Source organism: Sciurus vulgaris (assembly GCF_902686455.1).
Source record: "Sciurus vulgaris genome assembly, chromosome: 17".
In the NCBI taxonomy this organism is placed as follows: Eukaryota; Metazoa; Chordata; class Mammalia; order Rodentia; family Sciuridae; genus Sciurus; species Sciurus vulgaris.
The window spans coordinates 52,850,951-52,987,231 of record NC_136478.1 but is presented as its reverse complement, the minus strand read 5'-3'; the positions used below and the strand labels follow the sequence as shown (position 1 = coordinate 52,987,231).

At 54.3% G+C, this 136,281-nt stretch overlaps 9 protein-coding genes and 1 long non-coding RNA gene across 27 annotated transcripts in view; 5 read left to right on the top strand and 5 right to left on the bottom strand.

Annotated features, from left to right (window-relative positions):
* The window catches only part of LOC306648501 (cell adhesion molecule CEACAM21-like), a gene marked incomplete at its 5' end in the record, with an annotated part of 16,492 nt that extends 2,187 nt beyond the window's left edge, over nt 1–14,305 (top strand). The window contains 4 exons of the mRNA XM_079118696.1: nt 1,552–1,794; nt 13,322–13,374; nt 13,420–13,609; nt 14,109–14,305. Coding sequence (XP_078974822.1) covers nt 1,552–1,794; nt 13,322–13,374; nt 13,420–13,609; nt 14,109–14,269 — 647 coding nt within the window. The 3' untranslated portion in view covers nt 14,270–14,305. The remainder of the gene's footprint in view (nt 1–1,551; nt 1,795–13,321; nt 13,375–13,419; nt 13,610–14,108) is intronic.
* On the bottom strand, nt 3,899–5,066 carry LOC306647583. The gene is made up of 3 exons (XR_013760128.1): nt 4,832–5,066; nt 4,522–4,678; nt 3,899–4,040 (listed from the first exon to the last, which is right to left on the bottom strand). It is a non-coding gene; the product is annotated as an uncharacterized lncRNA (long non-coding RNA).
* A 2,252-nt stretch (nt 14,306–16,557) lies between the features above and the next one.
* On the bottom strand, nt 16,558–34,048 carry LYPD4 (LY6/PLAUR domain containing 4; the record flags this gene model as incomplete). Of its 9 annotated transcripts, XM_079118452.1 has the most annotated exons (7): nt 16,561–16,911; nt 17,170–17,496; nt 17,959–18,102; nt 18,276–18,462; nt 28,445–28,486; nt 30,174–32,285; nt 33,577–34,028. In XM_079118452.1, 4 exons carry the CDS (start codon nt 18,340–18,342, stop codon nt 16,709–16,711), a joined length of 741 nt encoding a protein of 246 aa, XP_078974578.1. In that variant the 3' UTR covers nt 16,561–16,708. The 9 variants fall into 9 exon arrangements, with proteins under 9 accessions (XP_078974576.1, XP_078974582.1, XP_078974581.1 ...); XM_079118450.1 differs by lacking the exons at nt 18,276–18,462; nt 28,445–28,486 and having other exon boundaries at nt 16,558–16,911; nt 32,208–32,285; nt 34,012–34,048; XM_079118456.1 differs by lacking the exons at nt 18,276–18,462; nt 28,445–28,486 and having other exon boundaries at nt 16,560–16,911; nt 32,208–32,285; nt 33,842–34,030.
* DMRTC2 (DMRT like family C2) lies at nt 20,285–28,445 on the top strand. Its single transcript, XM_079118460.1, has 8 exons — nt 20,285–23,451; nt 23,542–23,699; nt 23,974–24,050; nt 24,298–24,481; nt 24,594–24,720; nt 25,387–25,447; nt 25,603–25,777; nt 26,678–28,445. Exons 1-8 carry the CDS (start codon nt 23,228–23,230, stop codon nt 26,788–26,790), a joined length of 1,119 nt encoding a protein of 372 aa, XP_078974586.1. The 5' UTR covers nt 20,285–23,227; the 3' UTR covers nt 26,791–28,445.
* Nucleotides 34,049–34,137: 89 nt separating the features above from the next.
* Nucleotides 34,138–41,725, top strand: RPS19 (ribosomal protein S19). The gene is made up of 6 exons (XM_079118459.1): nt 34,138–34,190; nt 34,670–34,740; nt 35,023–35,123; nt 40,098–40,281; nt 40,755–40,809; nt 41,659–41,725. Exons 2-6 carry the CDS (start codon nt 34,670–34,672, stop codon nt 41,683–41,685), a joined length of 438 nt encoding a protein of 145 aa, XP_078974585.1. The 5' UTR covers nt 34,138–34,190; the 3' UTR covers nt 41,686–41,725.
* Nucleotides 41,726–44,751: 3,026 nt separating this feature from the next.
* CD79A (CD79a molecule) lies at nt 44,752–48,356 on the top strand. Its single transcript, XM_079117688.1, has 5 exons — nt 44,752–45,005; nt 46,551–46,844; nt 47,078–47,196; nt 47,703–47,771; nt 47,898–48,356. Exons 1-5 carry the CDS (start codon nt 44,927–44,929, stop codon nt 48,009–48,011), a joined length of 675 nt encoding a protein of 224 aa, XP_078973814.1. The 5' UTR covers nt 44,752–44,926; the 3' UTR covers nt 48,012–48,356.
* A 1,058-nt stretch (nt 48,357–49,414) lies between these two features.
* Nucleotides 49,415–68,502, top strand: ARHGEF1 (Rho guanine nucleotide exchange factor 1). 8 transcript variants are annotated; one of them, XM_079117682.1, is made up of 32 exons: nt 49,425–49,565; nt 49,973–50,204; nt 53,677–53,718; nt 53,816–53,899; nt 54,298–54,411; nt 56,704–56,802; nt 57,037–57,079; nt 57,299–57,545; nt 57,914–57,943; nt 58,158–58,257; nt 58,394–58,490; nt 58,569–58,604; nt 58,823–58,960; nt 59,689–59,794; nt 60,335–60,346; nt 61,078–61,245; nt 61,513–61,658; nt 63,335–63,481; nt 63,843–63,925; nt 64,067–64,192; nt 64,295–64,409; nt 64,532–64,632; nt 64,865–64,942; nt 65,169–65,244; nt 65,328–65,495; nt 66,649–66,736; nt 66,829–66,915; nt 67,185–67,252; nt 67,351–67,437; nt 67,811–67,974; nt 68,047–68,147; nt 68,392–68,502. In XM_079117682.1, exons 3-31 carry the CDS (start codon nt 53,695–53,697, stop codon nt 68,128–68,130), a joined length of 2,916 nt encoding a protein of 971 aa, XP_078973808.1. In that variant the 5' UTR covers nt 49,425–49,565; nt 49,973–50,204; nt 53,677–53,694; the 3' UTR covers nt 68,131–68,147; nt 68,392–68,502. The 8 variants fall into 8 exon arrangements, 7 of the variants coding, with proteins under 7 accessions (XP_078973805.1, XP_078973806.1, XP_078973809.1 ...); XM_079117679.1 differs by lacking the exon at nt 49,973–50,204 and having other exon boundaries at nt 49,416–49,565; XM_079117680.1 differs by lacking the exon at nt 49,973–50,204 and having other exon boundaries at nt 49,416–49,565; nt 68,303–68,429.
* A 65-nt stretch (nt 68,503–68,567) lies between these two features.
* On the bottom strand, nt 68,568–87,040 carry ERFL (ETS repressor factor like). 2 transcript variants are annotated; one of them, XM_079117686.1, is made up of 7 exons: nt 86,925–87,040; nt 85,761–85,840; nt 73,700–73,788; nt 70,930–71,164; nt 70,469–70,664; nt 70,242–70,359; nt 68,568–69,918 (listed from the first exon to the last, which is right to left on the bottom strand). In XM_079117686.1, the coding sequence occupies exons 1-7, from the start codon at nt 86,949–86,951 to the stop codon at nt 69,470–69,472; spliced, it is 1,194 nt and encodes a 397-aa protein (XP_078973812.1). In that variant the 5' UTR covers nt 86,952–87,040; the 3' UTR covers nt 68,568–69,469. The 2 variants fall into 2 exon arrangements, with proteins under 2 accessions (XP_078973812.1, XP_078973813.1); XM_079117687.1 differs by lacking the exons at nt 85,761–85,840; nt 86,925–87,040 and adding an exon at nt 74,003–74,059.
* A 21,567-nt stretch (nt 87,041–108,607) lies between these two features.
* Nucleotides 108,608–111,059, bottom strand: RABAC1 (Rab acceptor 1). The gene is made up of 5 exons (XM_079118876.1): nt 110,885–111,059; nt 110,385–110,597; nt 110,037–110,134; nt 108,940–109,041; nt 108,608–108,857 (listed from the first exon to the last, which is right to left on the bottom strand). Exons 1-5 carry the CDS (start codon nt 110,938–110,940, stop codon nt 108,769–108,771), a joined length of 558 nt encoding a protein of 185 aa, XP_078975002.1. The 5' UTR covers nt 110,941–111,059; the 3' UTR covers nt 108,608–108,768.
* Nucleotides 111,060–114,854: 3,795 nt separating this feature from the next.
* On the bottom strand, nt 114,855–135,535 carry ATP1A3 (ATPase Na+/K+ transporting subunit alpha 3). 2 transcript variants are annotated; one of them, XM_079118046.1, is made up of 23 exons: nt 135,373–135,535; nt 130,882–131,007; nt 130,742–130,801; nt 130,399–130,602; nt 129,338–129,451; nt 129,088–129,222; nt 128,535–128,652; nt 128,146–128,414; nt 126,233–126,431; nt 126,046–126,155; nt 125,826–125,960; nt 123,912–124,104; nt 123,501–123,676; nt 123,282–123,418; nt 122,241–122,391; nt 121,600–121,768; nt 117,807–117,961; nt 117,608–117,731; nt 116,934–117,079; nt 116,328–116,458; nt 115,771–115,872; nt 115,388–115,479; nt 114,855–115,206 (listed from the first exon to the last, which is right to left on the bottom strand). In XM_079118046.1, the coding sequence occupies exons 1-23, from the start codon at nt 135,376–135,378 to the stop codon at nt 115,178–115,180; spliced, it is 3,081 nt and encodes a 1,026-aa protein (XP_078974172.1). In that variant the 5' UTR covers nt 135,379–135,535; the 3' UTR covers nt 114,855–115,177. The 2 variants fall into 2 exon arrangements, with proteins under 2 accessions (XP_078974172.1, XP_078974173.1); XM_079118047.1 differs by having other exon boundaries at nt 130,882–130,968.
* Between the last annotated feature and the right edge of the window lie 746 nt (nt 135,536–136,281).

The following is a 136,281-nucleotide window of genomic DNA, read 5'->3' as shown; positions in this document are numbered from 1 at the left end:
GAACAGAGAACATGGTTCTGCTCCAAAGCCAGCCAGTGCTGCCAGTGCTGCCTGCTCACCCCCCTCTCTTTCTAGAACATTCCTGGGACTCTGCTCTACTTTGCATGGGTCACCCACTATTCGAGACCTGGGTAACTGCCCCTGCTCAAGATCCTGTGGTCGTGGTACTCACCAGAGCTCCAGACCTGTTCTTGGTGTCCTGTGTGCTATTTCTGCTTTAACTCCTGGTCTGCATAATGACCCACCTCTAGGACAGCTTTGAAAAGGCTGAGCAGGGACGTCTGTGCAGTTGGAAGGACTCAGCACCCACATGTCTCAAGGCCAGTTAGGCAGCCAGTCAGTGAGGACCAGGAGAGGTGTGGGGGGCTCTGACTTCCTGTCCCAGGTCTGTTGATGACCAAACACTGCAACTAAATTCACATGTTAGAAAGTTTGTGCTTCTCTCGGACCCAGCCCAGGCAGCCCCATATTCTCTGAGCTCTCAGATCCTGCATCTGCCCAGGATACCCACTCCTGCCTGGTTCTTTAGGACTCAGGTTAGTGCGAGGTGAGAGAAGCCAGCTCAGGTGGAAAGATGTCTTTGCAGGGATCAAAGGCACCACAGGGCAATCTTCTGACTGTTGTCTGCAGAGCAGTTACCTAAACCCTACATCATGTTATCTGTGTACAGAGATTTTCTTCTTCCTGGTCTCTTAAAATGGCTTTCTTTTCTTTTCTTTGTCTAATTGTTCCAGTGTTACGTTGACTAGAAGTGATGAAAGACAATGAACAGCTTTGTCTGGTTCCTGGCCTTAGCGCCAAAGCTTTCAGTGTTTCCCCACGGAGTATTATGTTACCTGAGATTTTCACATGTGGCCTTTATTGCATGGAAGTGATTTCCTCTCTTCCTAAGAGTGCCAGTCTTTTGTTCAAACTGCCACTATTTCCCACTAAAGAGTTCCTTCATTGTGACATTCAATCCACAGGCCGGGAAGTCAATGTCCTCTTAGGTGGAGAAATTCTTAGGTTGGAGCTTCTCCAACTCTTCAGTCATGAGACCTTTCTGGGCCATCTTTGTTCTCTAACAAATGATTTTATAAAAAGTAAATGCCATCATATTTTCTGTAAAACTTTCCTGGCCCCAGAGATGGATAGGACTGCCAAACCGGATCTCCTCAAAATACACCCAAGTACAAATAAAGAACAGGCCCCAATATTTTATAAAGTCCAAAAAGAGTCACACAGGAGTTTATAGGAGAAAAATTCTACCTGATGATGAGGTTCTGGGCACAGGGGGCTGAGAAGAGGTTCCTAGTGCAGATCCTACAGAGATGTTCAGGGGTCCAGACAGGGGTCTCCCTGTTGATCTGGGAGCAGAAGGAGGGGCTGCCCTCTCCTCACAGATAATCACCTGAACAAAGATGCTCAACCTCCTAAGAGGGTCAGAGCCATCATCTTGCCGGCCTTACCCTGCTCACTGTGGGCACCAAGAGCTGACTGAGATCTCCGAGCAAAGAGCCTGGTCCAGGCCCCAGTCCCACTCTCAGGGGGTCCTCTGCTGTTTATCCACAGATCCAGTGGCACAGCCTTCCATCCTGGCCAGCAAAGTGTGCATCACGGAAGAGGACCCTGAGGTCCTGACCTGCCTCACAGATGACATTGGAATCTCCATCATGAGGACCTTCAATGACCACAGCCTGCAGCTCATACAGAGGATGCAGCTGTCGCAGGACCACAGCACCCTCAGCATAGACCCCGTCAGACACGAGGATGCCAGGGAGTATCAGTGTGAGGTTCCCAACTCCATCAGTTCCAGCAAGTGACCCCCTTAGACTATGGTATGACTCCTTTAGACTCAGATATGAGTGACCTTTATCTCCTCCTATGGGCTAAATCAGAAATAAAAATTTTCTCCTTACTTAAATAATAGTTATAATTCTCTTACTTTATAAAGTTGTTGTGAATAGTTAGTAAAATTAAATGGAAAATCCTATCAAGCCCTGCACTGAGTCAGGCATGGTGGCTCACGTCTGTAATCCCAGCAGCTCAGGAGGCTGAGGCAGGAGAACTTTGAGTTCAAAGCAAGCCTCAGCAATTTAGTGAGGTCCCAAGCAACTCGGCAAGACCCTGTCTCTAAATAAAATACATAAAAAAGGGCTTGGGATGTGGCTCAGTGGTTGAGTGCCCCTGAGTTCAACCCCGGCACCAAAAAAAAAAGCAGGGTTGGGGAGTGCTCTTCACTCACTAAGATAGAGAAAGGGACCACAGGTAATCCACAGAGGGTCTGGCCTCCATCCTCCCCCGGACCCGGGTCTCTCCCTCTGGGATCTCTCTCCCCACAGGGTTCTAGGAACTGTATACCCCTAACCCCCAGTTGACATGAAGCTGCCTCTGTGTTCCCCTGCCCTGGATGGTAGGTTGACACTCTCTTTACTCCCCAGGCCTCAGACCCCCAATCACATGGCCAGGGTGGTGACCTCATGCCCTCCCTCCACACCTGTTCCCAGGGAGTACATGGCCACCTCAGCATCTCTGTCCTGAGCATAGGAATAGGTCCGACCCCACAGAGCTAGCTAAAGGAACTCAAGAGAAGGGAGAGGATGCAGAACCCCCAGGAGATGAACACCCCAGCATCCTCACCCAGGCGGGAGACTGATAAGTGAGCAGGCAGGCCCCTTGGACTGAGTTCTCACTGTGTCTGTCCCACAGGCCCCCAGAGCACCCAGGACTCTGACCACATGCAAGGGGCGCTCTGGGGAGGCTGTGTGTGGTCACCTGATTGTGGTGCTGGGAGGGGACCATGGAATGTGCTTGGTGGGAGGGGGAGGCTGGGAGAGAGAGTTCTGGTGATGGGGCAGGCCCTGGGCCTGAGGAAGGCACAGAAGCCAGAATGGCAAGTCAGGGAAGCCGCCCTCTCCCCAGAGAGGACCATGGGACAGTGGACTCTGAGAAAAGTGGGGCTCCAGGGCCATCCCAGGGCATGTCCCAGAGTTGTTGACCAAGAGGAACAATCTGTTCAGTTGGGCTTGTGAGCCCCTCTCTTCCTGCCCTGCCCAGCCCACTTCCTGGGTCCTTCTCCAAGTGCCCCTGGACAGCCCTGGCATGGCTGCATCCTCTGAGGTGTGACTGGAGAAGCTGAGCCTCTGAGGACTGCATGCCTCCTGGCTGCCCATCAATCAACCACTCCCACCTCCATCTCCTAACTCACGAGTCTGAGAGATTGAGAGATGCATCGGGAATATTCCTGACCCCCAGGACTGGAGATAGGGGACGAGGTCCTGCTCTTCCATGTATGACAGGAGGTGCTTACCTTGTGTCCCATGATGACTGCCAAAGTCACCCCTCTGCAGAAGACCCAGACTAGTCAGCCTGGAGCAAGACCTGGGGCCCAGGCCCTGCAGCGTCAGCACATCCTCAAGTCTACCTTGGGGAGGCTGCTGCTCTTTCCCGGGAGACCAGGACAGGGTGGGAGCAGCTCCTGCCTGTTCTTCAGGATGCAGGTCCCTGAGGTCTGGTCTTTCTGTTCAGAGATGAAATGAGTCTTTGCCCTTCTCTGATCTGCCAGACTCATGGGGCACTAGGAAGACACAGGTGCATGATCATCTCTTCCTGTAGCCCATCGGCCTAAGCAAGTCTCATGGCCAAGCCCAGGATAAACAGGAGGAAGGGGAACACACTCCCCTTCTAATAGATGGAGTAGTAAGCTCAGTGGCAAAAGCTAGGGATGTGTCATCTAACACAGGGAGGGAATGGGCAATGAAGAGCACGAGTCTACCTACAGCATGAACCATTGTTACAATAACGAGTCCTGCCCCTTGAATCCTTGCATGTAAATAAATATTTGTTGAATGGCTTTCAAATTCCCACACTCCGATAGCACACTCCTGTGTAGGTGCCAGTCCCACACACATGCTCTCCTCAGGGTACCTGCAGGATCTTGGACAGCACCAGGCAGACATCAGGAGCACACAGAGCCAATGACAAGCACGATGCCCCTTGGGCAGTCAGCTCAGCTCAGCTCAGGACCTCTGTGAGGGCTGACATGGGGGTGATTGCTGGGTCTGCCAGGAGGGTGGGGCATCAGGGAGCTGGGATCAGGAGGCCCAGGGAGGAAGGAGCCCTCTTCCCAACAGAGAGCACATCTGTCTGCAGCAGCTGCACAAGCAGAGGGTCCCCTGGGCCAGGCAGATGGTGCTCCCAATACCACCCTGCACCAGAGTGAGGAATCTGAAGCCTGTGCCATACATGCACAGCATTGAGGCTGACAGTGACATTCCAGGGGAACCTGCAGTTCCAAACTCTAAAGCCTGAACAGTAAGAAAACACCTCACATTCCCCATTAAATTTAAGGTTCCCAGGGCACAAGCCACCTGCCAACAAGTTCAGTCATTCCTGAGTCCTGCCCACCCCAGTTCCTGGCTCCCTGGCTTTGTTCAGCAGCCGCCACCTCCTGGGGATTCACTGATAAGCAGGACTCACGGGCCAAGTGCTGGTCCTACAGCCCAACAGGAAGGAGGACTCTGCCTTCAGCCGGCCACTTACCCTCGTGGGGACAGGGGTGTAACGACAGCCACTCTGAAGACCTTGGGTAGGAAGAGGTGGGCACTCACAGAGCTCACAGTGAGATGGGACAAAGTGCTGGTGCAGGACCCAGGGCCTCAGAGGTGAGGGTGGCTGTGGCTAGGAGCTCAGGAACGGACTGAGGAGCACAGAGGTGGGACGGTCTTGAACCTTTGCAGGGACAGGGCCGGTTCCCAGAGGAGCTCTGACCACGGTCAGCCGCAGCACTCAGAGGCTGGCGCCTCCTGGTCGCCCATCAACCCACCTCTCCCACCTCCATCTCCTAACTCACCTGTCTTCCTCCACTGATGACTTCAGGGAAGGTTCCAGATCCTCCTCTGCCCTGCGAGGGGGTGTGGGAACTGACAACCAGTAACGGATCCTGCTGAGGTGGGGCGGGCAGGACCACACACACCAACTTCCTGGTCCTGACTCAGGGGCGACAGAGAAGCCCACAGACCTCCTGCTCCCTCAGGCCCTGATGGGCATCTGTGCCTGGTGGCGGTCACGTCCCTCCTGATTTTTCCAAGTGAAGATACCTGGGAGGACCCGTCTCCCATTGTAGAAGGTCCTTGTCAGCGGTCCGCTGACAAGCATGTACACAAATCCTAAGTGACACAGCCTTTAGGGACACAGGCTCACAGTCATTTCCCCTAGTGGTCACTCGGGCAGGGGTTTCAGGACCCTGAGTGTCCAGCCACTAAGTCTGGGACCTTCCCCCTGCCCACTGACCTGGGTCCTGGCATTGGTTTCAGGTCACGGGTCAGAGACCCCACCCTCCTACGTAAGGTTCTTCCCTGGGGTCCCTCGTGCCTGTCCCAGGGGCTTCCTCCAGGGCAAATCTGCAGCCCCACCCAGCACTGGAATTGAGGCAGGAAAAGCAGCTGCACTGGTCTGAGGCCAGCGAGGCTCCCCGGAGCTCAGGGAAGAGTGCGCGCGCCCTCTAGTGGACGCTTCCTGCCAGTCGCGCAGAGGGGCCCAGAGAGGGCAGGTGAGGGCTGCCTTTGGCAAAGGGCACCTGCAGAGGATGGAACTGAAGATGCGAGCAGAGGGGGGTAATGGGGGGAGTGGTGGTGAGGGGTGGGAGGAGCAGGGTGAGGGCGGCTCTGGGGAGGTCGGGAAGGGCACAGGGCAGGCTCCCCTCTGCTCTCCACTGTCATCCTTGGGGACTGTGCTGTGGGGTGTTTAGCACCATCTGGGATTCTACCTACTAAGTCCAGTAGGACTCCTTCCCCCAGCTGTGACAATTGAAAGTGTCTCCAGACGCTGCCAGATGTCCCCTTGGTGGCAAAATGGCCCCTGGCTGAGACTCACTGGACTACACAGACTTCCGAAACAACTTGACAGATGAAACCCTCCCCCTCTTGTTGGAAGAACTGAGTGTAAGAGGGACAGACACTGACTGGTGCTGGTCACCATCAATCACTTGATGTCCCTGGAGAAGATGCTTCCAGGTGGCTGTCCAAACCTCCACAGCACTGTGGGCTTCCAAGGGTCTGTAGCCACACATCAGTGACACCTGCTGGGTTCCATGACATCAAGGATGCAGGGAGCTCTGTGGACTCCGGGAAGAGGAAGCCAGTGACCTGCGCCCTCACCCAGCACCCTGGACAGTCCCTGGGCCCTCTCACCACCTCAGGAGGCCTCTGAGCAAAGAAGGCCAAGTCCGGTTCTACGCCAGGAAGAAATGTCTTAGGAAGAGGAAAGGACAGCACATGGATTCCTCTTCATGTCAGAACTGCAGCCTGTGGGTCATTCATTGAGTAGACTCGACCCCAAAACAGACCAGGTGACTGGACAGAGCTGGGGTTTCACACCAGCCCCGTGGGCCTGCAGCCCTCTGCTGCCCCAACCCTGGGCCTGCTCGGAGCCACAGGAGGCTGGCTGCTCTTTCCTCAGGGGACAGAGGGGAGGGGAGCTTGTAGGGTCCTCACATTCACCCATCTCCTCTCAGGCTCTGAATGAGTCTGCTGCCCACTCTTGGACTTGATGTCCTTATTCCTGACCTCCATTGCTGTCCCTCACCCATCCCAATATGGTCTTAGACCCAAGAGGCACCTTCTGCAGGTGATCTGGAGGGACGCATTTCTCAAGGACAGCTTCCTTCACACTACCTTGAACAGACCTCCACCTGGGGTCCCAACATTGTAACCAGCAACATTTGGATACTTTTTACAGAGACCAAAGGGGAGTTCTCAAGACCTTTCCATTCTTTGGGGAAAATATGACTCTCACACTGCATACAGGGATGACCAGTAGAAATGGACAAGGGGAATTTGCATTGCTGTGCATAGAGAAGGTGTTCCACGTGAATGTATAAAAGCTTAAATGCACATGAGAGTTCACTCAAATCCACATTGTGTGGTCAGCTCTTCCCATTTCCTTAAGCTACAGATTTCAAAACATGGCATTAACAATGAGTCTAGAAGAGTAAGACATGCGTCACACTTACTGATACTCTTCCCTTGAAGGGGCATTCTAGTGCATTCTTGATTTTAATTATTTATTTATTTTGGTACTGAAGATTGAACCCAGGGCACTCAACCACCTGGCCACATCCCCAGTTCTTTTTTAAAATATTTTATTTAGAGACAGACTCTTATTGACTTGCTTAGGGCCTCACTAAGTTGCTGAGGCTGACTTTGAACTCATAATCCTTCTGCCTCAGCCTCCTGAGCTGCTGGGATTACAGGCATGTGCCATCACACCTGGCTCCAGGGCATTCTGTTCACTTTTAAGCAAAGGGCCCTTCCTTCCGCATTATCCAGAGCATCATGGCCTGGTGCAAATTACTATCCACGTCCGCTTTCAATCTGTTACATGATTATAGGTATTCCTGACCCCCAATGCCACCTGCTGCAGCTGTGACAGAAGCTGAGGAGTATGTCTCTCTGGTCCCCTGAAGAGTGAGGGTTGCTCCCCAGGGCTCTCCCTAGCTCGAGATGTCCCAGTTCACAGGGTTCCAGATTCACAGATGATAAACTAAGGCTAGTGGAAATGTAGCTACATTAAAAATTACAAGGGGCAGGGAAGCAAACAACTCCAACAGCAAAATTATGTTCCAAAACCTCAGAGTGCCCATCAGCATGGAACGCCACTGCTCCTGATTGTATGTGCCAGTGATTCACGATTCTCAGCTCCTTCATGAGAGACAACGCTTTCATATAGCTCCTCAGGAAACAAAGTGAAGATATTGTATGTACTTCATTTTTAAAAAAAAAATCCTACATACTGTCAAATTTCCTGGGAATGGAAAGTCCATAATTAGGACTGTTAAAGCCAGGACTGGTGGTGGGCTGGTATTCCCAGCTACTCAGGAGGCTGAGTCGGAAGGATCACGTGAGCCCAGGATTTGAGACCAGTCTGGGAAACATAGCAAGACCTTATATGTGGTGCTGAGAGTTGAACCCAGTGCCTCACACATGCCAGGCAAACGCTCTACCACTGAGCCACAAACCCAGCCCCAATTTTCTAAAGTCTTTAGGGAAGAAGTTTATCACCCTCGCCAGATAATCTTCAAATCCCTTATGACCCCTAGCAGGAAGATCTAAGGATATATGGACTGATCAATCAAGTACAGACGCAGTTCCTGGATGGTGACCTCTCCCTTAAGTCTCAGATGACATGTCCCCAGACCGCCCTTTGAAACCTCAGAGACAGGTGAGTTCTCCTGAGGCAGCTCATGCCCTGAGCACACAGTTCTTTCAATGCTGGACCAGGAGTTCCCAAAACAACTGTCATTCTCTGCATATACCCACCCTCCGTGGATGGAGTAGGATGGCCTGGGGACTTGCAGTAAACTGGATGTGGGACATCCACCCTGCGACCTGGAGGTCAGATCATTTGGATCCTGGTCAGGATCCTTGCAGCAGCAATGGACACTGGCCGCAGGTCTCCTTATGACCTCTAGGGGGCGACATATGAAAACACAGTTAAGACTCAGGAAATTGATCCCCAGACATGAAGTTGGTTTTGGTTCAGGGGTAGAGATGGAGCCTGATTTCCAATCTGCCCCCACAGATCCTGCTGAGACCTCCCATATGCCCGCTCTGCCACGAGACTCCCTCCTGGACCTCTGAGGACCCTGTTCTGATAGGAGTTCCTGTCCATTTGCCAGGAGTCTTCCTCCTGAATCACCCATGGGAAAAGGCACAGTGATCACAAAAAAGTCAGCCAGACAGAGGAAAGAGGCCACCCAGGGAGGACATGGGAAACAGAGCCACAGCACAGCTAAAACACAGAGAGGGAGGGGCTCCCTGAAACCTTCTCACAAGGACAACAGGGCCCATGGCTACTAAACACCCACCTCCTTTCCTTCTCAGGACATGCAAGTCACCTTCCCCACCTGCACACCCAAGACCTGCAACTCCTTCTGAGCAACCATTCCTGTCCTCAGATCAGAGACCAGGCTGGTGATGCCAGAGACAGAGAACACCTCTCACCATCCATTACTCAGCAGCCCCCTTTCCAGTTCCACCGCCATCTCCACCTCCGTCACCTTCCTGCAGGGAGTAGTTACTCCTACCTTCACAGAGCATTTGAGAATATGGGGAAGACTGAGTGTGAGGCAGTTTTCTACATCACAAAGGGAATACACCCCTGGTTTGGGGACCTCAAGAGCTCCTTGCATGGTGCTGGCAGCCCCAAAGCCAGGACACAGCCGAGGTCAGTGCTGTTTCTCAGGAGAAAGGATCTCAATCACCCTTGCTTCTCAAAGTGTGTTGTAGAGGACTGAAATGTAACACAGGAAAAGGGGAAGAAGGGACAGAAGGCAGGACTGAGAGGGGACAGAGAGGCTTCCTAGTCAGAGTCCCCACCTCCAGTCCATGTGACCCTGGAATGTGACCCCTGAAGGAGGCTTGGCACTGAGGAAGGAAGGACAGCAGAGCTGATCAGGTCTCTTCTCCACACAGGGAGGACAGAGCAGGCAACAAAGACCAGGGAGCCCCCATCAGCTTCTCCCCACAGAGGACACAACCTCTGGGAGGGACTCATGCTCGCAGGGGAGGGGATCATTCTCTGGGAGTGGACAGGAAAATGGGAGCATAGAGTCTGGTTGAGTCTCCTGGGAAGAATAAGACCTTCCCAAGGGACAGAGGGCTTCTGCTTTAGCCTGAGGGAGAGGAGACAAAAGCAGGGCAGAAGTCTCAGCAATTGGAAATTCTCAGTGACCCGGAACAGATAAAGGGGGAAGAGAAGTTCTATTCTCTTTTCCAGCATAATCATCACTGGTCATTACATTTCGAAAATTCATGTTAAAAACTGTGTTAGGGTAGATCTCCAAATACAAACACAATTGGGGCAGGAAATAATTTCTGTAGCCACCAACCTCAGAAATTGGCAAATAAACACCTGGTTGCGCAGGGCGGGGACGCTGCTTCCTTCATCCACAGGTGTCTGAGCCTTTTACAGGCCCTGGGCTACAGCAAGGACCAGACTAGGCCCTGTCCTCACAGAGCTCTCCTTCTACTAGGCAGGATGACAGGCCAACAAGGACATCAAGGAGGTGAAGTCAGGTGCTGACAAGAGGCACACAGGGCAGAGAGCAGGAAAATGTCAGAAGGGAAGACCGGGGTCTGTACGGAGGTAGTCAGGGGAGGAGCGTGCCCAAGGATCTGAGGGCACTGAGGAGTGAGGTTATGGGTACCAGGGAAATGTGTTCTTAACAGATTAACACATGAGTTCATCAGTGTGAAAGAATGGACATGATGCTGCCGACCTTGATCCACAGACACACACACACCCCAAGGCTGAGGTGAAGACATCTGCTGAGGACGTAGGCCCCCATCTCCCACCCAATTCAGAGGTCCCAGCATTGATGGATTGCTCTCTCCTCCCTCCTAGTCTCACTTTTCTGGAACCGGCCCACCAATGCCCAACTCTTTTGAACCAGGCCCTTTAATGCTGTGGAGGCAAAAATGTTCTACTTGCCCACAATGGGTCAGAGAATCTCCTAAGCTATCACTGGTACAAAGGGGAAGAAGCAGACCAGAGCCGCCAAATTGCATCATACTTAGTAGTCATTCAAATAATTAACCCAGAGCTATTACATACAGTGGTCAAGAGACAATGTACCCCTGTGCACCCTTGAGATTCCTGAATGTGACCCAGGAGGACACAGGATTCTATACTCTCCAGACATAAAGGGCAATTTTGAGAATGAAGAAGCAACTGGGCTGTTCCACATATACTGTGAGTGATCCTGCAGGTCCTCTGGGTGCGAGAGGGGTTAATTCCCCTGCACCACAGGACCCTGAGAATGGGCTCTGCCTTCCTCCCCCTCTGCATTACATCCCCACAGTGGGTTTTGAGCATTTAGTGCAGGACACACGCAGTGCAGACAGAATTCAATCCATGAGGATCCTTCACCTGAATCCACCAGCAGAGAGAAGGAGCATCTGATGGACGATTCAGCCCAGGCAGAGTCCTCCTGAATCTGGCCTGAGAAAGACCATGTAAGACAGGTTAGGACCTGGCCTGAGGGGCCCTGGGAAACTCACAGATTGCTCAGCTCAGGGAAATCTCTGCCCCACGTCCCTGTCCAAGGCTCCTGACTCAGGTCACCCTAGGGAGATGTGGCCAGGGATGGCTTTGGACTTGTGCTCAAGGCTCACAAAGAAGAGTGATTTTCAGACTTTCCAGACCTCAGAACGCCTGGAACTGGTCAGCAGCAGGGCTCAGCCCCAAGAATCACACTGGGATCAGGGCAAGGACTAGTCTCTCACCTGAGACAGCATGAAAAGCACAGATACACAGGTTCTCAAGGTCATTAGCCAACTGCTTTGGGGACTTAGGAGAGTGCACAGGACAGTCAGTGTGTCCAGCAGGAGGAATAAAAGAGAACATACTCCTGACAGTGCCCAGCCAGCAGGGATTGAGCCCGGGGAGTCCTCTCTTAGGGGCCACCTACAATGAATGTTCTTCATCTGGGCAGCTCCTCTAGACCAAGCTTTAGGTCAGGCAATTGTGATTAGTTTAAATTAATTCACCAAGAACACCAAGAGTAAATTAATTCATGCAAGCTGAGTTGCTTAGTGCCTTGCTAAATTGCTGAGGCTGGCTTTGACCTCACAATCCTCTGCCTCAGCCTCCCGAGCCACTGGGATTATAGGACTGTGCCACCACACCGGGCCTCTTTCTGTCTCTTCTTTGTTTCCTTTTACCTCCTCTGTTAGCTACAAGAACACATAAGCCTTTGACAAACACATTATTTTTATCCTAAAAAGATGAGGAAATTTCCTTCAGATAGCACATGGGAACCTCAGAGCTCTGCTTTGGGCTCTTCTCCCAGCTCACTCAAAGACAGGCTTTTCTCTAACTCTATCTGGGGTGGAACAAGTCAGTGTGAGATGCTACCTAGGAGGGTGGTCCTGAATTCAGCTGTCATGTCGCCCATGAAAGCTGAGCCTCTCCAGAGTCAGGGGTACAGAAATGGGAAAAGTCAACCTTGTAGCAGACACCTCTGAGTCAGCTGCATGAGGCTGTGGAGGCCTGGACATGTGGCCCACCGTGGAGAGCAGTGAGTGACTTACACCTGGAGAGACAAGGGCTTCACTCATGGAGTACCGGTGGGGGAAGGAAGGACAGTGGCAAAAGTGGATATTTGCAAGAAGGTAGGAGGTCAGGGCTTCTGTCAGTGCTGTGATCACCTCTAGAGATTTCATTCACTGAGGTGGTTCCTTCATGGACCAGCATGTCCATTCCATCTTTCATTGAGAAATTATTTACGTTTGAACCAAAACAGATCTTAAGCCATGAGGGTTAGGGTTAGGCTGGGCCGTCCTCAGTTCCTAGTGAACAAGAAGTCCATACCTGCCCCACTCCATGCAAGTCCTCCCTGGAGCCAGAGGTGGACAGGCCTGATACTCCCTCCTTCCCCAACGTACATGGCAGCACGTTCCAGAAATGGCCAACACACTTTTATAGAATCACTGCTGTGCTGTGAATGTGCCCCCAAAAGAGCACGTGCTGGGACGTGAACTCCCAGTGCAACAGGGATCTGAGGTGTGGCCTCAAGGAAGGAGACAGGTCCCTGTGAAAGGAGCAATGCTGCTGCTCCAGAAGCAGCAATGCTGCTGACCAAGTGCTGCTGACCTGGTTTCCTGATAAAGGGTGAGTGTGGCCGCCTCCCCACCTCCCTCTCTGGTGTGCTCTCTCACTATGGGTTTTCTTTCCCCTGTTACGATGAAGCAAGGAGCCCTCATCACATGTTGCTCCTTGATCTTGCACTTCTCAGGCTCCAGAACTGTGAGCAAGAGACCTCTCTTCTTTATAAGCCACCCAGGCTCAGGTACTCTGTTAGCGCAGCAGAAGATGGGCGAAGACCAGCACAGAAGTTCTGGAGGAAAAGACACAAGAGCCCATGGGGAAACCCAGCTGATAATGAGGTTGCTGGACCTGGGGACTGAGAGGAGGTGTCCCATCTGGATCCCAGAGAGAGATCAAGGGAGGTGTCTTGGAGTCAGAGAGAGGTTCAGCAATTTCCTTGTTAAGATGAGGAACCTGAGGTCAGGAGGTCGGCTGTGTAGTCCAAGGTCCACATATTGTGGTACATTTTGTAGTTTCCCCCAGAATAGACTTGAGCCATACCAGAACCAAGATCATGACAAGGTCATCTTATTTCTGAGTCCTCAACCATTGTCCATGGCCTCAACCATCTAGCTCATCCTCTGGGCAGCTTACACATCATGTTGGCCCTGAGACCTGGCAGACACCTCTGAGGAAAGAGCAGGGCCCAGGCCTCAGGCCTGATCTCAGTCAGTTCCTTGCTGTTTTTCCACAGAGCTTGTGAACCAGCCCACCATCCAGGCCACCAACACAACCCCAGGCTCTGTGGTCATGACCTGCCTCTCAGATGACTCTGGAATCTCCATCATGTAGATCTTCAATAGCCGGACTCTGCAGTTCACAGAGAGGATGCAGCTGTCCCAGGACCACAGCACCCTCAGCATAGACCCCGTCAGACAGGAGGATGCCGGGGAGTATCAGTGTGAGGTCTCCAAGGCCGCCAGTTCCAGCAGGAGTCACCCCTTCAGACTGGCTGTCATCTGTGAGTCGCCCCCTGTGATCTGTGAGAGGCCCCCGGTCCCTCCCACCCATTTCCTCATGTATTTCACTGTCAAGGGCCACAATGGATTCAAGCCATGAGGAAGGGGTAGATGCTAGAGCTGATAGAGAATGTGGCTACCCACCCAGAAACTAGGTGCCTTGGATGTTCCCTTGGTTCTGATCTGTACCAGAGGCTGGGCCTTGGGCTAGACAGTCTGCGAGGGTCTGCCCTCTAACACTGTCCTGTGATAGAAGGAAGAAAAGAGGAAGAGGCTTAGGAGGAACATGAGCAGGATGTGGCCCAGCTGCTGTGAATGTCAAGCTTAGAGCACATCCAGGGTTTCAAACCCAAACATGAAGAAATCACCAGAAGCAGAGTCAGGAGGACCTGGTGATGGCAACATGACAAACTGCACTCGGACCTCAGGGCCATTTGGTTCCACCATATGTGGGCCCCCTGTAGGGCCTGGCGTGGTTCCCCTGAGACCTGGACCTCCATCCCCTTTCTCTTCTCCTCTCAGCACAAGAGAAGACCCTACGCATTCCTGTGGGGACATTCGCCAGCATTGGGACTGGGGTCCTGGTTGGGGTAGCTCTGGTGGCTGCTCTGGGGTGTTTCCTGCTCCACACAAGAACTGGAAGATACCAAGGCTTCTCCCCACCTGATCCCACCCCAGGCTGACCCCAGGCCTGAAGGAAGGAGACCCGTCCTCAGATTCTGGGCCTGACTCAGACTTCCCATTGACCCTCACCTCTCATTCCTCTGGCTCCTCCCTCAGCAGCTGCTGGCCCTGGGCTGCTGCCTCAAGGGCTCCCTCCTCTGTACCCAGGTACTAGGGACCTGTCCCCACAGCACTGTCCTTTCCTCACACAGCAAACCTGGAGCACTTCCTGTGACAGCTAGTGCTCAAAAATAGCACCTCCTGCAGTTTATTTCACCCATCCTAAGTGAGGGGTGACACTCTGTATCTGAGGGGTGGTCCTGTCTCAGGTCACTCAGGAGGGACCTGGAGAAGCTGGTGGAGTCAGTTTCCCACAGCTGCTGGGTTACCCACAGCCCCTGAAATATGAGGTGAAAGTCCTGAAACCCAGCCCGTATAGTATGTCCTGGAAAGTCCTTTGCCTCCTGGCCAGGTGGCTGGAGAGAGGACAAGGCCACTGTCACGTTCCAGCACCTCCTGCCTGAGAAGAGGCTTTGGCCACAGCAGGGACACTGAGGTCAGGGAGAGTCAAGATGCATGTGGCTCCCTCGTGTGGTGACACTGCTTTTCACTGAAAACTACACGTGAGTACCTTGACTATGGTGTCACTTGCTGCAGTAATGTCCACATCACCTCTAGCTCCTGACAGGGAGGTGGGGGATACACCACACCCAACCCCTTCCCCCACTTCTCCCTGCTGATGATGCTTAGCTCTTAGGAATAAAAGAATTGTGAGATTCCCAACTCACCAGCCTTCAGTAGTTCATGGTTGTCAGCACCACGGACAGAGTCTCAGGCTGCTGGTTCCCAGGCGCTGCAGCAGGTAGAACAAAGAGAAGGGTCTGCTGAGAAAGCCTCCCATTTCCATTCTACACAAGAGAGTTATTCCAGGCGTGATCCAAGTAGCTTCTACTTTACATACTGTGAGGCCTGTGCACATGTCGGGCTTTAGGGTTGTTGGCACATCCACCACAACTCTCTGGATGGCAGATGACTGACTGCACCAGAGTACGGCCTCAGAGAAGATGAGAGCCTGCTGCAGCCTCACGGTGTCTCTGCCCCTGACACTTGGAGGCTTGGGGCATAGTTCAACATTATAGTCCTTGCCTGGTGTGGGTGAGGCCTGTGTTTCATACTCAGCTCCTTGGGGCGAGCAGGAAATGCCCCAAGACTCAGCCACTGTTTCTACCCACAACACGATGGGAACTTTTCGTGATTATCTTCTGACCCCTGGTGCTTGACCATGGAACCACATACACCAACCCATCCTCGAACACACCCTGAATATAGCAATCTGCTTCCTGAGCCACAGCCCCTAGGAAGCTGAGCCAAGGTGATGATCAGATAAATAAAATATGGTATATCAATACAATGGATCATATTCAGCATTAAAATGAAGTATTGATACATGTTACAACATGGATTAATTTTGAAAACATGATGAGAGAAACCAGTCACAAAAGACCACTTATTGTATGATTCAATTATATATTATTAATACCTTCAGAATAGGCAAATATATACAGACAGAAAACACACAAGTGGTTTTCTAGGGCTGTGGGATTTGGGGGGAAATGGAGTGTGATTGTTAATGAATATAGAGTTTCTTGTGGAGTTGATAAAAAAGTTTTAAAAGGATTTTTAATGATGGTGTACAATTCTATGGATACCTAAAAACCAGACACTTAAAAATCGGACCCTTAAAAATAGGTGGATTTTATGGCATGTATGTTATATCTCAATAAAGCTATCATAAATTAATGAGAAAATGTTCAACAATATAATTCTTAAAATTTTTCCTCTGCATGTATTCAGCACTATATTAGGTATTACTATGATTTTGCATCAATAGTACAATATGATTAAAGAAACTCATGGATAAAGGACAGTATATTGTTTACTTCTATTTTTACCCATTCTCTTGTTCTTTTTCCTTCTGAAGTTTTCAGCCTTCTATTTTTTTTTTTTTTTTTTTTTTTTTTTTTACCAGGAATTGAACCTGGTAGGGGCTCTCTACACTGAGCTACATCCTCAATCCTTTTTATTTTTATTTTGAGACAGAGTCTCACTAAGTCACCCGGGCTGGCCTCAAAGATCCTCCTACCTCGGCCTCCTGAGTCACTGGAATTACACGCATAAACCACTGCACCTAGACTTTTAGCTATTCTTTAAATACAGCAAAAATCTTCTTCATCAAAAAAAGTCCTTATTTTCCCTTCATTCCAGAAAACTGTTCTCCCTGACTGGGCAAGACACTGCCATTTTATCAGGCCAACCTCTCCATTCCCTGGACATGGCTGGCCCTCCTCACACCTTCCACACACCCTTACTCTCACAGACCACAGGACAAAGCACAAGGGTAACTCCACAACTTTATTCGGTTAATCAAAGGGGTCTGGGTGTTTCATCCAGCTGAATGGTCAGTACCTGAAGACAAGCAGGAGGCCTAAGAGAATGCCCCAAGAAGGATCTTGACTAGAGGGCCCTGCACCAACAATCTGGGACTTCTCAATGATGTTGAGGACCTCAGTCACTTTGATACTTCCAATATGATGAAAATTTGACAAAAGACTCTGATATTTACGAGTACAGCCCAAGACGAGGAAGGTTGTATTGAGAAGCCCTATAAGGAAGAAAGGAAAGACTCAGGGACATTTTCAAGAGAGTCATTTCCCAGAAGCCCCTCACCAACCAGGACACTTACTTCCACCAGAGATTTACACATCAGGCACCTTACCCCTTCCTCCTTGGAATTCTTGTGACTGGTCCCTGATACCCATAATCCCATCTCCAGATCCCACCAGCCTCTTTGAGGTTTGAAGTCCTAAACAGACCCTGGCATACAGCAAGTATTTGATAAACAAAGTTCCTCTCCTCTCACCTGCCTGAAATTTGAAGGTGGAACTGAAACAGCTAGGGGCAACAGAGGGACAAGCCTCAGTGGAGACAAAATTTGGAAGACATTCCTTATCATGCTCGCCCACACATGTTGGGCAAGTATGTGAAGAAGTTGAGGTAGACTTATGATATTTGGCCTTGAGTTCCACAAAAGGCTGCAAGTTGGTGAGGTTATTGCAGAGAAAGGTTCGGCAAACTCGACTATAGGACGCAATGGACACTCCGGGAGGTGCAACAAGGTAGGAGACTTGCTGATGGTAAGATAAGCTTGAACTGCAGCCTTTAAACCCCAGAAGTCCCCTTTTGGTCCCTGGAAAGCAGAGGATTAGAGAGTTCTGATCAGTGTCATTGGACTTGACTGAAGTCAACCCTTCTCCCTCAGCCCTGTGCTTCCTGTGCCCTCTCTGTCCACTGCCACCTTTGCCTCTTCCACATGTTCACTCACTACAGCTACATGAGGCTCATGTGCTAAGGTCTCCATCTATCCCTCCAACCTTCTCCCTACAGGAGTCCCTCTCCTCCCCCTCCCTGTATCCCATCCTTTCCTCTCCCCCATATTTTCCCCTCCTCCAAGATCTGCCCACCTCCGTTTTGCCCTCTTAATCAGCCCACTCTACAAATAGCTGGGACCATCCCTGTATTTGCCAATGTCCTGACATATTCCCAAATATACAAGGATGTGAATATCTGGAACTCTAGTCCTAAGTGCCAGGAGTGCAGCTAGGGGTAGAAGAATGAGCAAAAGATTATTATTAAACCCACCCCACTTCACCTGACTCAATGAGCACTAGAGTCTCCTCACAGCCTTCTCTCAGCTTACACACCATGCTCTTCATCAGACGCCACCTCCAGTTATGGAAGGTAACAGCTCTGAAGATTGAGGCTCTTGATTGGTAGCACAAAAGAGTACCAGCCCCTAAAAAGAGAATGAACTTTCAGTCATCTGCCCAGCATCACCTTCTCAGGTCCTGAATTGCCAACCAAGAATTCAGCCTTGGACCGAGATACCCAGCCCTCCTTCCCCAAGTGACATGAATCCAGCCTCCCACCTTTTGAGCTCTTAATAGCATGCAGCCCCCCAAGACATACGAGGTAGAGAAGAGATGGCCCCTAGGAGGCAGAGCAGTTGCACAGGTCTCAAATGCTGGGGTCCCATGGTCCTGGGTCTGGGTCCCGTATGCTAAAAGTCAGTCTGGAACCAATTTCAGCGTGGGTTCCAAATTCAGTTCTTGGCAGTCCCTAAATTCTCTGTTCACCCACCTCTGGGTCACTGTTTCTGGAGTAGAAAGTTGACTGCATCAGTTACTCGAGGGCTTCAGGGACACAGGCTCCCCATCTCCATGGTCTCCCTCCAACCTAACCCATGCCCACCACGTCAGCTTCTCAAAGCACAGCTCTCACTCTCCCACCTAGGTCCTCCCACTAGCCTTGGTCTGATCTGAAGGACCACTATTGCACAGGCTTTTATCCAGTCATACACAATGAGATCAGAACAGCAAAGGGATGCTTAAAATTCCTGAGTGGAAGTCAATCTACAAGACTACTAAACACCCCTTGGTTCAATAAAGAAACTAGAAAGTATTTATGACTGAATCATAATAAATGTACACCACACTCACGAGTGTATGCCAAATCCACTGAAAACTCAATAACATCTGTGGACTAGTTAAGAGTATTGTACGAATATCAATTTCCTAATCATATACTATAGTTATACATGATGCTCCCATGGGGACACTACAGGAAGGGTTCAAGGGACTTCATGTATTATTTTTGCAACTTTCTGTGAGCCAATAATCATTTCACAATCAAGAGATTTTGCTTTTTTTTTTAAACAACACACCAAATCTTGGGATACAACTAAAGCAGTATTTATAAGTAAACCTATATTTTTAAATACATTTGTCAGGAAACCAAGAAATACTGAAAAATATGTTCATGAATTAACTCAAGAAGTTGTATAAGGAAAAATGAAGCACATGCTCCCAAAATAAGAATGGAAATACAAAGGATGGCAGAAATCAATGAAACAGTAAACAACAACAACACACATTATTACCAAAAAAACTAATGTTCATTCTTTGCAAAGATTAATAATATAATTATCTGGCAAATGTGCTCAAGAGAAAAGATGCAAATAAAATAAGAATGAAAAATGGGAAGTGACAGCAGATGTTTTATAAATAATAAAAGTATCATTAACAACTCTACATTGATAAATTTGAAAACCTAGATGCAGTGAATAAACTTTTAAAATAATAGAAAATGCCAAAATTAGCATAAGGATATGCATAATGCAGGGCTGGGGATGTAGCTCAGTGATACAGAACTTGCCTAGCATACTCTGGGTTCAATCCCCAGTAAGGGGGGCTGGAGGATGAATATATGTAGTGCCTGAAACCAACAGGAATAGCCAAGGACCTCCTGAAAAGCAACCAGAAAAAGAGAGCAACCCTGTAGGAAAATGAACCAAGTACATGAAGAGGCAATCCTCAGATGAGCAAACTATAAAGGCTAAGAAACACACCCAGCAATAATCAGGGAAATGCAACCTCCTAAAACTGTACATCTCTTAGACTGACAATAATCAGGAAGCTGGAAACAGACAAGTTTGGGCAGGAATGTGGGTATAAAGAGGTCCTTGTGCACTGCTGGTCATGGAATGGTTGCGGGGACGGTGGATAGGGACCTTTTCTGAATTCTGAGGAACAGAGGAGTTGAGAGTTCTGATCAGTGTCTCAGGTCCAACACAGCACTGCAGAAGGAAGTCCAACAATATTTAGTCAGATTAGATATATGAATACCCACTTCTGGTATATCCTTGATACATATAACAAAAATTTCCACCCTTGGGTTTATGAGGATGCAAGCATTGTGATGGGTAAGCAGACAATTGGCACATCCCTCCCTGGGACTAACTGTATGCACAATATGCAAGGAATACACCCCACAGAATATCACAGCAGTTAGAAGCAAGTGATTAGATGTACACTTGTGTATGTGCACGGATCATTTTAAGTAGTAAATAACAATATCATGTGTATAAACTTGAAAGTGCAATAAAATAATCTTGGGACACAAAAGCCAAAAGATATACGTTAAGAACCTTAAAGAATGCCTGCATATAGGAACATTAGGGAATAGAAGATTAGGGGAATAGGGATTTGTGGAAATAACTAAAATAATGTAGGACAGGGTACAAAGTTCATAGGCTTTGCACTCAAAGAGAGACCCAAATTGGAATCTTTATCCTGCCGCTTACCAGCTATGATCTTGAACTTCTTGTTGAACTCTTGAGTCTGCTTTCTCATTAATATAGTGTATTAATAATATATCTCATAGGGTCATTGTTAAGAGTACTAAGACTATTAATATAAAGTACCAGCAAATGCTGAACTCTATAAATGTTGGTTTCTCTCTCCCTCTTCCTTCCCCATTTAGAGCATCGAGTTTAACCTGTGTAGCTGGCATTGAGCATTCCCCCACCTCACCACCACCCCCAAGATGACCCCAAACAACCTTTTCAATTTTATCTAGTATGGTTCCCCTGCACAGCAGTCCAGCTGGAAGTCACTTCTGTCACCCTTTTCAAGCCTGGAATGCCACTGACACACAGAGCCTGTGACTCGGAAATCTGTGGCAAAGAGGCTAAGGCCCACAGAAAAGATGGGACATGGGAAGGGGAAACGAAGACTAACAAAGGATTACACAGAGGTGTTGTTCCAATCAGAGAAAATGGCACACACCAGCCCTGGAGGCAAAACGACAGAACAATCCAAACACAAGTGGGGACACAACCAGAACAGACCTGAAGTGAAATTCTGAAAAAACAAAGGATGGAGTGGTCAGAGGGGATGCTACCCCCACGAAAAAACAAGCCTACAGAGAAAGGAAAGCACCTTGGCGGACTGGAACCTTGCAGGGAGACAAGAGGACCAGCAGGGACAGCACAGCAAAAACGCAGGAAAATGAGGCGTGGGGCACTCAAAACCGTGAAAGAGAAGGATTGGGTGGGATGAACAGAGAAAAGGGGATGACACAGAGAGGATGAGGAGGGAATGCGTGAGATGGGTCTTACAGGGAAACGCAGAGAAGGCCACCACTAAAGAGGAGTCCTGCGAAGGGCTGAAATCCTTAAGAGGCACACAGGGCAGAGGGCTTCATAGAAAATGTACAGACGAGTCTCTGGAAGCAAACGGGGCCAGACTATCAGGGAATAAATAACCAGGAAAAGATGGGTCCAAAAAGCGGCACGAGGAACAAGCAGAGGGTCGGACAGAGAGACAACAAAAGGGGCTCAACCTAAGGTGAAACCCTGGCAGGAAACAGGGAAATCACAGGGTAGGGGAATGCATAAGAGGCAAAGCGTAGATTCAGTCAGAAACTGGGAGAAGTGGAAAAGAACAAGGGAGTTCACGCAGAGAGGATCAGGAGCAAAGGCAAAGCCCGCAGCTCAGGCCAGAAGGATGAGGTTGCGCATGCGCCCACAGTCTGGTCAACGCCTAGGGGCGGGGCCGGGCCTACCGTTCCTGGAGGGGGGCAGGGCCAACCTCGACCCAGAGGCAGTATTCGACGCCCCATTGGTCACCTTCTCCAAAAGAGGAAGAACAATCTGAGAAGGCAAGCCACAGGGGGGAAGGGCAAGGGGCACGAGACTCAACTCGACGCGCTATTGGCTAGCCTGATGGTCTGGCGCGAGGAAAAGCGGGCAGGAGGGAAGGGGCGGGCCCTCAGTGCAAGGATCTCGAAGCACATTGGCCACTGGTCTGAGCAGCAGGAGGCGGTGCTTGAAGCTCATTGGCCCTTGTGAGAAGGGGCGGGAAAACCAGTGGGAGCGCAGCCGTTCCTCTAGCCACTTTCTCGTCCTTTCCCTTGGCTTCCTCCTGTCTGAGTCTGACTCTGCTCTCGAGGCTGTGGTAACCACGGACCGGGGCGCGAACACTACCCCCGCTTCCTGTTCCTTCTGCTCCCTCTCACTTGGCACTGGATCTCCCCACGGGCACCCTCTCGCCCTTCCCCTCGTGCTCCTCGTGCCTCTCTTCTCCCTTCCCCCACCCCGCGGGCCCCTGGGCGCGTTCTGGTGCCCAGCCCCCTCCCAGGGACTCTGGAGCGGGGCGGAGCCACAAGCCCAGTGTTTGGGGGGATGGCTGCTGGAAGGGGTGCACGAGAGAAATGGTTGCATAAGGAGTGGGGAATGCATGAGACTGTTAGAAGTGGGTACGGGGCATAAGCACTGTGTGCAGCCATGACCACAGGTTTGCGTGAAGTCCTGGACGCCTTCTAGATGCAGTGGAGAAATTGATGCAGTCCTTTGAAGAATTTTGGCTTTGATCAGGGACTCACGCATGGCTGGAACTCAGTGAACTGCCCAGGGAAGGAAGACGTGAATTAAAATAACTAAAGTAGGGAAAGGGGCAGGGAATGTGGCTTAACAGGAGAGGGCTTGCCTGGCATTTATGAGGCCAAGAGTTCAATTCCCCAGCACTGCCCTAAAAGAAAAGGAATGAAAGAAAGGCAAGGAACCCATTAGAATAATGTAGAACAGAATCAGTCTGGAGGAGTGTGATGGGCAGACTGACTTCTGAATCGCGAGCATGGTGGGACTATGATTTGAGGGGGGCATAATATTTCTAGGGATTAGACAGATGCAAGCCATAGTCTGACAATTGTTGAAAACGATGCCAGGAAAAACTGTTGGATGGAATGGGATGTTTGTGGAAAAGGGGGTGCAGGTATCATTGAGGGGGACCTGGGAAGGCATATGTATGCCCCAAACTGAAATCTGTCATGGAAGAGTGTGCAGGTGAGCAAGAGAATGATGTTTGCATTGAATGCATACCTAAGAAAGGGACCCAGGGGATGGGGCTTAGAAAGGAAGATCCATCAGAAAAGTCATGAGGTGAAGTCAGGGTGAAACCTGGGTCCAGAGTGGTCAGGCTAGAGAATCGTGATGTGTCCTCTTCAAGGCAGGAGGGTTGTTAGGGTTGCTTAGTAGAGGACCCACATGTCCATGCTTACCTGCCTCTCCTGCCCCTAGATCCATGGAACCCAATGAAACAACTGCTGCCCACCACTGCCCTGATGACTCTGCCCTGGGAGGTGAGACCAGAGCTCCCCAGAGCACAGAGCTTATCCCCAGAAGAGCTGTCAGTCGCTCTCCAACCTGTGCCCGTTGCCGCAACCATGGTGTCACTGCCCACCTTAAGGGCCACAAGCGCCTCTGCCTCTTCCAGGCTTGCGAGTGTCACAAGTGCGTCCTTATCCTGTGAGTATAAGGTCCAGTGAGGGGAAGAGGATGGGCTTCCTCTAAAGACTGACTGACTTTTAACTTGCACCCTCCCCCCCCCAATTTTAGGGAGCGCCGGAGGGTCATGGCTGCCCAGGTTGCCTTGCGCAGGCAGCAAGAGGCACAGCTAAAGAGGCATCTGGCTCAGGGACTGATGAGGAGAGGAGCAGCCCCTCTCAAAGCTCCCAGCCGTATCAAGAAGGGAGCCACTCGACCAGGGATCCCCTGTGAGTGTCTCTGGCTGGGAATGGAACAGGGATCTTGGGTGTGAAAAGCACAAAAGGAGGGAAAAGGAGTCCTGCCACTGAATTGGTATTTGACCTTGGGCAAAGTCACCCCAACTATAAAATGTGATCAAATGTTGTGAGGGTACAGTGAGATCTGTAGGTAGAACATAGAGGGATGCAGAACATGGTCAGAGGGACATATGAAATCAGATGGGGCTGGGATAAGACAGAGGTCAAGATAAAAGACTCACTCGTGCTCTCTGGTCCCTCACAGCTGGAAAGGAGAACATAGCACCCCAGCCTCAGAGTCCGCATGGGGCAGTCCCACTGGCACTGACACCCCCTGGGAAGGTAAGGAAAGCCTGTGCCCTGAGAGAGTGGCTCCCACCCTAACTCCTACAGAGACCCCTTCCTCTGTGTCCTCAACACTTGATTCTAGCCCCAATCTGACTGTGTAATCATGGGCAAGTCACTTCTGTGCACAAAATGAGAGGGTGGAACTTTTAAGTCCCTCCATAGTCCTACAACCATCCCAGAATACAACCATTCCTTCTACAACCTTGTACCTAACTCTAACCTGTGCTCTCTGCCTGTGCAGGAGAACTCCTGTGGGCCTCTGCTGCTCAGCCGTCCCCCAGAAGCCTTACCTTTGCCCTGGACTCCAGTGCCTCCTGGCCCTTGGGGTCCAGGGCACTGGCTGCCTCCAGGCCTCTCCATGCCACCTCCAGTGGTGTGCCGCTTGCTGTGCCAAGAACCTGCTGTCCCTCTACATCCCTTCCCTGGTAAGAAGATAGTTCAACATTCATTCAACAGATACTTGTGTGCCAATTTGCCACTATCAGAAAGGGAAGAGGTCTGACCCCTATACACTCTGCATCTTCTTACCCTCCTTAGGCTTTGACCCCGGCACCTCCCTCCGGCTGCCCACTCATGGGTCCCTCCCAACCTTCCCAGGATCTCGCTCAGTACTGACGGCTCCTCTTTCTGCAGAGCCCCAAGGGCCCCCTAGCCTGCCCCACACGTGAGTAGGGACTGAAGAATGTGTATTTATTCTGAGCCTGACTCTGTGATAGACACCATAGGGGATGATAAAAAAAGGTCTCAGACTGGTGAGGCAGAGCTCTCCTAGTTCTACTGTTTCTTAGCTGTGAACCTTTGAATAAGTATCTGTACCTCTCTGAGTCTGTTTTTCTATCGTCAAATAAGAGATGCTATTACTTTCCAGCTGTCATAATAATTAACAATAATATATGTAATACACCTAGCCCAGGCTATTAAATCCTCTTAAACAGATAAGATGAATTAGGATTGCCTGCTGAAATGGAGGGCCACAATGACAAGAGCCTCAGAGGCCATTAGAGAAAGCTTCTTGAAGGTGGGATAGAGGAACTGGGGGAGAGAAACCAGACTCTGGTAGGACAGGGACATAATCTCAGTCCTTCTATGTATTTTGTCCATTTTTAAAAAACTGACACCAATGATTTCCTGTAATCCTCACAGTAGCCTGGGTAGGAAAAGCTGGCAGGGATTTTCATTTTATGGAAAACAAAGGAGGCCCAGACAGTGAACAGAATTTACCCAAGCCCACAAAGTCCAGTGGCCCAGCAGGTTCTCAGATTCCCAGATCAGAATGTGTACATGTCTGTTTGTGTGTTTAATATGCCCTGGCATCTCTCCTTATTTCTAGATGCTCGACTCTGATACTCCAGTCCTGTGGCACCCCAGACTCTCTTCTGCTACAGCCACAGGTCCTGGGAAAGAAGGGGCATCCAAGACCCAGGGAGGAGGTTGAGTCTGGGGAAGGGAAAAGCAAAGAACTGTGAAGGAACCAGGGACAAAGGAACACCTGCAGGGTGGGCAGAAATGGGGGTTCCCAGTCTGCTTCTTTCCCTTTCCTTTGCAGGCCCCCGGAGCCTCTCGCCTGGCCTGGACATCTGCCCCCTCAGAGCGGCAGCTGCAGCGGGAAGCAGCTGAAGCCCTTGTGGGTCTGAAAGATTCATCCCAGGCTCCCCGCCTGACCCCTTCTGTCCCTCCCAACCCTGCCTGGATCTCCCTGCTCCACCCCTGTGGCCCACCAGGTAACCTGCTTCCTAAAAGGAGAGGATGCGTTAAGGATGGTAGTAAATGGAGGTCACTAGAGCAAGCAGGGATCAATCACAGAGATGAGGGAAGGAGTTAACAAGTTGAATGTCCTCAGATATAGTCTCCCAAGTTCTTCAGCCTGGTCTCTGGGATTTTAGTTGAGGCTTGTTCCATGAATCACATTTACCAGTTTTGTGCTCAACAGCAAATATCCAGTGTCCTGAGTCAAGGAAAATTAGAGGTGGGGACTTTTCCAAGGGCATATAGCCAGATAGTGTGGAAGACTGTCTCCTGACTCCAGCCCAAGGCTCTCTCAAGACTCTAGCAGCTTGCTGAAGTCTGAAGAGGAAATGAAGACGTAACCAGGGTCTGACCTGGGTGGAGGTGATAATTGCCTTCCAGGAGTTTCCATCGTGGTTGGGGAATCTGGATGCTTTCACAAGGCTCAGTGGTGAGACCATAGGAACTCAGGAACTCTTGAGACATGAGAAACACTCAGGGGACAGAGAGGGAAGGCTGAGAATCCCTCTGTCCAATAGTGGATTGGCTTAGAAGAATTGCTATAACAGGTAGAAATGCAGCTAGATAGGCTTCTGATTGTGGAGATCTGGCATGCTGGACTTAGGAGTTTACACCAGCAACTGTGCACAAAGTGGGGCCAAGGAATGTTTCTAAACTAAGCAAGAAATATTCAGAGAGCCTGAGCTTGAGAAAGAAAACTATGGTGGCTTTAGCGGAGGGGCCAGAGAAAGCAAGATTGGAGATGAGGAAATCAGCATGAGGAAGTCTGTGCAGTAAGCAGGTAAACAGGGTGAGGTGGATCAGATGGGGTAAACAGAGGGAGTCGCTGGGAAAGGGAAGGGATATGACCTGGTCCGGCCTTTTCCTGCCTGCAGCTCCTGCTGGAGGAAGAGGATTCCAACCTGTCGGCCCCTCTCTCCGACCCAGCCCAGCTCCCTCAGTCTCTCTGCATATTGGGCGTCTGGGGTCCATCTCTCTTCTGAGTTAGAAGCCCAGAGGTGGAGGCTGCTTCACTGGGGCAAGGAATCAATAGCCCACAGGCACTGCGTATTTGGTATTTTACTTACAGATTTTTGCATGGAATTTAATGTAGTACAAGCTTCAGGCTCTTTTTTAAGCTTTCAGGTGCTTTGTTAGCTTTCAGTTCCTTTTATAGTGTGGGCATTTCCTTGTCCAAAGATGGATATTTTCATACCCGTCCTTGGATCTTTTCAGATATCCAAGAAAGAGTTGTACGGTTTAAGCTGACCAGTATCGAAATACGTTTCTGCGTGAGTTCATGTTCTGTATATACCTATGCACTCATGTCTGTCTCCATGCATATGAAAACAGGAGAGTACTTTCATTACATGTCTAGGTTTGTGTGAGTAAGCAAAAAATAAACCTTTGTTGTTTTAAGTACTGAGATTTGGGGATTATTTGTTACTATAGCCCAACCTCATCTGTCCTGACTGACAGAAAGGACTTATTCAGTTCACCTTTCAGTTATTTAAGACCCACGGCAAGGACTGGGCCTTGCATGCCCGAGGCTCTGGATCTATCCCCAGTACCACTAAAAACTACCACAAATAAAGCACAAACTTGGACTTCTTATTATGACCATACAACAGTTTTCTGCTATCCAGAGGGCCACAAAATGAAATACCTAAGGGCCAAGCAGATCATATAAATGAGTTAAAAGGGGAAGGTGATGGCTGGAAAACTGAGACTGCCCCTTACCTAAAGGGGCAGACTTTTTTGGCCCTAGTGGATTGCTGCCAGGCAGAAACATGGGCTCAAGGTTGCCACATCTTCTGATTTTTTCAAATGAAATTGAGAAACTGGGAAACAGGTTTTTTATGTTCAACATGTTAATTTTTTAATGTTGGCACCTTTTTCTTCTTCATATCTTATGTGGGCCCAATGAAACATATCTAAAGGCCAGCTTTGGTCAGTGGAATGTCAGTTTGATGCTAAACTAACATGACATTTTCCAAATGGAGAAACTGAGGCCAATCAAAACAGGAAGCACCAAGTTAGTCTTTATCAGGAGTTTTTCCTAAGTTTGGAAGAAACCATAAAAGGTTAGAGACAATCATTACCATTTATTAAGTATCCACTACATTTGATACACATATCCTCACAGTAACTATAAGCTGTGGATAATTTCCATTTTATTAAAAAAAGGAAGGGCTGGGGAGATAGCTCAGTTGGTAGAGTGCTTGCCTCGCAAGCACAAGGCCCTGGGTTCAATCCCCAGCACCACAAAAAAAACAAAAACAAAAAAGGAAGAGGCTTAAAGAAGTAAAGTGACCATGCCTGAAATTTTAAGGAAAATCTCTAAGCAACACTCAAGGCACTCCTTCTCCTTGCCAGGCCTCAAATCAATTAATAATTTTAAAACATTTTTAATCCATACATATTTTTAGTTGTAGATGGACAGAATGCCCTTATTTTATTTATTTATTTTCACATGGTGCTGAGAATGGAACCCAGTACCTCACATGTGCTAGGCAAGTGTTCTACCACTGAGCTACAACACCAGCCCCAATAGATAATTTTTATAAAGCAGAGTCTTATTTCCAGGAGACAGACGTGAATCAAGGTTTTTCAAAAATGTCTTGGTTTTCTACTCAAGATATCATTAAGTAATAAGAGCTTACCTATATTTGTTTCTTAGTCCTCTGCTGTCAAGTCTCCTTGAGCTGTTCCAAACATGAAGACCTATGAGCTATTCTAAAGATATGCAATCCTGGAGACCCAATCCATTCCACCCTTAGAAGGGGCACACAGAGGCTTCAAGGGACATGCCTGATCACTGACTGTTTTTCCTGATGTTACCCATACCCCTCTTTTTATTTATCAGTGGTAATGACATCCAATTATAGTATGTTCTTTTTTATTTGGGACCTTAAGAAGGTGGGCTGCTTCTGCTCCCTAACAAATGACAGAGTAAGAAAACTGCAACACTTCTCAGGAGAACTTGTAAGATATCAAAAGAACTGAAGTCCACTTGACATCTTCCTTTACTCCCTAGTTATAACTTAGATATATGATTGCCCTTTAATAGACCTGCCTAAGCCTTGCTGTGCCATGCTTTCTCAGTGACAGATGACCAAGCACATATCATCACATAGCAGGAAATCACTGAAACATGTAACTCCAACTATACTAAACTAAGACTGCTACTCAGGGCAGACCAAGGGTCTCCAGTGTGCCAAGGTCACACAGTTGGAAAGGAAATGAATGTATAATTTGAGGATAAAGGATGGCATGAGAAAGGGGACCTCTTATTTCCCTGAAGTCCACCTCCCCTTCAGCGCTAATGTTTTTCCCAATCATTAGTACCTCTCAGTGGTGCCTGGAGGAGTGGGGCAGATCTCCTGCAGAGGTCGACCTTGAGAATCAGGCAGATTTAAGAATTGTTCATGCTTCCACATTGTTACCTCTCTGAGTACAGCACTCTTTACCCACAATGGAGGAAATCAGCCCTCTGAGATTTCAGCCAGTGAACTGTGAGCACTGCTTCCTATACAACCCCCTTTCCCACTTGCCACTGCAGAGTAGGGAAAGTTGTTACTATGGCCCAGTGGAATACTAAGTCTTTTCCCTTACATACTCTCTCAACACTCTATAGATAAATAACCAGTAGTTTCAAATATGAAGCACCATCCCTGCTCCTTTCTCTCCTCACAAGACTCTTTCCTAGAGCCATACACATTTTTTTTTTCATTTTGCAGTATTAGAACTGAATCCAACGGTGAGCTATCACTTAGCTATGTCCCCAGCTCGTTTAAGATTTTTTTTTTTTTTTTTTTGAGACAGGTCTTGCCAAGTTGCAGGCATGAACCACTGCACTTGGTACATCTCCAGCCCTTTTCATCTTTTACTTTGAGAGAGAGTCTTGATAAATTACAGAGGCTGGCCTGGAACTTGCAGTCCTCCAGCTTCTGCCTCCCCAGGTGCTGGAGTTACAGGCATTCACATGCCAAGCTATTTTTGTTTTGCCGTACTTGGCAATGAACCCAGGGCATCAGGCATACTAGGCAAACACTACTTGTGACCCTTCCACCTCAGCCTCCCAGGTAACTGGGATTATGTGTATGGGCCACCATGCCAGGCTCCAACCAGGTTTTATTTCAGGAGCACAGTTCAATTCTGCCCTTTGAGAATTCATGTTCCCTTCGCTTCAGACCTACTTGAACTTGGTCCATTCCTGACCACACTTCTAGTCCAAGGTAGACATGATATCATGCCACCTATCCTATCCAGGCTACCCTCAGACCCTCATTCCTGGTTCATGTAGTGTTTTAGTCAGCTTTTTTGCTACTGTAACTGAAGGACCTGACCAGAACAACTATAAAAGGAGGAAAGGTTTATTTAGGGGCTCACAGTTTCAGAGGTCTTAGTCCATAGAAGGCCAGCTCCATTCCTCAAGGCTTGAGATGAGGCAGAACATCATGACAGAAGAATGTAGAGGAAGGAAGCCACTCACATGGTGATCAAGAAGAGAGAGACTACATTTTCCAGATACAAAATATATATTCCATAGCCATGCCCCAAATGAACTGCTTCCTCCAACCACACCAGTTAATCCCATTAGGGATTAATTCACTGATTAAGGCTATAACCAAACATCTCTCCTCCAAATCTTGCACTGGCTTACACGTGAGCTTTTGGGGGACACCACATCTAAACCATAACATGTAGGTTCATTCTGTACCCATGACCCCTTGTGTAGTTGGCTTTGCAACTCATAACAAATGTTCAAATATATCCAGCCCTATAACTCATGCCCCGCATAGACTCTCATGAAAATCTTGAGCTCTTCCCCAAAGCAAGATTACCCTTTTCATCTCTGTTGAACCCAATAGTTAGTCCTTGTGTTCCTTAGGGGCCCTTGGCCCCTATTTCACAGACCTGATCCATCTTAAAATATGCCTACGTCCATCTGTGTCTCCTCCATGCCCAGAATAAGTATTCAGAGGACAGCACCTAAGGTTGGGGTGTAATCCGACGCTAGAGTGCTCCCCTAGTACAAACGGGTCCTAGGTTCCATCTCCAACACTACAAATGAAAAACAAAAAATCCAGAGGACAGGGCCTGTATTCAGTACCTCTTTGAGATTTCAGAATATATAGGTTAACAGGGTGTTTCCAATATCTTAGGAATTGTTTTTCCTACTAAATTAATGTGTTCCAGTGCTACTCCTTGCCCCATGATAATATAAACAACTTCCTGCCCTCAAGTCATTCTTCTAATGTAGTTCATTTTTTACAGCAGTTTTGGGTTCACAGCAAAATGGAACAAAGTGGTGTTTACATACACCACTCTTTCTACACACACACACACACACACACACAGTCTCCACCTCTATCAGCACCCTACACCAAAGTGGTACATTTATTACAACTGATGAATCTACATTAACATAACATTCACAAAATGCCCTTACATTAGGGTTCACATTTGGTAGTATGAATTCTTTGGGTTCTAACATACAACATATATTTATTATTATAATATCAAAGAGAATAATTTCACTACCCTAAAACTCCTCTGAGAAACATCTAGTCATTCCCTGCAAACCTTGGCAACCACTGATCTTATTACCATCCCTGAAGTTTTGCCTTTTTCCAGGATGCTATATAGGTGAAATCATATAGCATGTGCTATTTTCAGATTGGCTAAATCATACATAGTCAAAGTTTGTCTTTTTTTTTTTTTTTTTTTTCCTGGGGGCGGGTGTGCACTGGTTATTGAACCCAGGGGCACTTAACCATTGAGCCACATTCTCAGCTCTTCTTATTTTTTATTTCAAAACAGGGTCTCACTTAGTTGCTGAAGCTGGCTTGCTAAATAGCTTCTTGCCTCAGCCTCCCGAGTTGCTGGGATTACAGGCATGTGCCACCACCCCTGGCTTTCTGTATCTTTTCATGGTTTGATAGCTGATTTATTTTTATTAGTAATAATATTCCATTGTCTAGATGTACCATAGCCTCAAATTTATTTTTTTTTAAGGGCTATGGATCAAACTAAGGGCCTAATACATGCTAAGCAAATACTGTACCACTGAACCAAATCCCCAGCCCTTTTTATTTTTTAATTTTGAGGCAGGGTCTAAAGTGCTAAGCCTCACTAAACTGCTGAGGCTGGCCTCGAACTTGGGATTCTCCTAACAGCCTCCTGATTCCTGGGATGGGATTAGAGGCCTATTCACCATGCCTGGCTGTGTAAGTGACTCAACTAAGTCTCACTGCCTACTTTATAACCACCAAGCAATTATGTATCTGTAAAAATGAACAGGTATAAAAATTAACACCAAGGACACAGTGCTGAGAAGCCATGTTCTCTAAAATCACAGACCATAAGAAAGTCTGCTCTTGAAAAGCACAGCAATAAGAAGAATGGGAAGCCCATCCTTACCTGGAGGGTCTAAATCACTCTGATACATAAAAGCAGTCATGGTTTCCAACTCAGATGAGAACTTCAGAGAAAGGATTCCTAGAGACAACAACGCACATTTATCCTAACCCTTTATTTCCGGGGAATCAGCACTATAGGTCTGCTTCTCCACCAGACAAGATGCTAACAAACAGAGCCCACTTTATCTAAATCCATCAAAACTCTGCTTAGCATAAATTTTACCTAAATTTCACACTTCCCAAATTCCTGCATTAACTCCATCTCTTCCTTTGTTTTGCATGGTACTCTGCAGTAACTTTGGAGATCTTTCTTTTAAAAAGAGCCATAAAAATGATTCCGTGAATTGGCCTCAATGAATTAGGCTTAGAAGACTTAGAACTGGTATTTGAAATGTACAAAAAGTGAACAAATTATCCAAGTAAATGGAGGTTTCCAGTTAAGCATACATACAAATACATAATTAAGTATATATGTTTTTTTCTGGGAGGAAAAAAGCCAAGATACTAAAAATATTCTCATGTTTTAACAACTGTGAGAAATGGGTTTCAACTGCATTCTACCTGAATGTAAAACTCAGATTTAAATGCATGATTTTATCATGCAAGAAGTATAGTTGATTTTAACTTTTTTTTGCAAGGCTGGGTGTCAAACCCACAAAGAGCCTCCTCCAGGCTAGGTACGCACTCTACCACCAAGGTACTCTCCCAGGCCCAAGATTTGTTTTTTAATAGATACTAGTATAAGATATTGCTTTATAAATAATTGACTTTTTTGCATATGGTACCTCAATGTTGGAAACTTTTATATTTCTAAGTTGATGTTTTAAATTGTCTTTTGAATATAAGAAAATGGCTACATACATGTGTTTCTTTTTTGCAGCAAGCTAACATAATTTAATTGAACCACAAGGGTTATCCTTTATGTTCTTTGGTGATTGGGCCTCATGAAAATTACGTGAGATCAAGCATGTAATACTATAGGACGAGTCACAAGAAAAACGTCCAAATGTTTACCTGTACCTGGCATAGAGTAGGCACTCAAAATATTTGTTGCTAGAATTAACGTGACGCACCACGTGCCAGAGCAGTCACTTAAAGTAGGCAAATGATGGGGATCTCAGTGGTGGTGGTTGGGGGTATTAAAGTGCTGAGACCGAATCCCGAGGGCGGGGCGGGTAGCGTTGGGAGGCAAGCTCTCTGCCTAAAGTTACACAAGTCAGCAGGCACGAACGAAAAAGGGGCAAAGTGAGCCTAAGGGTTGAGCAATGATTGCAGCACTAAGAGGCTGACCTAACTTCTCCGAAGGTCCCGCCTCTGCCTCTTTGTCCCTGCCCTTATCTCCCCGCCGCCTCCAGTCCCACTCTGGTCACCTCGGATGAGCTGAAGCAATTTCCGCCCTAAGAAGGGTGACGCTTCCAGCTCTTGCCCTCGCGAGTACTGATAGTGGAAGGAGGGAAGGCAGTGGCCTCTTCTTTTCTTGCCCTTCCCCTAGGTTTCTCGTTGAAGTTCCGCCCTTACTACTCTCACTTCCGGCCATGGAAAAGTCACTTCCACCCGGAAAAAGGGTCGTCCATTGTGGCCAGGTCTTCCTTCCTGCCCAACTTCCCCCATGCTTCCGCCCTCAGTGTCTCCTACCACAACTCCTGCCAGTCACTTACGACGCGAACAAAGACAGCTTCCCCCAGCTCCAGACCAGAACTCCCTCTTCTATAACGCCCCGCCCCGAGAAAAAGGAAGGGCTGGGAGTAAGCACTGGCCCCCGCGCCCGTCACGCTAGCTATTGTAGTTGCCGCTCTATGCCTCACCATATACCCTCCTATCTGGGCGAAGACGAAGCCACATTCGCCCTAAGAAAGGCGGAGCCGCCTGCTCTAGCCCCGCTATCGCGAGATCTCCGAAGTATCGCGAGACTTGACGCCCGACTTGTGCGCCCGGGAAACCCCGTCGCTCCCTTTCCCCTGGCTGGCAGCGCGGAGGCCGCACGGTAAGCTGGCGCTCCGGTACGGGCTGGGCATGGAACATCAAGGCCGAATTTCCCGGCCCCAGAGTGCGTGCCTCAGGGCCCCCGGGCGCCCGGCGCGGAGCCGCCCCGCCCCCTGAAGCCGCGACCACGTGCGAGCGGCAGGCCCGGACATGCTTGCTCGGCGCGGTCCGGAACCCAGAGGGCCTGGCGGGCAACGGAGGGGTGCGTAAGGCATCCAAAATCCGGGGGCCTGAGGGGTGGCGTTGTGCAGGGACCTCCTAAACTGGGCTAGGCCGAGTTGCTGGGACCCACCGAGACAGGCACCCGTGAGTTCTGTGGGATCCACAGGAGCCAGGGCCCTAATTGAAATGGGCCTTGCGAGTTCATGCGGGTGCTGCGGTTTTTAGATCGCGGAGGGACGGAGGTTGGCTTCCAGGGCCCGGGCCTTGTTAGTCTTCTCCACCAGACCTTGTGTTCATGTGCCCGACTTTCTCTCACAGATGCCTGGAGTTACTGTAAAAGACGTAAACCAGCAAGAGTTCGTCAGAGCTCTGGCAGCCTTCCTTAAAAAGTAAGCGTGGGGACTGAGGCTCAGAGTGGATGAAGTCTGTCGCCTTTGGCACGTCAGGGCGCCAGTCTCCCTGTTCTGGCAGGGTAGATTTGTGTGGGGCCTCCTTGTGAAGACTGCCCTTTCTGTATGAGGCCTGGGTTGGTGGGTTTTGAGTTTCAGCCTGTTCGTGCCTTTCGACCTGTCAGGTTCTCGTTAAACTAAAGTTAGCTTCAGGTGAAGGGGTTATATGGATGAAATTGTGGAGATTTCTCAATTGTGCTTTCTTTTCTGTTTTGGCCCTAGGTCCGGCAAGCTGAAAGTCCCCGAATGGGTGGACACAGTCAAGCTAGCCAAGCATAAAGAGCTTGCACCCTATGATGAGAACTGGTTCTACACACGAGCTGGTGAGGAATGTGGGTGGGCCTTTGGCTGGGGGTGGGAAGCTGGATGACCCCATGCACAAACCCACCCCTTCTTGTTCCCTCCCAAGGTTGCAGTAGGAAAGACTTTTGTGTTGCCACGTGTTATGTGACTTGAGACTTTAATAACTGTGTTTTTGACTGAGCTTCAAGGAAAGTTTGATGGGTATTCATTTTTAATTACAAGTTCATTTTAGAGAAGCAATATCTCTTCTACATTCAGGGAGTCAGATTCATCTCTACCACTTAACCATAACCTTGGGCAAGTTGCTTAAGTTCCCTGTGTTTTCAGTTTCTCATCTTTATGTTGGAGCTAATGATTGTACTGATGCAGGATTACCGTGAGGATTAGATGAATTTAATGCAGTGAAAATTTTAGAAGCATTCCCATTGCACAGTAATTAAAGTCTGCTGTCTTGTTTCTGTTCAGATCCATCATGTTAGCCTGCTGTCTATAGCAAGTCGTTTCTAACTAAGAAGTTGGGGATGTGGGCAACTTCTTGCTCTAAATCTTGACATGACTTCTAAGTGCCTAAAAGAAAATGTCCTGGCCTTCTGGTCACCATCTGCCCTCATGGCAGCCCTCATTTTTCTTTTCTTTATTATTATTATTATTTTTTTTTTTTCCTTTTAGGTCTTTTAAGTCATAATGTAAATACATTTTGCTAACTTCACAGTGCTTGCTCTTGCTGTCTTGACATTTCTAGATTGTGTATACATCACCACTCTTCTATAAACTTTCTGTAAACCCCGGGGTAGGGTCAGTGCTGGGTTGTACCAAGGTGGCAGCTTCTGCACAGGCCTTCTACTGTACCTTGAGCTCTCTGATCTCCCTTTGTGAAGTGTAGGCTCCAACCTAGCCAAAGGTCATCATCAAATAGGAAACAGTTTGGATATTGTCAGATTTTAAGAATGACCCTAAGATCAGTTGGCTTCAGCCTTGGTACAAGTTGATTAGCTCTTGAAACAACATATTGTAGGCTTGTTGTGCACTTGTACATCAAATGTCCATGGGGCCCGCTTTGTTTCAGGCCTTGGACTGGGCACAGGGGACCAACATGACTCATCACAGCCTCTGACCTCTGAGGACTAAAAGATCAACTCTGTGAGGTGGGTAGGATGGGTAGCATATCCACCCACCCACCACAATAGTTTTAGAAAATGGGGGTGGTTGCTGGGTTGGATGGTACATACCTGTAATCCCAGTGATTCAGAGTACTAAGGCAGGACGATGGCAAGTTTGAGGCCAGTCTGAGTAACTTCTTAGCAAGATCCTGTGTCAAAATTTTTAAAAAGGGCTCAGGATGAAGGGCGGTGTTAAAAGCTTTTGGGTCCAATCTCTAGTACCAAAAGAGAGAGGGTGGGGATGGTGATGGGAAGCTGACTCCCTGGGCACATAATAGTGACAAGACCTGAATGACACACATGCCCTTGGTGTTTTGGGGCAATACCTCAAGAGTAGGTCAAGGAAGCTTTGGATTTAGGGTTAGAGAATGTAATAGCTTTTTCCATTAGGTGATGTGCATAGACATTTTGCATAATCTGCATGTGCTAAAAAAACTGAGGTAGAATTGATTGTGTCTGCTTCACATTTGATATCAGGAAGTTAAGTAGCATGTCCAGGGTTGGTCAGCTAGTGATACCAAAATCCATCCATAACACTGCTTGGAGGAGACTCCAGCTCTCCTCCAAGATACCAAAAATTTTTAAGGTGGAAAATAATTAATTGAAAAATGGGATCCAGACCCTGGGTGGTGAATCTCAGGGAACCTGCTGGTCACAAAACAGTTGGAGTCCTTTGCTTAGCATGCCCTTTCCTGGACACCTCACATTGGGTGTTTCCCCCAGTGGAACTGGAGCTCCCAAAGCTCCCTTTTTGGACCTCACTTTCTCAGTGACCTTGTGACATAGGGACTTGGGGTTCTAGTTTGGGGTGCTGCTGTTCCTGTTATTTACACAGCTACAGCAGCAGAAGCTGAGTTACTTTCTGATCCCACTACAAAGGATATTTACTAAGGTCTATTCTGGAATCTAATGTGCTTTCACCCAGTTCAGCTGTTGGCTTATATTCAGTCAACAATAGTCATAGGAGTAACCTGCTTTGCCACAGAGGAAACTAAGGTATAGAGAGGTAAAGTGACTTTTCAAGCAGCTTTGGGAGCATTGGCAAACTAACTCTGTTCAACAGTAGGTTCTAGGCTGTATTTGCCGTTTTCCTCTTTCTGGATGGTGGGATCTAGCCTGTTTTGCCCACTCAGGGATTGAGGCTGGAGTACAGTGGTGCAGCATGCAGGTCTTGGTCTTGAGGTGTGGGAAATAAAGTTTATGGCAGAAGGTGGCCTGGATGCAAGTCGGGACCATAGGATCAAGAAGTCCCAAGGCAGTTAGGAGAAGATAGAAACCTCTAAAGGGAGTCTGTTGCTCAAAGTCAGACTACAGTGGACCTGAGGGGCAGAATGGTATCACCCTAGTTAGGTCTCTTGGCTTATTAATACTCCAAAAGATCTGCTTAGGAGTGGATGAAAATGCACTATGGTGTCTTGGTGGGTGTCTGGAAGTAATTGCTAAATTGTATACTTGAAGACATCTTATTGCTTGTAGGATGAAGGCTGGTCCTTCTGACTCCTATGCAGGGTCAGGGACTAAGTCGTGCTGGTAGTAGAAGAAATGAAGCCTGGGAGGCATCACAGAAAAATCCAAGGGGTAAATCAATATCAGGAAGTGGATTTTCCTTAGTTTGGCAGAGAAGGGTCAGGGCAGAACCTCCCACTTTTGACTCAGTGGGTCAGGAAGCAACCACCAGTCTGTGCTTATTAGCACAAGCTGTGGTGACTCAGAAAGCCTTAGATTGCCTGTCCAAGTGCAGAGTGGCTATTGTCCCTCAGTCCAGCAGGAACACAACTATTCCCCCTTGCCTATTGACTTTTCTAAGAGTGGGTTGACATCCAAGGGTGCAGAAGGCCTGTGGGGTTCTCCTTAGTCTATTTGTGACAGGGCCTAACTCACTGACCCACATAAATTCCATCTAGGATGGCCTGGATTTTTTTATTTAAAGCGCCACCTAAAGTGTGGCAAGGGGGCCCAGGTCTCAAGGGGGTGGAAATGAGGCCAGTGCTTTCCAGAACTTGGTATTGTACCTTAGAACTCCAGTAAAGTAAGTCCTTTCCTCTCTCTTCTTGTGGATCAGAAAAATAATGGCGTAGGAGGGCCTTGTACCATCTGACAAAGGTGGTTCTCCATTGTAAGCCCCCATTGAAGAAACTAGTATGCTTCATTAGAACTTATTTCCTACTAGTCACTATATGTAGGGGTTGAATTTAATGGTCTCCTTTGGTGCCAGTGTACTTTCCTCCTGAAGGCTAAATATATGTACTTAGTGACACTGCTAATAAGCAGCCCCACTGAGATTCACACCTGCCTGTTAGCTCAGTGTTGGCCATCTGTTTTGCATATTGAGCCCAGGCTGAGACCCCTGAGCTCTAGGCACTGGTCCTGGCTTGGCAAGATGAAGGTTGCCTGTACCACTTCTGATACATAGCCTCTTACCTTTCCTGAGGTTATCCTGCTTTCCCCATCCCTAGCAGAACAGGTCTCCTGAGCAGGGCATAGCCAGGTAAAAGCCCAGGGACAGAAGGGTTGTTGGGCACTCAAGGTGGTCTTCAGGAGTAGCATTTTCTAAAGACTGGGGGTGAAATGGTTTATGCCAAGATAGTCTTTTGATCCTGGCAGAGGGGCAGAACTATAGTATAAAGTTCAAGGGTAGAGGTAGGACCTATAGTAAAGTGGGAGTGGATAAAACTAAAATAAAGCAGTGAGAATGTGTTTGGGCTGAGCTTTTGGTCCCCAGCAGAGCCTGGATGTGTCTGGAGATGATCTTAGGGCAAGAGGAGACTATGAACTAATTGTGTGCAAGAACTGTTCTGGAGCTGGGTGTGGTGGTACACACCTGATGTTCCCAGCTACCTGGGAGGATGAGGCAGGAGGATCACAAGCTGGAGGCCAGCCTGGGAAACATACCAAGTCCCTGTCTCATAAAAAAACAAAAAAAGGGCTAGGGATGTAGCCCAGTGGTGGAGAACTTGCTTAGCATGCCCAAGACCCTGGGTTCAGTTCCTGGTACTTTAAAAAAAAAAAAAAATAGAAAAAAAAAACGGGCTGTAGGGAACAAGCAACCCATCTCACTTGATTTGTTGTACACAGAGAGCACTGCCCAGCCCCCAGCTCTGAGTCTGTAGTTTTTGAAACAAATCACTGATTGACACTATTGATCTTCAGAACCAGAAGAGAACTCACTTGGGCAGATTCTGGCCCTTGTGTTCCCCAGCCAGTACAGCCATGTGATGGCTGGAGGACTGTCGCTCCTTGTCCTGGTGAGGTTTGGTGGTTTGCCTAAGGCTGTATCAGTCCAGCTCCTGAGGCCATCTTGATGCATGAGTGAATGTGTGCAGGGCATTTGGCACAGGGTCTGGCAGACCTGTGCTTTTCTGTTCCATAGCAGTTCTGGGTGTTGCTGGAGCTTGCCTTTTGGGCAAGGAGGCTGACCCAGGCGGGGAAGCTTGATCAAGCCAGTCCAGGGATAAGAGCCCTGTGTCATGGAGGGGGCGATGTACATTCCAAGTTGGAAGCATCCACTGCATAGGGTGTCTGCTCTGCTCTTGTTGTTACCCAAGCTCTCTTGGGCATATAGATGGTCAGTTTCTTAAATATTTACTCGGCTCCATCGTTACCATGCCTCAGATTTCTGCCCAGAACATGCAGTAACCGTGGGAGAACTTCTGGCAAGGGGGGGTGTCAAATAATGGGTCGTGTGTGTTTTCCACTTCCCTCCATATAAAATGGTGAGGTTTTAGCTGCCTCACTGAATTGTTGTGTGTGTGACCTTGAACACCCACTTACCTCAGCTGTGGAACGATCTTTTGTCTAAGAAGTGTTCTCAAGTTCCTATCACTCCACCTGCAGCTTCCACAGCACGACATCTGTACCTCCGGGGTGGCGCTGGGGTTGGCTCCATGACCAAGATCTATGGGGGACGTCAGAGAAATGGTGTCATGCCCAGCCACTTCAGCAGAGGCTCCAAGAGTGTGGCCCGCCGTGTCCTCCAAGCCCTGGAGGGACTGAAAATGGTGGAAAAGGATCAAGATGGGTAAGCAATAAGGGAACCTGGGGACCAGGGTATCACTACTCATAGATCACATACGCTGGGGCCGTCAGGAGCCTCCCACCTGTCTCCTGTCGGGCCAGGCAGGGCATTCAGCAGAAAAGCAAACAGTGAGGGGCCTCACCCTGACCTCTCTGGCTGACTTCCTCGGGCTCCAGGAAGGTAATTTAGCGACTGTCCGCTTTCATTAGCCTGCTCGTTAACTTTTCCCAATTGATTTTTCGAGGCTTTTGATCTAATGCTTGCACAAACGACACCCAGTCAGCTCCCAGGAGGGCTCATGCTCCTTCCACCAGCTCGTTGGAATGCAACTTGCTGGGGCCTCCAGGGGACTTGACTGGAGCTGGCATGTGATCCCACAGCCAGGTTCCTTCTCGGGAACCCTGGTTTGTGACCAAGAGGGAGGGGGCTGAGAGCCTGTACTCATCAGGGAGCAACTGAGATTCTTTTCTCCTCAGGGGCCGCAAGCTGACACCTCAGGGACAGAGAGATCTGGACAGAATCGCTGGACAGGTGAGATGTGCCCAGATTTAGGGCCAGGTCCCTCAGTCACTCCCTGGCATTTCCAGAGTTCCTTGTCATGTAGATGTGACTTGTTTCCTCCCCTGGAGGACACAGCTTAGGAGAGGGCGCGTCAGGGGCAGGAACAGAAACATTTCTTTTTATGCTGAAGTTGATTGGAAATTTGGGTGTTAGAATAGAGTGAGCCCAGGCCAGGGTGATGGTGGGCCTCTGTGGGACATATCTGGCCCCACACACTAGTGGTTCCATTTCCCCATATCAGCCTGCCGAGGGATTCTTCTGCAGTGTTGCCGCCTCATATTTTGTGCTTACTGGGCAGCAGGCTAGGTCAGGCCCCAGAACCCAGGTCTCCATCTGGATCCTGGCTGGCTGACACTTAGCCAGTCACTTCATTCACCACGCCTGTGGAGTGACCCACTCACCAGCCTCTGGTGGGTATGAGGACTCCATAGGCTGCAATACAGCAGGAGCCCCAGTACCTGAGGAGGCCTGGCGTGGGCTCTTTGTAGGTTTTCTATTTCATGGACTAGGCCTCCTAGAAGTCTTGAGATACGTAGTCATTTGGTGAAGTGTCACAAAGAATGGAAGGTGTCGGCCCTGTGGGAGTTGGTAGACAAGAGCCCGGCACAAACATCAACGCTGATGGTTAGATTTCAGGGGGCAGTGGGCAAAAGTTGGGCTCATCCATTTGCTTGAGCCCCAGTTTGTATGTCTATAAAATGGGGAGATGCCCACAGTTATGAGGATTAGATGGGTACACTTGATGTCTAGGGTTTGGGCCATTAGAGTGTCCCAGCAGAGACCCCACCACTGAGCTGAATTCTTCATCTTTTCCCACAGGTGGCAGCTGCCAACAAGAAGCATTAGAACAAAAGGATGCTGGGTTAATAAATCGCCTCATTCGTAATTCTGGTCTGGGTCTCATGCTGACTGAAAGGGGTCCCTGGATGGTTATGATGACCAGCAGCTGGCAGTGTACCAGACCAGCTTTCCCACTTCAAACAGCTCTCCCATCACAGGACATTTTCCAGCAGTGGGTCAGGGGACTCTGTGTCTCCCCCACATCCTGTCTTTGCAGTTCTCTGAAAGCAAGAAACAAGGGTGACTGGTTAAGTGGTGGCAAATCTGATGCCCAGGTTGCAGAGGTGGCATCTGCTATCCTGGGGCTAGGGTCTTCCCTGGGAGTAAGTGAAGAGAGATCTGCAGAACTGGTGCCATTCTGCCTCCCCATAGGCTCCTGCAGTTTTGGGGGTTCCCAGGTGTGCACTGCTACCCACGACTCAAAAGTAATTTGCCAGGCTTCTGTAGGCTCCACCTGTTTATAGGACCACATGGGGAAGGTGGGCCTACTTACTTTCTGCATTGGGGGGTGGCCTGGGACCCATCCCTCCAGCAAATCCAACCTGCCACTTAAACTACTAGGACTTTGCACAGGGCTGGACCCATGGAGCTCTGGTGGGGAGATCCTGCTTCTGATGCTTGGGTGCAGCCACCTCAGTAGCCTCCCCAGTTCTACATGACAAACGGTGTGGATCCTGTTACTTAGGTCCCTGATGAGGCAGTTAGATCTGCATGGTGCCCAACCCCTGAAAGACTTAACCAGTGTTACCAGACCCCCTCCCAGATTGAACCACTTTAAAGCAAAACCTGAACTCAGTACTTGGGTTTAAGCTATCTTGAGCTTTGCTCAGGGCAGCACGCCAGTGGATAATGAGTTGGCCTTGCATTTTAGACAACCTACAGCTCCTGCACCCAGTGGGGAGTGAAGCTGCCACTCGTCCCAGCTTGGAGGTTGTCAGTGGTGGATAAATGCCAAGTATGTGCCACGTACTTCACAAATATTTTGTACACCCAGTCAAGTGCCAAGCAGCACTTAGGTGTTGAGAGGCAGGAAGAGTCAGTCTTATGGCTACCTGTCTTGGAAGAAAAAGCTGAGAAAATGAGGCCCAAAAGGTTATACTTGGCATGACTCAGACCGGTCAGCACCCAGTTCTGGAATCTTGTCTCTTGTCCGTTGAGAATGAAAACACTTTACAGAGCTGATACAAGGACCCAATGCCAAGTGTCTGGTCGGCTGGTGGTGGGGCCCTAGTGAGCTTGAAATCCTGCAGCTTTGCCTCTCCAACCACTAGGGGGCAGTCAATGGCCTGGAAACCAGCAGAAAGACTAAAGTTGAATTCCAGGCACGGGCTGACCACTGCTCTTCAGTGATAGCAGGGGCCCAACAACATCTGGGTCTCAAGTGAAGGGGGAAGGTCTCCAAAGGAGAATTAGCCTTGTCCTGGCTAATTAGCCCTGTCCTGGGAGCTGTTCTAAGTGTACTTCATAATATTCATGCAGTTTTACAAAGGGGAATTGAACCCACATTACAGAAGACACTGAGGCTCAGGTGACCAGTGAGTTGGCAGAACTGAGATGCAGATCCCAGAATCCTGGACTCTTGAAGCCTGTGCTTCTGTGGGTGACTTGCATTTTTTATTAATTATTAAATACAGCATGCAAAAGAGTATCCATAACAATAAAACAGCCACCCATAAACCTACCACCAGCTTAAGAGAGAACACAAGGTGCCCTGATGGTATAGTTCAGTGATACAGCACATACTATGTGTGCGCAAGGCCCTGGGTTCAATCCCTAGCACCACAGAACAACAAAAAAAATGGCCAGTCCCTCTGTGTGCCCTTCCCCAACCTTGTCCTTGCTTCCCTGAGAAGTAACCCTCCTCAGAACTGGGCATTTGTCATCTATCCAAGCCGCCATTACAGGCATGTGTCCCAAAGCAGCACACAGTGTTTTGCCTTTGAAAACAAGTCAACGGCATCATGCTGCACTTCTCATCCTCACACTGTTTGAGTGGAGCCTTATCGACGCTTCCCCTGTTCTGTGGTATTTGGTTGGTCGACTGTCACAACCCATGAATTCGTTCTCCTGTAAATGGCCTTTTGGATTGCTTCTATATTTTTGCTAATAAAAATCTCCCTGCAGTGTTTTTTGCTTTGTTTTGTTTTGTTTTTCCCAGCGCTGGGGATTGAACGTAGGGTACTCTACCCCAGCTCCCTGCCTCTTTGTTTTGATTTACAAAGTTGCCCAGGCTGGCCTCCATCTTGTGATCTGCCTACCTCAGCTTCCGAAGTTGCTGGGATTACAGGCAAGCGCCACTGTGTGGTGTGTACATGGGTCCCCTGATTGCTCACAGGTATCCATCAGCTCCACCCTCCCTACTCAAACTTATTTCCCTGGCCAAGAATGAGAGGCTTAAAGAAACCAGGAACAAAAGGGTGACTTTGAATCCCTGCACCATCACTCCTAGACTTATAACACCTGGAAAGTGACAACCCCGCTTCTTTGGGCCTCAGTTTCCTCTCCTGTAAAGTGGCGAATGGCCTATGTTGTCCCATGTGGGAAGACCCATGTAACAGAACTCCAGTAAAGAGCTTATCATGGTTCTAACTCCTGGGTGCTGGGCACACCATCCCATATCACAATGTCAAGGAGAGCCTCTGCTCCTCATCTGTGGATTTACAGATGCCAAGGCCATGGCTGAAGATGTAACTCAGTGGTAGAGCTCTTGCCTAGAATGCCTGAGGCCCTGGGTTTGATGGCCAGTACTGGAAAAAAGAAAGAAAAAAAAAAAAAAAAAAAAAATCCAAAACTCAGAGGAGGGAAAATCTTTGTTCACAACCCCAATAAGTAAGGAAACAGGCTCAGCGGGGAGCAAGTTCTAGGAGCAGGACAGAAGCCGAGTTCTGAACCACACAGACTGCCAGCAGCAGGCACCCTGAACTGTGGCTCCCTCAAGCTTCTGTCCCAAGACTTATCAGTGCTGAGCCAGGCCTGAACCAGCCTCTGCCCCCACCCCAGCAGCAGCGCCTCGGGGGAATTGTGGCCACTGCAGGTGCAGGGAGCGGCTTCTCCCCACTCGGTCTGCAGCTACCAGCCTGAAGCAAACGGGCAGGGGCTGCCCCCAGGACGACAGACAAAGGGCCCCGCAGTGAAGACCAGTGGAGCCCATCTCCGGCAGGGCAGGGCAGGAAGTGGGGCGGGGTTGGGGTGGAATCTGGTACCCCAGGACTGCTGCAGCCCAGACTCGCCTGCCAGCTGGGAGAAGATGCCTAGAGGTCCAGGAGACCTTCCAGCTCTGCCTGCCACCATCTTCCTCCTCTTCTTGCTCTCTACAGCCTGCCTGGGTATGTGGCCAAAGAGCAGGTGGTGTGTGAAGGGGTGGAGGAGGCGAGCAGGCCGGAGGACAGGCACAGGTAGTGGGGGCAGGGAGAGGTCAGATGGACGGGGAGCTAGGGACGGCCCTGCAGAAATCGCAGCTGTTGATTTGACCAATCCAAACTGCGCCCAGATAAAGCTGGAGGAGGCTCAGGGAAGCGGACTGGGTCTCCACAGTCCCATGGAGGGAGGGAGGGAGGGAGGGAGGGAGGGAGGACCTAGAGGGCCACCCTCCCCACCCTGTTCCCACAAGTCAAAATAAGGAACTAAAGTGGCTCTTGATTGAACACCACAGCTATGGGCAGGACTGGGATTTGGGGGTGGCACTAAGAGCCAAAGGGGAGCAAAAGCTTTCTCCTCTGTCCTAAATTTAAGTTGCCCTCTATGTAAGCTGCCCTTTCTCAGTGCCCGAGCAGGGGCGGGGGGGGGGGGGGGGGGTGTTCACCTCTCCTCCCCTCCCCCACCCAAGGCCAGCTGGCAAGGGCTGTGAGCACATTGACTGAGGAGTTCAGAGAGAAAGGTCACTCACTCCAGTGACCCTAGTAACAGGACTAGAGCTCACATCTGTCTGAGTCTTCAGCCCGTGACCATGAGGTTGCTCAGCCTCTTTCCCCACCTCCTCTGCCTTCCGCACTTCCTCACCTCCTTCCTCCTCTTACCTCCCAAAGACAGGGAGCTGACCATGTGGATTGAACTGGGAAGCCTGAGAGCTGGGGCGTCCCAGAGGAGGCCAGAGGAGACACCACAGCCACTGGGCCACCCCTGCCTCCTTCTGAGACATCTTTTTTTTTTTTTTTTAAATTTACTTATTTTGATTCATTGGACACAAATGGGGTACAACTGTTGTTTCTCTGGTTGTACATGAAGTAGGGTCGCACCATTTGTGTAATCTGAGACACCTTTGTCTCCACCCTAGGATGCCCCACTCCCAATTCCAGGTGCAGGGGAAGGAATAAACCCACCAGGACCCCTAGGTTGATGCATTCAAGTTACAGAGAACTGGGAACTGATCCAGGTTCACAAGTAGGCCCCAAGACTGTTTGCTGGGTCCCAAGCAGGGGCAGGCCCAAGGAGCTGGGAGTCTGAACCCCCACAGCCACTCTGAACAGCCCCAGTGATGCTGGGCAATCCCCTGCCCTCCTTGGTCCTCAGCCGCCCCCCCCCCCAACCCCCCGCAACACACATACAGTGGAAGCCAGAACTAAGGGTTTTGCAATGGGGTTACCCTGGGTGAACTGGGTGCAGGGCTGGCCTGAGGCTGGGGGTGGGAACATGCACGGGGAAGGCTTTCGCTGCGCTGCGGGTGCTGCCTGAACTGACTTTGGGAGGAGTTGTCTGGGCAGGGACATTTCATACTAGGAAATCAAACATCCAAAAGTCAGAATTTGCAGAGGCCAAAGCACAAAGTGGGTGTGCAGGAGAGGCAGGGGACACACCCAGGAGTGCTGGAGCTTCCCAGGGGCCTGCATCCCCACCCGCAGACCCTGACCCTGACTCAACCTACCTCTCGGCAGGCCCTGGGTGCCAGGCCCTGTGGGTGCATGGGGGCCCACCGTCAGTGACAGTGAGCACGGGGGATGAGGCCCGCCTCCAATGCCAGCACAATGGCAGCAGGCCCAACGTCACCTGGTGGCTCATCATCCAGGGCAACCACTCATGGCCGCCCATGTTCCTGGGTTCAGGCCACAGCCCCAAGGGTGAGTGGACCATCCCAAAGGTGAACAAGAGCCACGGGGGCATGTACCAGTGCCGAGTGGAAGAAAATGGAAAATTAAGGTACTCCTGCGGTACCTACCTGCGGGTTCGAGGTGAGTAGCCCCGCTCTGATCCCAGTACCGCCCCCCCAACTCTCCTCATCTGTGAAGTGGGGATAGAGCCAGGGCCTTTGTCATGGGCTTGGAACTGGATAGACACAGTGACTGATGTTTTCACCTACAGGTCTGCGGGCTCAGGGGTTCTGGGCCTGGCGGGGGGAGGGAGAGGGCCAAGAGCTGGGGGTGCAGGAGGTGCCAGCCTTCTGAGCAGCAACCCCTCCTCACAGAGCTGCCCCCCAGACCCTTCCTGGACATGGGAGAGGGCACCAAGAACCGCATTATCACAGCCGAGGGCATCATCCTGCTGTTCTGTGCTGTGGTGCCAGGGACACTGCTGTTGTTCAGGGTAAGACCCCCAGGTTCCACCCCCCAGAACTTGGAAGACTGAGAGCATGCACCTGTCTGGGGAGATGGGGGTTAAAAGAACTAACACGAGAGGATTTTAAGTGGTGTGGGCCAGAGGGCTGTTCTCATTGTTCCCCTTTCACTGTGTCCCCAACTGTCCCTCCTCAGGGAGGTGCTCACTCACTCAGAGTGTCTCACCCTCCTGCCTGCACCCAGAAGCCCAGTCCCCTGCAGATGTAGCCAACAGCAAGGTGTACAGGACCTGTGTCCTCAAGCCGTCCTTGCTCCTCAGGCTACTATTATTATTATTGTAGTCAATCCTGGAGAATAATAAGGCAGTGGAGACAGTCAAAAGGAACCCAGGAGACCTGTCACATAGCTCATACATGGCCGTGGGCATGTCCCTTACCCTTTCTGGGAAAATATCACTGGCATCCAGGAGGGTCTGAAAAATTCTTCACCATCTCCTCCTACTCACGCCTCCTCCCACCCCCTCAAACCCCCCAGAAGCGCTGGCAGAATGAGAGGTTTGGGGTGGACACCCAGGATGACTATGAAGATGAAAATCTTTATGAGGTGAGTGGAAGGTGTGGGTAGGGCAGGAGCATGTATTTTGGGGGTCCCCCCTCCCTGGGGTAGAGTGAAGGCAGGGACCCCAGGTGTCAGGGTACTGATGCCCCGTACCCCATGGTGTCCCTCCAGGGCCTGAACATCGATGACTGCTCCATGTATGAGGACATCTCCAGGGGCCTCCAGGGCACCTACCAGGACGTGGGCAGTCTCCACATTGGAGATGTCCAGCTGGAGAAGCCGTGACTCCTTCCCCAGCATAGGCACCCTGACCTGTCTGCTATGTGCACCCAACTCCAGCTTCTCTCCTGGAACATTCTCTCCTCTTTCCTGGGAGCTTCCTGAGTCATCTTCCCCCTTGGAGTGTCCCACTCTTCCCTGGAGACTGCCTCCCCCCCCCAACTAACCCAGCCCTCCCTTGTTGCCTTTCCCAGGCTTCCTCCCCAGTGGGTAATGAGCCCTTAATCGCTGCCTCTAGGGGAGCTGATTACAACAGCCTCGTTAGTGTCACCCCCTCCTCCTGGATCTGTCATGGCCACTTAGTGATAATAAATCCTTCCCAACTGCAGATCTTGGCAGGAGTCATGGATCTCATGAGGATGCACCCCCTCCTTCCTTGGGACCCAGGAGTTCAGGCCTAAGCCTTCTTCTCCAGACCTAGGATTCTGGGCCCAAGTCATGCTCCACCCACTCCCTACACCTGGGACCAGGTAGTCAGACTTGGTCACCCCCACCCACCCACCCAAAAAACAGGAAGTCTCCTGGCAAATCCCCCACCCCAATAGAAGGACCGGTTTGGCCCCTTCTAGTGCCTCAGCCCTCTCCATGTCCCCAAGCAAGGAGGGTAAGTGGAAGGGGTGTCATGGCTACCAAATTTTTTATTGCCTTTTTAAACTCTGGAAAGAGTGGACTATCCTGTAAGGTTTGTTCTGAATTCCTCTATGGGGAGACAGGGGAGGAAACCCAGGGGAAAGTGACAGGCTGTGACACCCAGTCACTCAAGTAGGGAGAAGAGAGTGGCAGAGGTACAAAGAGGCAATCAAGGAGAGCCAGCAAGGGAAGAAGGGATGATTTGGACACTGGGAATCCAAGAGACAGGCATAAGGAGGCGGAAAGAGAGGCAGCAAGAAAGAGACAGAGGAAAGACAAGTCCACGGACACCTGGACACGGAGAGGCTGACCGAAGAGACTGTCAGGGAAAGCCGGAGCCTGAGGGGCGGATGCAGAAAGATGAGAGAGGGGAGAAGGGCTACAAGGGAGAGAGGGACAGAGGAGGAAGAGCGGGGAAAACAGGCCAGGACGAGAAAGACCCCACAGGGGAGGGAATGAGCCACTGGGACCAGGGGAGAAGGGCACAGAAGCAGGACGCCCAGAGGGGCGAAGAAAGAGGAAGAGCAGGGGCGCACGGAGACGGAGGGCAGGGGAGGCTGCCCTGGTCCCCCGCCCCGGCTGGTGGGCGAGGCGATGCGGGACCCCGGCCGGAGATGCGAGCACTAGGGAGCCCGCTGGGCGCGCGGACAGACGGACCCGGCAGGGAGGGCCGGGCGGGACCGGGCGGGGCCGGTGCCCGGGGGAAAGGAGGGGCCGGGCGGGCGGCGAGAAGGGGAAGGAAGCGGAGGTGCCGGGCGGGCGCGGGGCGCGGGCAGGAAGCGGGGAGGGGCGGCGGGGCGGGGGCCTCCGGAAAAACGCCCCAACTTCCTGCCCCGCCGGAGCCAGGAAGCGGGAGCCGGGACGCAGGGCCCGGGATCGCCGAGCCCGACCTCGGGCGCCCCGCCGGTCACCTCCCAGCGCGGACACCAGGTACACCGTCCCGGCCCCGCCCGGCCTCCTCCCCTTGGCTGCCGGGGGAAGTGGGACGGAGGAGGGCGGGGGCTGGGGCGCTGCGGCGGCGGAGGGGCCTCTCCTCCGAGACCCCTGACCCGCGCCCGCCCCTCCTGGGGCCTCAGTTTTTCCATCAGTCAAAGGGGACAGAGAGCGCTGGAATATCTGTCAAGTGCCCAGGGGGCGGGGATGAATGCTGAGAGCCGGGGTCAAGGCTCCCAACTGTTCAGGACGGATGATCACACCCACTGCACGGGTGGGGAAACTGAGGCCCGGGAAACCGAACCGACTCGTGCCAGGGACACTTCGTGAGACAGTGTGCAGTTGGGATTTGAATTCTAAGTTGCTTTCCGCTAAGCGGCGTCCTCCATCCCTGCACGCTCTAGGGCCACCTAAAAAGAAAAGCAACAACAATAACGCCGTGGGCCACTGGGAAGCTGAGAGTTGCAGAGCGCGTTTGAAAGCGTTTTCGGGAAGCTCCTCTTTGGGCCGTTAATTATACCCTGGGAGATGGGAGTAGGGGAAAGAGCTCGAAACTTCCCGCATTGTACAGATGGGAAGACTGAGGCTTGGAAACAAGTCACTGCATTTTCAATGTTACCCTGATGTCAAGGAAAGGTATGCTCAAACCCAAGTTTAGCTCTCCAGCTCCCGCGGAAAGGGGTGGTGGGGTTGCGGAGGGAATGTATGAGCGCCGGGAATTCAGAAGGTTCCCGTGTTGGGGAAGCAAATAAGGCGCGGACCCCCAGTGCAAGGTCCAGAGATTTAGGGACAGAGCGAGACGGTGATCTCGGGTTGAGTTCTGGCTAGGAGTTGGAACCACCCTTACCTCCGGTCAGGGGGGCGGGGCCCGAAAGAGTGACAGGAGCAGTCGAGATACGGAAACGCCGGCCCTCCAAGGCAGGCCAGAGCGGCCCTATCTGGCCAGCGTGGCTCAGTGGAAAGCTAGAGCGGCGGGCGGAGGAGTAGAATCGCGGGGACAGGAGCCTGGTAGGAGCCAGGCTAGAGCGGTCGGCAGGAGGAGTGGAGCTGGGCGTAAAGTGGACTCTGGGGCGGCTAGAGCGACTCGGCGGCAGGGGTGGGGGAGCCCGGAGCCCGCGCGCGGAGGCTTCGGTTTCGGCGGCTGCAGTGACTTCTCTTCCAACCCAAGCAGGTGAGGGACGCGGGTCCTAGCTGGCGTCAGGCTCTGCGCGTCCGACCCGGCATCCCCCGCTGTTTATACCTCTGCATCCGTATAGAGTTTAGGGCCCGTGTAGAGCCGCCACGTCCTATGTAAGATTTGGGGCTCGTGAAGACCCGCCACGTTCCATATAGGTTACAAGATCTTCCAGACCCTCCAGGTTCCGGCTAGCCTCCCGTGGAGGGCCGGCCTCTTGTAAACATAGGGTTCTGATAGGTCAATAGCATCCCCTAGAATCCTGGGCCCTATAGATCTTGGGTCCCGGGATACACCACACACCCCTGCAAGAATTCTGTGCCCCCATTTAAGTTTCCATAAGTCCCGTAGACTGGCTGCTTTCCCTATAGAATCATGATCCATATTATCTCAGATTCTTTAGATCTACCGTGTGTCAATAGAATCTGGGGCTTTATACATTCTAAGGGCTCCTTTTAGGTTCTTCAAGACTCCCAAAGGTTCTTGGAGATCCTGGGTCATCCTGTCAATATCTTACAGACCCTGAGCCCATGTTCGGCACTTTCCTCTAGAATCCCCACGCCATGAACCTTCTAAACCTGTCGATGAACCAAAACCTCATTCTCATGGTGCTCCCTTTGCTGGATCCCAGGCCTTGTCAGTCGCCTATAGATCACATTTTCCCTTGGACAAAACTTCACCTATAATTCCGTAGCTTCTGTGGGGGCCCCCTCCCCTCCCATGCCCTAAACATTGAGCACTTCCGCTCACCCCAGTCCCAGTCCTGAGCCCCAGGCCAGATCCAACCTGCACTCCTGCCCAGGCCACAGCAGCTGCATACCCCTGACTTTCCCAGGCTCCTAAAGAGACTTGTGTATCAGAGCTTTTGGTTCAGATTTTAGTTTCCTAAGGGTGTGATGGGGGATCCTTATGCTCTGAAGTAATGCAGTCTATCAAATTCATCTACTCTGAAGCCAGACTGCCTGGGTCTGAATCTTGGCTCTGCCTCTTGTGAGCTGTGCTTCAGTTTCCTTCTCTGTAAAATGGGGATGAGAATAATAGTGGCAAAAAAATTAAATCAGAATATTACTGGCCTCACGAGGTCGTGGAGAGGATTCTGTGAGTAAGCATCTGTAACACGGTATGCTATATTGGGCATATACTAAGTGCACATTGAGTGTTAGTTATTATTTTATATAATTATGATGAGGAGTGAGGAGATAATGCTTGTCAAGTATGACTTGAGACCTGGCACTAAGCATTGCTCAGATAATATGCCTTCCCTTCTTTGCTCCTTCCCTGCCCCCCGTTGTGGGTTTGGAACTCATGTTAGGCAAGTTCCCTACGCCTGAGCTACAACCTCAGCTCCTCTTTTGGGACAGTCTTGCCTCAGTTGAACTTTTCCATCCTTAAGTGGGATAAGTGTGGATTCTGTGTCAGTGGTCATATCTTCCAACCCAGAAGTTGCAACTGATGGTCTAGGAATGAGACTAGCATAAGGTGCTTGCTTTTGTGGTGTTTAACTGAATTAATACACAAGCAGTCCTTAGAGCAGTACCCAATGTAAGTACTAGGTGAGTTTAGCTCTCATAATAAATAATTACTGTTATTTTTCTGCCTTGCTTTGCAAATTTATTTATGTGAACATTTAACTGCTCAAATCTTGAAATCACCCAAGCTTGCATGGTAGACACACTTTTTATGGAAAAGAATAAAAATGATACCTGCTTGGGTGGATCCTACAAGATGGCATTTGTACATTACCAAAAGCATCATTATTTTATAATCGTAGCACTATCATAGCTACCATTTATGAGTGCTAGGGAAGACGCCCATGGAAGAGGGAAAAGGGTGGGTCTCAGGCAGCTAGGATTATAAATAGCTTTGGGGTGTAGGGAGCTGCACCTCCCCCATCCACCCCACCCATCTTCCCACAGCTCCTTCCCACCTGACACAGCTTCTGGGGCATTATTCAGGCTAATTAGGGACACAGAAATGTCTTTGGAAAGACTCAAGGAGAAGTGGAGACAAAGATGGGAGAGACATTGAGAGATGAGGAGAGAAAGGGATGGAGAAAGATGACACAGCAACCTGGGACTTCAGAAAGTGGCTGTGGAAGGGCAGGCAGGCACACAGAGGGAGAGAAGCAGGGAGTAATGGAACCAGGGTGGAGGAGGGTGGAGAGGCAGAGACCAGTCAGGAGGAGACAGGGCTGAAAGAAGGGGAAGAGCCCAGGAAGCAGAAAGAAGGGCAGAGACAGGAGGCAGATTCCAGGGAGAGACAGTCAGGCCCCACCCCCGGAAGGAAGATCATGTAGGTTAGAGGGAGACTCACACCTTGGGGGTGGCTGTCAAGGGCCCCTCCCTCATTTTCTGGGACCAGATGCTGGGAAAGATAGTTGGTTCCTGAAAGAAAGAAGAACCCCTAGAGGAGGGTTCTGAGTTTTGTTTTCTTGTGTGGAGAAAGTTGGGGGTTGGGGGTTTGCCATTGTGACTTCCTGTCACAGGAAGTGGGGCTAGTGGGTTCAGAGGCAACATCCTGGCCTAGGCCTGTCACAGATCAGAGGAGAGCCCCCCACACCCCAGTCCTCTTTCCTACCTCCTCTCAACCTTCCCTTTAACTGTTTGCCTGAAGGCCCTGCCTCCTTGGGGGCCAACCCCCAGGCCTCTGGTCCCTCCTCATTTAGGGACCCAGATTGCCAGCTCACACCCACAGTCCTTTTGTGGACCCAGGCTCTTGGGCCTCCAGCCTGCGCCCCCCCTCCGGTCCTTGGGCTCCTGGCCCTCCCTGGCTAGTCTCTGAAGGGCTCTTTGTGGCCACACAGAGGCCCCATTGAGCTGCGGAGGCTGGGATGGGGGGAGGCTGTTTACTCACCTTCACACCTGGGCCAGGAATCTCTGAGTAACCGCCCCAGGCTGCCTCCTCCCACCCTAACCGCAGCCCCTCCTCTCCCAGCCCCACAGAGCCTTGGAGATGGAAGACATCGCCCGAGGGGTGGTGAGTGACAGTGACCGGGAGCCAGGGAGGGTGTGGGGACTGGGGGGCTACGAGGTGGGGAGCCTTGTGGACTGAAGCCATGCCACCGCTTCCACAGGCTCCAGGGCCCCCACGGCCTGGCATGGTGCCTGTCAGCATCATTGGGGCTGAGGACGAGGATTTCGAGAATGAGCTGGAGACGGTGAGTGGGAGATGGAGTGGAAATCTTCTGTCTCATCCTCAGTCAGTGTCCCTTCACAGGGCCAATTCTCCATCCTTGGCTATGCCCTCTCTGTCCATCTCTTATTCTCTCATCTTCCCATGCCGCCTTCCTCAGCTTCCTGCCAATCAGTGCCCCCTTTCCAGCACAGGCTTCTTACTCTGGCCCCAATTTATCTCTGCCCCCACCATGGATTCCCATTCATTCTCTCCAACCTCTGTCTCTACTGTCACTATTCTGGTGTAGACACATCACCACCCCCAACTTCCCAGAATCTTCCCCAGTTTGGATCCATTGAGAGGTGCCATGGACCAGGTAGGGCCACCAAGGCCTCTTTGCCTCTGCCCAAGGCTCTTAGCTACCTTCTTTCCCACCTGCAGAACTCAGAGGAGCAAAACAGTCAGTTCCAGAGCCTGGAACAGGTGAAGCGGTGCCCCGCCCACCTCATGGCCCTCCTGCAGCATGTGGCCCTGCAGTTTGAGCCAGGACCTCTGGTAAGGACACAGAGGGAGAGGGAAGGGGGAAGCAAGGTTGGGCAGGCATGCCTTTCAGTGAGCTAGACCAGTAAAGGCAAGCCAGGAGGGTCTGGAAAACAGATCCAGAACACATAGCACAAATCTAGAAATAGCACAGCAGATGAGAGCCAGAAAGCACACCATGTGATCTAGACAATACTGAGTACCCCATGTAAACCTGTGAGGCGACAGCACTGGCCAGGAGGTACCCATTGCAGGCCATGCATGCAGCCACAGAGAACCCTGTAGCGTGGCAGAAACATGTCCTGTAGGTTGCCTTTCAGGACTGGAGCAGGGTCCCCTGTCACAGTGCCCTTCCCACAGACTTTGAAGGAGGATCGAGCTAGACCTCTGCAGGTGTTACCAGTCAGCATTCGGGGTTGGTGCTTGGGAGAAAGCTGTTAGCCATCCAGCCTGGATGACACCATAGCCCTTGATCTGAAACAAGGAAACCACCGCAAGTGCCTACCACGTGGGCAGGACGTAATTGTTAATCCAGAAACCTCTTGCACCAGGCAGAAGATACCTGGGATTTGTGGATTCAGGACCATGCTATCCAGAAACACCTTCAGAGTCTAGAAAACTCAGGAGGTAATATATGAAGGAGAGGCCACAGCACTGGCCAGTGGGAGTCTGTAGATGAGGCCTCATCCCAAGAAGACCCAGAGCAGCCCAACACGGGCCTCGAGCTGGGAGACAGCTCAGCCATGCACTGCATGGAAATGTACCATGCTTCCCTCCAGAAAACTGGGAGACAAAGCAATAGCGAAGAGGAACCCTTGGGGATGTAGAAGGAAGGGGACATCAAAAGCAAAGACTGGGTGTCCTGATGCCTAAGCTTTAGAAACTGGCAGAAACGGGGAAATGGCCAGTATCATACCTGTCTGCATGCCCTTCATCAGGGAGTCCTGCCTAAGCCCTGGGTTTCTAGAACATGAGGATGCTTCCTAGCCCTCAGCACAGGGATGGTGCCAACTGCCATATTGTTTATGAATGTGGAAACTGAGGCCTAGAGAGGACCAGAGCTTGTTGAAGTGACCTCAGATGGCCTCTGGCATTTTGAGATTTGTCCTCATGTGGCCCCTCAGGCTTTATTTCAGGGGTGGAGGTAAGGAGCGTGGATGTAGATTTGTTGAAACTGTTTAGAGAAAGTCTGCCTTACCACACTTAAGGCCATGTCACTTGCCAGGTGAGAACCCCCCTGGGAGTCAGGACAGGTTGGAGTCCCTGCTGCACTGCCAGAGTCATCCAGCCCAGAGCTGGCACACAGGCAACCTCAGGAGATGCTGAGTGAGCCTGACTCCTCCACCCATTTATTTATCAATCCCTTGCTGTGCATGGGGACTCAGGATCAGACCCTACCCACCACTGCTATGTCCACAGCAAACTCTAAAGTTGCTCACAATATTTGTAGACAATGGGGAGTCGCAGGGAGACAGGCTACCTGCGTTCAGATCCCAGCTTTGCCACTTACCAGCTGTGTGACCTTGGGTAGGCATCTTTTGTTTTTTGGTTTTTTTTTTTTTTAATTGTCGATGGACCTTTTTATTGTATTTATTTATATGTGGTGTTGAGAATCAAACCCAGTGCCTCACACATGCTAGTGCTGTACCACTGAGCTACAACCCCAGCCCAAGTAGGCATCTTAAACTCAGTTTTCCTATCTATAAAATGGGAGTAATGTATGCTGCACTCCATGGTGCACACTTAATTTCAGCTACTTGGGACAGAGGCTGAGGCAGGAGAATTCCAAGTTGGAAGCTAGTCTGGACAACTTGGTGAGACTCTGTCTCAAAATAAAATTATAAAAAAGAATTGGGAATATAATTCAGTGGTAGAGCATGTGCCTAGCATGCAAGAGGCCCTGGGTTCAATCTCCAGTACTTTTAATAAAAAGGCAAAACAAAAAAATGGGGGTAATGATGATCCCTGTGATCGAACAGATTCATTTATGCACAACAAGGACTTAGAATCACATCTGGTATACACCGAGCCCTCGGTATGACTAGGAGGAGTAGTGAAGAGACAGAAACAGCAAGAACTATATAGGATAGAAAATTAGGAAGTGCTCATGGTGATGACCCCAGAGAGGCTAGGGGAGGCAAGGCCTGGGGAGTAGAGGTAGAGATCAGGGAGTGCTTCCTCAGGAGGTGGCGTGAGAGCCCTTCAGTCACTGGGCACCTGGGGGCTGGGAAACCCCTCAGGCTATCCAGAGGGGGAGTGTGGTTGGGTGCCGGGAAGGAGAACAGTCACACTGTATGTCCTCCCCAGCTCTGCTGCCTGCATGCGGATATGCTGGGCTCACTGGGCCCCAAGGAGGCCAAGAAGGCCTTCCTCGACTTCTACCACAGCTTCCTGGATAAGACCGCGGTGAGAGACACCCTTAAGCCACCCATCCCCACCGACTTGGCCCTGGAGAGCCTCTGTGTACCTCCCGACCTCCCCCACTGAGGCAACTTAAAGGGCAGCTTTGCTGGGGTGACTGCCACCTGGGCCCTCCCCAGCATCCTCTCCTCCCCCGAACTCTTGTTCCTACCGGGCCTCCTGGGCTGCATCCCCGGCTCTCCCAGAGTTCCCCCTCACTAAAGTTTCTCCCCTGAGCAGGTCCTACGGGTGCCTGTCCCTCCCAACGTCGCCTTTGAACTTGGTAAGGAGAGAAGAAGGGGACGAGAGTTGAGGGAGGGTCTCTGACGGGGGCAGGCAGCGCCTCCCAGGACACCTGGGGAGAGAGGTCAAGATTCATTCCTCCCTTGATAGTGGCACCCCAGGGAAGCTTGGCTGTCTGCAGTTGGATGGGGACTATGGTCTGAGCGAGTGGGGAGCCGGGCTCAGAGACTTGGCCCCCAGCCCATGTGTGTCCCTGCAGACCGCACGCGGCCTGACCTCATCTCTGAGGATGTCCAGCGGCGGTTCGTGCAGGAGGTGGTGCAGAGCCAGCAGGCAGCCGTGGGCCGGCAGCTGGAGGACTTCCGCTCCAAGAGGCTCATGGGCATGACGCCCTGGGAGCAGGAGCTGGCCCAGCTGGAGGCCTGGGTCGGGCGGGACCGAACTAGCTATGAGGCCCGCGAACGGCATGTGGCCGAGCGCCTGCTGACCCACCTGGAGGAGATGCAGTGAGTGGCCCGGGCACCCTGTGTCCTCAGTCCCCAGTTTGCGGGTCCCTCCCAGCCCCAGGGCTTGTTTCTTAGCACGAGGGCTCTTCCTCCTCCCTGGCATTTTCATTCATCCCGGTCCTGGATCTTCCCTTCTTGGCTTTGGGGTCCCTTTGCGGTTCCTGGGTCTTGTCGGTGTTCTTGTGCTTGGGCTGGGCTCTCGGGCCTGCCTAGGTGTTGCCCATCCACTTGGAAGAGCGCCTCCCTTCCTCCTGACGCTTCCCAGTTGCCCTTCCTACTCAGAGTGAGAGCACCCAGAGGGCTGTGCTCGTTGGCAGGGACCCCAGACTTCACAGCTTTGCCACAAAACTATTTTCTTTTCCCTACAGACATACCATCTCCACCGATGAAGAAAAGAGGTAATGGGGGTGGACAGCATGGCAGGAGAGGCCATTGGTCCCCTGGGGTTGGGGAGGGTGCTGAGGCCTGGACTGCCTGCCTGTTGAGCCCTCCCCTCCTTCCTCAGAGACTCAGGAAGTGGTTGTGGGATGGGGAGGCGAGGCCGTGCCTCTACGCTGGGACAGCAGTGTGCACATGTCTGTGTTTTGAGCCCTCACTGTCCCCTCCCCACAGTGCTGCTGTGGTCACTGCCATCAGCCTGTATATGCGACACCTGGGGGTGCGGACCAAGAGCGGGGACAAGAAGTCGGGGAGGAACTTCTTCCGGAAAAAGGTGCTGAGGCCAAACTTGGCCCTTTCACCTCCAAAGACATCCTGGAGGAGCCTCAAGACCCTGCCTGACCCTGGGGTCCTATTCTGCCTTCTTGCATCTTGAACATGGTAACCTCCTCTGCCCCCCAACCTCGCAGGTGATGGGGAACAAGCGGTCAGACGAGCCTCCCAAGACCAAGAAAGGACTGAGCAGTATCCTGGATGCTGCTCGCTGGAACCGGGGAGAGCCCCAGGGTAAGGTGGCCCTGTCCTCAGCCCCACCCTGTCTTTTCCATTCCACCCCCACCTCACCGTCCCACTCTCTTGTTTCAGCTCCAGATTTTCGACACCTCAAAAGCGAGGTTGATGGTAATGAACCTGTAGCCAGAGCATCCATCCTGGGTCTGAGGGAGGAGGGCTGGGTCTGGAGAGGAGGCAGTGTGTAGGGAGGACCCTTGGTCCTTGAGGGAGGAGGGAGGTCTCCCTATGGTGGGGAGAAGGTGCAGAGCCGCCTCCTGGGTTCCCTGCAGTTGTGGATTGGCACTGCTGACCTCTCATTTCCTTCTTTCTCCCTGTTGCCTCCTCAGCTGAGAAGCCAGGCCCTACAGACCGGAAGGGAGGCCTGGGAGTGCCTTCTCGGGACCGGAACGTTGGGGCTTCTGGACAGGACATCCCTGGAGTCTCTCTGCACCCTCTGTCTGGAGACAGCCCAGACCGGGAACCAGGTGAGTTTCCTGGGCTACGGCAGGACCTGCTTAGATAAAGGCCGTCCCTGGCGAGGCCTCCCCTTTGTTCTCAGCATCTGCCTCTCCCCGCTTCTGGGCAGTGTCGTGTCTGCCCCTCCTTGGACTAACACTTCATTCCTTGGGGCCTGGTTTTGCAGGACCTGAGTACAGGCAGACCACCTCAGATCACTTCCATGCCCCCTTGAGTGTTGAGGCAGCTGCCCCAGTAACTTCATCGTTCATGTTCCTCAGGGCTGTGTGGCTCTCGGCATCCTGGATCTGAGGTGGCCGCTTGGCCTGGCCTGCATTCCGATCCCCACTCTGCATCTTACCAGTGCTATGCTCTGTGACTCGTCCCCTTGCTGAGCCCCAGTCCATTCCTCTCCGCATGTGGTCTACCTCTGCCCACGGGTCTGGGAAGAGGAATGTTGGCAGAGGCCCTGCTGCCTCCAGTCCCCCCTGCCTTGGGAGACTGCAGTGTCGCTGGGTGGATGTGTGCAGGGGGCACCCTAGTCCTGAGGATCACCACCCCTTGGCTCCTGCCATGTTCTCTGCATTCTTAACATCTGTCTCTCCTTAAAGGACCCAGCTGTGGCATGGTGTCTGCCAGGCACTGGGTGCTTTAGCCCCCACCCCCTTCCTCAGCAGGGGAGACCGAGGCCCCTAGAGGGAGAGTCTTGCCACCCCAGGGCCTTCCAGCCAGCTTAGCTCCCCCCTCCACTCTGCAGGTGTGGATGCTCCCCTGGAGCTGGGGGACCCACCCCCACAGGGCACAGTGAACCTGGAGCCCCCAGCGCCTCCAGAGAGCACAGAGGAGGGTGCTGAGACGGAGAGGTGCCTGACCCGGGTGCCGGGAGGGCAGGGCAGGGCCAGCTTCCTGGGGGTGGGGGTCGCCGCTGCCATTCGCACCTGCGTCTCCTGAGCTAGCTCCATGCTGCGCCCCTTCCTCTGCTCTTCTGTCCTCCTCCACTCTTCATCGTCGTTCTCTCTTCCTCCCCTTCTCCCTCCTTCCGTGTTCGCTGTTCCTCCTCTCTCTCCTCTGTTCTCCTTCCTTCTCTCCTCCTTCTTTCTCTGGCCAGGTTTTCTTCCCCTCCTCCCCTTTTCTTCCTCAGCCTCTCCTACCCCTTTCATTTTCAGTCCCTTCCTCCCCTTGTTTCAGGCCCCTGCCAGCCTCGCTTCTGCCCCTGGTGCCCTTCATCCCCCCTCTGTGCTCCATGCTCCGTGCCCCGGGGGCCCTGTCCCCCTCACATTTGGGGGGCAGGCTCTGCCCCCTGCCTGTCTTTGTGCTGCTGCTTTGGGGCCCCTTGGTGGGTGTAAGGAGGTGGGTTGGGTTCCATCTGGTCCACCTCTGACCCTGTGCCCCTCTCTCCCCAGAAGGTGGAAGAGGTGGGTGCCTGGGCCCTGGTGGGGGAGGGCTAGCCCCTCCCCCATTTCTCCCAGCCCCTGTCCCTCCCCTCGGCCACCCTCTCCCTTTCAGCCCCTCTGAGGGGTGGGTGGGGAGCGTCACCTTCCCAGTTGAAGAGCTAAGTATTTAAATCTTCCTCTCTCCCCTTCTATCCCTATTCCCCTGCTTCAGGGAAGGGGGGGTCAGTCCTCTACCACACTGGGTCCCCCTTGCCCCATCAAATTTCAGTGCTCCTGACCACCCTCCACTGCCCGGGCACCTCAAATCCCACTACTTCTAACTCTCCTCTCTCTTCTGTTGCATGTTTGATCCCTAACCTGTTCTCTCCTTGTTCCTGTCCTGTCCCTGTTCTGTCCCTGTTCTGTTCTCCTCTGTCCCTGTCCCTGTCCTGGTCTCCTCTGTCCTTGTCCTGTTCTCTGTCCCTGTCCTGGTCTCCTCTGTCCTTGTCCTGTTCTCTGTCCCTGTCCTGGTCTCCTCTGCCCTAGTCTCCCCTATCCTGTCCTGGTCTCTCCTTGTCCCTGTCCTGGTCTCCTCTATCTCTGTCCTGGTCTCCCCTGTCCTGGTCCCTCCTGCCCTGTCTTGGTTCCCTCTGTCCCTGTCCCCATCTCTCCTTGTCCCTGTCCTGGTCTCTCCCTGTCTCTGTTCCTGTCCTGGTCTGTCCTTGTCTCTGTCCTGGCCTCTGTCTGATTCTGTCCTTGACCTTGGGGTCCAGGCTATCAGGGCGTCTGGGGCGCTCAGAGAGCCTGCGGGTGAGCGACCGCCGCCGGCCTTCCCGGGGCAGCCTCGGGGCTAAGGGCCGGGGTGGGGGCCGCTCCCGGAGCGACGTGGACATGGACCCCAGCTCCGCTACGGCCGTGCTTGGCCCTGCCCGACGAGCCACGTACGTCTCTCTCCCCATCCACTGAGGCAGCCTGGAGAGTCAGGGAGGGGGTTGTTGCCAGTCACAGGGGGCAGCAGATGCTGAGGTCACTAAAAGCCAGCTATGATCGTGGGCCTTGGAGGAGTGGGGGGACACTTTTGTCTAGAGATTTGGGGACTTCTGTGCAGCATGGACCAGCCCGGGGTACAGAGAGGTTGACCACTAGGGAGTCAAAGTCTTCTTCCTGAGGTGTCCCAAGCTGGGACCTTACAAGGCCTCTGCCCACAGCCCTGAGCCTGGAGATGAGGGGGAGCCAGGGCGGTCAGGACTGGAGCTGGAGCCAGAAGAGCCTCCTGGCTGGCGGGAGCTCGTCCCCCCAGACACCCTCCTCGGCCTGCCCAAAAGCCAGGTGAAGCGGCAGGAGGTGATCAGCGGTGAGTGCCACCCCTCCACCCTGCTGTGACCAAGGAGAGAGACTGCGGGAGGTGTCCATCTTGGTGGCGTTTACCATCACGGTGCCTGAGAGCAGCTCGTGTCTAACACAGGACGGCTGCTTACATAAATTACAGAAGCCGCTTGATGCAGCTGTCAGAGTCATGTTTTCAGAGAATGTGTAGCTAGGGGCTCGGGTGTGGCTCATGGTGGAGCACTTGCTTAGCACGTGCAGAGCCCTGGCTTTATCTCCAGCCCTGTGAAAGCAAAGTGCCAGAAACAGTATACAAAGTCATATTTCCAGTGTAAGCCTTTGTTTCCTTATTTGTGAAACATGGGCTCTAACACTTCCTCCTTCAAGACTGTCATGAAGATGAGAGGATCATGTGAACATTCTTGCAGTGCTGGGCACAGGGGACACGCATTTACTGGGATTGTTGTTATTAGTACGATCTTAATGGCTTAGGGGGAAAAGGTTCCCACAGGGAAAAGTTTGGGGAAATGATTAATGTATTAGCAGGGCTTGCTTCTGGGTGGGGAGATGTGGGTGAATCTTCTGGTCTTAATTTATGTGTGTGTGCTTTCTAATTGTGTGTGGAAAGAGGGATGGCAAAAGTAGAGAACATGTGGAAGCTTGTTCAAAAGTTTATTTACAGGTTTCTTAATAGTAGGAAAGATGCTCCTTCAGAGTTTTTAGGGCACAGGCTGGGGGTGTGGCTCAGTGGTAGGTGCTTCTTAGCAAGCAGTCTTGGGTTCAATCTGAAGCACTGCAAAAACCAAAACTCTGACTTTTTAGGTACACAGTGAGTACTTTTTGGGTCATAAACCTTTCTAAAATGATAAAAACATAGGCAGTCCTATGTGATAGAACTCTCTGGAATGGTGAGAAGTGTGCTTTGTCTGCATGTCCAGCTTGGTAAGACTAGCCACATATACATCTTAAAATGTGGTAGATACAACTGAGAACTGGATGCTTGTGTTTCAGTTGCATTTTAATTAATTTAAATGTAAACAGATGTATGAGGCTAGTGGCTACCCCACTGGCCAACATAGTAATTTCTCTCAGAAAAATATGCATAACACACATAACAGTGCATTTAGTTTCAGCAGACTTCTGGGGCCCTGGAATTTGTGCACACACCCTCTAGTGGGATCCCTGGATCTGAGTTACCAACCTGTGCTACAGGGAATCATCATACAGAAATCACAGCTGAGAAAACGGCTGGACGGTTGGACAGTATACACAGCTGCAAACTTGCTAGTGGGGGGACGAACTCAGCCTGGTTTGCCTAGGACTTTCTCAGTTTTGTTGTTTCTGTGATGCTGAGGGTCAAACCCAGGGTCTCACACACACTAGGCAATCGCTCTGCCACTGAGCTGCAGCCCCTACTCAGCTTCCACAGTTTTATTACTGAAAGTCCCACAGCCAGCAAATTGGAACCACTGCTCACTCTGGCTGGCAGAAGAAAGGCACTGCCAGTCAAGGAATCCTCCCCAGCTGCTTAAGGGAACAGATGACCCCACCCAGAGAGTGTGTCCCCTAGACCAACACCTAGGAAACATCCTCACCCCCTGTGGCTCTGGCCTCCCCTCCTCATTCCCCCAGCCCACTTCTGAAGCCATCACTCTCCTCAGTGATGCTTCCTGCTTTGCCCCACCCCCACCCCACCGCCCCCAGAGCTGCTGGTGACAGAGGCGGCCCATGTGCGCATGCTGCGGGTGTTGCATGACCTCTTCTACCAGCCCATGGCTGACGGGGGCTTCTTCCCTCTGGAGGAACTGCAGAACATCTTCCCCAGCCTGGATGAGCTCATCGAGGTACACTGTGAGTATCCCTCACAGTGGGATCCCGAGGTGCACAGGCCGTATCCCTCCTTCACCCCACCCACCTTTCTCCTTGGAGGCCTCTGCAGACCCGGAATTCAGCCTGTTCTCTTTGAGCCCCTACCGTGGGCAACCTCTGTCTTACTACAGAGAGCCACCTGTCTGGGGCCCCCAGACCTCACATCTCAAGGCAGCAGGCATTCCATCTAAGCTCATGAAGGGTGGGAGACAGGCTCACTGGCCCCTAAGAGTCGGACACAGACCCCTGTGGCTACAGGTGACCCCCACCGTCTCCTACCTGGGTACTGCAGACAACCTTCTAGGCCCTAACAGAGCACCTGCTTTCCTCACTGCCCCCACAGCCCTGTTCCTCGATCGCCTGATGAAACGAAGACAGGAAAGTGGCTACCTCATTGAAGAGATTGGAGACGTGCTGTTGGCCCGGGTGAGAGTGTCCTCCCCAGTCCCTCGTTGCCACTAGGGGTCTGATCCCCAAGCCTGTCCCACTTTAGACTCCCATCCCTGCTCGAGACCCTATTTTTGCCCATCGCCCCTGAGACCTTCCCTGGCCTGAATCTTGCTGTAGTTCGATGGTGCCGAGGGCTCCTGGTTCCAGAAAATCTCCTCCCGCTTCTGCAGCCGCCAGTCATTTGCCTTAGAGCAGCTCAAAGCCAAACAGCGCAAGGAGCCTCGATTCTGTGCCTTCGTACAGGTGAAGTGATACCCGGACTCCAGGTCCCAGGGGAGGATGGGGCTGTTGTCCCCACCGTGGGATGAGCCAAAGCACAGGCCACCCAGCGCCGATTCCCCACAGGATGCTGAGAGCCGCCCACGGTGCCGCCGCCTGCAACTGAAGGACATGATCCCCACCGAGATGCAGCGGCTGACCAAGTACCCGCTGCTCCTGCAGAGCATCGGGCAGAACACAGGTACTGTGGGGCCCCACCCCTCTGCGCCTTCTCTAGCAGCGACCCCTTCTCTAGCAGTGACCGCTGAGCCGTGAGCTTCCAGGGTGGGGATTCACTGCAGCCAGTCTGTCCCTTGCCCACAGAAGAGCCTACAGAACGGGAGAAAGTGGAGCTGGCAGCCGAGTGCTGCCGGGAGATTCTGCACCACGTCAACCAGGCTGTGCGTGACATGGAGGACCTGCTGGTGAGCCCTGGCATGGCCCCAGCAGGGCTGGGGTGTGGTATGTGTGGGGGCTGGACCTGCCCTCACCTTGTCCCAAGGTCAGACCAAACTGTCCCTCATGACTGCCCCTCAGGGTCACTGCAGGTCAGGCCTGGCTTCAGAGGTTGGCCTTGCTTCTCAGCTTGTGCTCCTTGGGATCACTAAGGGTCAGCCCCAGAACTTGTCCCCATAATACTCTTCATTTCTGCCCCAGCGGCTCAAGGATTACCAGCGGCGCCTGGACTTGTCCCACCTGCGGCAGAGCAGCGACCCTATGCTGAGCGAGTTCAAGGTGGGTCCCCTGTCTGCCCCTCCCCATGGCCCACCCAGGCCTGCTGCCCTGACACACAGCCCACCCTGCCCGTCTGTTAATGCGCACAGTGCACCTCTGCCCCTACCTCATTCCCAGCCAGGCGTCTGTCTCAACCCCTGACTCTGACCCCTGTGGCCATCCTGGTGGCCACTGTCCTCTCCCCTTCCCACCTTCCCTTGACCATCACGCTCTCTCCTGCCCCAAGAACCTGGACATCACCAAGAAGAAGCTGGTGCATGAGGGTCCATTGACGTGGCGAGTGACCAAGGACAAGGCTGTGGGTGAGCACCAGGGTGGCAGCAGGGTGGGGTCATGAGCGGGTGGGGGGGGTCAGGCGTGAGCACCTGCTGGCCTCGTCCCACAGAGGTCCACGTGCTGCTACTGGACGACCTACTCCTGCTGCTCCAGCGCCAGGATGAGAGGCTGCTGCTCAAGTCACATAGCCGAACACTGACGCCCACGCCCGACGGCAAGACCATGCTGCGGCCCGTGTTGCGGCTCACCTCTGCCATGACCCGTGAGGTGGCCACCGGTGAGTGTGACAGTGGTGTGGCTCAAGGCAGGTCATCCGAGCAGAGCTGCCCCATGGTGCTGGAACCCTCTATAGGACCAGGGAGACCACTCTGATTTCTGTAGAAGTCAAGAAGAGGCCTGCTAGGGCCGGGGTTGTGGCTCAGTGGAGCACGTGTGAGGTACTGGGTTTGATCCTCAGCACACTTACAAATAAATAAAATAAAGGTATTGGCTGGCTGAGGCAGAGGTGGGCGGGGCTGGGTAGGGGGCCTGTTAAAGCAGAGGGGAGCCGAGTGCATTGGTGCATGCCTATAATCCCAGCAGCTCGGGAGGTTGAGGCAGGAGGATCTCAAGTTCAAAGCCAGCCTCAGCAACTTAGCATGGTGCTAAGCAACTCAGTGAGACCCTGTCTCTAAATAAAATATAAAAAGGCTGGAGATATGACTCAGTGATTAAGTACCCCTGAGTTCAAAACCTGTTACCAGAAAAATAAAATAGAGGGGAAACTGCCCCCAGCATCTGACATGCCCTGAGCAGTATTTTTTTGGTACTGCAAATTGAACCCAGAAGCATTTTACTTCTGAACTACATCCCAGCCATTTTTTTTTTTTTTCTTTCTCCTGGTACTAGGGATTGAACCCAGGGGCACTTTACCACAAAATATTTTTTATTTAGAGACAGAGTCTCACTAAGTTGCTTAGGGCCTCACTAAGTTGCTGGCCTTGAACTTGCAATCCTCCTGCTTCAGCCTCCTGAGTTGCTGGGATTATAGGTGTGGGCCACTGCACCTCCCTCTGATTAGTATTTTGACATGACACCCTGGCTGACTGCATGGGAATTGTAGGGAGCTGGGGCAGGAATTGTAGGGCTCCAGGAGAGGGATTTGTAAACATACTGCTAAGAAGTTGCATCGGGGTCCTGGATGGTGGGGCAGGCAGGACCGTGGGGTAGCTTGAGGGCTTCTGTAGGCAGAGCAGCCAGTGACTGGTTGCCTCATCAGATGGGGGCTGGGGGAAGCAGAGGGCGGGGGTGGGGGTGGGCCTTGGGTATTGGAGGGACAGTGAGGGGTGCATTGCATCACAGGGCTTCCCAGCCTCCAGTCCGTGCTGAGGGAGGGGTGCACACCAGGGACCCTGGCCCTGAGCGCTGTTTCCTATCTCCCCCCCCCACAGATCACAAAGCCTTCTACGTCATTTTTACCTGGGACCAGGAGGCCCAGATATACGAGCTGGTAGCACAGACCATATCAGAGCGGAAGAAGTGAGGGGGCCTCTGGGGTCAGTGCGGACATGGGAGGCATCACACAGGGTCCAGGGGCGCTGACTGCCCTGGGCTTTGGCCTGTCTCCCCAGCTGGTGTGCCCTCATAACTGAGACTGCTGGATCCCTGAAGGTCCCTGCCCCTGCCTCCCGCCCTAAGCCCCGGCCCAGCCCAAGCAGGTGAGGCGGGCCATGAAGGGAATTGGAGGGACAGGGTTTCCCTGTGCATCCTTGGAACCCAGGCCCGAGCCCCGGCTCCGCGTGTGTGCGCGTGTGCTTACATGTGTACCAGTCCTACCACGGCCTGTCCATGTCCTGTTTCCAGGCCTCTCTGTGTCCCTGTCTCTCTGTCTCTATCTCCAGACCTCCCCACCTCCTACTTTCTGTTCCCTGCCCCTGCTGCCCCCCAGGGCCAGGGGTGTGGGGTCACCAAGCACTTCCTCCCCCAGCACCCGAGAACCCCTGCTCAGCACCTCTGAGAATGGCAACTGTGGCCGAGAGATGCCGCCAGCTGACGGTGAGACCAGAGGACAGAGGGGCCAGGGAGGTTTGTGGGTAATGGGAGGTGTCCACAGGAAGCACGACTGGTTCTGACACCTCCCTTCCCTCACCCAGCTCGGACGGAGAGAATCCTCAGTGACCTCCTACCATTCTGCAGACCAGGCCCCGAGGGCCAGCTTGCTGCCACAGCCCTTCAGAAAGGTAGCCCTGCCCTGCCCTGCCCATTCCAGGCCTCCAAATAGTACCTCTGTTGGAACTAGAGAGTCTTCCCCCTTTCAGATCTCACCCAGCCTATGCCACCGTCCCATGTGGCCCAAGTCCCTCATCCTCCTGCAGCCACCCTCCTCACTTGACCCTAATTCAGTTGTTCCCTGCCCAGTGCCCTGCACCCCATCGCAGCCCTAACCTCCAGCCTCACCTCTGTACCCCCTTCTGAATCTCCCAACCCCATCTCTTTAGCTTTGCCCAGCAGGCCCTGGGCCTGTGCCCTTCCCACCCATCCTGGGTCCCAAGCCAAAGTCCCCTGCCTCTCATAACTCTGTTCCCTTTGCCCTGCTCCCCTGCCCCACTCCAGTGCTGTCCCTGAAGCAGCTCCTGTTTCCTGTGGAGGAAGACAATGGGGCCGGGCCTCCTCGGAATGGGGATGGGGTGCTAGGTGGCAGCCCCCTGGGCCCAGCACAGACCCAGGAAATTCAGGAGAACCTGCTCAGCCTGGAAGAGGCCATAAAGCAGCTAGAGGTATGCTGGGTGAGGGGAAACCTGGGCACGCTGGGAAGGAAGGGTACCCCCTCATCGAAGACCCTTCTCCAGGAATTGGAGGAGGAGCTTTGCCGCCTGCGACCTCTCTTGTCTCAGCTCGGGGGGAATACTGTCCCCCAGCCTGGCTGCACCTGAGGCCCCTGCCCGGGCAGGTGAGTGTGGGAGCTGGGAGTCAGGGTGCTACCTGAGAGAAGCGAGAGTGGGCACCGGGTCCCTGCAGCCGCTCTCTCCCTTTCTCCTTCGCCTCCCGCTCTGCCTCCCACCTCCTCTCTGCTTCTCTCAATTTGTTTCTCTGCCTGTTTCTCAGCCCCTTTTCTCTCCTCTCTGTTGTGTCCGTCTCTCCATCTCTCCCCGTCTCCTCCATTTCTCTCCCTGCCTCCCTTCTCCATCCCCTAGGCCTTTCGCAAGGAGGAGAGGAATGGGGGAGAGGATGTGAGGGGGCATCACCCCCACAGCCGCCGCAGCGTCTCATACCCCCAGGGCCCGAGGAGAGGGAGCGGGCCACGCCTGGGGGGCCCGGCTGGGGTCCTGTCTCCCCCACTGGCCTCAGCCTTCTCTCCCTCCTGCTTTGTTGAGGGACTCAGGCTTCATTCTGGGGGCACTACCATGACCCCACCACTGCCCAGGCCACTTCAGTATTGCCTGTGGGAGCCACCCTCTTTCCCACCCCCAAGTGCCTTGCTCTGTTTTTATATCCTGAATTGGAGGTTTATTTTTTAATATATATTATCTAAGGAGACGCCTGTGTGTGTGAGGGGTGGGCAGAGCCCCTCCGTGACTGTTGACGTTGACTTCCTGGGTCTGACCCCACAACGCTGCCGTGGCTCTTGCTGCCCTTGAGTCGTCCGTTCATTCCTTCTCGTTCATTCCTTCTCGTTAGCAGTTCTCCCAAAGAACCCGCACACACGATATGAGTAAGGCCCTTGCTCCTTCCCAGCCCCCACAGTCATCCAGAATGCTGGGCACCCCACATCTCCCTCTGTTCTTTTATTTTTGTAGTAAACTCTGTAGGTGGCTGTGGAGGTCATGGGGAGCTGGTGGGGAGGGGGCCCCTCCTGGGTAGGGGCTGGGGGCGGGGTTATTGCTCTGAGCTCCCTGTCCCCAGGGGGGCCTGTGTGAGGGTGTCAGGATGGGGGCTGGCACAGGGGGTCAGAGACACGGCCACACAAACACGCAGGTCACAGCACAGGGGCGGGCAGGGGAGGCTGGGCGCCATATTGCACTTTGGGAGTGGGGCCAGGCGGGGACCCCCCTCAAACTGGAGCCTGGGGAGGAGGCTGGAGGCCATTCTATTCCCTCCCCCTCCATGGAGGGGGAGGTAAGACCCCCACTCTGGGGTTGGGGAGGGAGACTGGGCTCTGGGAGGGTGCCGAGGCCTGGGCCTGGGCCTTGGCTGGCATCAAGGGCAGACCAGGTGGCAGAGGCTTCACGGGTGGCTGGGCCGTACCTCGGCAGAATCCATCACCCCACTGGCTCAGCTGCCGGTTCCCCCTTTGCCTGCCTTGGCCTTGGGGGGCACCAGGAGGCCCTCATCGCCCTCGCTGTCAGAGCTGCAGCCGCTGACATCAGTAATCTCCAGTTCTGAGTCACTGTCTTCCTTTCTGCCCAGCGTGGTCTCTGGACCCCCAGCCCCTGGCAGTGCCAGGCGAGGGGCCGCCACCAGGCCTGAGGGGCGCTCAGGACCTTGGCCCTCCCCCGTTGCAGCCAGCAGGGGTGCACCCACGGGGCCGCCCCCTGCTCCCGTGGAAGGCAGGTGGCCCAGGGAACTGGCCAGAGAGTTGGGGTAGAAATGCGGGGGGTAGAGAGAAGGGGACAGCTTGGGGAAGGGGCCTGTGAGGTACGGGTTAAAGTTCCAGGGGTACTCGGGGAAGGCGCGGCCGTAAGGACCCAGCAGGCCGGGGGGCTTGGAATAGCCAGTGGCACCTGGGGGGCACAAGGTATAGGTCAGGCTGGGCTACTCCCCTTGGGGCCCGCCTGTCGGGGAGCTGGTGAAGGGTACCGCCTCCGCACTCCCCCCGCCCCCCACTGTCCTTCCCACTTGGTGACCCCGATCTCACAGGGCTTCCTCCCACTCCACCTCCTCCCTCTTCCCACTGCCTTGCACTCCTTTAGGACCCCTGAAGCCCTTACCCTCCTCACAGGTGCACATGGCCCAGCCCCCACCCCCTTCCTCCACGCCCCCTCCAGTCTTTGCTCCTCTTCCCTCAGACACCTGCAGATCCCCCCTAAGACCCCCAGGCTCTTACCAGAGCCCAGGAACGGGAAAGGGCTGTCCAGCCGCAATTTGTCCGTCTCAGGGGTAAACAGGGGTGTCCGGGCCCCTGGCTCTCCCAGGCGTGGGGCAGAAAACAGGGTCTGCAGGGCCTGGAGGGGATGGTGGCACTGCTCGGACTGCCCTCACCCAGGGGGTTCATGGCAGAGTGGGCACTGGACATTCCAGTTCCAGTTCTGGGATCCCATTATCCAGACTCACCTCAGGGGTGAGGGGAGGAGCATCTGGTCCAGGGCCCCCGGCGAAGGGACCAGGGGTCAACAAGAGTGGGGAGCCAGTGGCAGCAGCCGCTACGTCCAGCAGTGGGTAATTGACGAGCACGACTTTGCTGAAGTTGAACTTGTAGGTGAACCTCTTGCCTTTGGTCTTGTGGAGGATGCGCTTGTTGTAGTAGTAACTGTGGGGAGAGAGCAGGCCTCAGGGCTTCCTAGCACGTGCTCTGTGCCAGCAGGCTCACAGAAGTCCCCTAACCAAGGTCATGGGGCAAGGAAGGGCAAGGCAGGACCTGGGATCCTGCTCAGCATGGCTCCAAAGTCCAGGGCTGAGGGTCCTGGCTGCCCCTGGACTCACAAGGAACTTTGGCCCCAGGATGTAAAGAGAAAGCCCCCAGCGGGTGGGGACCTGAGGGGAGGGAGGAACGCAGGCCCACAGCCCCTCCTCACCGCAGGGCCCGGCTCAGCTTGTCGTAATTCATGTGGGGTTTGCATTTGCGGATGCCCCAGAGTCGGGCCACTTCATCTGGGTCCTTGATGACGAATTCCCCGTAGTCCCCCTGCCAGGCGATGACACCCTGGTACTCCTCCTTCTGCAGCAGCTCCAGGATAAAGTGCCACAGCTGGATCTGCCTGGAGCCCGGGGACGACTCCGGCTTGTAGGCCCAATCCGGGAAGGCAAACCCTGGGGACGGGAGGCAGGGAGCGGCCTGGGTGGGGACGCCAAGTCAGGAGCTCCAGGCTGAACTGACTCCAGAGCGCTGAAGGAACGGCTTCCGAGCCTTGGGCATCTCCAGACCTGCCCTGCTGGACCACCCAGTGGAAGGACCCTGAGTTGGTAACCCCAGCCTGACCCTTCACCTGGGCACAGCTCCCCAGGTTCGGCATGGCTTCAGAGGGGTAAGGGTGTGAGGGATCTGTCCTGCCTCCATGACAGGGAGAAGTAGCAGGGAAGGACAGCCTTCCACGGCGGCAGCCATTCTCCCCACTGTCCCAGGAGGCCCCGGCTTCTCAGGGACCCTGAAACACTCCCAGCTCTTTCTGTCTTCCATATCCTGGTCCCTTGCCCTCTGCTCCTCCCTGCTCCCCGAGGCCCCCGGCACACTGGCAGAGCCTTGGCACGTCTGTCTGCACCTCCCTGTCTGTGCTTTCATGTCCCCCTGTTCCCTACCCACTCCTGTGTCCATGCTCAGGTCTCAGCTGTCCTGAATGGGCTTGCTTGTCCACATGTATGATCCTGTGTCCCTGTGCGCCCACACTCCCAGCGCATCACACACCATACCAGAGACACAGACGTGCCCTTGTGCCACACTGCTGCAAGGACCACTGAGGCAGGCACACCAGACATGGCCACCCAGGACACAGGCCGTGCCTTGCCAACGACCCAGCACTGCACACCCCACCTGTCACGACACAGCTACACATCTCAGGCACCTCAGAACTGGGACCCACTAACAACTGTGACGAGACACAGGAGCCCAAAGACCCAAATGACAAGAGCAGTGATGGAGATGGAGTCAAGACAGGGCCTCAGATGCACAGCCAACAGGTGGACACAGTGACCCCACACAGCAGCCTCCAGCCCACCCGTGGGACCACCTGTCAGCACTGGGCACAGCTCCCTCAGAGCCACGTGCTTCACATGGGTGTCGGGTCCCACTCCACATGCACCCAGAAGCCGGGTGTGAACAGGGGTTCTTGCCCACCCCTAAATCTCGCCTCCCACCCAGAAGTTCCTGAGCCCTGGGGCCAGCTTCCATGACAACTCCTGTGCCACATCCTCTGTCCCCTTCCTCTCTACTCAAAGACCCAGACCCAGGCCTGAACAAGGCAGGACTGGTCTCCACTAAGCTGCAGGCAGTGCAAGAAGGCTGGGCGGGACCGCATCCACTCGCTCTGTGGCCACGGGGCAGACCTTTGCCCTCACTGTCTTCTCAAGGCCTCAGAGCTGGGGACGGAGGAGCAGGCGCCCATCCAGGCGGCCTGGTGTGTTGAAATGGGTGCTGAGGCTGTCCTGCCCGAAAGCCAGGCAGTTTTCTCCCTCAAGGGAGATTTTATTTAACTCCTTTTGGGACCTTCCTCACCTTTGATGACAGGCTCGGTCACGACGAAAGCCCTGGCCCATTCTATACCCAGAGCACATCCTACCCAGAAGCAACATGACCCAAGATGACAATGCGAAACCCAACCCGGGAAGACCCCCTGCCCTGAACCCATGACCTCCAACGCACCACCAAGACACTGACACATGGCTACAGGATCCACCTCAGCGGGCAGACACACACTGACAACCCCAGGACTCGGCCACACTCCCCCGTGGGCTGAAAACGAGATGCAGCCTGAACAGAGACCCAGGGGCACATTCACCCACGCAGCCCACATGCACCAAGATGTCCACTGGGCATGCCACAGAGCACGTCACAGACCAGGAAACGGGCGAAACCTCTTCACCCCACTGAGGCAGGGCCCACTCGGCGGGTCAACAGACACCCCCCCCCCAAGCCTAAAATGTCCACCTGCCTGCCAGTCCAGAGATGGAGGTGGCCTCAGCCATGTGCGTATAAGCAGGAACCCAAGCTCACACAAAGAGGAGATGCATGCAGACACTCGCCTAGTGTGACCACTTCCTCCAGAAACGCCCAAGTGTGACACGGTGACACTCCACCGTGAGACTGCAAATGACCAGGCAGCCTCAGTGTCCCTCTCGCACGCTGCCATCTGGGGGCCCTGTGACTTGGGCTGAAACGCAGGTCTGAGCTGTCCTCCCTGTCCACATCCCCAGGTCTGAGCGTCCACTTCTGAGCAAACCATCCTCTCTCCCTGGGCTCTGGCTGACTGAGCCATGCCCTCTGCCCATGTCTCCTGGACCCTCTCTTCCAGCCCCAGGCCCTGCTCTCTGCCACAGGTCCTGGGTGGGTGCAGGTTGAGATGCATGTGGCAGAGACCCCAGGACCTCAGTCTCCTCAACCCCCATCCCTGTCCCACTTCCATGCCTCACCTGCCCTCCAAAAGACCCCCACGTCCCAGCAGGCAGATGGCAGGGAAGGCTGGCTGCAAAGTTTATAGCCAAGTTTTTCATGAAGGGGTTTTATTCAGGGGACGCCAATGGAAACCAGGGGAGACAGACTCACAGAGGAGAGGGAGACAGAGATAAAGGGGATGTGGCCCCAGGAAGGCCTGAGGGCTGGGGGATAGGATGGGAGAAGTCCGGGCCAGTTACCAGGGGTCCAGAGAGCCGGCAGAGCGGGCGGGGCGAAGAGAAGGTCGGAGACGCAGCTACAGTCCATGGCGGAGCTGACCCTGCAAAGTCTGGGACAGACACACGGGACAGGATGGGGGACAGTGGGAGAGACAGACAGGGGTCAGCCAGCAGGGTGCTGCCAGGGCTCTCCCTCTCCCAGGTCCCCAGCGTCTGCCTGGTGCCCGCCACCCTCTGCCCCCCAATTCCTCCCTGCCTGATCCCTCCCTTCTGCCCACAGGTCCCTCTGTCCCTAGACCCTCTCTCCCCGCCTGAGCCGCAGACCTCCCCTGCCAGCCTCTCCTTCCTCAGCCTCCCGCTTACTCCGGTGCCTAGATCTCTAGCCTGCCGCTCCAGCCTCCCTCCCGCTCCTCGCCTCTCTCACTCACTCACACTCGTTGGCTCTCGCCCGCCAGCCCGCCCGCCCTCACGCCCGCCCGCACCGCACGGCACCGCACCGTCTCTGCTGCCGTCTCTATCCCTGTCTCTCGCCTGACTTCTGGGGCTGGTTCCTGCATTTGGGGGGCTCCTGTCTCCCTCTGTGTCTCTCCAGCTGCCCAGATATATTTTGCTCCACAACTTGCCCCCAACTGGCTGACCCTGGGCAGGGTGTCCCCCACTCTCTTCTGTCAGCCCAGAGCTGGCAGAGCTGGGCACCTGCTGGCCGGGCACCGGCCCTCCCTGCACAGGGCAGCCCCCAGGAATCCCAAGACCCTCTTGCCTCAAACCTGCTGCTCACCCAAGGTTCTTGCCACTTGGCTCTGCCTCCCCTCAGCCCTCCAAAGACACCCCTTCCCATTGGGTCTCCCCCTCAGGCCCCTCCCCTCAGACGCCCCCTTCAGATACCCCATGCCCTAAGATGCTCCGTCCCCTCCGCTCTTCCCTCACACCTTCCCCTCACCACCCACCCCACACCCACAACCATCTGCTCCCCCACACATCCCCGCAGACACCGCACCCTCAGGCAGGACACTCCCTTAGACACAGCCTGCGCTTTCAGGAACCCCTCCCCGCCCACCCTCAGACCCACCTCTGGTCCTCCTGTCCCTCCTTGGACTCCCTGTCTGATACTGTACCCCTGAGATACCCAGACAAGCCACTCCTCACAGATGCCCACCTGCCCACCACTCCCAGACAGCCTATGCTCACAGGAACCCCTCAGACCCCCAGCGCCCAGGCACATCCCCCACAAGTGCCAGCTCACACCCTGGACACTGGGCAAGATGTTTCCAGTACCCCATGTCCCCACAGGCCCCCAAATGCTGACCCCTAGAGTTCTGCCACCCCTCACCTGCCTCCTGGGGTCTCCCCTGCCTGAGGCCGCCTCTACCCCCACACCCGGTCCTTGAGCCCCTCTCCTCCACTTCCTCTGCCTCTGTCTCCTCACTGGGTCTCCTCTCCCACCACCTCTCCTCCACCTGGAGTGTCTCCCTGTCGCCCTGGCCCTCTCCCTCCATCCCCATCACGCTCCTCTCCTCCTTGGTCCCTCTCTCCTTGATTCTTTGCCTGCCACGCTCGTCCTCTCTCTGCCTTCTCGCCCCGCGCCCTCTTCTCGTTCCCTCTCCGTCTCCCTGTCCGCGTCCATCTCTGTCTCTGAGAGACTTAGCCTCTCCCTCCCGCCATCTGTCCGACCCTCCCTCCCTCTCCCCCTCCCCCCGCCCGTCTCTCCCCGTTTCCCCATCTCTCTGGGCCCCTCTCCCGCGCTCCCCCTGCCCACCTCTCCCCACCTCCCCTGCTCGCTCTGCCTCTCTGGGCCCCCCTCCTCCCCCGCCCCCACCCCCCATTGGCCCCTCTCATTTCCGTGTTGGTTTTGATTTCTCTTCCCGACGCTTTCAACTCCCCGCCGCCTCCTCCGGACACGTTATAACGAGGAGCCGTGGGATCGGCGCTCCGGGCCCTGCTCCCACGCTCCCCCGCCCCGCCGTCTCGTCTCTCGCACGCGTCTCTGCCATCTCGAGGTCTCTGCTGCCACTTCTGTCTGTCTCTGTGCCCGCCCTCTGTCCGGTGTCAGGCCCCTGGGGACCTGGGTCCCTGACCCTTCCGCCGGGGTCCCCTTCCCTGCCCCGCGAGCCCCAGCCTGCTGTTTCTGCCCAGTCTCACATCTCTGGGTCTCCACATCTCTCCCTCTGCCCTTGAGTCTCTGGGTCTCCACATCTCTGCCTCCCTGTCTCCCTGTCTCTGTCTCCATGTGTGCACTTCTCCCAAAGTCCCTGTCTCCATGTCTCTATCTCTGCCCCCTAGTCTCTGTCTCCACACCCCATCTCCATATCTCTGTCTCCAGGTCTCCATCTCTAGGTCTCTGTTTCAGTCCCAGTGTCCCTCTCTGGGGGCCCCTTTGATCTTGCCCTGCCCCTGGCACCCCCCTGGCCCCATTGATTGCTGATCGACCCATGGAGGGAGCAGGGCCTGCGGGCCCGAGGCTGTAGAGCAGGCAGGGGCCTGGTAGGGCAGCTGGACAGATGGACAGACGGCCCCAGCCCTGGTGGCTGTGGAGGGGGAGCAGCCAGCAGCCGCAACCCCGCCCCTCCCCGCCGGCCGGCATGGTGCGGATGGGGACTCCGGGCAAGCTTTAATTTTTAATTTTATTTTGCTTCCTCCACCCCCCCTCACCCCCATCTCCACCGCCCGCAGCCATGGCACCGAGTGTGTGTGTGTGTGTGAGGCAGCAGTGTGCAGCAGGGCTGGGCAGGCAGAGGCTGCTCCCTCCTCTCCTTGCCAAGCACAACTGCACAAACCCACACCTACCCAGGCACACACCCACCTCACACAGGACACATCACACGCACACATGCCAACAGAGTGGCACACACCGCACAGATGTGTGCATGTCAACAAAATCACACACACCCCGTCACACAACACAATCCCAGAGACTCACACGTCAACAGTCAGACACACTGTCACATCCCAACAACACACATCATTCAGGTGCATGTCACACACACCAACACAGTCACACACAATCACACACACATCAGCACAGTCACATTCACACAGAAACAGACACATAGTTTTACACAGATCCACACATGACAAACACCAGTTCAATCCCACACAGAAACAAAGACACACAATCACAAATCCCAGACACTAACAAACACACAATCACGCATCAAGGCTCCCACTCACATGTAGAACTACAACTGCACGTCACACTGAGACAATGTCACACAGAATCAGAGACCCACAGCAGACACACAGCAACATAGCCAAGCCAGTGACACAAAAGCACAGAGTCACAGACTAGCAGGAGAGATCCCAGCCACACAGGCACACACCACCAGCAGATGGCCACAGCCAGAGGCCAACCTCATGTGGCCTCAACTCTTTCAGGGACACAGTCACAACACACACAAACACACACACACACACACACACACATCACAATTCACAACCAGCACAGCAGGGAGCCTGCACTACAGCCCACAGGACACACTTAGAGCCACAGGACAAGGCTGTGTTCAGGGGTCCCTGCCTCTGCTGCCGCCATCTGTCCATCTGTCTGACTGTCCATTCATCTATCTGTGGGCTCTCAAGCATGTCTGTGCACATGCTTGCACATTCGTGTCTGTCTGTGTGTCAAATGTGCACTTGGCTCAGACTTGCTTCTGTCTGTCTCTTCCAGCACCCCTTTGGTGTTGGTGTCTGTCTGTCTGTCTCTCACCGAGGGTCTTTGCTGCCCATCTCTCTGTCTGCTTCTTCCTCTAAGTGTCTCCATCTTTGAGTGTCTCTGCTTCTCCATCTCTGAGCACCTCTGTCTGTCCCTCTGTCTCCAGGCAGCTCTGTCCGCCTCTCGGCCTGTCTCCTGGCCCCCATCACCCCAGCCCCCTGGGCTGGGGTTTAACCAGTTGTTTTGATTTCTCTAAGCTGCGCTGGCCGCCTCAGGAGCCGCCTCGGGCCTCGCACCCCCCAGCCCCTTCATCCCTCACCCAGCCCCCCCATCCCCACCTCCCCTTAACACAATCTGCACAAGTGGAATGAAAATTGATTTTTTTTTTAAATTTCATATCTTCTCCAGGGCTCTGTCTAAAGAGGAGAGGGACGCGGCCCAAGACCCTTCTCCCGCCACTGCCCCTGCGTGCAGGCACACACCAGTGCACACACACATCAGGCCCAGACACTCATGCCCTGACTGCGCCCATGGCCACCCGTTCAGAGGATCTGGAACACACCCTCCCATGCCAGGTGCCTGGGGAGGCCACACCTGGGCACACAGCAGAGACTCACAGGATGCAGGCAACACACCATGCATACCCCTGGCAGGGGGGCCAGGCCCCTACCTGGCTGTCTGCACAAGCACGAGCCACACAGGTTGCCCCACCGAGCACACGCCCACTCCTGCTCACTCACACCTGTCCCTCCAGGTTGTGGCCTCGTCCATGGGCACACAGAGCCAGGCTCAGGGCCTGCCCACCACAGGCACCAGGAGACCCGTTGGCTGTCCTGGCAAGGAGGCACCAGGACAGGGGCTCTCCTGCCAACACCTGCCCACCCCACCCCTGCCTGCATCAACCAGATGCTCTGGCCTAGCCCTGGTGGGGGAGATTCTGTGCCTGGGGTCACACACCGCACACACCACACACTTATACCCTATGCTACACACACACACACCATACAACACTCCCACACACTATGCTGCATGTCACATACACACCACACACACACACACCACATACACACTCCATGCCATACACACACCATATACCACACACGCAGACCACACATCACACATATCACAAACAACACCCACACATGCCACACACGGACACACACAGCAAGTACCACACACACCTCACGCATTTACACACAACTTGCTGCTTCTCTCAGTGCTGCACACGTAATCCTCACATGGCATACAAAACAAGGAATTGAAACACAGGCCCACACAACACACAGCGAATCCAGTACGCGTCAGTGCTCAGAGGTGGAACTGGACAGACATTCACACAAGTCGCACACACGTGTGCCACCCGAGAACCTCACAAGAATCTCACGAGACACTCAGGTACACGCAACTCACGCCGTGAACCAGCACCCCACCAGCCTGCTCCACTCCGATCCCCCACGTGACCACACGTGTGCACCCACATATACACACACACGCACACGCACACGCACATGCCCATCCACACCTGAGCCCAGACTCAGACACAGGCTCAGAGGCACAGCAAGCCCTCCGCACAAGCACCCTGCCACACGAGCCCATGTCTGACACACAGGTCCAGGCTCTCTGGCCACATCTGTGGCTCTTCCTGGCCCTGTACCCCACCAGCTGGGCTCCTGCCATCCCTTGGGCTCTGCTTACTTGGTCCTCCACCTTGCTTCTCCTGGACTTCTGGCCTCCTTGCCCTTGGGGACAGCAGCTGCCTGTCCTGCCCCAGTCACTCAGCACACCCCACATGGCCACACGATGTGGACACACCAGACACAGCACGCCTCTAGACTTCTTGACACTAGACACACGCTGAGCGCCACACATGTCCTGCAGGCAGGTGGCCTCACACACCCGCACACAGCCCCTTGTGTCCAGGGACCCACATCCTATTTACACGCGCTGCGACACAAGTCACGCGTGGGGACACCTGCTGAGGCTGCACCCTGCAGGACAGAGAGGGACGTGAGCAGGGGCTCTCTGTTCAGGAGGAAGCGTGTCTGACCGGATTTGGGGTGTCTGGGAGGCACAGGCCAGGGACAGAGAGACTCAGTGGCTGCCGAGGGCAGGGACAGACGCCCACACCCTCCCTCCTTCCGTTCCCCCTCATTGGGTGTCTCTGTCTGGGACCATATTTGTCTCTCTGGGTCTCTGTCTCTCTCCTTAAGTCTCAGTCTCTGCACGGATGTCCCTGGGGCTGCGGCCAGCGCTTGGAACAGTGTCAGTGGGGGTGGTGGTGAGAGAGCGTCCCCGGGGAGGTGGGAGCCGCAGTGCCACGCACCCCGCCTACCAAACAGCGCTGGGGGAGGGGAAAGGGAGGCGGGAGGCACGACCAGCCCTGCGCCCCAGCTCGCTGCTCCCCGCCCACAGCCCCTCCCTGCAGACACCCAGAGAGATGAAGGGGCTGGGGGCTGGGAGGGGGAGGGGGAGGGTCCCGAGAGGAGGAAGAGTATGCAGAGGGGAGGCAGGGGAGAGGGAGAGCAGGGAGAGGAAGGGGGAGCCGTGCAGAGAGGGAGGAGGTGCAGAGAGGGATGGAGAGACAGAGACCAAGACCAGAAAAAGTAGGAGTCCCCCAAAGAGGAGAGGAAGGAAGGAGACCAGGAGAGACAGACAGGGAGAGAGGAAGAGAGACAAAGAGGCAGAGGGGAGGTCTTTTAGGGACCTCCAGAAAGAGGGAGTGAGTGAAGAAAGGCTGAGACGAAGTAAATTAGAGAGCTGGAGGTCACAGGGACCCCGGGTCAGGGAGGAGGGCAGGAGGGGGCAGAGATGCGGAAAATTGAGGGATTAGGGCAGAGGCAAGAGGGGATGAGAGGCAAGGCACTGGGAGAGCACAGCTCAAGTGCAGATTCACAGCCTCCTGGGGTGAGAAGCCCACCTCACTCTGCTTCAGTCTGGGGGTTGGTGTCCCCAGGGGCCAGATGCACCCCAACTCCAAAACCTGCCCCTACCCCCTCCTCGCCTGCTCCATCTGGTTCACCCCATCCCCAGCTCCGACCTCCACCTTATCCTGCCCCCCTCTCCAACCCCATCACAAACCCCAGTCTCTTCCACGCTCCATCTCCACACACCTTGCCCTCGGCTCGGCTGGACCTGTTGGTCTCAACCACTCCACTGCAGACAGAGTGACAGAGGACAGGACTGTCATCGGTGGTGCTGGAGGGCTGAGGGCTGAGAGACAGAATGCTGAGGGGGAGTGCTGGGTGCAAGACTCCTTCTAGACTGGTCACCAAGGGCCAGGGGCTGGGTGTGTCCTGCTCCGGGGCTGGCACCATGTGTGTGCTGAGGAAATACAATCTGAGTGGAATCCAGGCAAAACCGCATGGTGGGGAGTCAGAGGTGAATGAAAGGGACCAAGAACCAGAGATCCGGGAGAGTCAGGAAGGGCAGGGGGCAGGGGAAGGTGGAAGGAAGATAGGGATACAGCAGAGAGTTCAAGGGACGAGGCATAGGAACACCAGGGGGACAGGGAAATGGGGAGAAGTGGGTGACTGAGGGTCAAGAAGAGAAATGGAGTCAAAGTCCCAGGAGGGCAAACATGAGGGCAGAAAGTCAAGGGAAAGGGAGAGAGATCGAGAGGAGCGGGATGGAGCCGGCCAGTGCCTGGGGTGAGGGGAGGGGCGGGCCAGCTGGATCTGGGTGCCTGGCTGCTGGGGATCCCAGGAGGGCCAGGGTCCGGCTGGGCTGGGGGAGGCTCGGGGCTCCAGGGGCATCAGGCGCGGTGCTAATTCAGCGCCATCGATCAGACGGGATGAGAGCAATAAATTATTGTGACAAGATGCAATCCTGGCCCGCGCACTGCCGCCGAGGCGGATCGATCCCTGTCCCCAGCCCCACACCGGGTCCCATGCCCAGGCCTCGCTGGCTGGGACGCCTCTGCCCACTTCTCCCTCCATTCCCCCCTCCACACACTCACTCCTACTGGTGACCAGGTTAGACAGCAGCTCTAAGGGAGGAAGAGACAGGACCAGAAGGGGACCCACGGAGAGAAGCCCAACCCCTATCTGACCCGGGCCCTTGCTTCCCGCAGTACATCATCCTGGCCATCATCTGTAAGGTAGGAACTGCCATGATGCCCATTTCACAGATGTGGAAACTGAGGCACACACAAGGAAAGCAACTTGACCAAAGTCCCCCAGAGGTGAGGGGTGAAGCCTGGACTTGAATTCAGGTCATATATCTTTAAGCCCCCCAATCTCTCCACTATCAGAAGAGAGAAAGGGACAAAGTCCCCCCCAAAATGAAGAGAGAGGGAAAGAGAGAGAGTGGAGGACACAGAGTCAGAGGACTACGCTGAGGTATGGAGAGATACAGACACATGGAGAAAGATAAAGGGAGAAATATAGAGTACAGAGACAGAGGGACGGAGTGACCAAGAAACAGAGACAAGAGGAGCTACACTCACAGAGACTTGGATTCAGAGACAGTCCAAGGCAGCAGGGCAGGGAGAAGTGGGCAGAAGGAGGCAGAGGTGGAGGTGAAAGGAAGGCTGTTGGAAAGGAGCACGCAGAAGAGGTCTTCCAGACGCCCTGGGTATGGAGGCAGCAGGTGTGTGTTGTGTGTGCTGGGGGGTCAGGGTGAGGATGTGGGAACCTTGGCCTCGAGTCAAGGTCAGTGGGAGCCGAGGGTGTGGGCAGAGGGGCTCACCTGAGGGCAGGCATGGAGGGGGTGGGTGTGAGGCTGGGGAGGTGGAGAAGCAAGGACTGCCAAGGCATCAAGGTGCACAGGTGTGTCCATGGAGGAAGGAGGTCACCTGATGGGCAGCTGTGGGAGGCAAGGACACTTGGATGGCTAGGAGGACAGTCTCTGAAGTCAGATGGCTTCTGTTGGATTCAATTATATAAGTTTCCAGTATCTGGGGCCTCAAAGAAATTACTTCACGTCTCTAGGCTCAGTTTTCTTCTCTGTAAAATGGGGATAAGAGTCAAGAAACTGCCTCATGAGGGTTCCATGATGAATGAAGACAACAGATGTCAGAGAGACAGTAATCAGTGGCTGCCATCATCGTCGTCATCATCCTGGCCATCAGGACGCCTGGGGGAGGGCAGGTGTGATGAAACAGGTGGGGAACAAGAATAAGTGCTGCTCTAAGCCTGGTACCTGGTGGACCCGCAGCAGCATCTGGAGACTTAGAAATACACTCGCCGGCTCCACTGACCTGGCGTGAGGCCCAGGAATCTGCTGGGTGTTTCTGGTGCAGCCCTCTGCTCACCCCCTGGCTCGCACTGACCAAGGTCTGATGCATAAAGACTTAGGGGAGTCGAGGGTGCAGAGGGCAAGGGGTGAGGGTGGCAGGGAACAGTGTCCTGAACACCCTGCTTCTGGTCCTGCTGAGGCTGCCCAGAAACACAGCATCTCGATCCCTGAGGAGGCAGCTGGCTGGAGGTGGGTGCCTGTGGGATGGAGCAGGCTGGGGAAGGCAGGAGGAACCTGAAGATTGGTCCCTTAAGGTGTGGGCGACAGGTCGTATGGGCAGGAAGTGAAGATGAAAGAGAGGTGTGCAGGGGGTTCCTGATGCTCACCCCACTCAGCAAGGGATGAGGGCTCCTAGATCAGGGGAGGGAAAGGAGAGAGGGGACCAGGGCTGGGAGCCATGTGCATGTCTGTGGATAGGGGTCTAGGTGTCCCCCTTGGGGACAGGTTGGAGAGACCAGGAATGTGACAGAGTCAGGTTGAAGAGACACAGAGCAGAGAGGTTAAGATCAGCAAGGAGGCCTCACACGCCTACACAGGAATTAGTGAAGGTGGTGCTGGAGCACGTGACGCTGAGGCGAACAGGTGAGGAATGGGCAGGTGGAGAGGGGCCGGTCTGGCTGGTGCAGCAGGGAAAGACAAAGTGAGGAACACGAAAAATTCCAAGTGGATAAACGGTACCTAAGGAACCAGGTGTTCAGGAGAGGTGGGGACCTGTGGCCAAGGATAGATTCTCTGCACGAAAGAGTGTAAGTGTGAAGGGTTGCGTGTTATGAGACTGGGGAGAAGGCAGAGGCGGCGGGACAGAGAAGGAGCCTGGGCGCAGGTGAGCAGCGAGTGTGCAGGTGGGACAGGTGTAGCTCCTGGGGAGGCCCTGTGGCAGGGCAGGCCTGAGAAAGGCATATACATGTGACAGCTGGGACCCATGTGCATGAGCACTCAGGTGGCTTTGGGAACTAGGAGACAGGTAGGAATCATGCCATGTTGTGGAATGACGAGTGGCAAAGACAGGCACAGGAACGGAACTAAGCACAGCGGGTGTTCGTGTAGTGACGGAGGGGGAGTGCCAGGTGTGGGTACTGGCAGTGAGTGGTGCTGCTGCGGAAGGCACGCCTGCTCCTCAGCCACAGGGACACCTGTAGGGGAAGCTGCTCTGGAAGGACAGGTGTGAGGGTGGTTAGGAGAGTGGGGGGGGGCACAGGTGAGGACTCTGCACATCTGGGTTCTATGCAAAGGAAAGTGTTTGTATGAACATGTGTGTGTGTGACAGGTACAGCTTGAGGGGAGGCAGAGGTGAAAATATGAATGTATGAGAGAAACAGATTCACAGCTGTAGGGGACAGGTGGGATGGTGCCAATGCAGGTATGAAGGGGACCCTGGCATGAGAACTGACATAGACACAGATATTCAGGTAGAAGGGCAGAATTGGAAAATACCTGTTACCTGGAGGGGCAGGTAAGAGGGGTCATGTGTTGAGAGACATTATGCTACAAGTATCTCTGGTGCAGGTTTGAGGGGGACAAATGGCAGGGCAGGTGAGAGGAAACAGGTGTTACCTACAGAAGTAGGTAAGCAGAACAGGTGTGGACAGGTGTTCTCTGCAGAGGACAGGTAGAAGGAGACTAATGCTCTTTGAAGGTCCAGATGTGGGAAACTGAACAGCAAGATGGATGTGACAGGTGTGTTGATAGGTGTGGGTGAAAGGTGTTACCTGAGGCCACAGGTATGTGCAGTGTGACTTTGCCGGGTGGTTTGCTGCCTCAGTTTCTCTTGCTCCCCTCTCCTCCCGGACCTGGGAGCCCCTGGCGGCTCTCAGTGCCTCCTATGGCTCCAGCCCTGGGCAGGGCACGCAGGAAGCTCTGGGCTTGGTGAGGCCCAGCCTGCTGGGCAGCCAGGGCCCCTGAGGCTGCTTGGCGATGCGGAGCGCGTCTGGGCCTCGGCGGCCGGCGGGGCGGGGGGAGCGGGCGGGGGGGCCGTTTAGCCGTGATAGATCCGCGCGCCGCTTGTCTCTTAATCTCCGGAGCGACCGATCGATTCGCTATTTCCCTTTGTTGCCAGAAAATTCGATCCTGGGCCTGGAATTAGGTCCCCGGCTTAATCTGAGCGGAAACCAGCAAGGGGGAGACAGAGACAGAGATGCTGAGGGAGACAGAGACAGAGATAGTAAGAGACAGAGAGGCAGAGATGGAAAGGCAGAGAGATGATGAAGGAGAGAGAGATAAGGGGAGAGACAGGCACAGAGATTTGGGGAGAGATTGTTTAAGAGTTGAACCCAAAGAGGTAAAGATGCTGAGAGATACAGAGACAGTCAGAGAGACACATCCTGGCAGAGTTCAGAGGTAGGTACAGAGGTACTTCAAGAGAGACAGAGACAGAGAGACAATAAGGAGAGACCCAACCAGAAGAGAGATGACAGATGTGGCCCGGCAGGACACTGTGACTGCAATGGAATGGTGGATAGGAGCCTCCCAGAGGGGCATACCCCCTCACCCCCGGGCAAAGGTCCGCCCCTGTACTCCCTGCCCAAACTGCACAGACCCCAGGATTGGCCGTTATGTCATTCCCACGGACCCTGTGATTCCCCCCACACGCCAAATATCCAGACCCCCAAGTATCCATATCCAAAACTGCAGTCCCAAATTCACACCTCCCGATCGATCCCCTAAATTCAAACCCTGACGCTGACCCCTAGCGGGACACATCCACACCCCGAGCCCTAACCTCTAGCCTCAAGGAGTCAGCTCCCAACCTCAAATAGCTAGCCTTGGAGCCACCAGGTCCCAAATAGTCAAGCCCTCAACCGTGACCCCTAAGCCCCACTCCGACTCTAGCGTCAAATACCCAGAGTCCTCAGTCCCAAATGTACAGACCCACCCTCGGGTCCGCGCACCAGCCCCTATTTCCCAATAATTGGACCCCAGCCTCTCCCTATCCCATCTCAGTCGCTCTCACACACTCCTCCTTCCCGCGCCCCAAATGTCGCACCCCCGTCCCGAGGCCGCACCTCCTGCACTCTCCCCCACCTTCCCAGAGTTGGCACAGTCGCGCCCCGCGGGCGGCCCCCTCCGCCCGCCCCGCCTCGGGCTCCCGAGCCTGGCTCCACGGCCTCTGGGGACCACCTCCCGCGCCCCGGCCCCCGCCTCGGGCAGGAATCCCCGCCCCCCACCCCGCCCCTGCGCCGTCCCGCGGCGCTCACTCACTTTCCGGGGTTTGCGCATCCGCTCCGGTCCGGGGAGAAGTGTTTAAAGTTCGGATCCCGCAGCCATGGCCCCGCGGCGTCCTGGGGAGGGCACACCCGGGCGGGGGCGCCGTGGGGGAGATGCCCGGGGCCCGGGGGGGACGGAGAGGAGGACAGGGAGTCACTGAGACACCATGACAGAGACAGACCCAGAGACAGGGAGGCAGAACAGGGACGAGCAGAGACGGGGAGATGCAGAGACGCCGACACAGAGACGCGCAAAGAGATGGAGACGCGGAAATCTGGGAACCCTGCGGGGCCGGCGCGGGGCGCGGGGCTAGGGCGGCCCTGCCTCCGGGCCTCCTCCTCCACCTCCTGCGCCACCTCCTCCTCCTCTTCCTCCTCCTCCTCCTCCTCCTCCTCCTCCTCCTCCTCCTCCTCGCTCCTCCGCGGCGCGCCGCGCGCCTCCCGCCCTCGCGGCCGCCTGGCCCCGCTCGGCGCGCAGATATATGGAGGCGGCGGCGGCGGCGGGCGGTGCGGGGGAGGGGGCGGGAGCGCGATCGATGGAATATAATTTTCCTCAAACTCGGAAAATAAAGTTCAGAGCTGATCAAATTTGAAAACAGATGTCGAATCGCGACTCTAAATAAGGTTCGATCTCGGGACTGAGCGAGTGGGGGTGGGGGCGGGGAGGCCGAGAGACCCCCTCCTCCCCCCTTGCATCCCCCTCCTTCCCCCTCCGCCCCATCCCTGCCGAGGAGGACGCGGGACAAACGGACAGGCCCCAGGCTGAGGTAGCAACTATGTGGTGGCCAGGATCCCTGCTGGACACGCAAAGCTGGACCCAACCTGGAACACGGAAACAACCGCAGACACACAACCTGCATAGCAGACGCACAGGACTTGGGGAGCATGGATTCAGTGACACAGTGCAGGCACACACACAGGACACAGCCTAGTGAGCACTCATGGGCTCCCCGCAGTAGACAGACAGTAGGCACCGACACACATACAGGCAGACCTGCCCTCTGTCCAAGCAGCACACACGGACATGGTAATAAAGAATGTGGAAACAACCTATGCACCAAGACACAGCTGAGCGCAGAGAACATGTACACAGACAGATGGACACACAGCCTGTGCACACATATCTACCCCAACCACGCCCACGCCCGGATCCACTGACCTGCCAACTGGATGCATGGACACACATAGATGCACAGTGACATACACCTCGCCCTCTGAGACACAGCCTGGACACAAACCCCCACTGACACACCGACAGTCACAAATAGAACCCAGGGTGTGCAAACTGATAAGCCCTTCAGGTGCCCACTGGACCCAGGCACACACACTTATACCTATGGTGACAGGGAAGGGCCCAGCTCAGCCAGATCTGCTCCCATTAAAATAACAAGTCAATATCGACTGGCCTTTGGACCCTGAGAGCCAGCGGTTGCATACCGGTGCCCCCCCACCTCCTGGCCCAACCTGACGTTGCCCTTCACTGTCCACCACCCCACTCCCTCCCTTGCCCCTTTCCCCTCACACTTCCTCCATCTCCCTCCCCCACTTTGCTCTCTCATTCCCAGTCAGGTCAGGCTCCACCCCCCAAGTTCAATGCCACCTTCTCCAGGGAAAGGCCTTTCTCCCCCCGGGCAGCCCCTGGAGCTACCTGCCTCAGGAAGGGTAAGTCTGTCTCTGGCAAGACAGCAGTCCCTGAGTGGCGTAGATACGCCCTGGTCAGGACACTTGTGTGGGATCTCACAACCCCACAGGGCTCCAGGCGCTGACACTGGGTGCAGAGCTTCTAGAAGAGAATTTCAGCCTTGCAGAACAGGGGGCGTCCAGCTCTGCTGCCACTCACCACCTACCCGGGTGAGGAATAAAACACCTCTGAGCCTCAGTTTTCTCATCTGCAAAATGGAGCAACAATGAGAAGTACATTGTAGAGTTGCAGGGAGGGTAAAACAGCACACCGCATGTGGGGCAGTCGGTGCCAAGCGCAGGCAAGCACACCTTTGTTGGGGCACTGCTACTTCAAAATAACCCTATTAGAGACACTCCAATTCTGCTGGCAAATAAGAATCTGGACACTCGCCTCTGCCTTTTCTCATTAGGTTGGATGGAACACTAAAGGAGAAAGCAGGAAACCCTCACACTGGGTGTCTGTATGTTGGTGACACTTAAGACCCCCAGGGACAGCCCTGACCCTGGGTGTCTGTCCCAGTCCCTGGACTATACACAGCCCCCTTTGACAGCTCACCAGCTAGATGGTGTTAGAGCCTCATTCCTCTTGAGCGTAGAGAGTACCCCTGCCCCCCCTTCCCAAGGCATGGCTCTAGAGGAGGATCTAGAATGCTCTCTGTAGGGTAGGACAGCCCCTCTGGGTATAAATGTGGGCTACGCCCTTCAGAAAACCTATCAAGGCATCCAGAGCACCAGCTGGACTGCATTTTTTGACCATGAACTGCGCTCTGGGAAGACACGTGTGAAAAGAGAACACCGTCTGACTGTAGATAACACCCTTCTGTAAGACAGAACACCCTCTGGGAAGACAGTTTATTACAGTGTACACACACCCTTCCAGAAAGCAGAACATCTTTGGAATATCAGCAACACCATCAGCCAGGAGAGACCATCACTCAAGAGCTTAGCACTCTGTGTCTAAGCCTCTACCCCTAGGAGAGGTCAAAACACCCCCGGGTGGAAACACCCCTTAGTAAGGAACACCTTCAAGCAGCTTACCACACCACATCTGGGGTACCCCCAAGGAGAGCTCTGATGCCTTTGGGGGCAAGACTTATTAGTGTGCACTTTGCACATGTTGACCAACACCCTGGGGATGTGACCAGTGCCCATCTGATTGTTCTGACCGCCCTTGGTCCCCTCTCACACAGATCTGATTTCTGTAGCACCTTCTGTGTGGTGCACATTTGGGCAATTTACATTCCCTCTCTGAACCCTCTCGGTGAGAGGATGCAGGAAAAGGCAGATTTCAGGGTGTGTCCTGCCTTGTAATGCACATAGTAGGTGCTCAGTAAAGTGAGAGCTCTTGCTGTGCAGCGTTCCTGGGCAGGGGCTGCGTGCTCACTCGTTAGCAGTATCACCAACACTCACTTGACTGAAGGAAGCGTCTCACAGGAGGGGGATCATTAAGCTGTAGTTAACATCCCCAGGGAGGCTGCAGGAGCAGAAAACTGTAGTTAATACCCCGCGGAGAGAGGACACCCTCAGGGCGTTTAATGCCCCTAGGAGAGAAAGAGAGGGAGAGAGAGCAAGAGAGGAGGAGACACCCTCACCAGCCTGCAACACCCAAGGGACTGAATTTATTACCCACGCAGGAGGGAGAACATCTTGGGTCTATGATATCCATTAGACTCCGAACCTCCTGGGAGAGAGAGGACCCCCTCCGTGAGGGCTGCCAGCCTCCCCAAGAGCACTTTTAACTCCTGGGAAGATGCCTTCAGGTGTAGTGAACAGCACTGGAGAGACAGAGGGTGAAGCCAGGAAGGGGTGAGGTGACCTCTCACCCCCAGGACCCACTTGCCTAACCCCATCCTCCTACAGCTGCGGGACCCACACAGGTACAAGGCAGGGGCAGGGTCAGATGGAGCCCGGCTGTGAGCAGCTGCCTGGCATTCCCCTGTCAGCACTGGCCTGGACGCCGTGTGTGATTTAACCCACAACAGCCCGAGGTAGGTGCCATCATTAGCGTCAATGGGGAAACAGAGGCACCCACGTCACTTGCGCACTACTACGCAGCTAGTTGGTGTTGGAAACGGGAGGACTGGCGTGGGGTCTGTGTCAACTGCCCAGGTATACCACCTGCTGAACACTCCTGACCACCCCCCACCCACCCTGGAGCCGCTTTCCACAAGCTCCTCACCTAAGCCCGCTCTGCATGCCCAGCACTGCCCAAACCATCCCCTGACCTCCACCTCTCCAGGACAGAGCCCACTCCACCCTGTTCTGGGGCGGAGTCCGACTTCAGGGCGCTCCCTGAGGGCAGGGCCTGCGTCTGATTCTTCTCAATCCCCATGGAGGGCGTGGCCCGCCCTCGGGGGGCCTAGGGAGGAGGCGGGGAGGGAGGAGGAGGGTGCTGGAGAGCAGGGCGAGGAGGGAGGCGAGGAAGGGGCCCGGGCTCCTCGGGGGCTGAGGGGTGCCAGGGACTGGGCCTGGAATGGGGCCAGGCTGGAGCATGCACGCTGGGGGCAGCGGAGGGAGTGGGGATCGGAGTCTGCTGGGTGGGGTAGCGGCCTCCCCCCGCCCCACCCTCATCCTGGCCCCAGACGGGCCGAGAGGCCCCTGGAAGATGGTGGGAGGAAGTGGCCGGGCGTGGGGGGCGCAGGGGCAGGTTCCTTCAGGGAAGACAGACAGACAGCCACACAGGCAGAGGGGAGCCTGGAGGGTGCGTGGGGGCCAGGCTCCAGGGGAAGAATGGGTGAGGGTGTCGGGGAGATGAGACAGCGGGGGAGGGGGTCCCAGAGAAAGGACAGACGGACAGGGCTGGGGGCTGGGGCAGGGAGGACAGACAGATGGCGGGAGAGAGCGGCGGTGGGTGAGGGAGGACAGACAGGGCATCCTGGGGACTGGTGGACAGATGGACGGAGGGGCGGCAGCTCCGCCGCGGCCCGCGGGGCCGGGGCCAGGCCGGGGCGCGCGGTGGCGGCCAGCTCGGGGAGGCGGAGGCTGAGCGAGCGGCGGTGTTTGTGGAGCTGTCGGCTGCGGTGGAATTATGAAAAATAGCAGGCATCGGAGCCGGCCTTCAGCTTCGATTAGGGGAGATGGGACATGACAGGTGCGATCAATACGCAGCCGTTCTATAAAGTGTCAAGTAATGAATCAATTTCGACTAAATTTTCCATTTTTCAGAGGCCGTTCTCCGAGAGAAGAATATCCTCTTTTGTAAAGATATTATTATCGATTTCGGCGGCAATTTGACATCAGGGGTAGTTAATTCCACTCAGAATAAAATTGAAAACACTTGAGAGAGAAAAGAGAGAGGCGAAGAGTGAGACAGAGAGGGAGAGAGGGGGAGGGAGGGAGGGGCTGGGAGGGAGAGAGATGGATGGACAGAGAGACGGGAGATACAGAGGGACGGACAGAGCGGGGCAGGGATGGGGGAGGGAGGGGAGAGAGGGAGGGAGAAACTTGGAAGCAGCGGAGCCTGGAGTTCCAGGGAGACAGAGACGGAGAGACACTCAGAGATGCAGAGATAGAGATGAGAGATAAGACAGACAGACAGAGACCTCAGAAAGCGCAGCGCACAGACAAATGAACGTCTCTGAGAGAAAAACCCAGATGCGAGGGACTTGCCACAGAGGTGCAAAGAAATGGACAAAGACAAATTCAGAGAAGGATGGAGAAAGAGGCAGGAGAAACGGACTTTCTGAGAGACAGAAGTGTGAGAGACTGAGGAGAAACTCAGGGAGCTGGAAGGACGCTGGGGGGAGCCCAAGCCCCAGAGGAGAGAGTTGGGGACAGAGTGGGCTGAGAGAGGGAGGGGAGGCAGCGAGGGCCTCAGGGGAAGGGCAGAGGCCCAGGGTCAGAGCTGAGGGCAAATGTCGAGTTGGGGGTCTGGAGAGACCATCCTGTCCTGCCTATTCTGTTCCCCCAAAGCCATGTGAGAGGGGGTGTGTGTCTGTCTGTCTGTCAGCTTCTCTGCAGGGCAAGGGATCTGTCCGACCCCCACTGGGCTGTGGTCCCTCTACGTGTGTCCCTGAGGGCTGGCGTCTGCATGCATTTCCTGGAGTCTGTGTGTCCTTGCACACTGGCGAATCCCACTGCCTCCTGCAGGACACCGTGTGCGTCCCTGTTCACGTGCATGCTCGAGTTGTGGGTCCCTGATCTGGCAGCCCCATGGGCCTCAGCAGCAGCCAGTGGTGACAACATTTCTGGTTAGTGCCTGTCAGTCCCCAGCTGAAATCTCCATTTATCCCTGAGCAGGTCACAGGCTGCCTGGGAGAAGGAGAGACAGGGGAAGGAAGCTCCAGAAGGGGACCCCTGGGTCTGAGAGAGGAGGATTTGGACCTGGTTCCCTGGGTCTAAGGGAGGAGGGCTGGGTCTGGACCCTTGGATCTGAGGGAGGAGGGCTGGGCCTGGACCCCTGGGTCTGAGGGAGGAGGAGGCTGGGCCTGGACTCCTGGGTCTGAGGGAGGAGGCTGGGCCTGGACCCCTGGGTCTGAGGGAGGAGGCTGGGCCTGGACCCCTGGGTCTGAGGGAGCAGGGCCGGGCCTGGACTCCTGGGTCTGAGGGAGGAGGGCTGGGCCTGGACTCCTGGGTCTGAGGGAGGAGGGCTGGGCCTGGACCCCTGGGTCTGAGGGAGGAGGCTGGACCTGGACCCCTGGGTCTGAGGAAGAAGGGCTGGGCCTGGACCCCTGGGTCTGAGGGAGGAGGGGCTGGGCCTGGACCCCTGGGTCTGAGGGAGGAGGCTGGGCCTGGACTCCTGGGTCTGAGGGAGGAGGGCTGGGCCTGGACCCCTGGGTCTGAGGGAGGAGGGCTGGGCCTGGACCCCTGGGTCTGAGGGAGGAGGCTAGGCCTGGATCCCTGGGTCTGAGGGAGGAGGGCTGGGCCTGGACCCCTGGGTCTGAGGGAGGAGGGCTGGGCCTGGACCCCTGGGTCTGAGGGAGGAGGCTAGGCCTGGATCCCTGGGTCTGAGGGAGGAGGGCTGGGCCTGGACCCTTGGGTCTGAGGGAGCAGGGTTGGGCCTGGACTCCTGGGTCTGAGGGAGGAGGCTGGGCCTGGACTCCTGGGTCTGAGGGAGGAGGGCTGGGCCTGGACCCCTGGGTCTGAGGGAGGAGGCTGGACCTGGACCCCTGGGTCTGAGGGAGGAGGGCTGGGCCTGGACCCCTGGGTCTGAGGGAGGAGGGCTGGGCCTGGACCCCTGGGTCTGAGGGAGGAGGGCTGGGCCTGGACCCCTGGGTCTGAGGGAGGAGGCTGGGCCTGGACCCCTGGGTCTGAGGGAGGGGGGCATGAATGGCAAAGTCTTCAGCGAGGCAACCGAGCTGGCAGGAAAGCCAGCACTCTCTGCCTCCCCAGCAGAAAAGCCTGTACCTGCTGCCCCCTAGTGGTCATGGAGTTCAGGCCAGTCAAGGGACAAGGAGCTGACAGGGTCAAGGAAACCTAGGAGGGAATTCAGAGACACTGACCCAAGTGGTAGCAGATGCCAGCAGCCAGGGATGGAGAGAAGAGAGGAAAACCTAGGCATCAGAGAGAAGACAGACAGAGATCTGGAGGTATAGGAGGACAGAGAAGGGCAGACATAGAGAGAGATGATCAAAGGGCAGAAGCAAGCAGACACGCCCAAAGAGAAAGGAAAGAGGTGGAGACAGGTGGACACAGAGGGACAGGTAGAACAAGGCAGGTGGACAGAGCGATACAGAGAAGCCAGGGCCCAAAGCCAAGTGCGCACCCAGAGATGAAGCAGAGAGCTGGATGTGGGGGTGAGGCTAGACCTGGACGGGCAGGCTGGAGCCTGGCAGGGCTCCAGGGGGAGGGCTCCTGTGACAAAGCTTGGGAGAAGAGCTGGGGACAGGGCTCCCCTGGCCGGGGTCTCTGCCTACCACCCCCGCCCAATACCCCCCCACCCGGCGGGCTGCCCGGCGGAGGCGACAGATTGAGCGATGAGACGCATTACGCACTTAATCCGCCTGATTGAATGTTTTGCTTTCGCCCAAATTGAAACATTAAACAACACGGGACGAGAAGAGGCGGCCGCAAATCACTCATGAAAGATTCATCTTCTCCCCGGCAGCCGCCACTGCCCGCCTCCACCGCCTCCCGCCCCAGTCGGGAAGCCTGGGGTGGGGGTGGGCGCTGGGGCAGCACCCCTGCCCACTGTGCTGGGACCCAGCCCTCATGGCCCAGGGAAGTCCTGTCTTCTACCCACAGGTGGTCTCCAAGAAGGGGACCCCAGCTTCCTGGCCAGTCCGGGCAGCATGACCTTGGTGCTGTCCCTGCCTCCCTCTGGATGGGGAGACCTTTGGTCCTGTCTGGGGTCCACCCTCTTTAGCTCTTTTCCTGGACCAGTTTGAGACTCTGGGGGCATTGAAGGGGCCCAGTGTTGGGGTGAGGTCTGGGAGCCTCCTCCCTATGCAGGGGGCCTTTCTGGGCTCTGGATCCAGGAGTAGGGGTGGTACCTGGAGAGTGAGTCAGAGGGAGGTGGCCATAAGGTCATGATGAGTGGAAATGGGGGACAGGAAGCATGAGTGTGTCCTCTGTACTCAGCTCAGTGTGTCTGTCTGCATGGGTGACTGTACTTCTATCTTTATGTGCCTGTATTAGTGTAACTTGCTTTGTGACTGCCTCTGTGCCTTTGTGATCTTGTGTGTGACTGTAACTCTGTAGCCTCTCAGTATCTGTTTTTCTGTGTCTTTCTTTTTTTTTTTCTTTTTCTTTTTTCTACAGTGCTGGGGATGAAATCCAGGACCTCACGCTTGCTAAGCAAGTGCTCTACCACTGAGCTATACCTCAGTCCTTCTTTACTTTTTGATTTTATTTTCAAGACAGGTTCCAAGTTGCCCCGCCAGCCTCAAGCTGGCAGTCCTCCTGCCTCAGCCTTCTGAGTAGCTGGGATTACAGGCATGTGCCACCTCGCCTGGCTTGAGTGTCCCATTCTCTATGAACACCTTGTATGTAGGTTTTTATGTGGTGCGTATCTGTATCAGTGAGACTTTCAGGGCGTGACACTGCATCTGTGTACGCCTGGGTCTGACAGTCTGTCTGTCTGGGTTTGTGTCTGCGTTGCTTGCTCTGGGTCTATTTGGAGGTCTCTTTACTGTGCATCGATGTTTCTGGATCCTTATGTGTGTGTCCCTCTGACTCATCCTCTGTCTCTGACTGAGGGGGGCATCTACTGGGGCCAGAGACAAGTCACCAGAAGGCCAGGGTAGAAAGGAGCTGGGGGGAGAGGAGGTGAGAAAGACAGAGAGAAAGACAGGACAGCGGTGCCGCCTGAGAGCCTGGGAGCAGGGAGCAAGCGCGAGGCAGCTGGGGGGGCATCGTGGGCGCCACGGCCGGAGCGGGTGATCAATATTCGATTTAGGTTTTAATTCCGGGGCTTTCGGAGCCTGTCAGCCCTGATGTATGAGCTCACACCGGGGCCGCCCAGCCAGCCACCCCACTGATGCCCATGGCCTAGTGGCCTGTCCTGGCCCCAGCTCCCTTGCCCTGCAGGCTGTGGGCTGTGGTAGAGGGGGAAGGGGATGGGCCACATGAACTTGAACCTGGTGGCTCACTCACCTAATGCATCTGCAGCTGATGCTCCTGATTCCCCAGGCCAATGCTGGGAGGGAGACAAAGTCCCACACCCTGCCTGGGGCACTGGTCACCCACGCATGTCCACACAGGTACCTCTGAGCTCACATTCCTATGCACACATACACAACTCCAACATGTGTCCACATACACTGCTGGACTTGGGCATGTGTCTCAATACCCCAGATTCAATCACACATGTGCACACACAGATTGTGACATACATATCCTCACATGTGTCCACATACAAACTCTGACATACATACTTGTGTCCACTTACACAAACCCAGAGCACACACAAACATACAAAGGCCTCCTGTTAATGGGAGGTAGGAACAATGGCAAGAGAAGCAAGAGACAGTGACAGCAAACGCATAAAAAGACAGACATGGTGACAGAGACCTGAGACACGGACTGATAAAGAACAAAAGAGAAAAACTCAGAAAGTAGGAACGGAAGCAAAGAAAGCAGCAGCGAGGGGAAGCTGGGAGGACACTAGGGCAGGGCGGTGGACAGGGATCAGCCCGTGGGGAGAGGGGGAGCCCTCCCTTCTCCAGATGCCCCCCCCCAAACCCTGTCTCTCTCTCAGGAAGATGGATCCACCGCCCTCCCTGATGACAATGCTGTCTGCGCAAACTTTAATTAACACTTTGAGTTAATTAGTTCGAGATCATTTAGGAGTAAAATGTTTTTATTAGGGAGGCTGCGAGCCTGTTGATGGATGGGGCGCGATTCGCTCTTCCGCCTGCGGGGACAGCCGGTAAACAGAAATCAATCAGGGGCCTCCCAACCCAGCCCCCCAGTGCCCAGCTCCCAGCCCGGGGCCCAGGAGTCCTGGCTCGGCCTTCTCTTCCCCGGGGGACCAGCCCTCCTGCCTCGGATCGGGGACGCAGGCCCCAACCTCCTGCCCAGACCCGGGATTCCTGAGCCCAGCTCTGTCCCCCTCGCGTCCCACGACCCTGACCGCGACCCCTGGGCTGGACTCTCTCCCAGGGCTCCCGGGCTGAACTGAGGACGACCCCCTGCGGGGGCTCCCGGCTGCCCTCGACGCCCCCCTCCCCGGGTCTCGGAACTTTCCCTCCGCCTTCCGCGCCCGCCGGGCCCCAGGCCGGCCGCCCCTCCCGCGGGGTGACGGCTTCATCAGGTGTCCGCGCGGCGGGCGGGCGGGCGGCCGGCGCGGGGAGGCCGGGCGGGGGCGGGGGTTCCGGGGCCGATAAATCTTCATCAGGCGGCGGCGGGGGGGCCATTAGGCGCTAATGGGAAGATGGAGGGGCCTGTCGGCCGCGCGGGCCGGGCCTCATTTGTCCTGCTTCCCGCTCCATTGGCCGCCGCCCCCGCCCCGCCCCTCCCCCGCCGCCGCGCGCCCCATTTCCGCTCCGAACCTTTGCAAGGGACCTGGGGGGGCCCCTAGGGGGAAACCCGGGGCGTGGAAGGAAGATGGAGTTGGAATGCAGGAGCAGCGTTAGAACTGGGAGAGGGGGTCTAGGGCACCGAGAGGAAGGGGTTAGGGCGCCCAGTTCAGAACGTAGGCGGCTCTGGTAGAACGCAGGCGGAGGGGGCAGAAACGTCCCAGGGAGGGGTCAGAAGCCGAAGAAAGTAGGTGGAACTCCCCGGAGGAGCAAGGCACACGGAATTAGAGAGAGAGGGCCTGGAGCGCGCAGCGGGGCGCAGGATCCGGAATAGGGGAGAGGGTCGGCTCGCCGGCCCAGCCTCTAGGGCGGGGGCCCGGGAAGGCGAGCCCGCAGCGTCCCTCGAGGCAGAGGCGCGGCCCCCGCCAGTCGCCGCCGCCGCTGGCTCCCGGACTCGCGCCCCCCGCGCGTCCACTCTGATTTCTCTGCCCATTTTTCTTCCTCTCCTGTCACTCCGGCGCTCGCCCTCCCGCCGCCGGCCGCCCCGCCGCGCTCCGCTTCCCGCGGGAACCTCCGCTGCAGCCAGCCCCCGGGGCCGCAGCCCTGCTCCGTGCCGCAGCGCCCCCGTCTCACCCGTGCGGACCCCCTCAGTCCCCACCAGGACCACGAATTACAGACATGTGACCCGCCCCAGAGAGTCACCCCCAAATTCCTGTTCCCCCTCCCAAGAGGAGCCTGGCCTTGGACAGCCCTGGAGCTAGGATCCTCCCACACCATACCCAGACGCAGGTACCGGGTCTCCAGGACTTCTGGGTCCTAGTATTAGATTTCCCGACAGGAGTCATCTGTCTAGGTACCCACAAACCAGGCATGTGAACCCCACTGTCCCGCAGAAGTCCCCGTGACCAGGCAAACCAGGGATCCTGTCAAATAGGCCTACGCTTCCTATTGGGTCAGCCCAGACTCAGAAATGCCAAGGACTGAATCCCCAGTCCAACCCCAGGTACCCCCCAAATGAAGATTCTGGGCTCTGGTTCCATTCATCCCAAAACAAGCCCTCCAGACCAAGACACTTAAAGGATACTGGAAATGGTCTTTACTCAACCATCCCAAAATAAGTACCAGTAACTTCATGAGTCACCCATAACCTAGGCAGTAACCCCAAATTAGGCAGATGCCCCAAAGTTGGCACCCCTAGACTAGGTTTTCCTAGGGACATCAGGACCTCAAGATAAATAGCCCATGTTCTGGACAGATGGGCCCTATCACCCCACTTAGTATGTGACCTTCATTCTCAACACAGACTAGAAAATGGGATTGAAACTTGGTCACCCTTAAACTGAGTGACCGCAAGCTTGACAGCTGGATGTTCAGACTTAATTCAATATTGGAGTTGGGTCCCCCCAGTTTAAGTCCTCCCAAACTACTAGACATCTGGTTCCCCAGTCTGTTTCTACTAAATCAAGATCAGAACCCCCCCCCTCCCCCAGCAAGTCTCCCTGACACGAGTCATCTAGGTCTCTACCATCACCCATGTCCAAGCTAAGCCTTTGGACAAGTTTTAATAGCCCTCTGCAACCTGGCATCTGGAACCCCAGTATCAGCTGCTCTTAATGTACACAACTGAGCTTTTACTTCAGTGAAACCCACTCATGAATTATGAGCTCAGTAAATTACCCCACAAATTCATCATCTAGCTTCCCCACCTCACACAGCCCTAAAGTTAGGACTTAGTAGCTTTCAGACTACCCTCTGATCTCCAAACTTCAGGTACCCCATTAGAATACCATTAGAACCTGATGGTTACCCAACAAAGTAGGTAAGTCAAGAACCCCCAAATCAAGTGTCAGTCATCCTAACCCAAACTCCAGGAACCCCTATTATCAGACCCACTAATCCCCAGCACTGACAAAAAAATCAGAGACTCAAACTTGGAATTTAGGGTGCCTGCCTCAGACAACCCTGTAGCAGCTTGAATGTGGGCCCCCTCAAAAGTTATGAACTCGTCCTAACCCTGGAATCTGCCAGCGTGACCTTATTAGGAAAAGGTCTGTTCTGGTTTGGATCTAGAATGCCCCCCAAGAGCGCATGTGTTGAAGGCTTGGTCCCCAATGAGAAGTCCAGAGGCAGGGCTCGGGGAGGGGACTTGATCACGAGGGCTCTGACCTCATCAGCGATTAATCCATTGATAGCAGTTTTCTATGTTAGTCAGTTTTCATTGCTGTGACCAAAATACCCGACAAGCACAACTTAAAGGAGGAAAGGTTTATTTTGGCTCCTGATTTCAGCCCAGGGTTGGCTGCTCCAAGGCGGAAACATCATGGTAGAAGAGCTAGCCAGAGGAAAGCTGCTCAGCTCCCGGCAGCTGGAAGTGGAGTGGGGGTGGGCGGAAAAGGAAGAGACACTGATGCATGTCCTGATAAGGAACAGAATAGAGGAACAGGGAGAAGAGCAGAAGGTCATGTGACAATGAGGCCAGAGTGGGGCAGCCACAGGCCCAGGGATGCCTGGAGCCACCGGAAGCTGGAAAAGGCAAGGAAAGATCCTGCCCTGGAGCTTTCTGAGGGTGCTGCCTTGCTCTCACCTTGATTTTGGATGTCTGGCTTCCAAAACTTTGATAAACTTCTGCTGCGTTAAGCCACCAAGATTATTATAGCAGCCACAGGAAACTAATATGACTCCCCAAACCAAGCCTCTGTACCCCTAGACTGAGTCAGTGACCCACACAGCTAAGGATGTGGGCTCCCACAGTCATCTGCCCTAAACTCCACAATTCCCCAGACCAGGATTCTGCATCTCTCAGCTCATTGGCACCATTTTGGCATCAGGAATCCCATAGTAACCCTAAAATGTGTTAACTAGGTTCAGGGACCCATTCAGTCCCAGAGCATGTATGTGGACGCATAGCCTCTGCCACAACTAAAATAGGCATCAGGACCACCCCCACCCACCCCATCTGTGACCTCACCACACAGCCCCAGCAACAGAGCCTGACATTGAAACACCTCCAAAGGAGGCAGCTGGGTCCCCAGTCTCGGCACCCCTTGTTATGGCTTGGATCTGAAATGTCCCCCAAAATATCATGTGTTAAAGGCTTGGTCCCCCAAGGCAGCAGTGTTTAGAGGTGGGACCCTTGGGAGGAGACTGGATCATGAGGGCTCTGACCTCGTCAGGGGATTAATCCTTTGATGGGTTTATGATCTAATGGAATATTGGGAGGTGATGGACACTTAGGAGACCAGGCCTCATTGGAATTCACGGGGAAGTAGGTCCTTGGGGGTGGACCTTTTAAGACTGTATCTCTTCCCCAGCTTACTCCATATTCATTCTCTCTGTGTCTCCATGAAGTGAACAGCTTTCCTCCACCAGGCCCTTCTGCCATGATGTAGCACGTCGCCACAGATCCCGAAATAGCAGTCACTGACCATGGACTAAAATCTCTGGAACTGTGAGTCAAAATAATGTTCCTTTAAGTTGATTTTCTCAGGTATTTTGCCACAGTGATGGAAAACTAAAGCACTTCTAAAGTGAACATTCAGTCCCCAGTCATTGGTAAACCCTAATCTTAGCATCTGGGTCCTGAGGCCAGTTGCCCCTGGAACTGGGTATCAAGACCCCAAATTAAGCCTCGGGGCTGGGGAGATAGCTCAGTTGGTAGAGTGCTTGCCTTGCACAAGGCCCTGGGTTCGATCCCCAGTATACACACACACACACACACACACACACACACACACACACACACACACACACACACAAAAAGACCCCAAATTAAGCCTCTCAAATCCAGACACCTGGTCTCCCCAGGATCTGAGGCTGCATGTCAGTCACCCCTATCTCGGCATGTAGGTGTCAGCCTCAGGCCCTCTCACACTAGGCAACATCTCCCTAAACTCTATCTTCTCTGAACTGGGTATGAGGAACCCCAGCAACAGTCAAACCTTAGCAACTTAAGGCTCAGCGAACCCCATATCGTATTGAAGTATTAGGAGCCTGAAGTCACTAACTCCCAAACCAGGCCTCTAGCCACCCCTCTCAGATGCTTTCCCCAAACCCTCACAAGAACGACAGCTACCCTGGGAGGCACCTGCTGACACAGTTAACCTGGCTTGATGCTAGACCACCAAAATGGCCACTAACAAATTTAACATCTGGCTCTTGGACTCCCACTTGGCCAACCCAACCTCAACATTTGGACAGCCCACTTTAGGCAACCCTAAACCAGATAGCTTTTTGCCTCAGCTACCCACAAAAACATCTACACTTCTTGGAATCTAAGCCCTACATCCAATCACCCCAATCTAGAGCTCTGGGCCCTCAGCCTTAGGACTCCCCCTTCGGGACAGCACAGGCAGCCACTTCTAATTTAGATGTAGGGCCCTGGTCTTGGTCAGGTCCACAGTCTTTCTCAACCCTAAATTAACCTTGAGGGACCCGCAGTCAGTGAAGACAGAGAGGCACTCAAACTAGGCCTCTTGACTCTATAGCTGGTCACCTACAAACTCAGCATCTCACCTCCTAGGCTCAGACACCCCCTACATCAGGGCATAGGACCCCCAGGCTCAGTGATCCCTAAAATAGGCCTGAGAGTCCCAGGCCTTAGTCAGCAGTAAATCAGTAGGACCCCAGAATCAACACATGGCCACCAAACTTGGTCATCACCAGATCCCAAAACCAGGTATTTTTAATTTGACTTCTGAGTCTCTGAACTCACTCACTCACTCCAAATTTGGCAGGTGGCACTCAACAGAAAGTCACTTCTGCTCTAGACCTTGGGGCTCCCAATGTCACCAATGATGTGAGCCCTGGAGGTTCCCCCAGCCCCTCCTCCACAGTGAGCCTGCACTATCACAGACATCTAGAGCTTGGCCCCGTGCTGCCCACATCAGGAAACCAGCTCCCAGACACTATATATCCAGACAGCGACAGAAGGGACTCGAGTCACCCCAGTTCTGTATCTTTTTAAAAAAATTGGGTGTCATTATATTGCTCAGATGGCCTGAAATTCCTGGGCTCAAACAATCCTCCTGCCTCAGCCTCCCAAGTATCTGGGTACCACTGTACCTGGCTTTCAAATTCAGTATCTTGTGTATATGTGTGTGTGTGTGTGTGTGTGTGTTGCTGAAGATCAAACCCAGGGCCTCGCGCATGCTAGGCAAGTGCTCTACCACAGAGCTACATGCTACGCGCCCAGTGTCCTAAATTCAGTGTCTTAGGCCAGTATCCATCTCTTCACAGCAGGGACCTGGGTCTCCATTGGTAGTCACAGGCGCCTTGTCCATCATTACCACTTGTTCCCAGTGTAGGCTTTGGGCCCACACGATCCTGTCGTGTCCAATAAAGGCAGCAAGCAGAGCCCCCAGGGCCAGAATGCCCGTGGTTAATTGTGCTCCAGCCTCAGAGACCCACGTTGGGCAGGGCCCATCTTCAGTCTCCTTAAGTCAGGGGTCTGTCACCGCCAGACTCTGGGGCTGAGATGCTCCCAGCCTTGGAAGCGCTGGCCCTTCATGTCACCCACACAAATCAGCAACCCAAACAAACATTCCACACCTGGATCCTGGACTCTGGGATCCTGGCTTCCTGACTCCCCAGTTCCAAATGCCCAGGCTGCCAGCTTCAGTACCCACAAATGAGGCTCCGCTCCCTGCTCACACTTAGAGATCTCCATTTATTCAGGGGACCCACAGCTGGGTGCAGGTACCCCGTGCTCAATTGTCCCAGGAACGTCCAGGTATTAGCGTGCTCAGACTCAGGAACCCCTGGCTCTGCACCCCAAATGAGAAGACTGGAACGACTGCTCCCACCACAGTCCTGAGCCTCACCACCACCAGCTGCACTGCAGTCTGTCCCCCAAGCTGGGCTGTCTCTGTCACCTGGCAATGGGGTCTGTATATTACCCAAAGCAAGACCCTTGACTTCTAGTCTCATCACCCCAAACTAGACAATGGATTCCAGTGTCTGCTGCCCCCAAATGGACAAAGGAACCCCAATCACTATCAGCCAAACTAGACAAAAGGACCCCAGGCACTGGCATCTCAAACTAGAAAATAGACCAACAGTTTCTTTTTTTAAACTTGACCTCAGTTGGGCGCACTGACACATGCCTATAATCCCAGCGACTCAGGGCCTGAGGCAGGAAGATCGCAAGTTTGAGTCTCAGCAACTGACCAGCAACTGGCCAGCCCCAGCAATCTAGTGAGGCCCTGAGTAACTAATGAGACCCCAAATAAAAAAGAAAAAAAAGTAAAAAGGTCTGGGGATGTAGCTCAGTGGTGGAATGCCCCTGAGCTTCATCCCCCAAGTATTGCAAAACAAACAAAAACTTTATCCCAGAATTAAGAAACTTTATTTTCTATTGTTTGATAATTCTTCATTTACACGAAAGTGCATTATGAAACGAATATTATCCTACCCATTGAAGACTGAAAATAAAACTTGTTTCTCCAAGTCTTCAAGTCTCCTTCCTCTCTGGCTATCAGGCCTGTCTCCAGCCATGTGTCCCTAGCCCAGCTTCCTGTTGGTCTGGGAGAGACCTGCCTAGGCAGCCGGGGCTGGCTCATCCCAGGAGCTGGGGGCTGCTCCAAGAGAGAAGTGCCAGCGGAGCCCACAGGCCTTCCTGGAGCCCAGGTGGCTTTCTTGCCTCTTGGCAGGGCCAGGCAGCCTTCCAGGCCATGGTCACTCTGGGTCGCCTGCAAGAATGGACACTCCCAGGAGAAGACGGTGTCCGCTGTGCCTCGACACCAGTGCCGTGATGAGGGGTCTAGCTGAGCTGCCTTTGGCCTCTGAGGACCATGGCCCAGGGAGAACCACCCACTCCAGAACGCTGTGGCTGTCCCACCCCCAGTCACCAGAGCAGCACTGCACATCACCGTCACCTTGAGGCGGTCAGCTTGGTGCCCACTGCCACTTGTAGCACGGTCTTCCTGGCCCGCCACCCCCTTTCCTGGGTATTAATCTCAGCAGGACTTGAAGGAGCCTGGGTGTGAACCAGGCTGACCAACAGGACGCTGTGTCACAGAGGAGCTAGGTCTGGGGCCTCCTGGGCCAGGCTGGACACTGTCACTTCCAAGATCGACAGCATCCCTGAGACGACAGTGGCCCCGACACACAGAGAAGGGGACCCAGTGGTGAACTCCTGACATACACAGGAGTGACACATTTATTAAAAGAACCACGTGAGACAGGGTCGTGCACCTGTGAAAGGGAACTTGTTGTCACGGGGGCTGCTCACCTCCACTCAGCGTGGCTACACTCCCTAGGGAGCCCGCACTCTCTCAGGGATGCACCCCGAAGGAGTCAACCAGACCCCAGTAGGTTTGTCCCCTCACAGAGACAACCAGGCCTGTAGTGTCTGCAGCCTTGGGTGAGCCAACCGATTGCCAGGTCTCTCAGACTAAAGCCCTGAGCCCCGTGTCACCTCCCCGAACTAGGAAACCAGTTCCTTGGTCCCTGGAACCCCAGCCCCAAGTCAGACCTCATAGTCTCTGATGCCCCAAATGAGAGCACTAGTATGCAAATTTCAGATACCCCCATGGAATCCACCAGACCCCAATTTCTGTTGCTCTAAACTAGCCATTGAACCTTCCATCTGGCACCTCAAACTTTAAATGTCAGTGTCTCCACCTAGCTGTCGCCACCAGAGGCTAGACCCTATTTTCCCCAAGGAGGTTCCAGGACTTCATCACTCCCAAGTAGATAATCAGACCCCAGTCTGTCACCCCAAAGTGGACCTTAGGATCTCAGTCCCCATCACCCCAACTGCCACAGGAACCCAAGTCACTGACGCCTCAACTCCAGTTCCTGTCACTCACAATCAGATAAGAGTTCCTAACCTGTCACTTAAAATTTGAGAACTGAGTCAGGTATGTGCACATGCCTGTAATCCCAGCAACTGGGGAGGCTGAAACAGGAGGATTGCAAGTTCAAGGTTGGCTTCAGTAAGTTAGCGAGGCCCTAAGCAATTTAGTGAGACCCTGTCTCAAAATAAAAATAAAAGAGGGCTGAGGATGTGGCTCAGTGGCTAAGCACCCCGGGTTCAATTCCTTGTAACAACAACAATAAAAATATTGACAACTGGACTCATTATGTGTTTAACCCCAAACTAGGTAAGCAGACCTTCCCCAAACTAAAATATGTGACCCCCAATTACAGTCACTTCACACTAGGCAATGAGACCCCTCCTCAGTTTTTGTTGTCCCAGATTACACAGTGGGACCCCCAGGCTGTTTCCAATGATTAGACCTTGGACCTCCACTGCAGCTGCTCCTAACCTGCCTCTGTGGCCCCAGGGTAACAAATACAGGTCACCTCCAACCAAGGGGACGCCCGACCTTGTCACCCGAAATTAGAGTTCCAGCTCATAGTGTCATCATCCTAAATGTGCCTCCAGAAATCGAGGCCTCAGGAATTCCAGTCTCTGTCTCCTGACTTCTAGTCTCTCTCTCTCTCTCTCTCTCTCTCTCTCTCTCTCTCTCTCTCTCTCTTTCTCTTTTTTTTTTTTTTTTTTTTTTTTTTTTGCAGTGCTGGGAATTGAACCCAGGGCCTTGTGCATGCAGGGTAGGTACTCTTCCAACCGAGTCATATCCCCAGCCCCTGGTCTCTTGTCACCTAAACGTGACAATTCATTTCTAATACCCCAAACCAGAAACGGGGCTGTCACTCCAAACAAGTCATCCATATCACACATCTGTCACTCAGCCAGCCAGCTGGACTTCAATCACTGTCCCCAAAATAGACAATCAGACCTTTGGCTTCTGTCCTCCTGATAAGACACCAAACCCTCTAGTTTGTCACCCTAAACCAAACCTCAATGACTCCACACTAGAATTAGGGGCCTATAATGTTACCCCCAGATCAGGCTTCTGGCCTAGGTCTCAGTCCTGGCCTGTTTACCACCTGCATCAATGATGTGTCTCAAGTGCTGGGCCCCTGGCCTTGTCACCTGCAAATAAGGAAAGTAGGTAACATTCAAGGCCCAGGGGCATAAACTGGATGTGGCCTCCACTCGCCCACATGGGCAGAGACACCATCTCCTCTGGGAACACTGGCATTGAGACCAACGAACAAAACACCTTCTGGTATCCCAAAAATTGGGATAGGGACTCTGGCCTCAGAGTGACCCAGGTGACCAGGTCCCTGCCCTGCCCTCATCTCTCAGGGAGCCTGGTTCTGACTCCCTCCCTCAAGTCTGCAGGAAGCACTTGTCTGCCCTCTGGTGGCAGCTTCTGGGAGCGTACCCTCAGTGACTAGGTCCCTGGTCTTTCCATTGTGCTCAGGTCTGAAACATGGGGTCATCCTTGCATGCTACCTCCCTTTAGATCCCACACAGGTCCCCCGACAAGCTCCATCCACCTGATTCTGCCTTCCCTGTCTCTCCTCACCTTCCCCAGCTTGGATCCTCCTCCGTGATCTCGCTCCCTCCTGCCCATCTTCCTTCCCTTCCCTTTTCTGTCTTTCTTATTCGTGGCACTGGGATTGAACCCAGGGGCACTCTACCACTGAGTCACATCCCAAGCCCTTTTATAAAATTTTGAGACAGAGTCTTGCTAAGTTGCCCAGGCTGGTCTTGAACTTGTGATCCTCCTGCCTCAGCTTCCCGACCACCGCCCCCCAGGTCCCAATCACAGATTACAGTGTGTGCCTGCCCCAGAGGAATATGTCTTTCCTTTTTTTTTTTTTTTTTTTTTAATTTTATTTTCTCAGTACCAGGGATGGAACCCAAGGGCACTCTACCACTGAGTCACACCACAGCCCTTATTATTGTTTGAGACAGGGTCTTGCTAACTTGCTGAGGCTAGCCCTGAACTTGTGATCCTCTTGCCTCAGCCTCCTGAGTTCCTGGGTTTGCAGATGTGCACCACTGCACCCAGCCCAGAGGATATTTCTAATGTTCACGCCTGACCCTGTCTCTTCCTTGTTCAAAAATCTTAAGCAAAAATCCAAAGACCTCACCCAGTTCTGCAGGTCCTGTGCCGTGTGGTCCCCAATATCCTCCCAATGTCATTTCCTGGGCTGTTTCCCTCACTCCATTCACCCCAGCCACAAGCACCCAGTTATTGAGCAATCTGACTTCAGGGCCTTTGCACTTACTCTCCCTCCAGACTTCAGAGGGACAAGCTGCTGCTCATTTCCCAGCAAGGCCCTGCCCTCCCCTCAGCTCCTCCCTCATCTCTCCCAGCCTTGTCTGACTGGCTTCAGAGCTGTCCCTCTCTGAGGGCTCCCTGGTGGCTGGTCCATTTGCTGTGGATCATGGGCCTCTCACACCAAAGGTGAGCTCTGGGAAGCTGGGCCTTGCTTGCGGCACTGCTGCCTGCACGGCGCTAGTAGAAACAAATCCAAGCCGTGGATGTGACTTGCCATTCTCTATGTGGCCACATTTTCATTTTATTATTATTATTTCTTTTGGGTATTGGGGGTTGAACCCAGGGGCGCTCTACCTCTGAGCTCTACCTCCAGCCCTTTTTATTTTTTATTGAGACAGGGACTTGCTAAGTTGCTGAGGCTGATTTCAAACTTGCAATCCTCCTGCCTCAGTCTCCAGAGTAGCTGGATTACAGGTGTGTGTCACCGTGCCTGGCTCACATTTTTTTTTTCCAATTAAAAAATTTTTTTTTTAGTTGTTGATGGACCTTTATTTTATTCATTTTTATTTATATGTGGTACTGAGAATTGAACATATTTTTAAAAGTAATGAAGCAGGGCTGGCGTTGTGGCTCAGTGGTAGAGCACTTGCCTAGCATGTGTAAGGCACTGTGTTCAATCCTCAGTACCACACATAAATAAGTAAAATAAAGGTCTATCAACAACTTTAAAAAATTTTTAAAAATAAAGCAAAAAACAAGTGAAAATAATAATTTAACCCAATGTATCCAAAATAGCATCCTTCCAATACACATAATTGATGTAAAAATGATTAACGAGAAATTTTACACCCTTTTCACACTAAGCCTCTGAAATCTGGGGTCTCGTTTGACACTCTGGGCTTCTGTTTGCACCGGCCACGCCCAGGTGCAGTGAGCACAGTCCACACGCCTGCCTGGTGGCCTGGCTGACAGCAGGATTCCAGACCAACACAGGTCCCAGCTGGCGTTGAATGAACAAATGATGCACAGTGAGTTTTGGTGACAAGCCCAGGTTGGAGAGGCTGAGGGTCACACTGCCAAACCTAGGAGACTCCCCACAACTCTTCCTGCACTTGGCTGTGTCCTTTGGGGCTTACAGAAATGTCACTGCCTCAAAGAGAGCCCCAAGGCTGGCCCTGTCTAGAGCAGCTTCCCAGGCCCTCTCTTTTCATTTATTTTTTTGCGGTGCTGGGGATGGAACCCAGGGTCCCGTGCTTACCAGGCAAGCGCTCCACCACTGAACTGGACCCTAGCCCCCAGGCCTCTCTCTGGCGCCTCATTTTCCTGACTTTATCCAGCTGCCCCTTCCTGTCATGTACCTTTCTTCCTTGACAGTGTTCCCATGTGGTAGTCAGAGCCTGCAATGAAAAGCAATCTGCAGCTCTTTCCTGAGTCTGAGTCCAAGCCCCCAGCCTCCCATCCTGCACCTGCCCCAGCCTGCGCCTCCTCCAGGTGCCCCTGACCTCTTTTGCCCAGAACATTCTTTGTTGAAAAGATCTGCAACTGCTCCTCCACACAGTTTAGGTCTTCACCCAGGGTCACCTTGGCCTTCCCTGGCCAACCTCTTTAACCCTTAACTTGCACTAACTCCAGAACTTTCTCTGTGCAGTAGAGAATTAACACTGCAGCTGAGGCTGCTGTCCTTGGGCAGCCTGGATCCTGGAGTGGGAACACACAGAGGGTGCTGATGTGGACATCCCCAGTAATAACCAGACACTGAGTCTCAACTGGCTTGAGGTTGACATCTCACATGTTATCACCCTTTGCTACTGGAGGAGGAATTCAGCCTGCCCTGTGCGGCCTCCCGGGAGAGACCTGAGGCTCCTGCCCCGTTTTGCTCTTAACTTGGCTCCACATGCCTGCTCCTCTTGCTGATTTTGCTTTGTGTCCTTTCTTGATGAATCACAGTTCTGAGGACAGATGTGTGCTGGGTCCCAAGTCCTCCTAGCACTTCATGGAACCAGAGGTGATCTTGGGAACCCCCGACACCCTCCCTCCTCAACTCCTCTCTCTCCTTAGCACTCACCACCTGGTGACAACTTGTGATGAACCTCTGCGTCTTGCTCACTGTGCCCCCCACACCTGCTCTCTGTGCTGTTCCCAGCATTGGCCTCCGGAGACTCACAGAAGACACTGGAAAAAAGTTTGCTGGACGGGGACTGCAATGGCTTTATTTCTAAAGGTAGAACCCCTCCCTGGGCTCGTGACGGGAGGCAGCCCTGGCCCAAGCAGCAGGGCAGTGTGGGGCGGGATGGACAGGGATGGGTCAGCTGGCCCTGAAAGCCAGTAAGGCCTTGAAGACACCTCACACTGGCTCCATCTGCAGCTCCTCCCCATCCATAGCCTCGATCTGGTGGAAGGCAGCATGGAAGCCAATGACCACCAGGGTGGCTCCTGCAGGGAAATAGGCAGTTCAGGGCCACCTTCCATGGCCGGCCCTATGGCCCACCCCCAGCCACCCAGACCCTATACTCACCCAGGACCCAGAAGACGGCAGAGCCTGCACCAGCCAACCAGAAGAAGGGGAAGGAAATGCCTCCGGCCAGAGCGTACTGATGAACAGGGCTCACCTCCCGGCCTGGGGACGGATGTCATTAAGCAGCTGTTCTAACCCACGCCCTCTCCCACAGTCAGCAACCTCTGCTGCCTTCTGACAATCTAGCACCACAAGCTCTGGAAGCTTCAGGAACTACTCCAAACTCCTCATGCCAAGGCCCTCTGTGCCCAGGCCCCACCTAGTTTCCAGTGTCCCCTGACCACCAGCAGACAGCCCATCTTCCTCAGCCCCAGTCTGCTCTTCAGCCTCCTCCTCCAGGGGCTTTGAGCCTCCCACTCCCCCGCACAGAGCCCTCCTGCTCCAACCTGCACTCAGAGACAAGGTGTTTCAAATTGGTGGCCCCAGGTCCCAGTCTGACCTGAGGATGTGTTCTTTGAGATGTTTCCCAAGAATTTTGTCTGTGGCTGACAAACACACTGAATGATTTCACATAAAAATACAGATTTCTGGTTTCTGACATGACTATAAGGTTAAGTCTCCATGTTCTGGTGACAGCAACTGACAAGCCAGGTTGTGGCGGTACTTTTCCTTCCATGCCCAGCCATCTTTGTTACATCCCCACAGCAAACCTGGGCTTTCCCCTGTGTGAAATTCCCCACGTGTGGCATCTTTCTTCCTAGTGTTGCTTGGTATCAGTCTGGGGCTACATGAGCCATAGGCCTCAGCCTCCCTCTCTAAGCTCCATGATCTTCCAGGTCCCACCCCAGGAAGCAAGAAAGGAGAGGGAAACGATCTAGGCCTGTACAAGGTTGCCACCTGGTGTCCACTGCGGGTCCCTGCAGCTGGTGCTTTCCACAGATGTAGGAACTGGGTGGTGGGTGGTATCTTTGGGGTATCTCACTCTGGGTTTGGGTGGGAGCACTGGGTGTGTTTGACATTTTAAGTATTAGGTTTGGTGGAACTAGAGTACACCTAGGCTCTGGTGGACTTGGGTTCCAAAGATTGGTTGGGACTCTGAGGTTTGCATTCCAAGAAACCAGAATTTGGGGGATCCATCTGGGCGGGGGATTTCTCACCAAAGAGCACAAGCTTGGACTGCAGAGTACGCAGATACAGAATGTAACAGGCGCCAAAGAAGACGGCCAGGGCCACCAGCAGCATGGGGGATGTCACCCTGGAAGAAGAGCGTAGGAAGGCAGCATTCAGGCCTCTGGGGCCAGGCTAGCCTGGGGGCCGCAGCCTTGAACACTGGTCGGTAAAGGTTATGTTCTCCAGGACAAGAAGGTGGGATAACATATGTCACACTGCATCTTGGCCAGATTGATGCGGGAGTAGAGACCTGGCCCTTTGGTGATCAGCCTGGCAGTGGGGCCAGCAGGTGGGGCGGGGTCAGCCGGCGGGGGACGGGTCTGGGCGGCACTCACACGCAGTACACAATGAGGCCCAGGAAGACGAACACGTAGTTGCTCTGGTAGTACTCGACATTGCGTATCAGGCGCTGGCACAGCTCACCCAGGTTGCGGGGTCGCGAGAAGCGCTGCTGGTCCACGAAGGTGCCCCAGGGCCGGATGGTCGCTCGGCGCCGCTCCAGCCACTCGCGGCCTGCGCCGGAGGGAATCAGCTTTGGCAGCAGGGTCCTGTGGGGCGGGGCCCGGTCAGCGGCCGAGCGGGTTGGGAGTTCAGACCCGTGGGAAACAAGGGGGTAGGGGGCTGGACTCCGGAGTCCAGGAGGCTAGTGTCCCGGGGGAGGGGGAGGGGGCGGACAAGACTCCTGGATCCCAGGGAAGGAGGGGGCTGGGGGTCCAGACTCCAGGGTCCCCGAAGAGGAGATCGGGCGCCCTCTTTTGGGTCTGGGGTCTGGGACTCCCGAGACTGGAGGGGTCGGGACTCCCGCGTCTCGGGTCTGGGGAGTCAGCTCGCTCACGTGGCGCTCAGCCCTTCCGCTTCGGCATCCTTCTGCTGGTCCTTCTGGGCCGCCATGTCTGCGTCGTGAAGGGTACAGCTGCTGTAACCTGCCCCTAGCCCTGCAGACCCCTGGGCCCCGCCCGACCCGACCTCGCCCGGCGGAGCCGACGTGTCCCGCCTCGGAGCCGCAGGGGGCGGTAGTTGTGCCGCCGAGCATTGTGGGAGTTGTAGTTCTAGTGGCATCGGGCAGAGCAGGCGCTATGGCGGTGGTCTGCCTCGCAAGATAGCTTGGGAGATGTAGTTCTAGAAAGTGGTGAGCGCCTCTTGGCATTGTGGGAGTTGTAGTTTCTGCAGTGGAATATATTTTCCAGCCGGAGGGCTATTAGGAATGAGGGCGTTATGGGAGCTCGAATGGCAGAAGCAGGCGTCGTGTACTCATTCTTCCATGGAGGGTACTATGATGACCGTGCAGAGTCATCGTTCTGACTTTAAAGGGCATAAAAAATCTGGAACGGGGCAGGTTGGTGCATGCCTGCTATCCCAGTGACTTGGAAGACTGGGGCAAGATGACCAACCTCAGCAACTTAGTGAGGCCCTAAGGACTTAATGAGATCTTGTCTCAAAATAAAAACATTAAAAAAAAAAAAAAAAAAAAAAAAGAGCTGGGAGTGGTTTAGTGCTTAAGCGACCCTGGATTCAATCCCCGGTACCAAAGAACAAGAGAAAGAAAGACAGAAAAAAACATAGTCCCAACCCCAGATGTTCAGATTCAGCAAGTCTAGAGTGGAACTCATTCATTTGCATTTTTACTTTTCATTTATTTGTTTTTTAAATTTTGAGATAGGGCCTCACTAAATTGCTGAGTCTGGCCTTGAACTTTCAGTCCTCCTGCCTGGAGTTGCTGGGATTATAGGAATGTGCCACCAGCCTGGCAGTGGACCACATTTCTGAGTAGCAAGATTGTAGAGAATGCGTAGGAATCACTTCCTTAACAGGCAGATGCTGGGGAGGGCCCTGCAGTTGCTGGAGCATAGCAGTCTCCCACCTTTGGACTTCCAGGTATGTATAAGACAGGAGAAGAGGGAGGAAAGTCGGGAAAAGAAAAGGGCTGAGAATTTTTATTTTTATTTTTCGCAGTGTTGACCATTGAACCCAGGGCCTCACACATGCTAGGAAAGAACTCTACCACTGAGTTACACCCCCAGCCTGGGCTGAATTTTTTTAAAAGAGCCAACTCTTATACCCAAGAGAGCTGGAATTCTGGAGTTGGACTCAGGAGAAAATCCAGGCTTTGTGATTTCAACCTCATCACCTCTCTGAACCTCAGTGTCTTATGGGAACTGGAGGATCCTAATGGTACCATATTCTTGGGGTTATGTTTCAGTTAAATGGTTCATGTAAAGTTCTTGAACAAGTCTTGATAAATGTAGGCATTGTAATTACCTCTACATTATCGTGATTGTTCTGGGTTTTTCTAGAGTTCAGCCTCCTCAAGCAGTAGTAACATGTTAGGGGCTACTCTCCCTTTGGACATGCATGGTTGTGTTGTAAGCAGGGGCTCTTTAAACAAATTCCTCCACTGCAAGCCCCAGAGCAGGGCCTCAGGATGGTGGTGGGGATGCCTGGGCTCCCTACTGGGCTGAGACCCCAGTTTTCCAAACCTGGTGGGGCCACAGGGCAGTACCCACGTGGGAATCCAGGTGAATCTTTGAACTCCAAGATTCATCCCTGTACTTTGAGGCCTGCCGGGAAACATCCCTGGTACTGAGGAAGGTAGTTCCTGTCAAAGGGGCTGCTGGGATGGGCAGAGAAGCCCACCCCTGCTGGGCGGGTCCCAAGATGAAGCTGAAAGAGTTTGAAGACCCAATTGGCTAACTACTGGCCAGTAACTAGTTACTGGTGGTTTCCTTTTTGTCCAGAGGCTGTTAGTAAATTTGGTTTAGATTTTCCAACTTGGTCCAGCCTTGCTTCAGAATTCCATGGAGGACTGTGAATGGACAATTGGCCTGAGCATTAATGGGGGGAGCAGTGCTTGAATTCAAAGTGATGGGGGTGCAGGGCTTCCAGGGAGCAGAGGAATCTTGGGAACTAGGTTGGCGGTAAATGCCCAGCTGCCTCTTCCCATGACAGCCTTGGAAAATCTGAGTTTTCCTTTTGTTGTGGAAGCTGCTGAGTTTCCTTATGAGTGTGGGGTGAAAGCCCTTTCGTCCCATAAGCCACCAGTACTTGCTCAGAGGCCTGGAGCCACCAAATGGTTTGGCCATGGCTGGGGATTGGGCTGCAGGAGTGGCAGATGGTGGAGAGGCAGAGAGGGATGTTGTGGGGAGGAGCTCTCCGAATGGGAAGGCGGGAGGATCTTGGGATCAAGTTATTTGGGGAGTTAGGGTCTGGACATAGGAACATTTGAGAGCTGGGCATGGTGGTGGCACGCCTGTAATCCCAGTAGCTCAGGAAGCTGAGGCAGAAGGATCTTGAGTTCAAAGCCAACCTCAGCAACTTAGTGAGGCCCTGAGCAACTTATCAAGTCTCAAAATAAAATATTAAAAAAGGGTGAGGGTGTTGCTCGGTGGTTAAGTGCCTCTGAGTTCAATCCCTGGTACCAAAAAAAAAAAAGGGGGGGGGGACATTTGGGAAAGGAGCCCGTTGAAACCAGGTGGGAGAGAGGACCCTAAGGCTGAGATGTAAGGGATGGGAATTTTGGGGTTCTTGAGAGAGGGCTCTGTGGCAGATTGACTGAATTAGCAGGTGCTGGGAGCTGAAGGGTGCCCTGGCCCTGAGGTCCCCTCAGCCTGAGGTTTCCTTCCTGCCTCTTGAAGTCTGAGGAAGTGGAGCTGGGAGGGCAGGAAGGTGTTAGCACAGGCAGCTAGAAACCTGGGTGATGGACGCTGCTGTGTGACCACAAGGAAGACTCTCCCCTCTCTGGGTCCCGGCATGCATCTTCCCTGCACTCGATCAATGAAGCCATGTGTGAGGGGTCGCAGGAGAGTCCAAGCTCTGCAGCTCCCCCTCCCCCAGGACCAGGCTGTCCTGGGGCTACCAGGGGTCCTCGTATAAGGCCCCTGCCCTCCCGATGCCTCCCCACTCTGCGCCAGAGCTTCTTCAGGGGCTGACAGTGTGAGAGAGAGTGCACTCCCGTGGGCTCTCGGTTCCTGGCCACCGGACTCCTGCACTGGTTCTGGCCCCAGTCCCTGCCTGACTTGCACTCTGGACTGTGTGGGAAAGGCAGCCTCAAGGGAGATGGTTAAACTGCCCAACCAGAATGGCTAAAATTAAAAGGACAGGCAATACCAAGTGGTGGCAGTGGTGAGGAGCAACTGGGGACTTTTATACACTGTTGGATGTAAAATGACACAAGAGCTTTGGAAAGGATCTAGCAGTACTGGAAAGGGGCACAAAGGAATTTTTTGGGCAGATGGAAATGTTCTACACCTCGGTTGGGGTGGTGATTGCACAGATGTAATTTTAAAATCACTGACCTGTACCCTTAAGATTTGTGCGCTTTAATGTATGAAAGTTGATCTGGGTACAGGTGGATTAGCATAGTGACCTAGAGCTCCCACAGCGTCCCTTCAGATCCCAGATTTGTTGTTTCCTCCTAGCTGTGTGACCATAAGCAAGTTGCTTTCCCTCTCTGTGCCTCCTACCTTGTGAATATTAAATAAGCTAAGACCCTCATAGTGCTTAGAAGGGGTGAAAGTGAATCACCCGCACCCTTATCACAAAGCCATGGTCTCCTCGGGTCCTATTCCAACATGAGCCCCCGCCCTTGCCATCCCAAGTCTGAGTCCCCTCCATCTCCCTGTTCTCATCCCCTAATCCCATCACCTGGTCAGTGCCAGCCGCTCTCCCTCTAACTTCTGCGGACGATTCCGGGACCCTGAGATCCCATGACTCCCAAGCTGGTGTCAGGCTCAAGTGGGCTCAAGTGAACCACCCGCAGTGAGTCCCGCCCGGGGTCCCGGCCAGAAAGCAAGCGTGACACTCGCCCGTTCTCTCTCCCCACTGATATATTTGATAATTGTCCAGAACCAGAGATGGCATCAGCCGTCGGGGGGTGGCTGAGGGGGAGTAAAAAAGAGCCCAGGGAGGGGCGAGGAGGCAGCGGGAGGGCTGAGGAGGGGGAGGCACAGAAAAGAGGGAGGGGGAGGCGGGGCGTGGGGGAGAGAAGCCAGCCAGGGGGGGCGGGAGGTGACGCGGGGGCCGGGGGCCACAGGGAGAGAGGGCCCCTCCCCCAGAATACAAAATGGGGGGTCCGGAGGGAGCGTCCTGGGCTTGGGGACAGGGAGGGGACAGTGACGCGGCAGGGCTGAGGTCAGTAGTAGGTTTCCTTCTCCACCCAACCTGGAGAGAGAGAGAGCGAGAGAGCGAGATGGAGACAGCATCCCCGACACGAGGAAAGGCGACAAAGACGACGGAAGGGACAGACGCACAGCCCCTGGGAGAGGCGGAGGATGGGAGGGAGGGGGGAGGCAGGGCGCGCCCCCTGGCGGCCCTCCCCGCGCCGCGCCGCGCCGCGCCTCACCCCCCGGGTTCCTGCGCAGGATGAGCTTGCGGATTTCGTCGTAGACGAAGATGAGGAAACTGTAGGGGAAGGCACAGAACCACCAGCTGGGCCTGCAGAGGAGGGAGGGAGCGAGGGCGTGAGTCCAGCGATGTCCCATGGCCCCCCGGGCCCCCGGCCTGGGCGGCCTGGGGCTGCAGAGTCCCCTCCCCTCACCGCTGGGAGGAGGCCCAAGGGGGAAGGTTGGTGGCATCAGAACAGAGGCCGCAATGGGGGACACAGTGGGGGTGTCCAGAGATCCGTGGCTGAGGTCTGGGGCTGGTGGCTCGGCCTGTGAGCATGTCCCTCAAGGAAGGGCTCCTGGAGGGTGTGGAGGTGGGGGTCCTGGGGCCCAGGGCACTCACTTGAGGGGGTACATGCGAAGGGCCACGTCCATGCCAGGGCAGTAGGACAGGAAGGCAGCCAGGGCTGTCTCCTCAAACAAGCCGAAGATCAAGATCTTGTTCCTGGAGACACAGGTGAGGCAGGGTTGGGCCGGAGGAACCTCCGCACCCCCACGCCCCCAGCCCAGAGACAGAGACAAGGGTGCAGGCCCCAGAGACGCACCAAAGGGGAGATGGAGAGAGGCAGCCCAGAGACAATGACGTGTGCATAGACGGGGGCAGAGACCCAGAGAAGAGCTGTACCCCAGAGGGAGAGAGACTCCAGAGACAGAGACGAAGAGAAGTGGAGAGAAAGTGACCCAGAAAGAGAGAGAGAGGGATGGATGCACAGAGGCAGTGGTACAAAAAAGTAAAGCAGATCTGGGGACCTGGGCCACCTCACCCACAGACGGAGAGAGAGAATCCAAGACACATGTGACCCTTGAGAGAAAGGCAGCTCAGAGGCAAGGGGAGGGACAGAGACAGACACAGGGACAGGACAGACGGCTGTGTGGCCTTCTGGTAGCACTGGCCCTCACTTCATGCCCTGCTGGAACACCGAGTTCCTCCGGGTCTTGCAGATGATCAGATCTGCCCACTGGACCACCACGATGCTCACGAAGAAGGCCGTGTGGCAGGTGAACTCCACCACCTTCCTCTGCTCGTATGTCTGTGGAGCAATGAAGAGGGCGCAGGTGTTGTCATGTGACCATGGCCCAGGCCACTGTCCCACAGCCTGGATGTCCTTCATCTGCCTCGCTCCCTACATGGGGTCCCCAGGGTCTCAGGTGCACCTTTCTTCTCGGGGCTCATAGCCCTGGGGCAAGAGGCAGATGTTTGAGGAAAGAGAAAGGATCAGGGCTCTTGTGGTCTCCCAGAGACCAGGGAGAGGAGACAGATAGACCAGTCTTGGAAGGGACAGAAAGGTACAGGGAAGAAGGGCTGGCAGGGCCTAGAAGGCTGGTAGTTAGGACAAGATGCCCAGGGTATGCTGGGCCAAGAGCTTGGGGTCCTGTGTGCTGGGCGAGGGTCTGAGTGCTGCCCCTGGGGTGGAGGGGTCCTTATAGGACGTGGCCCCTGCGTGGCTGGGACAGCTCAGCTGAGGCCCCTCTGTGGCTTGGAGGATGCCCACCCGCTCTGCTCACCCATTGCTGCCCATAACTGTCCTCCAGGTCATTGACGGTGCGGTCATCCCAGTTGAGCCGGATGCCCACCAGGTTGCCGGGTAGGAAGCCATTTTCTGCCAGGATCACAAAGTAGGAAAAGAAGCCACCAAGAGCCTGGATCATCCCTAGGAGAGGAGAGAAGGGCACCCGGGAGAGCTCAGAGCTCAGGTGCCAGTGAACCGAGACCCCTCCAGGCCTTCATGGTGGTCTGCGGGCCGCCTCAGTCCTCTTGCTCAAGCCACATCTCTGGAGATCCTGGCGGTGAGGCCCTGAGATGATCATCCAGGTCAGGGGCCTCAGGGTGGGGTCTCTTCCGGGTAGATGACCTGGAAGCTCTTGCCATGTGACCCTGGCCACCTGAACACTGCAAAACCCTGGAGGACCCTGGCGCTCGAACGTCAGGCCCTCTACGCAGGCACGAGCTGCCCAGGTCTCTGACCACTGCTGCGAAGCCTCCGCTTTGCTAGGACACCCTCAGGAGCTACTGTCCTGCACCTCTAAGACTGCGCAGCAGGGAGGAGAAGACAGAGACAGTGGGGCTCCAGCCCTGCTCCCAAAGAGCCCCCAGACTGGGCCTACCCTCTTCCACCCTGCCAGGCAAGCACAAGGCTTCCGAGTGCTCCTGCCCGTCAGCAGGCGGCCCCAGCCCTCACCAATCTGCCCGTAGGCCATGCTGATGAGCCGCTCATTGACCAGCTTGTCTGTCCGAGGGTTCCTGGGCTGTCTCTTCATGATGTCACTCTCGGCAGCCTCATAGGCCAAGGAGATGGCGGGGACCTGGGTGGGAGAGGCTGGGTGAGTAGGGATGGGAGGACTCTGCCCTCCTGGGCCTAGGGGTGGCGCCTGACTCACCATGTCTGTGCCCAGGTCGATGCAAAGGATGGTGATTGTGCCCAGGGGCAGCGGGATGTTGGCCATGATGAAGAGCAGGAAGGGCGTGATCTCGGGGATGTTGCTGGTGAGGGTGTAGGCGATGGACTTCTTTAGGTTGTCGAAGATCAGGCGGCCTGTGGGGGCAGGGGTCGGCTCAGAGCCTGGAAGCCACTGCCAGGGAGCCTCGTACCCTGGCCCTCCCAGCCCAGTGCTTGGATCCCTTCCACGCCCCTGCCCCACCTTCCCACATCGCACACAGACCTCTGACCATGTTGCCGCTGCTCAACCATCTTGAAATACACCCATTGTGGATGCCTGTCTGGCTGTTTCTGTCTAAGCTAAACATCTCCCTTCTCCATTGACCCAGTAACCCCACTTCCAGGCCTCTACCCAAGAGAAATGAACACTTCTGCCCACAAGAAACCACGTTCAATAATGTTCACCATCGCGTGATTCATAATGGCCCCAAACCAGAGCCAACCCAACACCATGGCGGGTGAGTGGTGAAGGAATCAGAATACCCATACCACGGAACAGAGGGCAGCAAGGGAAAGAAAGGAAGACCAGTGCAGCAACCCCACGGCTGAACCCCGGGTGCTGCTGAGTGAGAAAAGCCAGACCCCAGAGCTTCCAGACTGTGTGATCCCATGTAGCTAAGGTTTGACACTAATCCGTGGAGCTGACAGTCAGGGTGGTGCTATTTCTAGAAGAGCGACGCAGACCGGGAGGAGACACACTTGAATCGGGGGTGGGTGTGTGTCTCTCTTGACTGGAGCCTGGTGGTCACACAGGTGTGTATCTCTGCAAAAATCTCTCATCACCTTTCTCACAGTATGTGTGTTAAAACGGGATCAGGCCCAGCACAGTGGCACATGCCTGTAACCCCAGCTCCTCGGGAAGCTGAGGCAGGGGAATGTCAAGTTCAAGACTGGTCTGGGAAACTTCATGAGACTCTGTCCCAAAATAAAAAATAAACTGGGCACCATGGTGCCCCACTGTAATCCCAGTGTCTTGGGAGGCTAAGGCAGGAGGATTGCAAGTATGAGGCCAGCCTCAGCCACTTGGAGAGGTCCTATCTCAAAATGAAAAAATAAAAAGGGCTGGGGGTGGCTCAGTGGTTAAACACCCCTGGGTTCAATCCCTGGTACCAACAAATAAAAAAATATAAAAAAATAAAACCACACTAAGTTATCACCTAAGATTGGCTATTATCAGAACTAAAAGGGGAGAAGGTGGAGACAAGGAAACCCGTGCACACTGCTGGTGGGAATGTAAATTAGAACAGCCACTTCAGAAAACAGTATGGAGGTTCCTCAAAAACCTAGAAATGGGACTACCATAGGATCCAGCACTCCTACTCCTGAGTACACACCCAAAGGAAAGGAAAACAGGCTTTGGAAGCGATGTCTGCACTTCCATGTTTCCTGCAGGACTCTTTCCAGCAGTCAAGACTTGGAATGAACACAGGTGTCCATCCGTGGATGAATAAATAAAGTGTGGTACAAAACACAGCAGAATACTATTCAGCCATAAAAAGGATGAAATCCTGTCATTTGCAACAACATGGATGAGATTGGAGATCACAGTGAGTGAAATAAGCCAGGCACAGAAAGACTAGTGCCACTGATTCTACGTACAGAATCTCAAAATATTGATCTCAGGGCTGGGAGTGTAGCTCAGAGGTTAAGCCGTCACTCAGCATATTCACCACACATGCTTCTGTGCGCGTGCGCACACACACACACACACACACACACACACACACACACACACAGGTGATCGGGTGATCTCATGGGGAGGATGGGGAGACGTTGATCAATGGGGGCTAACTTACTCTTAAAGGGTCAGGGACTAGGGATGTACCTCACTGTTAGAGTGCCTGCTGAGCACACGCAAGGTCCTGTGTTCCATCCCTGGCGCCAAAAAAATTTTTAAAAAAGAAAGAAAGAAATAGGAGCAGGAAGCTGTGGTGGGCTTTTGCACAGCTGGGTAACTCCAGATACAAGTTATGTATTGCATAGCTCAAAAAGCTAGAAGAGTCAGGCACAGTGGCACATGCCTGTAATCCCAGTGACTCAGGAGGCCCAGGCAGGAGGATTTCAAGTTTGAGCCCAGCCTCAGCAATTTAGCAAGGCCCTAAGCATGTTAGTGGGACCCTGTCTCAAAATTTAAAAAAATAAAAAGGGCTGGGGATGTAGCTCAGTGGTAAAGCATCCCTGGGTTCCATCCCCAGTATAAAATAAAAGCTAGGACAAAAGGACGTTGACTAGTTTTGCCATGAAGAAATAATGTTTGAGGAGACGGGTGTGCTTAACCTGATTGAAACATTGCGTCATGTATGCTTGTACTGAAACATCACATGGTACCCCACTAACAGGTATAATTTTTAAGTAACAGTTTTAAAAAAGTATTGGCCCCACTGGCTTCAGAGGGCTAGATCCTGATCACCTTTGCATAACAAAGAGCCCTGGGTGCCCCCAGCTGACAGCCCTTCTCTCTCCTGGCAATGGCTGCTCTTCGCCAACTGCCCCTTCCTCATGGGTGAAATGATGACTTCGTTGCTTCCCCACAAGTCAGCAGGTGGGGAAGAGACTCAAGGAGCTGGCTGCTGGTCACTTGGAGCTGGGCAGCGGCGGCAGGGGATTCACAATGCCATTCACTCTGCTTATCGCTGAAACGTCCCCTAATGGCCTCTTCAGAGAGGCCTTCCTGTCCACCTGTCTAGGTAGGCCTCCCGTCCTTAGCGCTCAGAGTGCCCTGTGTTCTGCGCACCTGTCGCATTCTCTATTGTTGGCTGCTTTGGGTGAGGGGTCTCCCCACACCTGGGAGAGCAGGGACCATGTCTGCACTGCTCACAGCTGCACGCCTGGCATCTGCAGGGTGCACAAGGTAGGAGCTAGGGAGCGTCTGGGCGGAACCAGAACAGGACCTGTGAGCATGCGCGCTGCATGTACATACAAGAGGGGCGGCAGAAGGTTAGTGGGCTGGGGACATAGGAGACGGGTCAGGGCACTTAACTTGTCACTTGGGCTCAGCTTTACTGTGAGTTTTTTTTTTTTTTTTTTTTTTTGTGGTAGCCATATTTCAGATGGGGGAAGAGAGAAATAGAAAGAAAAATCACCAAAGCAGGAGCAACACTTATTTCTGGATGGTGAGGTTATGGGGGATTCTAATCTTTTCTGTAGTTCTGCATTTTCTGTAATTATGAATTACTATGATCATCAGAATAAAATGAAATGTCAACCAGCCCCTTTGGTGGCTGTGTCTGTCACTGGAGGAGCCCGGGCGCCCCTCCAACACAGGCCTGGCCGCACACCCAGGCTTACCCACCATGCTGGGGCACAGCTCCCGCTGCCTGTGACTCCTGTCCCTGCATGGGAAACTCCCAGCACCACCCACAGATTCTATTCTGTCGTCCTGCCCAATTGGGAAACTACCTGAACCCCCAGCCCAGGCAGGGGCAGTGGCTGCCACAGCCTCAGGTCCCTGTGCTTCCCGGTGGCTGCACTGGGGAGGACTTTTACATGCTTCCAAGTTGGCCTCGCCCACCAGACAGTACCTGCGCCCGGCCACACAGGCACCTGGGAATGCATCAGCTCAGTCCTGACCCCAGGGAGCCCTCAAGCCAGAGAGTGGGAAGACTGAAAAGGGCAAACTCAGGTGCACCTGGGCCTGTGGCACTCTGTGGTCCCTGCAGCTCTGGACTGTTCTCCTCACCCCTCCCTGGCCCCCTCAGTGACCCAAGTCTCCAGAGCCACTGCCAGCTACTCACCCTCCTCCACACCAGTGACAATGGAGGCGAAGTTGTCATCCAGCAGGATCATGTCGGCTGCCTGCTTAGAGACATCAGAACCAGCAATGCCCATGGCCACCCCAATGTCAGCCTTCTTCAGAGCAGGGGAGTCGTTCACACCATCGCCAGTCACAGCCACAATTGCTCCCTGGAGGGAAAGAGGGTAAGGATGAGACCCAGGGTCCAGGCCCAGCCTCCTCCCTCAGACCCAGGGTCCAGGCCCAGCCTCCTCCCTCAGACCCCGGGGTCCAGGCCCAGCCTCCTCCCTCAGACCCAGGGGTCCAGGCCCAGCCCTCCTCCCTCAGACCCAGGGGCCAGGCCCAGCCTCCTCCCTCAGACCCAGGGGTCCAGGCCCAGCCATCCTCCCTCAGACCCAGGGGTCCAGGCCCAGCCTCTTCCCTCAGACCCAGGGGCCAGGCCCAGCCTCCTCCCTCAGACCCAGGGATCCAGGCCCAGCCCTCCTCCCTCAGACCCAGGGTCCAGGCCCAGCCTCCTCCCTCAGACCCAGGGTCCAGGCCCAGCCCTCCTCCCTCAGACCCAGGGTCCAGGCCCAGCCTCCTCCCTCAGACCCAGGGGTCCAGGCCCAGCCTCCTCCCTCAGACCCAGGGCTCAGAGCTCACCTGTCTCTGACAGCCCTCCACGATGATGAGCTTCTGCTGCGGGGAGGTGCGAGCAAAGACGATCTCAGTGTGATTCTGCAGGATCTCATCGATCTGCTCAGAGGTGAAGTCCTTGAGGTCGGTGCCGTGGATCACACAGGCCTTGGCGTCCCTGAGAAGAACAGGAAGAGCAAGCGTTCAAGGACAAGACAGACTGATAGACGAGAGACAGACGGGCAGGACCACAGACAGGAGAGCCAGAGGTCCAGGGTTGAGAAAGGAGGAGGTCACTGGGGGACCAGAGACAAAGAGACACAGGCGAGTGGGGCAGGAGGAAGATGTCAGGAAGGACTGAGGGCCAGTGATGTGGAGGAATATGGATGCTAGACAGGCAGTAAGGGCGGCAGCTACAGGTGGGCATGAGGATGGTTGGAAAAAAACAGAAAAGGGAGAGAGACACAGAGACTGAACAGAGAAGAGAGAGAGGCAGAAATATGGGGCTTCATTAAATCCTCTGAGGTAGCAATTGTTAGGCAGTCTTTTATTTTATTTTATTTTTTAGCACTTTAAAATATATGTGTATTTTAGATGTGAATGGACCTTTATTTTATGTATGTATATGTGCTGAGAATTGAACTCAGTGCCTCACACATGCTAAGCCACACTGAGCCACTACTCCAGCCCCTATTTTATTTTGTTTTGGTGCTGGGGATGGAACCCAGGGTCTAGGCAAGTGCTGCACCACTGAGCTGCACCCCCAGCCCTAGTCGACCATTTTAAAGAGGAGGAAAGTGAGGGTCAGGGAAGCTAAGTGAACTGCCCATGGTCACACAGTGGTAAGCGGCCAAGCTGGGAGATGACCCACGCCGTGCTAGCCCCTGTGGCTGTGGCACTAGGCAGCCACCTTCACAAGAAAACAGAGGATGGGTCCCAGGTGGCGAGCAGACTGAGGAATCCCAAAAAGGAAGGGGGTGAGCAGCCCAGAGGAAGGCCGGGCCAGAGGGAAGCCTGTAGAGACTCCCAATGGCTCTCCAGCATCCTGAGCTTGGCACGGTGGCTCACCGTGGGTTGACCTGGCTGACGGGGATGTTAAGTCGGGCGGCGATGTCCTCTACGGTCTCGTTGCCCTCAGAGATGATGCCCACACCCTTGGCAATGGCCTTGGCGGTGATGGGGTGGTCGCCTGTGACCATGATGACCTGCAGGCATTGTGCTTTAGGGATGGTCTGGCCTCTCCCCACGACCCGGGTCCCTCTCTTCCCCAGCTCCCTCCGGCCACACCTTGATGCCTGCGCTCCTGCACTTGCCCACGGCGTCAGGGACGGCTGCCCGGGGAGGGTCGATCATGGACATGAGGCCCACGAAGCAGAGGTTGTCTGTGGTGAAGTTCACGTCGTCACAGTCGAAGGCGAAGCCCTTGGGGAACTGCTCCTCGGGCAGGTAGTAATGGCAGAAACCTGGAGGCAGGGTGGGATGGGGGCGTGAGCTGCCCGGATGCCCCACCGTTGGTCTCCCTAGCCAGCCAGTCCCCTCTCCCCGCCCAGGCCTGCCTTCACCCAGCCGCAGTGCATGCTGGGAGTCCCTGTTCTGAGCCAGGCCCGGCTCTGGGCAGCGTCACACTCCTCCCCACCCAAGGAGCCCAGAGAGCAGGCCCAGCCCCTGACCCGCGGCGTGCCCCACCCGCGGGCGCACCGAGCACACGCTCGCCCAGGCCGCCCAGCTCCAGGTAGGCGTTCTGGAAGGCTTCCTTCATCTCCTCGTCCAGCGGCTGCTCCTTGCCCTGCAGCAGGATGGTGGAACAGCGGTCCAGGATGCGTTCCGGGGCGCCCTTCATCACCAGCAGGTATCGGTTGTCATTGGGGTCCTCGGTCTCATGGATGGATAGCTGAGAAGCACAGAGGCAGGTGTGACTGAGCCATACCCAGAGGGGAGAGCACTGTCCCCGCCCCCCAGAGCCACGGGTGCAGGACAGATGTCCAGCTCTGTTCCTTGGAGTCTTACCGCAATCTCTGCTCTTCCCCACCCCCCTTCTCTCCATCTCTGTCTCTGTCTCCCAGAGGACCCCAGCTTGGGCTACATGCCCCTCTCTCTGCCTCACTCCACTCCTTCTCTTCCCTCACCTGATCTAGCTCTAAATCTGACCAGTGTGCCTCTGAAAGGCAGCCAGAATCTGAACTGTTCTCATCCCTGCTGCTGCCCCCATCCGCAGCCCGGTTGCCATCATCCCACACAGGGGTCCCCAGATTACCCTCCCCACGGCAGCCAGTCCTGAGGTGCAGCTCAGTGGCAGAGTGCTTGCCTAACATGCATGAGGCCCTGGGTTCCATACCCAGCACCAAGAAAAATTTGGTAGTTTTCCAAAAAGTTGAACAGAGTTATGATATAACCTGGGCATCCTCAGAAAGAAATGCAAATACGTGTCGGCACAAAAAGAATGTCGGCAGTAGCACTACTCTTAAGAGCCGAAGGGTGGAAACCCAAAGGACCGTGAGTGGATGCGGGGGTAAACACGGCGTGGTCTATACATTGGACAGAAGCTTGGTCAGTCAAAAAGAGGAAGGAAGCTCTGATACACAGCGTGGATGGATCTCGAAGGTCTGAGGCTCCGTGAAAGAAGCCAGACAATAAAAGGCCATGTGTCGTATGACTCCATTTTCATGAAATGTCCAGAATAGGCAGATCCATAGAGACAGAAAGTAGGTTAGTGGTTGCTTAGGGCTAGGAGAGTGGAGGAAGAGGGGGTGGTGATAGCTAAGGGGTGTGGGGTTTCTTTCTGAGGTGATAAAAATGCTCTAAAACTGACTATGTAGGTGGTGCATATATCTGTGAATAAATACACTAACACTGTTGAGTTACACACTTTAAATAGATGATCATGGCATGTGAAGTATATCTCCGTGAAGCTATTTAAAAGGACGTGAGTCAAGTCTTATCTCTCCTCTGCTCAGAGCCCTCTTTCTGGCTCATGTCCTTCTCAGAGTTACAGCAAATCCTCACCATGGCCCAAGAGACCCCATGGGCTCTGGCCTCACCTCCCACCACTCTGGCTTCCTGGATGTTGTTCAGACAAGCCACGCTCCTGCCTCAGGGCCTTTGCACACACCATCTGCTACTTAAACACCCTTCCCCCAGATACCTGCAGGGCTCCCTCCCTCAGCACAGTAATTCCTCATGACTTTGTCTTCTAGCACTAGAGTGTCAGTTCCAGAGAGGAGGAACATCACTGTTTTGCACTCTACCACATGCACCCCCAGGACCTAAAACAGGGTCAGTGTGGTGGCTGCTCAAAAAAAATTTGAGGAATGTGTGAAAGTTGCTGCTATGCCCGAGACCCCTGGCTGGGGTCCACCCTCTGCTAAGCAGAGTTCTTTGCTCCTCTGCGTCTCGTTTCAACAGAGATCTCACGCTACCTCTTACTCTCAGCTGCAGTCTGCTCCTCTCCCCACGGTCAGTTGCTATTATTCCCATGTTACAGATGGGGAAATTGAGGCTCTGCAAGTAATATCTTGCCCAAAGCAGGACAGTAGGGCAGAGGTGACTGCTGTCCAGGTGTCAGAGAGAAACCGAGGCCCAGGCTGGCTGCCCTGGGCAGCCCCAAGTTTGTACCTGGTATTTGTTGGTGGAGTTGAAGGGGATCTCGGCCACTTTCTTGTTGCGTTCACGCATCAGCTTCACGGAGCCAGAGGACAGCTCGATGCACTTGAGCAGGGCAGACTCAGAGGCATCCCCGGCCACGTCCCTCTGTAGGAGAGAGTGGGGTTAGAGCAGGAGCCTGGGGCATGGTGGCAGGCACGGCGGGGGGCAGGGAGGGGGTGGCTGCACCCACCTTGAGCACAGGGATATTGTCCTGTCCGCCTTTGAAGACAGCGCGGTTGCAGAGTCCAGCGATGTGGGACAGGGCCACCCATGTGTGTGAGCTCTTGTCGAAGGAGGTCCCTGGAGGTGGGAGGCGCGTGTGAGCGAGGGGCTCCTGAGGCCAGGCGCCCACCACCCCTGCCCTGGGCCCCACCCACCTGACTGATCCTCAGTGGTGTCAGCCTCATGGATCTGATTGTCAAACCACATGTGGGCCACTGTCATGCGGTTCTGGGTGAGGGTCCCCGTCTTGTCTGAGCAGATGGTGGATGTAGAGCCCAGCGTCTCCACAGCCTCCAGGTTCTTCACCAGACAGTTCTTCCGAGCCATGCGCTTGGCAGTCAGGGTCAGACACACCTGGATGATGTGCAAGGGCAGGTGAGTTGCAGGTACAAATGTTCACAGCCCACCTGCCAAGCCCAAGGTGGCCTGAAAAGATTAGGTACCATCCAGCAATGCTGCCCCCAGGTACAGACTCACAGAAACAGGCCCTCTGTGCCCCTAGAGACACATACTAGAATGTTCACAGCAGTAAGATTTATAATAGGCCCGAACTGGAAACAACCAGAGTCCACTCAGAGGAAGGATATGTTGGGGAATCAGAGATGGAATAGTATGCATCGGTATAAAAGAATAAATTATTACTGCTTCCAACTAAATGGCTTAAGCTCAAATGTTTAACAAGAAGAGAAAGATAAGAGCCCGTATGGAATTATCCTTTTGATATGAAATTTGGAAAAAAAGTAAACTTAGTTTATGCTATTAGAAGTCAGATTTAGGGGCTAAAGCTGTAACTCAGAGGCAGGGTGCTGTCTAGCATGTGTGAGGGCCTGGGTTCAATTTCCAGCACTATAAACCCTCCAAATCCCTAAAATAGAGGCCATACTTAGGGATTACTCTTTGTTGGGGGCTGTGGGCCCCAAGGTCAGGAGGGGACTCCTGGGGGACTCAACCTGGGAGTAGCTGACCTGGTGAGCTCCATTTGCATCATCAAATTGCTTGCTCACAGTACACGCAGTCCTCTGTGCATGTATTACGTGCCAGCTAAATGCCTTTTGACGTGTGGGTTTTGTTGTTGCTGCTGTTGTTGTTTTGTTTGTTTTTTGGTACTGGAGATTGGATCCAGGGGTGCTTAACCACCAAGTGATATCCCCAGTCCTTTTTTATATTTTATTTAGATACAGGGTCCTGCTGAGTTGCTTAGGGCTTTGCTAAATTGCTGAGGCTGGCCTTGAACTTGCAATCCTCCTGCCTCAGCCTCCTGAGTGGCTGGGATTTCAGGTGTGCTGCACCATGCCTGACTGTGTGGTAGTTCTGAGTATGCTAATGTGGCAAAACTAGCACCACACATTAAATAGAACAGAAGACTCAAGGAGCGGAATAGTAGTCCTAGGGTGGCCCCATTCACCTTGAAAACAACATTAAGGGATTGGGGGTGCAGCTCAGTGGCAGAGCACTTGCCTAGCATGCATGAGGCCCTGGATTTCATCCCAGCAACCCAAAGAAAAGAGAAAGAAAAAAGAAAACCACATTGAATGAATGTACCCACCAAATACTTCTGGGGTGGGCTGATAACTGGTTGTGGGGGGGAGCGCATTAGTTTTTCACACATCTCTTTGTTAGATTTCCCCCCCGCTTTGGTACTGGGAATTTAACTCAGGGTGTCTACCACTGAGCTACATCCCCAACCCTTTTTTTCTGAGACAGGGCCTCACTAAGGTGCTGAGGCTAGCCTCAAACTTGCAATCCTCCTGTTTCAGCCTCCCAAGTTGCTGGGCTTCCAGGCATGAGCCACCACACCCAGCTGAGACCATTTATTTTTGAACCTGACCTATTCTTCAGACTTTTTGCATGAGCGTGTGCATCTTAACTTTGTGAGTCAAAGAAAGTGATAGCATCGTAGAGCTCTGTGCCCTGCAGTGGTTCTTAAGATGTTTGCTGGTGTTCTGTTTGTTTGTGTGGATCAGGAGGTCCCTCCTCATTCAGGGACAGAGGCCCAAGCTGTCCTTATCAAGAACTCGGCAGTCCAGGCCCAGCCCCTCCTCCCTCAGACCCAGGAGCCCAGTCTTACAGTGACGGTGGCCAGCAGACCCTCTGGGACATTGGCCACGATGATGCCGATGAGGAAGATGACAGCCTCAAGCCAGGTGTACCCGAGAATGAGGGACAGGATGAAGAAGGAGACGCCCAGGAAGACGGCCACACCAGTGATGAGCTGGATGAAGTGCTCGATCTCAATGGCAATGGGCGTCTTGCCCACCTCCAGGCCTGAGGCCAGGGTGGCGATGCGGCCCATGACAGTGCGGTCACCAGTGGCCACCACCACGCCCCGAGCTGTGCCTGTGGGGTGGGTAGGTTTGGGCAGGTGGGGTGAGGCTCAGGAAGGCTGTCAGGGACCTGATCCCCGAGGCACATCCCTTTGCTTGCCCCACCTGGGTGTCCCGAGCACGCCTGGCTCACCTTCCACGCAGTTGGTGGAAAAGAAGGTGATGTTCCGAGTCTCCAAGGGGTTGTCGTGTGTGCAGTCGGGAGAGCGGGTCTGGGGCTCAGATTCGCCGGTCAGGGAAGAGTTGTCCACCTGCAGGCAGGGGCAGTAGAGATAAGGCTCTGTCCAAGGCCTGGGGTCAGAGGGCATGTGTCTGGGGGGATTAGGGTGAAGTCTGTGTCCCTGGAGGTGCCCAGGTGGGCCAGGGGCATCTGGGAGGCCAGAGAATGGGAACATGAAGGTGTGAAGGGGACCCGGCTACTTGCCAAGGCCCAAGGTACTTGAGGGTCTCTTAGGCCTGGGGCTGGGATCTTGATGCCCTGATCCTGAAGGAGGAGGGCTGGGCCTGGACCCCTGGGTCTGAGGGAGGAGGCTGGGCCTGGACCCCTGGGTGTGAGGGAGGAAGACTGGACCTGGATCTTTGGGTCTGAGGGTGGAGGGCTGGGCCAGGACCCCCCTGGGTCTTAGGGAGGAGGCCTGGACTCTGGACCCCTGGGTGAGGAGGGCAGAGCTGGGGCCCAGGCCCACCTTGCAGCCATGGGCTGAGATGATTCGCAGGTCGGCTGGGACTCGGTCTCCGCCCTTGATCTCTACCAAGTCCCCGACCACCACCTCCTCAGCGTTCACCTGCATCTTCTCACCTTCCCGGATCACTAGTGCTTGCTATAGGGTGGAACAGAGAAGAGTCACCTCCCGGACTCCCTCAGCTTGGAGGTCACTGCCTGACTCTCTGCCCACCTGCCCACACCCTTCTGGCCCCTTCCTGGGCATTCCTTACCTGGGGAACCATGTTCTTGAAGGACTCCATGATCTTGGAGCTCTTGGCCTCCTGGTAGTAGGAGAAGCAGCCAGTGATGATCACTACAGCCGCCAGCACGATGCCCAGGTACAGCTGCAGCGAGAGGCAGGGGCATGGGTCATGGCCGCCAGAGCCACTCCCCACCAGCGCCCACCCCCGTTTGTGGGGTTTCTGGGAAGGGAGCTTGTGTCAACAGGTTTGTATCTGTTCATTTGAGAATCTGTGTGTCTGAGTCTGTCTGTCTGTCTGAGTTCCTCTTCCTGTATCTGGCTGTGTTTCAGTCTCTGGGACTGTATCTCTCTCTCTCTCTCTCTCTCTCTCGTGTGTATGTGTGTGTGTGTGTGTGTGTGTCTTCTTGCCTATATTTAAGAATCTGGGTGTATGCTACTGTCTGTCCATGTGTCTGTCTGTCTGTCTGCACTGGCCTTACATTTGTGGGATGCTGAGTCTCTGTGGATCTCTATCTTTCTGTCTCTCTCTTTTTCAGTCTGTCTCTGTTGGTCTGCTTCTGTCTCACAGTCTGCATCTGTGTGTCCGTCTGTGCTCACGTGTCTGAACTATGTAGTAGTGTTTGAATCTGTGTCCCAATGTGCCCGACCGTGTTCATTCTGCATGCATATGTAGGCACATGTGCGAGGACCTCTGTGTGTGGCTTTGTCTACAGGCATGGCAACTGTGGAGATCATGTCCCACGGGTGTCCCCGGTTGGGCAGATGGGCTCTTACCTATCGGCAAGTACCTGAGTATACTCACTAACCTTCTGGGTATCTATCTGGCTGTGACCACCTGGTGGTGTCCATCCCCAAGGTTGCTGTGGTGACACAGCCTGGGGACAGAACCTCAGCTCACACCTCCTGCTGTGTGACCTTGGACAAGTTATTTGGCCTTTCTGAGCCTCTGTTTTCCTTGTACCTGATCTAGTTCTCTCATTGGTGATTTTAGGCTTTGAAAAGTCTAAAGAGACAGGAGGCCTGAGGGGTGTGTAAGTTATGTCCCTAAATGTGTGAAGTCCTGCCGAGGGCAGGGAGGAGAGCACTCACATTGTCGCCAGAGGGGTCGTCTTCAGTGCCTGCCTGGATGCCATAGGCCAGGAAACAGAGGATGGCCCCAATCCACAGCAGAATGGAGAAGCCCCCGAAGAGCTGGCGGCAGAACTTGACCCACTCTGGGGTGGTAGGCGGTGGCGTGAGTGCGTTGGGCCCATCCCGGGCCAGGATCTCTTGGGCTTTGCTGTGCGTCAGACCCTAGGGGACACAGGACTCACTGAGAACCCTCCCTGAGCAGCCCTGGCATCCCGACGCCTCCCTGGTACCCAGGTGCCCAGGCCTCCAGGCCCGGGCCCTCCTCCCGGGTCCAGGCCCCGGTGCTGGCCGGCGGCCTCACCTGCACACAGTCCGTGTTGTACTTCCGGCAGACCTCTTCCACGGACATCTTGTGCTCCGTCTGAGGGTCGAGAGGGGAGGTGTGAGACGGGGCCTGCGGGCTGCGGGCGAGGGGAGCGCAGGGGGTGAGGCGGGGCTTACCATGGCCACCTCCTTCTTGAGGTCGTCCAGGTCCCGGCGCTCCTTGCCCTTGCTCTTCTTGGGCGAGCCCTTGTCATCTTTTTTGTCCTGCGAGGTGGCGACACGATAGCTGTCAGAGCCACCAGACTGCGGGCGAGAAGGGGTTCCAGAGGGACACCGGCCCTGCGAGCCCTGCCTCCCCCACTGGCCTGTGTCTCTACCTCTGGGCATGGGGCTGTCTCTGGGGATCTCCATCTGTCGCCCGAGGTCTCCCTGTCTCTACCTGGTGTCTCTGGGCATCTCTCAGAATCCCTGCGTCTGGTCATCCGATCGCCCTCACGGTCTCTGCTCCAAGCGTCTCTGGGACTTGTCTCTGAGGGTCTCTGGTTTCTCTCTTTCTCTGTCTCCATGGGTCCTTCTGTCTGTCTCCTCATCTCTGCGTGTCTCTGCCTGTCTCTCCCTCTCTTTGGGTCCATCCAACCTTCCTGTGCTCTCTTTCCAGGTCTGTCTCTGGCTTTATGCCTAACGTTCTGTCCCTCTGCCTGTCTCTTGATCGTCTCAGCAGATCTATTTCTGCATCTCTGGCTTATTGCTGTCTTAGTCTCTGTCTCTTTCTCTCTCCTATCTCATATCATTATCCCTCCAAAGCTGTTTTCTCTCCCTTGGTCTTTCTCCCATCACTTTAGTTGTCTCGCTCTCTGTCCTTGGATCTCTCTGTGATTCCGTTTCTGTCTGTTTCTCTCTTGCATGATGTCTGTCTCCGTCTCCTGGTGACCCTTCCAGGGTCTGCTATTTCTGTCTGTCTGGTTCTCTTTAAGGGGCTGCCTGTTGGTGCCTCAGTTTGTCTCTAAGGACCAGTGTTTCTGGTCTCTCTGTGCCTTTCTCCATCTCACTCTGTCACTGTGTCTCTATCTTCTCTCAAGCTGTCTCCTTCATGATGCTCCCTGTGTCCCCACCTGGTTCCCTCCTCGTTTCACCCTGTCTCCCCCCCCCCCCATCTCTCTCTGTGTGAGTGTGTGTTTGTGTGTGTGTGTGCCTGTTTGTCTCTTTCATCACCTGGGAGATTCCCCCCTGCCTTTCTCTCTCTCTCTCTCTCTCTCTCTCTCTCTCTCTCTCTCTCTCTCTCTCTCTCTCTCTCTCTCTCTCCTCTTTTTTCTCTCTGGGTCCACCTTCCTGTTCTAGGTCTCCCATATATCACTTCCTCTGTCTTCTTGGGCTGGCTTTATTTTCTGGACCTTTTTTTTGTTCTATGGACATCTCATGCAGAAGACCCAGTAAATCTTGGGAGATCCCACAGGCCTGGCATGGAGGGAGAGGAAAGGGCAGTCCAGGTGTTGGTCACAGCTGAGACAGGGGCTAGGGTTGGCGGGGGACAGCTTGCTGTGCACAAGCAGGCAGTCCTGAGGGCCTTGACAGACAAGATGAGGACCTTAGCTTCTCTCCTGGAGGCAGGTGGGAGCCAGAGATAATCTTGAACAGGAGTGGGCACAGTGAGGCTCTGGAGGACTGAGTAGGGGCTGAGTGGGATTTGGGGTACAGAGGAACAAGAGGCAGAAGCTGGATATGGTATAAGGGGAAGGGAATGAACTTCCAGTTTGGGGGCCTGGGAAGATGGGAATGGCAGTGTCCCATGCAGGCAGGAGGGGTGGGCTGAGGCCGGTTGCCTGCAGAGGGCTGCTGACAGATCCTACGGGCCCACAGCCAAGCTGGGATCCAAGGCTCAGCGCAGCTCAGCGCTAATCTCCTCGTGACCTTGTAGAGGCCTGAACTGCCTGCTGTCTGCCCCTAGACCTGTAGGCTGAGTCCAGGGGTGCAGGGAGGGCTGTAGTCTGGGGGTAGCCCCAAGGAGGGGTACAAGGGTGGGACAGAGGCTTGGCCCCTGGCCAGCCCTGCAGCAGCACTGCGTCTGAGAGGCACAGAGGCTTGGAGGATAAGGAGGTGGCAGATCCTCCATCCTGAGCTCTGTGCCAGGGAGTGGGGTCTCAGCTTCCCCCATGCGACAGACACATGGATGGAGGGATGTGGAGATAACAAATCATGAGGTCAAGCTGGAGAAGTGAGCAGGAAGGTGGGAGCAGGAGTAGATGGGAGTCTGGTAGAAGTGGGGCAGGAAATCTGCCGCCCATCCCTGAAGACTTAGGGAAGTTTAGGGAGCTGATGCTTGGGTCCCTGTGAGACCCTGGGGCTGGGCCTGATGCCTGGGTCTGAGGGAGGAGGGCTGGGCTGGACCCCTGGGTCTGAGGGAGGAGGGCTGGGCCTGGACCCCCGGGTCTGAGGGAGGAGGTTGGGCCTGGACCCCCGGGGTCTAAGGGAGGAGGCTGGGCCTGGACCCCCACGTCTGAGGGAGGAGGCTGGGCCTGGACCCCAGGTCTGAGGGAGGAGGTTGGGCCTGGACCCCCACATCTGAGGGAGGAGAGCTGGGCCTGGACCCCTAGGTCTGAGGGAGAAGGACTGGGCCTGGACCCCCGGGTCTGAGGGAAGAGGCTGGGCCTGGACTCTGGGTCTGAGGGAGGAGGCTGGGCCTGGACCCCTTGGTCTGAGGGAGGAAGGGCTGGGTGCCCGGATTCTTAAGTCTGAAGGAGGAGAGTTTGGAGAGCCAGATTCCTGGGTCTGGGGAAGGGGGATGGGTTCTGGACTCCTGTGTCAAGGAGGAAAGCTGGGACTCCCAGGCCCCTTATAGGTGAATCTGGGCTCCCCTTTGCCTTTGCCATGGCCAGACTGCCTTGGGGTCAACTTCCATCTGTTGCAATGGGGGAACTGAGGCTTTCCCAGTCAAAGCAGGAGGCCCAGATGGGCGCACTGTGGGGAGGGAGCACCTTTGAGTGTGGGGACACTCCTGTCTCCCTGTAGATGGCATCTGCTGATCCTTGCCATTTTCCATGTGGTCTCCCTCTGGCACAGCTTACTGGGCCTCTGCTCTCCAGTCCCCCACCTCAGGTGCCTGTGGCCCACATCTCTGAGTGCCTCTCCCTGACGCCCCTCTGCCCTCTCCTCTTCCTATTATTCCAGCTGACTTTGCTGTCTCTGGATGGGAAACGTCTGTCCTCGTGTGTCTCCCCCTCAGCCTCAGATTCTCCTTTTATCTGTCTTTCTCCCTGTCCTACTTTACCTTTCCAAGTCTCTCTGCCTATGTCTCCATGTCTCTTTGTCTCTATATCTATCTCTCTCTTTTGGAGTCTCATCTTCTCTGTGTCTCTCTTTCCATGAGTCTGTCTCTCCCTCTCATGTTTAAATCCTTTGCTTCCCCTCCTGTCTCCATTTTTTCCCTGAGGTCCCCCCTCCCCTACCTTCTCTAAGGCATCTTGGTGTCAGTCCTCTCCCCCAATCTTCCCATGCTCCCCTCCTCCAGTCCACTTACCTGAAAGTCATCACTAATTCCCACCTCCCTGCTTCTCTCCCTGTGTCCTCCCAACCACCCAATTCTTCTCCCCACCCCCCCCCCACCACCCCAACCCACAGATCTGCAGCCCCATCCCCCACCTCCATCCCTAGGCCCATCAGCCTCCATCCGCCATCTTTCTCCCCATCTCTCCTGCTTCCTCTTATCAACCTTTCCCATCCCGACCCTCTCTTTATCCCACCTACCTTAACCCACCCACCTCCTTCCCTGACTCCCCACGCCAGACCCCCCACCCAGACACACAGGGAGGAATCCAGGGCTGCTGCAGGGGTCAGGTGTTCAGCCAGGGAAGGAGGCGGCATCTGCTGGAGAGACTCACAGACAGAGAAGGACACACGGACACAGAGGCAAGGACATGGCAGGTGCGCACACTCCCCAGCACACATTTGCACTTTCACACCCTCAGCCAGGGGCTGGGACTCAGCTATGGTCCTTTTGCTCCTCCCCCTCTTCCCAGTCCCTCATGCCTGCTCCCCCAGATTAGGGGCTGCACGCCACACTCTGCAGCCCTGGGCGGGTGCACTGCGGAGTGCCCCCAACCAGGCCTGGAAGGAGAAAGAGAGGTCATCTGGTGTCCATCTCCCAGCCTGGACCTATCTCCACCCAACCAGGGGATCAGGGGCTTCTATACACCCAGACTGTACTAACACAGCTCTCGCACACACCCAGACACCACTGGGGCCACAGATGACCCGCAGACGGTGCGTACAGGGCCTGACAAAGTCAGGAGCTCACACACGCACTCATGCCACACACAATCCTGCAACTGCATATATGCAACCACACAAGGTCAGGCGGAGATGCTAACGGCCAGCCCACGACCCCACGGATCCCCTCACACAAAGCCATGCCAACATGCGCCACAGACCCCCTCTGATCTGGCGTCCCCCCACCCCAGCCACAGCCGCACAACCACATAGACCCGCAGGGTCAGCGGGGTCACAGGTCCCCTAAGACCTGGTCCCCGAGCGCAGGGGTCTCAGAGCCCCCGGTCCTCGCACACACCCAATGTCACTGGACTCACAATGTCACACACACACACACACACACACACACACACACACACACACACACAGGCGCGCGCGCTGCGCCCTGCGGGCCCCAGCACCTACCCCCATCTTGGCGGCTCCGTGGGGAGAGGCGCGGGTGGGCGGGCGGCGGCCTCAGGGCGGGCTCAGGCGCGGGCTCGGGCTGGGGGCCTCTGCAGCGCCCGAGCCTCGGTCGGAGCGTGCAGCCGTCGGTCCGTGGGTCCCACTGCACAGAGGCTGCGGCGGCTGCCGCCTCCGCCTCCTCATATGCCCGAGCCCGCGGGGGGAGGCGGCCCCAGCCAATCCCGGGCGCCACTGCGCTGATGGACAGCCCGCGGCCCCGCCCCCGGTACTGCAGCTGTCCTCCCCCACCCCCCACCCCGTCTCCGCAAAGTGGCGGCGCCACCAAGAAAGGGGGAGCGCTGTGTGGGGGCGGGGAAGGGATCCGGGAGACCCCCTCAGTGTAGGGTGGGGCCTCCTAGAAGACGAAGCGCTACAGAAATCCCCTTATTGTAGGGATGTGCCACCAGGGAGAGGGAGCCGCTGAAAGGGTGGGTGCAGGGTAGGGGGGAAAGCCCAAGTGAACCACCGCAATAAGGCAGGGGCCCAGAGCACCCACTCTGCAGTGTGGCAGGGGTGGGGCTGGAGTCTGAGTGGGGTGCTATTCATGGGGAGGGTGTTGCAGGAGGGGAAACTGGAGGACACAAGAAAGCAAGGAAGACCCCAGTAGAAGAGGGGTGCTATAGATGGGGAGGAAGAGCCCTGAGACCACCCCCCCTTCCCCAGTGTGTGTTTCCCCACGGCTGAGACATAGGAGATAAAACCACAGAGTACACAAGAGACACAACACAGCCAGGACACGCCAGGAGGCCCAGGAAATACCCAGCACCAGTAATGTACCACAGTCACATTCCATCACACACCAGCCTGTACCCTCACCCACACTACCCCTCCAACAAACAGGCTCACACAGGAAGGAAACACACAGTTCGC

Excerpts from the sequence above, each read along its gene's own strand:
- DMRTC2 (XM_079118460.1), top strand. The coding sequence starts at position 23,228 with ATGGAACCCAATGAAACAACTGCTGCCCACCACTGCCCTGATGACTCT. Across the intron at positions 23,452-23,541 it reads CACAAGTGCGTCCTTATCCT|GGAGCGCCGGAGGGTCATGG; the intron begins GTGAGTATAAGG and ends CCCCAATTTTAG. Across the intron at positions 24,721-25,386 it reads CCCCCTAGCCTGCCCCACAC|ATGCTCGACTCTGATACTCC; the intron begins GTGAGTAGGGAC and ends CCTTATTTCTAG.
- RPS19 (XM_079118459.1), top strand. The coding sequence starts at position 34,670 with ATGCCTGGAGTTACTGTAAAAGACGTAAACCAGCAAGAGTTCGTCAGA. Across the intron at positions 35,124-40,097 it reads CTGGTTCTACACACGAGCTG|CTTCCACAGCACGACATCTG; the intron begins GTGAGGAATGTG and ends CTCCACCTGCAG. Across the intron at positions 40,810-41,658 it reads TGGACAGAATCGCTGGACAG|GTGGCAGCTGCCAACAAGAA; the intron begins GTGAGATGTGCC and ends CTTTTCCCACAG.
- CD79A (XM_079117688.1), top strand. The coding sequence starts at position 44,927 with ATGCCTAGAGGTCCAGGAGACCTTCCAGCTCTGCCTGCCACCATCTTC. Across the intron at positions 46,845-47,077 it reads TACCTACCTGCGGGTTCGAG|AGCTGCCCCCCAGACCCTTC; the intron begins GTGAGTAGCCCC and ends CCCTCCTCACAG. Across the intron at positions 47,197-47,702 it reads GGACACTGCTGTTGTTCAGG|AAGCGCTGGCAGAATGAGAG; the intron begins GTAAGACCCCCA and ends CAAACCCCCCAG.
- ARHGEF1 (XM_079117679.1), top strand. The coding sequence starts at position 53,695 with ATGGAAGACATCGCCCGAGGGGTG. Across the intron at positions 53,900-54,297 it reads TCGAGAATGAGCTGGAGACG|AACTCAGAGGAGCAAAACAG; the intron begins GTGAGTGGGAGA and ends TCCCACCTGCAG. Across the intron at positions 64,943-65,168 it reads CTATGCTGAGCGAGTTCAAG|AACCTGGACATCACCAAGAA; the intron begins GTGGGTCCCCTG and ends TCCTGCCCCAAG.
- ERFL (XM_079117686.1), bottom strand. The coding sequence starts at position 86,951 with ATGTGTGTCCATGCATCCAGTTGGCAG. Across the intron at positions 73,789-85,760 it reads GGATGCGCAAACCCCGGAAA|ACTTTGCAGGGTCAGCTCCG; the intron begins GTGAGTGAGCGC and ends TGTCTGTCCCAG. Across the intron at positions 70,665-70,929 it reads AAGCTGAGCCGGGCCCTGCG|TTACTACTACAACAAGCGCA; the intron begins GTGAGGAGGGGC and ends CTCTCCCCACAG.
- RABAC1 (XM_079118876.1), bottom strand. The coding sequence starts at position 110,940 with ATGGCGGCCCAGAAGGACCAGCAGAAGGATGCCGAAGCGGAAGGGCTG. Across the intron at positions 109,042-110,036 it reads GTCCAAGCTTGTGCTCTTTG|GCCGGGAGGTGAGCCCTGTT; the intron begins GTGAGAAATCCC and ends ATCCGTCCCCAG. Across the intron at positions 108,858-108,939 it reads TGCCGTCTTCTGGGTCCTGG|GAGCCACCCTGGTGGTCATT; the intron begins GTGAGTATAGGG and ends ATTTCCCTGCAG.
- ATP1A3 (XM_079118046.1), bottom strand. Across the intron at positions 130,802-130,881 it reads TCAAGAAGGAGGTGGCCATG|ACGGAGCACAAGATGTCCGT; the intron begins GTAAGCCCCGCC and ends CTCGACCCTCAG. Across the intron at positions 124,105-125,825 it reads ACTCCACCAACAAATACCAG|CTATCCATCCATGAGACCGA; the intron begins GTACAAACTTGG and ends TGTGCTTCTCAG.